Genomic DNA, 137,081 nt, shown 5'->3' with positions numbered 1-137,081 from the left:
TACAGTTCCATGCAGTTTCCAGCTTTAAAGCTCCAAAGAAGCATATGAATAGATTTCTCTTGCAATTATGTGATTTTATGTGGTCTTTCATAGGAACAGGATGCTGCAGTTGGCGGACTATGATGCAAGATGATAATTCTGCCCATCTAAGCCTAGAAATTGTCGCCAATGTTAAAATTCCCAAATAACCCACTGTCACAATTTATTTACTATTGGAAAAGAAGTAGAAACTTACAAGAGAAAATTTATAACAAATGTTGAGATTTATCAAAGGATTTATTGATCCCCGTCACTGATAAATCATCCAAAAGTTTTTTTTAAAATTAGCTGGGACCTGTAATTAATCAGAGCATCTGCCATGGCAACTGCAGCAGCCCACCAAATGGATGAGTGAAAGCATCTTCCTGCTGAATAGTATTGGGAAAGTAAAAAATAATGGGTTTTAACTAAAGGGATGTGTGAAGAGCAGGACAGGATGGGCAGGGAGATTGTTCTTGTTCTATTGATAATGTATGCCATAAGAAGGATTTTTATGTAGATTCATTTAAAATTTTATCTACTTTCCTAAAGATCCAATCAAAAATGTTTATAGATAAATGGAAGAACTACCACAGACATCATAAATAAGAGGTCCAACTCCGAGGCCCATAAAGCAATCTATAGGAACATTTACATGATAAAAAAGAGATGACACTTGAGTACACTGGTAACTGCTGGTACTTAGTTCAAACAGAAAAGTAGAGCCTGAGATGAGTAAAACTTTGATCACAGATCCTAAGGATCAAACTCTTGTGAGGTTAGTCACTGCTGTTTCCCAGGAACTGAGCTCTCTTCTGTCTGAATAAAGTGCAACATCATGATAATCTTTTAATAAAGCCTATTCCCAGTCTCATCCTAATATTTTTTTAAAGTTTCTACTTCTACTTTTCTTATGCCAAATGAAAAATTGAAAAAAAATCATTTATTGCAATTTTCACTTTATCACGTGTACTTTGTTTCCAATAGACAACTGAGTGTTCAACATTATAACATTGATAGTTTCTGACATTTTAATTATCTGTGATATTAATTTTAATTGTAATGCTTTGATGATGAGTATTTATTATATAAAAAGTCATACTGCTTCATTAGGGACAGGAAATAAAGAGCTGTCTTATAAAAATCTAGTTGTTAACATGCTTTCTTAGAAACTTTATTCAATTCCCAGTAGCAAATCAATGAAAGGAGAGATTTGAGGGTTGTATATTGGACACTCCTCCTTCTGTGTGTTCTTCAAAGGTAAAGACACCTTTCCTGTCATCAGCATGATGACAATAGCTCTGAGTGACAGAAACGTAGTGGATTTTATAGCCAGAAATATTGGTGCTTATGGATTTGAGGCAGTTCCTGAAGGCTTCTGACAATCTAACTTTAGACTTGTTGTTAGTGAGGTGTTTAAGTACCCTGACGGATTCAGTCCTTAATCGTGGAGATAATGTTTGCCTGGCACAATGCAGTGTCATGCAGGATATTCAGATGAACCCCGAGGCAGAATAGGAACCAGAAGCAGAACGGCACCCTTAACGTGCCACCTGTTTATCTTGTCCACGTAGGAGTCTACACGCAGTAGAGTTAGTCTAATAACCTAATAAGCTACTCAACAAGATTCTAAATCTACAGTAGATTCATCCTTGAAGCTGTGAAATTTGGAGCATATGGAAAAAGTACAACTGGTTCACAATTGATTCTCTCTGAAGGAAAATCAATTCTGTGCCCCTGTAGGCAGATGCACCCCTGGGGGAAGGATGTGGGAAATACCCTTTTGTAGTATGAAGAATACTTTTGTCTCCATGTAGTTTTTATTTTTTTAAATAGCAGTTGTTTATTTAGTGGTTTGCAATTTTAGAAAAAACTGGGCAGATCAGTCACTGGGTAAAGACCAAGTAAGGTACCAGAACAATCATAGGTGTGTTTAAGTGTCTTCAAAATTCAGCTCCACACTAACTATGAATACAGAACACATAAATGCATGGCTATAATTTATTAAAATCTTGTGCACGTAAAGTGGAAGCTGCTTCCATGTACAGTAGAGTCCTTGGGACTGTACTCAGGGTGGCCTCTAGCAGGACATGGGCTCAGACACTGAGATAGATACTATTTCTTCACAACACCACCTTTCTTGTGCCATCTTACTTTTCTCAAAGGTTGTTACATCTTGGTTTGGTTCATGTTTTTCTACATTACGTGTCAGAGTAAGGTCAACAGTGGTTTTGCAAATGCTGAAAGTAGTGGATTTCTCCCTTTATTTCAGTATTATATGTTACCTTAGCTCTAGTTCCATTGTCCAGTTTGCAACTACCATGATTTTTCAAACTACAGAATTTTTCCAGATAACAACCAGATGACGTTAGATATCCTGTAAATTTTAGTTGTTGTACAGTTCTTTCCTATGTTCTCTAATCTTTCATATTGTGAAAATAGTCTGGTAGTCTAGTGCTACAGAAATTAATAACTTGCACTTCTATTATGCTACCTCTGAGGCTATCTCAGTATCAATATCAAATCAACACATACAACTTAATATTAGAAACAAAATACTGCTCTTCTATGAGTTTGAAAACTCAACAGTGAAAAAAAAAGTAGACAAGTTTGCTCCTAATTTAGGTATCACAACTATGCAAAAAATATTGATTAACTAGTTTATGCACCTCAACACCTCTGGTGAAACTTGCATAAAAAAGAATGAAGTAACTTGCTGTAGAAGATTTACATCAGGACAATAAAGCACAGGAATAAATCACAGTCCACTCAACTGCTAGTTCAGTAGTTTAAATTAGAAGACATTTCCCTTGGATGTGCAGTAAGCATAAATAGACTCGGGTATTTTGGTGTTCAAGACTATAGGTTAACCAGGATTTGAGTTTCCAGTAAATGTAATAGGCCAAGAGGTTACACATCCAGCACTCCATTTGACCTATCTTTGATGGCAGCCAAAAGTGATGTCTGTAAAAGGACTTGTATGATAGAAAGTCACAGTGCTATTCAAATTTCCCATGGACGAATATCTTCACAGCTATGACAGGTGGTGTTGGTAGTCTTGACAGATGTATCAAAGATTTAATGATATGGAAGTTACACCATTGCAGTGTTCTGATGCTCTGGCTAATGAGAAATCTCTGTTGGAGCCTGAAACTAAGTGAGTCTTTAACAGGCAAAGCGACAAACAGAGAGCTTGAAAGGCAAAGTGAAAGAAATATTTCTGCTCGCCTTTTTTTGCTAATGAAAGGTCTGACTCACTAGCAAAACTGTTCCAATAAAGCACTGCACAGGAGTGTCACCTCTACACAGAAAGTCCTGAAAACTGGATCTCCTTACAGTTAGTCTTTTCACTAGGGTGGTGGCATGATAAATTTTGGGTAGTCTTTGAACAGTTTCTTCTGTGGAGAAGCTCACTTCAGATATTTTCAAATGGCAGTTGGGATCATCACAGTGGAATTGCTTTGTTAGAAATTGCCTAATGGAAATGTCATGAAAATGAAACCATTTTACATACATGGAAGTGGAAAGCCAAAATTTAAGGATTTTCAAAATATTATTTATTTTTGAAATAATTTATATTTTTCTTTATAAGAATTGTAGGAGCAAATATTTAGCGTAATATTTTTAAAAAATGCTTATACTTTACTTTTTTCTTGAAAAATTAACTGCAGCATAGTATTAAGCTGGTAACAGCATAAGTGAAAAATTGTGAATTTCTTTTTTGTCTGTGTGTTTAGTTTAAAAGTATTCTGTTTTGGAATAAAACCAGAAAAAGTGGTTCCCAGAAAAGAAGGTGAAACAATCTCTCCCATAAACACAGAAAGATGAACTAAGACTTAAAATCTTTGGTCTCTGTTGGTTTCATGTATGAACTCTTAAACTTAGGAGGCACAAAGTTATGTCTGACCACATTTACACAAATGATTTCTCTAGAATGCACATCTATCATCAAGCAGAAGTATGAGGACAAAACACAAATAGCCCAGGTTTTGTGTGTACTGTGGCAAAGAGTATCGTTTCAGACTTTTTTCCTTTTCTTTAATATTGTCTCCTTTGTACTGCAAAATACTGTTATTTGTAGTAACATACACTGTACTTGTACTCTAATTAGCCCAGTGGAGCTCAAGAGCAGATGGAATCGAGGAATCACTGAGGTTGAAAAAGATGTCTAAAACCATATAGTCCAACCGTTAACCCAGCACCGCTGGTTAAAACGTGTCCCCAGGTGCCACATCCATGTGTTTTTTTAACATAACATTTGTATGGATGGGGTTTTTTATAAATAAATAAATATATATATATATATATATACTATATATATCACTCTTAAGAAAAACTCACGTGCTGTAAGTACTAAAGGAGTCTAAAGAATCAGCTGCAGAACCTGTTAAGTTTATGTAGAAGACTACTGATTCAAGTCTGTACCCCGTAAAGGATGCCTCAGCTCAGAAGTATGATCTGGAAAACCTCAGTAAGCTACCACCTGATACCAGAGGTGCTTAATCTTCCTCTTTCATTCAAATTCCTCTTGAAACCCTGCCATCAGACCTGCCTTACACTGAACAGATCTGCATCTAGCATACTCTTGTTTTAGAAGCTGAGGATTTTCTCTAAGTCTCCTAAAAGTCTTCACTCAGAAGGTATTTTTAACTAAGCCCAAAACATGATTTCCTGATCAGTTATGCTTTTGGTGCTTTTCACAGCACACAACCCACCTAACTTTCAGCCTTTCAGCATTGTTTAGCATGGCTTACATCTGAATTCTCCCCTTGGATCATATTCTAAGTACACAAACGTCTCCCCCACCACTATACCCAGGGTGAAACTGCATCCTTGTACCTAGTCCAGTATTCCAACAGACGTCCTCGTTACAAAATGACACTTTTTTGGTGTGTAGCGTGTTCTACAAGATATTGAAGACAGTATTTCCTCTGAGGTAGACTCTTATAGGAAAAGTCTTGCTCATACTAGAGCACATCTGTAATTTAACATCCTACAGATTCATCTTCCTCAAGAACAGGGATCCCCTGCAATTAGAGATCAGAGCATTCAGACAGTATGAATGATACTCCAGCTAGAAACACTGCCATAATGTATCAAAAGCTCTGTCACAGTGCTACGGCAGCTAAAAAGGGGTTTCAAAAGAAAAAAACATTGTGTTGTTGAGAATGGGATTCCTTGTCACTTATTCTTGCACAGTATAGACTCTTAAACACTTGGTTTTCCTGATAGCTGCAGTGGCAAGGAATCTTTCTACTGATATGTAGGATTTTTAGGTGCTATTACTAGCTTATTGAAATGAAACTGCTGTTAACATGAAAGGCTTAAATATGAAAACAGTATGGGGTCATATAAAACTCCACAACTCCATTGTGTTGTGAAAAATCATATTCCAGTAAGGCCTGCATGTATTGGCCATGGGCATGAAGAAGATAACAACAATTTAATATCTAGAATTGTACTACTGAACATAGAATCATAGAATGGCCTGGGTTGAAAGGGACCTAAAAGAGCATCCAGTTCCAACCCCACTGCTGTGGGTAGGGACACCTTCCACTAGACGAGGTTGCTCCGAGCTCCACCCAACCTGGCCTTGAACACTTCCACAACTTCTCTGGGCAATTTCTTCCAGTACCTCACCATCTTCACAGTAAAGAATTTCTTCCTAATATCTAATCTAAACCTACTCTCAGTCTGAGGCCATTGCTCCTTGTCCTGTCATGACATGCTCTTGTAAGCAGTCTCTCTCCATCTAACTCATAGGCTTCCTTCATGTACTGGAAGGTCACAATTATGTCACCCCAAAACCTTCTCTTCGTCAGGCTCAACAATCCCAACTCTCCCAGCCTTTCCCTGCAGGAGAGGTGATTCATCTTTCTAATCATCTTGGTGGCCTCCTCTGGACCTGTTTCAACAGGTCGATATCCTTCCTGTGCTGGGGACCCCAGAGCTGAATGCTATAAAAGATAGTAGCACTGCTTTGAGAGAGAAGATAATTAGTCTATCATGATTCTTTCTCTTCCACTGAAGAGAAACAGCACCCAAGAAAATCCCAGTCTGACTAGCCAAAATATACAATTACAGATTTCTGAGATGATTACATTAGAAGTGGACTTGCTGATATTAAACTAATGTGTCACAGGTTTGTAAGTACTTTGCTACCTTCTAAAGGGTGATTTACCGCTTAGTTCAATAATGAGTGGATGGCTGGAAAATGGGCTGTACTCAGTTATACATATATATATAAGCTTATTTTCTTCCAAGAACTTGGTCATAAACTCAAATGTCATTATAGCTCTAATGGTTATGCTTCTTGCCCCATCTTGCCTTTAGTATCAACAAGACCAATTTATATATTAAGACCACCTTGTGCTATCTGTCTTTAAAAAAAGAAAGTTGAAGACATCCAAAAACAGAGGGTGATCTTGGACTAAAAAGCAACAGAAAAAAAAAGAAAAAAGAAAACTAGAGAAAAAAGTTAACAGACCTATGGAGAATTTTTAGTCAGTATCGTTAGAACACTTTAAAAATAATAGTTTAAAGCTTTTAATTTTGAGGAAAGAAAATGCAAAATCCAATCATTGGCAGGAGTAGAAGCTACAAAGAATATTTCATCCCTGCTGGTCAAGGCTGAGCACAATTTTAGGCTAGGGTTAGTGTAAAAAAACTACAATAAACTTTAGAAATAATTGGTGCAGAGGGTGATTGAGAAATCAAGTTCCTGTGGCATGCAGCTTTGTATTAAAGCTGATTCATACTAAGAATTAGAAAATGGAACAGGGTCCTGCACTGAAGATTCATTTACTGAGTGCTGAACTCCGTATTTTCGGGTGTATTGGGACTTCTTTGCAACTTTCCATTTGAGGCTTGGGCTAGAGATATCTTGAGCAGAGTAATGTTAAATTAACTTTTTTCCTGTATTATCATCACTTTTCTGGTAATTTTACTTGAATTTGACTTTGCTATTAATTTCAATAATAATAAAAACTCAAGATTTCCCTCTCTTCTGCAAAAATTGTCTTATAGTCTTTTTCCCACAGCCACACCTGTGTTCTGACCCCAAGTTCCACCTTTGTCCAGGAAACATTGCAAACCTTTATGCTGGCTAAAGTTAAGAAAATCTTTTCAGTGCAATGACTCAACAGAAACTGCCTTATTCATACATATTTTATGCTCTGGATAGAAGGATAACACAACAAAACAGCTCAGCTTCTATAAAAAGAGTTTGAGGAACTAATTTTCCTGTTTGTTAGTCCAGTTTTATGCCAATGGAATTTCAGTAGCATACAACATGACTAACACCATGGTGAATTACTCTGAGATTATACACTCTGTGTTCAGATACATGAGCTAGAAGTTCCTCTATTTTTGAATCTTTTTAATCAGGTTACCTAAGACACTAAGACACAAAATTTGTGATATTTCCAATAGCCTACACATACAGAAGTAGAGACAAAAAAAGCTATAAAGCACTGATAGCACTGATGCACTGCCTCAGCCTTTTGAATATGTGATGTTTTGCTTAGTGGTTCTATTTTGCACAGGGTCTTAAACTATATAAAAGAAGTAAGGATCCAGTAAAATCAGAAAACTAGATCTTCAATTAATGGAAATTATCCTTAAGAAGTAAAGCAGATATTTTTCATCCTTTTTCAGCTGAAGAATAGCTTAAGCATTTAGCCAAAAAAAATTATTAGACTATCTTTCATCCCAATCCTGATGGCAATGGAGCTATAGGATAGATAACATGCTTAACTTTGTAAGCAGAAGAAACAGATCCCTTTCTTTAAAGATAATAATTTCACTCTTCCATTTACAAATATTTTGTAGTAGAGACACTTGCCATTATGCAAGGATTAGGAGCATTATATGTATTGTATGATAAAAAATTAATTAGTAAGGAAGGCCTCTCTGCCTGCAGGCAGGCACTGATAGGAATCAGTGGCTGGCTCCTACCTGTACCTTTCAACTGACACTGATACAGTAAGAGCTAGCCTAAATGCTAAATGTTTGTCTCTTGCTTCTGTTTACCTCATTCAACCTGTTTATTTTTTTTTATTACATGGAATTCAACATGTATGGAAGTATATTTTTTGTTTGTTTTAATTTGCAATATTTTCACTTTTTGAATGTCTGGCAGGAACAAGTAGCTTATGGAGCAAAGACTGAGGAACAGTGCACTGCAGAAGACTAGGAAGCTAAAGGGAATGAGGTTTTGTTCTCTTTTGAAATGCATAGGAAGTGCTGAAATTCTGATATCTCATTCTTGTGAAAAATTGCAATAGTCACCAGAAATGGTACGTATATGGTAGAGCAATCAAGTGAAGCCAAAAAGTGACAACTTTCTTCCCTGAAGTGAATCAAGGATAACAACTAGAAATTATAACAAGGTTTTGATGTCCGTTGTGGAATTCCAGACATCACCTGGAAAGAAAACCTGACACAGAAAAGCAGGCAGGAGGACAGAAGGAAGGCAAGCATAGTCTAAGCTCTTGTTAGACTGAATTGGCTTGTAGGGGCTTGCAGTCTATCCATCAGCCAAACACTCAACAGTGTATCTGAATGAGGCAAAAATCTGTAGCCAAACATTTCACTGAAATGCCAAAACCAGCACTCAGCTGAAATGTATATGCAGAGGTTTTTGTTTTTCCAGTTGCATTCCAGAGTTGCAGCTCAGCTGCTCCAAGTTTACTGGGTGTATAGCCACAGAGAAGTGGTTATAAGGTAATATTTTTGAGGCAATCAGAAGAATGGTACCTCTATGAAATTTCAGATGTGAAATTTAAGATACAGCGATTTTTACCTGGCCTGAAAATAGCAAGAAATGGAAATACTTTCATCAATCAGGCTTAAACGCATATAAAAATTATTTATAATATGCTTGCCAACAGATAAATTATCCTGCAGTGAAACACAGAATTTGTTTAATAGGTAAACATTGCTTTAGCATCAGAGTGGGAATAAGTTTTGGACTGCATCTGGTCCTTGAATTGATTCAATCATGGGAAAAAAATAACTGGTTTCAGAAAAGCAATCAATTATCTGTTCTGTAGTAGAAAAAAAAAATATTGCCCCAATATTTAACATGATCTTGCATTAAGAAGCCTTTCACTGTAACATGGTGAAATAATTGCCACTAAACACAAGTTTATGTCACTCTCTAAGCAATTCTGCCATGACTTGTAAAAACACATGCATTTGGAAAACATAGGGTCAAAAAACCCTCTCTGTCTGAGTTCTCATTGCAGCGCTTTGCTCCCCCTTACTGCTATTAGCCTTTCGTAATGTAAAACATTTCATTTCCAACAGATAATACTTTCAGTCGAAAGGTAATTTTTGAAGTCTATTACTTGCATTTGTAGTGAAGAGCACAATGTAGCATTTTGTTCTAATATGCCATTGAAATTGTTTGAGTAGACACACCATGGAATCAAACACAAAATGTCAAAATGGTTTCCATTAACTATGCACATTTGCACTGCTTCAGTTAATGGGCATGTTTTTGTTCTTCTCCTTCATCTTTGCATCTATAAGACGAAATGATTCAGTTAATGTAACTGAAAAGTACATTGAAAAGGTAGAGCAAATTACAAAAGCATCAAACCACAATTCCACCCACATACTTTATTTTATAATGAAGTTTAATAATGACTAAAATTGCCTTCAGATTTAAACATCAGTCATTTCTGCAATTGTGGTTAATGTGAAAAATCTCACCCACAGTAATGTTTTAGCAAAACATCATAGAAATGGTACATTATATTTTATACTGAGATGTCATAATGAAATCTTAACTAGATATCATTGAAATATATAGTACATTAAAAGTAATTTGCCACTATTGGGGCAGGACTGAAACAGGGACTATGTCCCCATCAGCATGATAACAGGTAGAGAAAGTTCTTTTTATATTATAAAAGCTCTATTGTTCTTCAGCACCACTATGGTGAGAGAGTCTTTGATACTATCTTTGATACTAGGTATCATCTAAAATACTGCCATAATATCTGAATTATTTGTTTTGGACTGATAGTGTCATAAAATAGAGAGTGTTTTATGAGAGTGATCATCAATGAGAATATTATTTCCTCAGAAGGACATAAAATGGACTAATCTTTATTTCAAAACAGAAATAAGATATTTTTGAATGGTTGCCTTTCCTAGCCTTGCCTTGTGAGGCTGCAATATGTCACCAAATCCTTATGCCCTGAGTGCACCATGTGTAGGAGCAGGATTCCTAGGAAGGTCACCGAGCTATTTCCGGCACCCTGGCAAATGTTTCAGCAGCACCACTGGGTTCACAATCATATAGGTTCCTACCGCAAAGAGCAAAACAGGGAAGGAGAAATGTTCTCACACAGCTCTGTGCCTTGTTCAGAGAGGGCTAAGCATTGTCCTTCTCTGGCTGAATGAATTTTTAGACATTGAAATTTAATTTAGGTCAAAGTTGGATTAACTGCCATGGAAACTGTATTTAAGCCTCTCTTAAAAGAAGGAAAAAAAAAAAAGAAAAAAAAAGAAACCCTACATTCTGCATATTCAGGTTCTCTTAGTGGCTGAATGAATGAGCTCTCACGATAATTAAATTTAAAGCCAGCCTGTGCAGCACCTCTCTAAGGAACTGTGTGGAAAGAGAGGCAATCCAGGCTCAGGGTTGGGAGGGAGAGATGGCTGCTGATGTGCCCCTGCCCTGGCAGCTGCCTGACCTTGTTCTCTTGCCCCTTCCTCACCCACTTACAAGTTAAATCCTACATTTGTTAAGGATTTGGGTTTTCCTCATTGAGATTAAACTTTCTGGCAGTGGTCAGCAGATGGCAGTATGATATCATCAACCCCTTTCCCCCACGGACCCCTGAAATCACAGGGGGGAAAAAAAAGGGGTTCAAAAGGCCCATGACATTACATATATAAAATCAGATACAGTCAGTCTCACAGCTGAGACAGAGAAGAGTCAGGTTTTTTCCACTGAGCAAGCGCCGCTTCCACTAAATTTGATGGGCAATGTGCTGCTAAATATCAGAAAGAAACTAAATAATTCATTCTATCTTGATTTATTTACAGTATATATTACTTCTGCAGAACATAACTTTCTATAGACCCCTGAACATCTGAATTGTGGATGACCTAAGGAACCAAACACTCGATTATCTTGCCAGTTGTCTGCTCAGACTCAGTCCCAATGCTCTTCAAGTCCAAGTTTCTTACAATGGAATTTTTTATTTTCCAGTAGGCTGTAGGGTGAACTTCCTCAATAAATTAAAATGTACATAGTTCAGATGTACATAAACACTGTGTGAGTTACACACAGTCTGAGCTGATGATGCAGTATCCTCTGGGGCAATGTTGCAACACAAAGTATGTGCTCTCCACTGTTAGACACAGGGACACAACCTGCAGTGAGTTTGTAAACCCTCCCTTTCTGCCTCTGCTTCAGTGTAGTTGCAAAAGTCTGTAAGGAGAAATAACACCAAGGTTCTTTCTCTAAGTGACAAATACAAATCAGACTTAAAGCCCTCTGTTTATTCACTTGAATGTCAGTTTTAATGGAAATGTTTAGGGCTGCAAAAGCAAAGTAGAAAGACAAGCAGTCAGATGGCCTGTAATCCTCCTTATGTGATTCCTGCAACACCATCGCTGTGCAGATATCAGAAGATGATCTCTGTCAGTGATATTGGACCTCGGTATCATCAATGCTGACATAGATGCTTCTTTTTTGCAGATCTGTGTTTCCTTCAGAGAATGGTCAAAAAATGACAAGACCATCACTCCCAACACGTCATGCATTGTATGTTTCCTAAACCCTGTGGGGATAGGTTACAGAGATGGGTAGGCATTACCTAAAAGATCTGCAGTATTTTGGCATGTGAATTCTGTCTCTTAAAATGTTTTTTCTCTTTGCACAGAGGAATGTGTCACAGTGCTCTCTAATTATCTGGATTAATTCTCCAAGTTATGGACTAGTTCTATTAAGTCACATCCACAAGGTTTTGTCTGTCCGTAAGCACAGCAAATAAGACACTGCTAGTTACTCAGTTCTCACTGTATCCTGGAAAAATTCCTTGACAGTGCAATCTATGGGTCACAGCTATTGTACTCAGGTCACTGGTTTTGTATACTGCTATAATAACTAAAGATACTCTGTTCAGGACAGCACCACATGATGAAAACTGGTCTGGGTTGCTATCAGCTCCTCCTGCTCTTCCCCAGGGACTTTGTGTCAGTTAGAAAGGTGTTATTCCATAAAATAAAGGGAAGCAATTTGTTGTTCCAAGAGGTTCAAAGGTCAAGAGGAAAAATTCAAATGCAAAATCTCTTATCACCATCCCCTTACTAGGTGCAAACTACTATTACATACAGGTGAGAGAAGAAATAATAATAATAATAATAATAATAATAATGATGAATTAAAATAACCCACTTTGTGGGAGTGGTACATCAAGTGCCAGTTACTGAACTACAGGACAGACCAAGATTCAGATACACCGTACACTCTATACAAAAAACCCTAGGTCTTTTTCCATAGACATGTTTTGAGCAAAGTCTAATCTATTGGATATTACTAATAAGAAACTCTGACATCTGCCCATATCTAACTCAGTATCACAACAAAGCTGATATCATCATGTTAAAAATAGGGTAGCATTGATTGCCATTAATGCCTCTGGGTTAAACCATTTATTATTTACTTATTCAGCAGATCTATACAGAACAAGAAACTTGTCTGTGCCCTGAGAACCTTGGTATATGTTCAGATGGAAAAGCAAGTAATAGATCTAGGCATTATTAAAACCTATTCCCTGCTACAACACAAAACAATTAAGAAAAGCTGGATTGAAGTTAAGGTACTGCTGACTTACTCTTTTAATGCCGTGATGCTTAGGAATCTTTGTGGGGTTTTTTTCGTGTTTTTCTGGTATACTTATTAGAGCTTTACCTTCTTGTCTTCGAAGTAGAATAAGAAAGACAGACAAGTGTAGTGGGATTTCTCTCTTTGATCCTGACCAGCAGCTGAAATGTGATTGCACATTTCCACTGGAACTGTCTGATTTGTTTTTTTAGTGGATGAATAACAGCTCTGCTAGATAGAGCAGGAGATGAGTCTTTTAAGAGAGACATGAGCAAAGAAAAGGTAATATTTTCACGCACGCAGCTAAGAAGGAACCTTTCTACTAGTGATCAGCAAAAAAAAAAAATGCACAGAAGGGAGAAGAATAAAAATGTATAGATAGACCTAAATGTGAAGATGGAGATAAGCAGAGAACTGGTGGCACAGCACTGAAGCAGCACAAAAGAGATCTACACTTTCTGCAATGAATGGGAGCCAGTGGGAAGACATGCAGAGGAGAATGGCTTCATGATGAAGAATGGATGAATCAGAAAAAAATCTCCTCTTGCCTTTTATTAAATCTATTTGGCTACATTTGGTTTACTGTGCTTTTAGTTGTGCTATCAGGTAGTCTGTGGAACCTCTGTTCCCCTGTATGTTTACAGAAGATCCGTAGAGGTTTTTTATGTTTTTGGAAAATAGTTGCCAAAACATTTTTTTGCTGTGATTTGTAAACACATCTCAGCATAAGAAGCAAGAATCCTTCTCTATCTAAGGGTACTCCGTTGCAAAGGTGAGTAGGAAGTTCTCATCTAACACACCACACATACAGGCACAATCCTCCTTTTGGAGCACAGGCAGACTTCATACCCTTGGGTGCTTCTTAGACTTCAAAGTTTGGGCATGGAAATCAGTGCAGAAAAGGATCTATTTTAAACATATGTCAATCAATCCCATTTGCTGTTTGGAGTCTGTACATGGATTTTCATGTTATTTCTTGGCTGTTAAAGTTGGTGCCAGAGTGAAGGCATTTGTTTTTCTAACACAATGTTCTGTATGCGTGAAAGAGGACTTCAAAAGTGGAACAAAGCTCCTGCTGTCAGAACAAAATCATAACTTTGATGAGGACATAGATGAGAATGACAGGCACCAGTTGCAAAAAGATACAATCGTTATTCCTCTATATCAAATGAAAATCAATTTTGAAGAGTTCAAAGACTTCAAACCATTCCATTATGCTATATTTAAATGGAAATTAGATGACATCTGCAAAGGTAAGTGGTTGGAGTTTTCTTCTGGCTTTTTCCCTCTTTCACAGCAAATGAAGCACGCACACACATACATACAAAAACCCAAACAAACAAACAAACAAACAAACCAAAAAACCTCATCCTACAGCATAGAAAGTGACTCTTCATTTTAGCTTAGATGATTAGGACACATACTCAAAGCCTAGTGACATCCAACACTCTAAGCAAATATTTTTCTCCTGGGTTGTGGTGCTGGTGATTGTCAAAATAATATTTGAAATATTTGAATAGTGAAAACTCTGACAGGATATGTAATGTACAAAATGAACATTAAAGAAAGATTAATAAACCAGGAGATAGTGCTTCATTCTTTTTTAATGCAACCTAATTACATTGCCATAATATCCCATATGACATTTAAAAGAACTGTAAATTTAGAGGATGCTGATGCTATGTTTTTCTTTCCCCTTTTTTTTCTTTTGCTTTTTCTGAACCCTTTAAAACACCTATATTGTTCTCTACAATTTGCCTTTGATTCTCATGTCTCTGCAGCAATCCTCCTATTAGTCTAGTTTTCCTCATGATTGGAAAGAGAAGTTTTTTCTCAAGTTTCTTTAAAATGTCACTAATGATATATTAAAGATTCTTCCCAAGTAAGAAATATGACTGGAGATTGCAAGAGATGTTATTGTCATATGGCTACAGCAGCATTCATATCCACTCCTAGGTAGGCTTGGTAGGTATTTAGTGAAGAACACCTACTAAGTATACCCCTACATCAACTTCTAAAAACCACGGAAAAAAAAGTATACAGAACAGTACAGCCGAATCAGAGTCTACAAACCTGACTGGTTAAAGAGAAAATTTTATAAGGGTTATTTTCTATGTACACATGACTTTTGAAATAGTTGTCATATTCCCTGCTGTACTACTGTTGAACATCCAGTACATGAGTCTGGTTGAACATAACCATAAAGTAGAGAGAAAGCCTTGGAGTAATGGGGGAGTGACAAAAAACAAATTAGACCAGTGTAGTGCAAAAAAACCTCACAAATGGGCATCCTTCTTACAATACAGATTTTGTGAAATGGTGGCAATGCTCCTATCATTTATGATTTCCCAAAGAATGGACACCTATTTATAAATGAATGGCTCTGTAATAACTCAGTGACACTTTCATAAATCTCACAAACGTAGAGCAGTGTGTGACACCTCTGATGAGAAATGTGTTTACTCCTTTTGGATTAAAAATAGAAAAACACAATAGAACAAGTTCATTGGCAGGTTCAGGTGGCCACTTAGTATATAATAGAATCAGGAAATGAAAGTGCCCTGTAGCACAGAGAAAAACACCTCTAGCATCCTTTTTTAGAGGACACGGACAAGCGTGTTACTGTGGCTTATGCTGGTTTGGGTTTTTTTTTATTTTCAGCATTTAAATACCAGCAACTGTACCTCTTTACCATCAACTAAATATTTATTCGTTTCTTCTACTTTTTATTTCTTCATTAGCAAGGTTTTCCCTGCTGTGCAATGGAATATAGGAGTAACTTTGCAAATGTCAGAAGCACTCAATTTGGATCAACTGGAGTAAATGATAACAAGACTCATAATCAAGTGGAAATACAATAGTGGCACATTTCAAGCTGTGAAATAATAGATCGATTCAGAAGACTCTTTCTCATGGGATAATACCTCCATTTGTTCTTATTTTGAGATTTGTTTTTATTCTCTATCTCAATGGAACAATGTATTTTTCTTGTAGCATTTTATTTGAAGGCAGCAATTTGAGTTATATTAGACTACTAATTGATGTTTTATAAAACAAATGTTATATTTTAATAAAGATAAACCCAAGCTAACATAAGGAGTATTTAAAAACCTTTGGATTAAGTTCTAAAGATCTCACGCTTCTTACGTGTCTGTGTTCTAGTGGCAGGGAATTTTAATAGTGAAAAGTATTGAGCATCCTGTTTGACAAAAGCACTGCCAAAATTTATTTTTGCAGCAAGGCAGGATCAGTGAACCAAGCTAAACTGAGTTCTTAAACTGAGCCTTTAAATTTGAAATTGCACATTTTTTTACCTTACAGTATAATCTATAAAAGTGTTGCAACTTCATAATTTAGTAAGAAAACCTAGAGTATTTTCCTTTTGTCTGCCAAATCTCTGGATTTTTAGTCTGTGACAACAAAAAAATGTCACTAGATGAATTTCATTGATACTGCTTACTGTTCTCTCCAGATCCTTTAAGTGACAGGTTAATATTAAAGTCTGTTTCCACTATTTTTCAAAGAAATTATCTGTAGAATATTGAATCAAAGTTACAACTCAGAGGTCTTTCTCCATTTCCTGTTTGCTAATCAGACTGTGGCTTCTGAGTCATTCTTTCATTTAGAAACCGAAATGAATTAGATGTGTTCTATTGTTCTTTCTCAATGGGAAAAAAAAAAACCAACCTTATATAAAATTTATTAAACATGTTGGTCTTTATCCAGCAGGCCACTTTACAGGAGTCTGCAGGTTTCAGCATGATTATTCACCTGATTAGAGGCCATAAAAATGGGTCCCTCTTTGGCTGACATATATTTTTATGCTCTTTGACCAAAGAGAAGCTTTAACATAATTTCCACTCAAAAACCTTTCTTATGGGATAAATCAACCCCTCAGCTTTAGGTGCCTAGTATATTCCATGCAGTTGAGATCTGACAAAGGGACAGGAATAGGCTGCATTGGGCTGAAATTTGGCACAGCAAGGTCAGGTTCTGATTCAGAGTCACCCTCTAAGAGGAAGACTTTCCTTTCTCCTAGTTTGACAGCTGATTTAGGCACCTGAATAACTGGGGGGGGGGAATCCCTTAATTTCAATATATCACTAGATATTTAATTATTGTAAATTGACATTGTTTTCTTGAAGCATTGATGTCACGCTGATTTAAACAGATGATGAGCTGGCATTAGAAACTTTCACTGTGCATCTACACCTCTACGTGGCTAAACCTTCCAACCTTCACTTCCCTTTAGAGTAAAGGGCATTCATGGATGTCCTGCCATATTGAGTTATCAAGTTGAAGGAAAATTGTTTTATTTGTCCAGAATTGGGTCTTGTTGGGCAAATTATCTGTCTATAGACATCTCAACAGATAAGTCTTAGACATCTAGCTATATCTAAAGCTCTCTTCCTGTACTATCCTGGAACAGGAACATTCCCAAAACGATAGAGAGAGGAGCCAGACCTTTTAACACACTTCTGCTCAGTTGCCTGGTCCATGAGATCATTCTTTCACAGACAGGATCTACATCCTAATCTGCACTGAGCTTCCCTTGGCTCTTTCCATGCCAGAGAAATCACTGAGACCAGTGCTTTAGTAGGATTTGAAAAGGATCACACATTTATACTGGCAGTAAGTGTGCTTTAAATTCAGTTAAACAGGATTTGTTTTAAGTTAGAAAGGGATATAAACATTACTGCTTCTGAGATCAGGAAATTTGTAGCTGCTGGAGCTAGAAAAACCTGTTTTCCTCTGAACAGAGACACTGCACCTCTGCCATGTGGGAATCTCTGTGCCTTCCTGCTGGCGCTGGTACCTGCTGAAAACAATAGTGAAGGGACTCAGCCCAGATGTTGCCTCAAAGGACAGCTATATGGCAAACAGCACAGCATATCAGGCTTGGGCAGTACTTTTGACACAGAAGTGCCAAGATTACCAGGACCAAACCACTGTGCCCAGCCTGCACAGCTGAAGCCCTTCACCATATAAAACTTTCAAGGCAAATTGCACATATCTGTGCCTGAACTGAAAGTAGTTCATTCTCATTATTTCCCTGATTCTACATACAGATTATTTTGTTAGCATTAACCTGGATGTATGATCTGCAGCATGGATAGAGGATGAAAGTAATGTTTCATGCTCTGAACATTTATCTTCCAGATGCTTGTGATATGAAATAGCTACCAACCACATAAAAGGCGACTAGAGAAAAAAAGAATAGATTGCAGTTATTAGTTTAAGGGGAAAAAAACTCTAAACACAATACCTTAAAATTCGTATTCATTGACCTTTCATCAAGCTCATTAACAGTGTCCTACAGAGATAAACCAAGTTCCCTCATGTCTGTTGTTTGAAGGACAGAAGAATTTTTTTTTATGCTGCCTGAGAAACTGAAGAAGCATTGAGAACATGAATTGCTTCAGATCAACATGGCACAAAAGCATTAAAACAGCAGATGACCACTCTTCTCATTGCACCTTGGAGCTGAAGAATGTGTTTTTTCTGCCCTACTTTCTTCTTCTTGAAACACAGACTCTTCTATGATGTCATAGAAGGAAGCAAATTTCTTGTGGAGAATGGTGAATTATAAGTAGATTTTGTGGTTCTGCTCTGGGCTATTGTGATTGTCATTTTTTTTTTCTAATTACAAATAATGTTATTCAGATTCTACCTGTTGAAACAGAGTATATGCTCTTCCTGTCCATGACACTGGCAATGGAAGCATAGTCTAGAAATATTAAAAATTCCTACACAACATTGTTGTCACCACTTTGGTATAATAGAAAGTGAATTAGTTTTAAGATAAGTAGTCTGGTTGTACAGCATTGCTTTTATCACTTTTTCTGTATGGTGTGATGGCATGGTCACACTCTACTAAATATAGACCTTATATGAAGGAGAAAACCAATATTTCTGTTTTCACTGATCTGCAATAACCCATCCACCATCAAACTCCCTATTTCCTTTCAATGTGATGATATTATTATGCAGATATCTAGTACTACTCTGGACGGGCTAAGCCATAAAATGTGAATGTCTCTAAAATTGCCTTAGAATATGTTTATTATCAATTTATATAAAATGTTCCACTGAAAGTGTGGGATGGAGAGATATATATACAAAATTTCTAAAAATAAATGCTGATATAAACCTCATAGTTTATATTATACACAAATCACACATTCAAAAAACAGGTTTTCAAAGCTAGTCCCCAATAGTTAGGAAATGTCAGACTTAGGATTAACATTGTATAGTTGTATGTGCATTTTTCTATTATTGTCTTTCATTATACAATTAAAAAATAATTCCTTACATACCACCTACCTCATTCAACATGCAAAATAGTCTTAAGAATGATCTAGTCAGTATTCTGGGGTTTTTTTTTTTCCTTTTCTTTCTGCAACATTTGGTCATATTTGTTGCTAAAATGAAGATTTAAAGACAGAAAAATATTTTTTTTTCTTTTCGGTGACACTCATTACTTCCACAAATGAGTGACACATAAATATTAATTAATTATTTTCACAACATGTTTGTGAGCTGAAGAGTGGCATGACTATTATGCAATAGCCAGAGTGGTTTCACATAGGTGAAAACAAATATATCCATTGATTAGCAGGCAGAATTTGAGACACAGGAAGATCAGATCTCTCAGAGCACTTAACGTCATACAGTAGCTTACACAATCCTCCTGACTTTAGCTGAAGTTGCAAGTTCCTGGTACTTTCCTGAATCAGATTCCCAGGTGCTGCAGTAAAATTAGTGATGAGTTGTGAAAATCCCAATTTGATGTGACTTCCTGACATTTTATGGCTGTATGTCCTCTTGATTGGGTACGTAAATTTGACCAGATGGTCTGGAGTTCAGTTCTTCTTTAAGAAAGGGTCTGAGACCCCCAAACCAGGAGCAGAGTATGGAAAACATGCTGTCATCTAACAATCATAGGTTGGCAACAACTGTGCTGCTGATGCTACGCAGTTCAAAGTCAGGAGGATGCTCATGGATATCTGCCTGCAAGATATGCTTGGCACACAAGCCAAGGTATGGTAGGAAAGTGTTCTCCAGGCTGTGTTCAAGAGAGTTTGGCTTTATTTGATCCAGTATTTTCTTGTAGTTCCCTGTGTCAGTCACCAGACAGCTGCAACTGGTGAAAAGTTCTGCCAGACCCACAATTTTAGACAGCATTGCTCTATTCCCAAACTGTTCCTGGACTTGGAACGGGAGAACATTGCAGTAGATGAAAAGGGCAAATCAGTATGCAATAAGTGTCACAATCCTTATTTAAAGAGGAATCTTTAATAAAAGTAATAGTTTTTTAGTTTCCTCATTTCTCAGTGTTGAATGTACATGTAGTCAGAAGTGGCAACACTGAAGGTGAGTCCAATCCCACACCTCCATCAGGCAGTGTCAGCAGTGTGAGCCAGCCACCAGCAAGTTTTCGCCTTATTCTAGAGGTTACAGTTCATCAGATGTGGTGGCCAACAGTGTATCCAACCTGCCTGAATTTCTCTGATCCCCTTCTAAATTTGTTTTTAAAAGCATACCTTTTGTGCATGAAAAGTCTACCTTTAGTGTCTTTCAAAGCCCACTGTGACAATTTCATTTGGTGATATTACTTGCACTGTGAGAAGAGTTGGTTGCTATTGATCTTCTCCATTCTACAAATCTCATTTGTTCTGTTACCTTTTTTTCCCAAATTCAGATTCTTTTTAAAATTTGCTCTGTAGGTTTGTTAAGGACAATCCACGTCTGCTTATTTTTTTGTATTTACCTGGATCCTTGGTAATTCTATTATACCTTTTTCTTTCACTATTGCATACTTGGGACCACAAGCTTCATCTCTTAAATTTAGAATAATGAAATCTTGAAATATTAATAGATTAATAATATACACTGGGGTGTGATTATGCATTCTGTCAGGCTCCTAATTATTTTCCTAATTATTCTTCAAATTCTAGTTACATTTATAGACACTGTTGAACACTAATTACCACCACTCGGGAAAGAGATGTTGAAGCTACTGCAAACTGTTCTTCAAAACAACAGCTTAAACTGATGGCCATCCTATATTAATAATCATAGGTTATTTTTTTCCTAGGCTTTACATCCCACTTACTAACATTTAATTTCATCTGTCTTTTTATCATATACTTGTAAGTTTGAGTTCCTTGACAACTTCTCATAATCAGCTTTAGATTATCCCAGATAATTCTGGATCCTTTTCAGATTTTTCTCTCCTTACCATTCAAGTGATATCCATTTATGAATATGTCGAATGGCACATTTTTCACATGTAGAATATGTTTAAGCTCCTTTCTTTCTGAAAATCATCTACCCACTCCTACCATCTGTTTCTTATACTTTCACCTGAACCATATGCTCAGAGGCTCCTCTGAAGATGACTGATACATGAGTCATGACTTCTCTATACAAAGGCTACATTGGCTTTTCCCTAGTACATCGTATTTTTCCATCTTATTACTCACTCTGTTCTTAAAAACTGGAATATTTCTACAAATTTGCTCTTATATAATATATTTTATTGTTTTATAGTTGTCTGAGTTAATCTAGAAAATCCTAAAAAATTTTGATGTCGTATTTGTAACTTTCCATTCTTCAGGTAACACAAATCATTTAAATGCCATTATTATTCACAGGTAGTAGTTCAGTAGTTGCTTTTTTCAATGGCTTAGGAATTCCCGAGGGAAACAATCCTGAGGGTTTATCCTCTGGAATAGCATAGCTCTGGAGTAAGAATCTCTCTGGCCTCTTCTGCAGTAAATGGTGACACAATTAATTTTTAGGTTTTTTTTTCTCCAGTAGCATCACCTTAGTGAATGCTCCTTTTATAACTTGATTAACTGCTGGACCCACATATTTTCTTGAAGACATTTCCTTCACATTTTAGGAGAAAAAATTGTTTTCATATTTTTACTTTATTAGCTTTTCTCCTGTGTGTTTTTATGCATGACCCATTGAGGGTTTATAAGAAAAGAAAATTGAGGAAATTCTGTCCTGTGGAAGCAAACAACAGAGGTAGAGAAGAATTTTGGGGATTTGAGCACAGAGCAAATAGCAGTAATGTGGTTCTTGCAGGTCAGCTGTGGAGCCCTGAGATAACAGTTTGCCATTGCATTGTCATTTTTACCAGCAACAGAACAATAGTGAGACTCAGGACAGTTGTGTTCACCCAGCAATGTGCAAATTGGGCAAAGACTTTCTTTTTCATTCCCTCTTCTTTGACCCCTTCTTTGACCCCTTCTTTGCCCTTGACCTTGATCTTTATGTCAGCTCATTTGAAAGGTTTTGGTTGGTTTTTTCCAATTATTGCAACTTAAAGTCAACATCCAATCTGTAAAATATCAGCCCAAACAAGTTGGCGAATTTACAAGTCACTAAAAACAGATCTTTATAATTGAAAGCATGAAAGCAGCATAATAAGAGACATTATGACCACTTCAGCCTAAAATAGCTACTGTTAAAGAAACCCACTTTCAGCTATGTGTTTTCAGGAGCATTAATAAGGGAGAACCACAATTGTACAGTTACAGTTTCCAAACTGCAAATGAAACAAAATATAAATTATTTCATACAAACAAAACACATATCAATATTCAGCATCTTTGTACCATTACTCCTCAAGCATTTTCTGGAAAAGCTACTCTGTTATAAAAGGTTCATATAACTTAGTTTCTACCACTCTCTCTCTCTCTCCCTCTCACTGTGCTTTACAAGAGCTTCATACTGGAAATCACTCCCCAACTACTTATTCATAGGAGTGCTATGCTGTGTGCTACAAACCCTCGCCATGGATCTCTGGGAAAGAACTGGATCTTTCAGAGTCCGAACTTTCAGGGAGGTCTTCTGCAAAACCGTGAAACTAATCTGAACCTTACACTTAGTTCAGGTTTCATTCTCTGACCTTCCATCACAGATCTTGTGAAATAAAACATTGTCCTCTCTGTGCAGTCTCAATAACTGGACATTTTCTGGGTCCGTGGATTTGAACAATGAGATATCTACTCCAATCTGTGTACATAATGCTCCAGTGCCTGCCTGGAATGGCTGCAATATTGATGCCTTTCAATGTAGATCACATCATTCACAGAGCAGAGTTCAATAAAATGATACTGTAGTTAACAAGTTCTATAACACAAAGTTACTTTAAAACATGGAACTAATCAGGAGGAAGCCTGTTTGTGCATGTCACAGTTACATTGAATTGTCAATAAATAAACAAAGATTTGCTTCACCTATTGTCATGTATATCAAGTAAGTCATTAATCTAAACTAATGAAGCTTAAAATATTTGACAGGCAGTTTTTATGGAGCTCTTTCTTAATGATAAGTTTGCTTTTCATTATAACACCAAGAGAGACCATTATCTAGAAAGTATCACATTATAGCCAAAAAAGCCTTGAATTCACAACTTCTCTCTTTGTCACTGGCTCACTGTGTGTAGCAATTCCACTTTCATAGAGTTCTCCTGGATGAATAGCATTACTCGGGAATGAACAAAAAATCCAGATAAGAAATGCAACAGGAAAATAATGTGTCCATTACTTGATCTTTAGTCAGTTTTGTCATTAGATAGCTAGTTAGTTACGGATTTTTGAACAGGCTTGGAAGAAAAAAAAGGAAGGTTAGATTCAAAGTTTTACATGCATGTCCTTTTTAAATTTATCTTTGTTATGAGGCAGCACAGAATAAACCCATTAAGAATGCTTCAGAGAAAGCAAGTTCATATGCCTTCTTGAAAATTTCCAAAAATAAGGTTACTGGATTCTCTCCATGGATTTGCAAGTTTGATATTATAGAACAGAAAAATGAAATGCAATCTGGTTTTCATTTTCTTCTGAAAATGCTAGGAAACAATACTGGAGGTCCAACTGCTAACAGACCAGCTCCATTTCCTGTTGTGCAAGGTACTCAGACGTGAGCATCTAGTGCCAGTTTGGGTGCCGCAGGGTTTCAAACATACATCCAGGACAAGCAGCTGTGCCACTGCTGTAAAGACAGATCTGTACTTGCACAGCATCTGGAGATCAGATCACACCTCCTAGAGCATCTCAGATGCCATTAGACACTCCTGGTTTGGCTCCTGAATCAAGCACAGGATGCTTTCTGCATTCCTGTTTTAGCATGAGGGCTCTTCCAGAGGTAGATACTAAATCTTAATTGGAAGGGAACAAAATCTTCCTTCAAAATGTTCATATTTCTCTTGGTAAACTATATCATAAATTAATTATCTCACTGTTAAAATAGTAGTGTCATATTTCTAATTTCACTTAAACTGTTTTAAGTCTTAATCATTACACTTTGCAGTTCTTTTCCATTGTTTGAAAGTATTGAAATGCTCGAACTTTTAGTATTCACATGACTCTGGGACCACTGAATGTCATTTCGTTTGAAAGAAAATCATGTCTAGTGTTGCATAAGATGTTCTTTTCACATAAAAGATAAGTTTGCATTGACATTATGACTTCCATTTATCCAGGCTGAACAAAGGTGATGTGACCATTTGTGGAATACATACGTGTCAGTGTATATATTCCACTTCTATCTTGTGACTTCTTTTCTAGTTGAATCTTTAATTCAGTTTTGGGTGTTCATTTTATAGCAAGAACATGACACCTTCTGAGTCACTGTTCCTGGTGAGCTCTGAAGTAACTATGCCCAGCTGATGGTTGCTAACTTTGAAGAGTTCTGTATTCAGATGAGAACAGAAAGCTGAAGTATGAAATTGCTTTGCGAAATTTCATCAGAACATTTTAAAAAAAATATACAAAATACAGTGTAAAACTCTCAAATACAAATTTTCCAAGTCAGTGGTAACCAATAAACTGCCACATACAAGCTGATCAGGCTAAAAAGACTGAGAGCTGAAATGGCCAATGTAACTAAGATCAAAACCAAGACTTCTGCGGGTGGCAAAATTCTGCATTAATGACAGTGCTTGGGAGTTCGATGACTTTCTATATGTGTAACTTTCCTGCTCTTCTTCTACTTCATACTCTCTGCGTGTGCATATCGGTATAAGAAGTTACTTAGCTGAGATTAACTCTTTGCTTTGTTGATGCAATTGAGGTTACCAGAAAAATTCGATTTCTACAGTCAAGAGAACAGGGCACAGAAAGGCAGGCTAAGTGGCTGGTTTAATAGCTAGGGCAATTCTTTTCATTATCTAAACAGCAGGACTGTTCCCTTCTAAAAATGAATCCAAATAACATCAGGCATGACATTAACATCTGAGAGACACAGGTTTTAAAAGAGTCATTCCAAAAACCAAGGAGACTTAGATAATGATGGACTCAATGTTTTGAGGTCATCATAGGAGTCTCTTGTTGCCATAGAGGCCAGAAGGAAACAGGCTAAATGAAACAAAAACAGAAAAAACTTCAGTGAAAAAAAAAAAGAAAATTAAAATAAGGTGTTTGACTCCTAGCTTTCTAAAGAAGAATACCTAATGATCTCATGTGGGTTTGGAATCTCCAGGAGAGCACAACTAAAAAGAAATCAATTGTTCAGAACCTGCTTCTTTTATGTCTATATTATCATATCTCTGAGCAGTTGCTAATGCTACCAAACTGTTGCTCTGACATCAGCGGCGCTCTGATTTAAGACATCAATACATGGCTTCTTAAGAGGTCTAAAGCTGGAAGGAATTATCTTGCATATTACCTGAAGTAAAGTTTCAAACAGACCTGCACAGATCTTTTCCATCAGAAAATTTTTCTGAACATACAGTTTTTGTAAATTAATATTTTGCATGCCACTGTTTCAATTAGATTTTATGTCTTCCCATCACATTGAGAACTGTTTCAGAATGTTTCGTCCAAATTGAAAAATTTCATTGAACTAAGGAACCTAAAACATTTATTTGAAAAATTTCTTGATATTGGTCTGATTTCTTTGAACGTTGAAAGTTTCTTGAGCCTGAGAACTGGCCTCTGCAGAACTTTTTTCCAGAAGACAGTATGACAAAGCAGACAACGATGAGTAAAATCTCAGTGACATAATGCTGAGTGCATCATGCAAAATCTAGTACCTCTAGAAAACTTGAGGCTTTATGGTCAGCTTGAAATTTTGACCATCGATGACTTTTATGGACATAGACCACTGTCTGATAAAATGTGAAGTATCAAGTGTTGGTGAATCTCATCCTGTTCAGTTTCACATGTGTTACGCAGATGCACCAGAATGGATATGTATGTTGGGATATTAAGAATAACAGCACTCTTAGCAACCTCTTTCAGTCTAATGTAAATACGATGGCAATCAAACACTGAGAATATCAGATTTTCAGCCCCAAAGCAAGAATTCAAAAGAAGCTATCCTATACACTGAAACTGTGTTATTACAGGAATTCAACGATATACAAGGATCGTTGTTCAGTACATATTTTTCAAGAAAGATCAATTCCCAGATGCTAAGCCTGCACATTTACCATTGTTAGTAGACCTCCAATTATGAAAATTCCCTGCCCTTCAAACTATCCTCTAAAATACCTTATATTTTCTCTTCCTGTTTTGGATCATAGAGAATGCTTTTCACTGGATCCTTGGCTCCTATGAACAGAAAAAAAAGTTGTTTATCAGGTCTTTTTTGCTAAGTAGAGAATCTAGTCTTCTGAACTGCTGTAGAACTAATTCAAAGTAACTTTAGTACAAGCCATCTGAACACACCATCCTAACATAAAATGGTTCTGTGAATTGCTATAGCGAATCTGGCTGAGATTTGTTCTCACCTGAAAATACTTGTCACTGATGTCATGCAAATTGTGTCAAATTTCCCTATGTATAAAGCATAAATGTGGATAGTTGTTCAGTATGAATGGATATCTAATAGATTTTTAAGAAGACAACCTCTGGAAAAAAAGTGTTGGGTTGTTTTTTTGAAAACTTCTATAACTTTACAATAAGAGGGTTTCTTTATTTTCTGGGATTAAAAAAGAATCTGTTCTGTTTACTACCTAGCCACTTACATTCTGTCTTTGGATTCTCAAGAAGACAAAAAGTCTGTTTCCATTAGCACTAAAACCAAAGAGAGGCTTTCACCCTAGAAATGTCAGGCACCATTACTTTCTGTAGAGTCTCAAAGCACTGCATCTGTTGATGTCAGAAATCGGCAACATGTCTATCCATAGAAGAGCAATGAGGTCTATGAAAAGAATTTGTAAAAAGCTCGGCAACATAGTTTATATAGATGGCAAGTATCAGCACTTGTAAGTAAAATACCAAATTTCCCTTCCCCAAGGAAGAAATACATGACTAAAAGAAGCCACTTGAACTAAGCTATTTATTTTGCAGGAAGGAAGAGTAAATGCTTTGTATGGTTGAGGCAATCTGATTTCCAAAGTTTGTAACACACTTCAGGTGCAATAGATGAACACAGTATTGGCATGCAATACGTCAATTTAGGAAGCACTTCAAATAACCAGTGTTGACTTGAGTTAATGTTTTTTGTTGTTGTTGTATACTCCAAAAGGCATTTTTTCGGAAAGATATTATGCTTAAGAAACAGATCTTAAGCTTATATGTTCAAGAGCAAGTTTCAAATTAATAAAATTCCAGAATTGTTAGACTGTGAACTTAACCATATGTTTTTTTACTAGTTACATAATTCTCATCCACACAACAGACTCACCTTAACTTGGATAGTGATATTATGTATCTAAGGCTTTATAAAAGCATTTCATGTGCATTTTCTAAAGAGTCAGATGCCTTACATGCTTGAATTTTTATAGACTCCAAGTCTCAAAATAGTCCAGTGTGGACTAATCATGTAAAAAATTATGTGGTCCAACAACATACATCCCTCATATCTGCACTGCTATTTAAACATGTTTTAAAACATAGTCTATATCAACATAATAGCATTTTCATTTTCATGTATTTGGGTTAAAAAAACTCCACAGATGTACATGGGAGGGATTGTATTTTTTTCACAGCTATTATTATTAGTATAAAGTGTTTTCATTTGTTAAACTAAACTGGTAGAGATTTTAGGTATATAATCACGTTTGCTGCAAGGACATCTGATGACAGCAATTGCCATCACGGACGTGAGTCATATAAAAAATGAATATTTTTTCAAACCTGTGAAATTTGTTCTCTTTAACTGAATTATAGATACTTCATTTTAACTATCGGTTTGGCTTGGAAAATTCTTGTAACAGAGCTCTGACCACCCACTCAATAGTTTTTATTAGTTTTGACCTTAAAATAAACCTAGTTAAAGAAATTCAGAAATTAGTAAAATGAAAGGGTAATGCTGAAAGACAAGACTCCCCTGAGAGTTCGAATAAAGACCTAACCTAATTGTTTTGCAGTCATTAAAGATAGCATGATATAAGACCACAGCACTGGTAATCCAGTTGTTGAGATGAAGAATAAAAATACTCTATCAAGCGTGTGAAGGACTGTCTGGATTTTACGAGGAATGTTCCTTGGCAATCCCATAAACTCTTAGGATCTCTCTTTATAGCCTCTTGGGGAGACAGAATCAGAATACAGAATCATAGAATCAAAGAATCATATAGGTTGGACCTTCAAGATCATAAAGTTCAACCATTAACCTAGCACTACCAAGTCCATCATTAAACCATGCCACAGGTAGTGTCACATTTACATGTCTTTTAAATATCTCAAGGACTGATGACTTAAACACTTGCCTGGGCAGCCTGTTTCAGTGCTTGACAACTCTTCCAGTGAAGAACTTTTTCCTAACACCGAAACTAAGCCTCCTATGTTGTAATTACTAAAGACTGAGGCAAAGAAGGCCTTAAGTACCTCAGTCTTTTCCTCATCCTTTGTCATTATGTTTTCCTCCACATCCAATAAAGGATGGAGATTCTCTTTAGCCCTCCTTTTCTTGTTAATGTATTTATAGAAACATTTTTATTGTCTTTTACAGTACTTAATATATTAAGTTCTAGCTGGGTTTTGGATCTTCCAGTTTTCTCCCTGTACAACTTCTCAATGTGAGTTGCCTACCTCTTCTTCCAGAGGTCATAAACTCTCCTTTTTACCCTGAGTTCTAAACAAAACTGTTCAGACAGGCTTTCTTCTTTACTGCCATCTTGTCTTTTGATTCATGGGGATAGCCTGCTCCTTCACCTTTAGGATTTCCTTTTTGAAGAATATCCAGCCTTCTTGGAGTCTTTGCCCTTCAGGACTACCTCACAAAGAGCTCTATCAATCGGTCTCCTAAACAGGCCAAATTCCGTCCCCCAGAAGTCCAAGGTGGCATTTCTGCTGACTCCTGTCCTTACTCCTTCAAGAATCAAAAACTCTATCAGTTTGTGATCACTGTGCCCCAGATGGCCTCCCACCATCATATCACGCACCAGTCCTCCTCTGTTTGTAAAGAGCAGATCCAGCGAGCACCTTCCCTAGTTGGCTCCCTCAACAGCCGTGTCAGGATCTTTTCTTCCACACACCCAGTAAACTCCTGGACTGTTTCCTCTCTTTTGTGTTGTGTTTTCAGCAGACATCTAGTAAGTTGAATATGCAGACATTGGACCCACTACCTATACAGTAAAAGTCGCATTTACTTCGCAAGGCCTGGATTTTACTCACTGTGTCTAAAACTGCTAGTAAAAGCCATTCAGAACCTTGGTTAAACACTGCTAAAAATCATGGAACCTCTCACTAGGGTCATTAAAAAAAAAAAGAAAAGTGTCATTCTGTGCATTCTGTGTTGAATGTATTATAGTAACTGAACTGTCATCATAGTGTTGTCAGTGTGCATCTGTGTCTAATTGAAATACATTTTGTTGCAGTTTTATCCATAAACAGCATGAGAAAAGTCTTTCTTGAAGGACTGGGGAATGGATTCTGCATATTTTGGGACTTTTTTTTGTTTTGGTGAGATCTGTAACCAGGAACACCAGAAATTATAAAACAGAATAATTTTATTAATAAAATTAGCCATATACTTATGAATTTCAAGAAATTATGGAGTTTAGCCAAATCTTAACTTGATTTTCCTGTCACTAATACTAGTATTGATCTGAGCGGGAAAAATTTACTTATCATTCTCTATTGTAGATCATTTTAAAAGAGTTATGTACTTTAGGTCTGAATACCACATGTAATAATTCATAGCACAGTAATCCATATGTTATGCATCTCTGTTAATCTGTCAAGTGAAAATGTTAAACCAGGAGCAGATGAGAATACTAGATCTATTGTGAAAATGTATTCTGGATTCCTTCTTTGCTTTTCTTACCTAAAAATTTCTACATGCTAGTTATTACTCTTAGGTAAATACTTATTCATGGCTTCATATTCTTTTCTGGTGAAAATTGGTCTGCTCTCACCAAGACTCTCATCAAATCACCAGTTTAATATGCATTACAGGTCATCATTTAAGTAATGTAATACTTAGTTCTGGTTGCAAAAGGCCTTTTGCAACCGGATGTGTCCATCTCGTATTGGCCTTTTTAGCCACCAGCGCGCTTGTAACAAACGTGGGTAGAGCCCTCCCCAAATCTTCATTCGCGAAGCCCAGCCATGATGATGACTTAGTTCTATCTCTAAAGAAAACATAAATTAATTGAATGGATGGCAAACATAAACGTATTTCTGCAGGGGAAAATATCAGAAAGTATTTTGGGTATTGCTTGAAACCCTTGTTACAAGTTAAAGCTACAGAAACCTGACTACTACCAGAAGAAATTTTTGGCTCACTCCTACAGCCAAAATTACCTAATCTTTAAATCTGAATAAAAGCATAAGTATTGATGGTTTCACATCAGTGGTTATATCTGGCAGAAGTCAGAAGGGCACACATGCATGTGGGTCTCCAGCTTGGGGACCGAAGCAGAATAGTGGTTGTTGACAGTCCATGTGCCTTGTCTATATCTTTGCTGACTTAGCTGAATTTAGGACACAGCCTAGGTTCACACAGTTGCCCAAGAGCCTTCTAAGAGTCCTGGTTTCCCTAGCTTAGTCATAGCCTGTGTGACTGCCAAACCCCCAGTCACGATCACCAGACGTAACCAGCGTGGTCAGAATTCCTATTTTATGGAGCTCATTTCTGGTTGTAATATGAATAAAAAGAAAAAAAATTACCCATATTTTATCACCAAGTAGCTTCCTGTTCTTACATAAAGTTAGTCTTGGTATAACTGATATGAAACAAAAAGGGTTCACATCTGTCCTTCCAACAGTTATCCAACAAGTCTTCTTTTGCCTACCAGAAACCTGTGAAATCCAGCAGTTCTTCCTCTAATGTTACCAATGTTTGACTTATTCATTTTCGTTTTAAAAAAAGATAGGTTTGCTTCCTATTTTCATCTTAGAATCCTCTGGTTAAGGAAATAGCAACATCCTAACTGAAGAGATAAACAGGGTCTTCACTGCTAGTCTTTCTGAATTGCTTGTAACTGAGCAATGAATTTAACAAGGCACATGTTGACAATTTTGACTTGTCACTCAGCATTTCACTAAGCCATGCACTTATCATGTACTAATACGTCTGATTAAGACCAATTGCAGTTGCTGCGATGACTTTTAGACATACCTTCACTTTTCCTTTCATCCAGAGAGTGAAACTATACTTCCGCAATCACCACCTAGTTCCTTATCAGTCAGTTGTGGCTGTGAGCTTTATTAATGCAAAATAATTCTCTCATCCTCTTGTCTCCTGACATCACTTTCCCCTCCAGTTTAATGGTGGGAAGCAATGAAGAAGCAGTATAGATACAGCACGTGTCAGATAATCATGGTAGCCGGATCATCTGAGCTTTCACAGAAGAAAATAGAATTACTGATATGAGAAGGCTGATATCAGATGAAGATACTTTGTCTAGGAGAATGAAAATGAGCTTTTACAGGCTAAGAAGAAAGATAGCTGATGAAAATATACACTAGAGAATATCTATAAGCCCACTGAGGAATATAAATAAAATCCAAACAAATAATGAAACCAAATGTCAAGATTTATACACAAATTGTTAGCAGCTTTATGAAGCATACGTATGAGGTGATATTGGAATATTGCTGTATTTCCATCCCACCATCTATTTCCTTGACACTTCTTTTCAGACATAAACCCTTTTTCTAACTCAGCACCAAAGGCATACTTTGGCTGTTACTAGAAAGAGATATTTTTGGATAAACAGTAAGACAACAGAATACTAAATTCCATTTAAAACACTCAGAAATTAGAAAATTCTGAAATTAAGTCTACTAGGTAGTGATGCTGAGTCCATTCATTTCAAATAATCACATAAGCACATAATATTCAATTTAGAAATGTTGGTTTCAATGTGCATGATGCATACACACATTATAAAAAGCATATCTGCTATCAACTGTACTTTAAGATTATGAATTAGTTTGGTATATAGGATGTCCATATTTTTATAAATATTACAACTTTAATATTTTCATGGCTATTTCAGGATCAAGGTCTTCTAGTAATCATGCTATTCCTTGCACTACTTTATTCATACCCCATTTTTGTAACATACAACTAAAGTATTATAATCGTATAAAGTACGTGGTGCAAAATGGTCAAATTATTTTAATGTTGCCAAGATGTTTACTTAGCACAAAAACAGTACCAGGCAGGTTTCTCTCCATAAGTTCTTTGGATAGAGACTAAAAAATTATCTAATAGTTGATAAACTTTCTTGAGAAAAGATGGGTCTCTCCATATGTGTGCAGAAAAAGAGTATAAGCAACAACGGAGTTAATACAAGTAAACTGCATGCATACTTAAGCTTTGCTTATGGTAAAGAATTTAGTAATATAATGTATTGCAGAAAGTCAGAGCTATCATTGTTTCAACTCTATGCAACATTTGTCGCAAGAAAATGTGACGTAGTATTTGTTCTGGAACACAGATTCGTAGTAGTGATCATTTCTGCAAAAGCCTATAGCTAGACAAGGACAGTACCACTAACTGGTGATTAGTCAATCTAATGACTGCATAAACTGAACAGAGAATGGAAAGCAAAAGACTTCCAGCTAACTCAATGCGGAAAGGATGCTGAAAACATGAGAGTGGGTGAAGGAAAAAAAATAAAGAGAACATCAAAATAATGTAATGTTCATGCAGCAGCTGTAAAAATGGTGACAATGTAGTGAAAATACTAGACATTGTATGTGGCAAGATTTTGGTAGCAGAAGGCTGCAGGTGTATATGAGAAGACACCATGACCTACCTCCACATTTGACAGAGTCAGTTCCAGCCAGCTCCAAGACGGACCCACCCCTGCTCAAAGCTGAGCCCATCAGAGGTGGTGCCTCTGTGATGACATATTTAAGAAAGGGTGAAAACCACGTCAGCCAAAAGGAAGCTGCAGCCCATAGATAGCCCACACCAGAGCAGGCTCCTGGCAAAAGCTGCAACCTGGGAAGAGGAGCCCACATGGGATCTGGTTTTCTCGCAGAACCTGTAACTACACAGGGGACCCACACTAGAGCAGTCTATTTCTGAAGGACCATACCCAGTGGAAAGTATTCATTGTGGAGAAGTTCTTCAAGGACAGCAGGGTATCGGATGGAGCCAACTGAAGAAGTTGGTGAAGAGCTGTATCCCGTTAGTGAAGAGACGTATCCCATGGGAGGGACCCCATGCTGGAGCACGGAAAGAGTGTGAGGGGGAAGCAGCAGCAGAGAAAAAGATTTTCGAACTGATGGCAACCCCCATTCTCCATCCTTTAGTGCCACTCAGGGGAAGAAAAGAGGTAGATAGATTAGGTGTAAAGTTGAGACTGGGAAAACAGTGGGGAAAGAAGGGGGGTACATGTGGAAGGTGGGCTTGGTTTTGATTTTATTTCTCACTATCATCCTCTGTTATTAGTTGTCAATAAATTGAATTTCACAAAGCTGAGTATGTTTTGCCCAAGACAGTAAACAGGGAGTGATCGCCCTGTCCTTATCTCAAGCATTTATGGGCTTTTTCTCCCCCTGTCCTCCTGAGACAGGGGAAGTGATCAAGCAGCTTGGATAGCACCTGGTGGCCAGCCAAGGTCAACCCACAGGTATACACTAAACACTAATTGACTGTCAATCTGAGAAGCCATTTTTATTATGCTCTAGAGAAATATGAACATGAATTGAGACTAAGGGGATTCTAAAAAAAACCAGCTCAGCTTCTTGCATGAGTATAATGACAGGAGCATTCAGAGGAAAAGGTGAGCTGACATTAGTGAAGTATGTCTCACTAAATGTTACTATGAAATAAAACTTGATGAGCTGCTTGTGACTGCTCAATAAACCAAACTGAGACACTACTATTTATGCAAAAAGGGAACACATAAGAAGGATATATAAACTTATTGTATAAACTCATAGGTCTTGTGAATAAACAAATTATCTGTTCTGACACCAGCTAGGTACTGTTAGTGTAATCAAGATGAAATTGGACATGTGTTTTGGAATCTCTTCATTTGAAAGGAATTACTAGAAAAGGTTTGCTTGAATTTGTTGGGAAAAATTTTAAACAAACTTTTCTCTTTATTTTTTGCAAGAAACTTTTTTACCGAAATAAAAATCAAGAAGACTCACAAGTCTCTCTTTATGTTCTTTTGCACATGAGCTGTCACATATGTAAGAAGATAATAAATAGGTAAAGAACTGAGCACAAATAGGCAACTCTGAAAGAATGTCACTGTCTAGAAATTATAATGGTGAAAGCAGTAAGTCTGAAATCTTCTGTAAAGACTCTACAAATGATACAAATAAGGTTCAGTAAATAGAAAAACTTCCTCCTACCTTCAGATTGGATCTATTCTTTCTTCTGAGGAGGTCAATAACCATCTACTGCTTTCAGAGCCCAAGAAAAACTATTTCCTCTAATGAAGAAGCAGAACTCCACTCTCACACATGTGTACAAATTGGCATTCACATTTTTCAGTAATCCAAAGCTATAATAACTCATGGTTGGTTGTGAGCTCACAGATGTCATTCAGTCTCCTGGCACCCAAGCTCCACAGATACCAAATGCAATGATTCTCCCTCCTTGCATCTCACTACCATGAGGACAGATGCATAAGTATTCATGAAGCTTTTAGTTACTGCAATGAATCAGGCCAAAAATACCAGGCTGTTACTCCCCATTTCTGTTCTTTTGTTCTTTTTTTTCTTTATTTCTAACTTCATCATCATCATGGCTGGGCTTCGCAAATGAAGATTTGGGAAGGGCTCTATCCACGTTTGTTACAAGCACGCTGGTGGCTTATGAGGCCAATAAGAGATAGACATATCCGATTGCAAAAGGCACAGCAGAAAGACTCCTTAGGTGGTAAGTAGAGAGCAAAACACCAAATCCTCAGCACAGAAAGAACATCAACCTATTGAGGCAAGTCCAGAGGAGGGCCACCAAGATGATTAGAGACATGGACCACCTCTCCTATGGGAAAAGGATAAGAAAATTGGGATTGTTCATATTAGAAAAGAGAGGACTGCAGGATGACCTAATTGCAGCCTTCTCCTACAAGAAAAATTGATAGAGACTATTCACAAGGGCATATAGTGACAGGACAAAAGAGAATGGCTTTAAACTGAAAGAGAGCAGGTTTAAATTAGGTATTAGGAAGAAAATCTCTACTGTGAGGGTGATGAGGCACTGGAACAGGTCATTCTGAGAAGATGTGGATACCACGTCCCTGCAACTGTTCAAAAAAATGTTGGATGCAGATTTGAGCAACGGGGTCTAATGGAAGCTACCCCTGCCCACGACAGTGTGGTGGGAACAAGACGGTCTTTAAGGTCCCTTCCAACCCAAGTCATTCTGTGGTTCTATAGATTCAAACCCTCAGCCTGTGCAGTGATGCTAAGGTGTGTTGGGTGTCCTAGGCTCACCTCTGGCAGGTAACACCTGCAGGTGTTCTATTTGCCAAGGGTGACAAACAATGCTGCATGAGTGCCATCAGCTCCATAAAACCCATCACTGTGCATGAATATGTGCCAGGTCCTCAGAGAATCACAAACAGAGGGATCAGTAGATTGCTGCTAAAAATGAAAAGGCAGCAGATTGTCACTAAAAGCAAAATAGGTCGATAGATCTAACTAACTCCATAATCCACCTAATTTGATGAGTTTCACTGACAGATTTCCTTCACCTTTTTTTTGCCATGGTATCACACATAGAAAAAACATTTATGTTTGTACACTTGAACTAGTAAGATCACCTCAAGAGATCACCTCCAGTGCAAGCTTGGAGGAATCAGCTGAAGAGATCTGTGTCAGCTCACAGGGTCATGGGCTACAACACTGGACAAGTCATAACAGGTCGCATAAACTTCCCTTAGAAAAGGTTTAAGACACCTGATACTTTTGAGGAGGTGAGCAGATGATCTCTGGAGCTTCTTTTCAGCTTTGTTTCCTAAGATTTTTGGAAATCTAGTGACAGTATCCATTTCTCTGTAATAATGGATATATGGTTTCAGAAGAGCAGTTAACAGCCTAAAAGTGAAGATATCATCAGTGGTGAATGATATGCCTACTGAAAATCTAATCCGTAGCCAGTCTGTAACTCTTTAGCTCTTCTAAGTGAACATTTTTATTTAATTTTAGCTAAAACTCAATTCAGTCATAGTTAAGTAGCTCACATTCTAGGTTTGTAAATAGCTTGTCTGGTAAATGCAGGAGAGATGCTGGCAGCAAACATCCACCTTCAATGTTTCGATTAGTTCTGCTTGGCTTGTACCATCAGTTGACTGAATGTGTGATTGTGCACAGTAGATGGAGTAATGTCTTTATGGTGACTTGGCAATTATTTAACCACTACATTGTACCCCAAACTCCATCTTTCCCAGATAAATAAAACAAGTCCGTCATTATCCATCCCGAGCAAGACGGAATGATCACCGCATACATATAATTCACTATAGAAAGATGTAATAACACACTTTTAATGTGCTTCAAGTTGAACTTGCAAATGCACATCCTGCTGTGGAAAGAACTCAATGCAAACATATTATGTTGGTTTTCAGGAGGCATTGCTGTTCAAAAGTGCTCAAAGTCTGTTGTATCTGTTGCTATTCTGAGTCTCTAAATCAGGCCTCACTTACTGTGATATCAGTAAAGGGAAGGAGAGGATGAATTCTGTAAATTTCCCTGAAAAGTATGCAGAGCTATTCAGTTACTTGTAAAATGCTGGGGGTTTTTTCAAGTTTCTTAAGATTGCAGAGCAGAGGGAGACAGATCATGACTTCTGGTATGTCACAGCAATCAGAACACGACTTCTAGTGTTCCTCTGTGCTGTAATGATGTACAAAAAAGAAACTGTAGACAAAATATAATATTTTTATTATATTTATGTGTTGGACTGTCTAAACTTTAAAGGTCCCTTCCAAGTGAAATCTTTTCATTCTATGATTCCTGAAGTGTCTTCACAATTTTTCTGAACTGCTTTTACTGAACTCTGACTTGCAGATAAACCCTCAGCTTGAGCAGCCTTGAAGGTGTGATGGCTAGGAAATCAGGCAAGCAGGGATAGTGGCACTATGTCACTGAGCCGTCTGATTTGTAGCTGTTCTGCAATGCTCATCTCTGAGCTCTCTGATCACTAAATGAGGAGAGGAAGGAAGTCTCTCCAGATTAATTTGGTATCTGGGGAGACTAAAATCACAAATTCAATTTGTAAGTTTGATCCTGTCGCTTTCTTGCTTTCCTTTATGTTTACTTGCATTCTCAGACCATAATTAAAACATTGGTTGCAATGACTTGGGGTTTCATAGGGTACTGGTCCAAACGCAGAAACTATTTTCCCTGAGCTATGTTGGCTGTTCTTTGAAAAGACTGAGGGTTGAAAGGACTATTCATTCTCTACATCAGCTTAAACTTATCTGGTCTGTCTTTCATCTACCTACTGACTTTATTACAATTTCATAATAACTGAAAAAGAGTTTACTTAATTAATTTGATTAGAATTGGCAAGAAAAGTATTTAAACTTCTCTTACCCTTTCTTTTGAGCCATTCTGACAAAACAAAACAGATCAGTATACTACAAAAATACATCAATAATTTTTAGTAATTTTTTTAAAGACATTGGTCTTCAAAAAATCTTTGAAGTAGCTACAGCAGCTATAGCTACCCAGTTACTGTGTGTAGGTCAGCTCCCAGGCTGTGCACAGGCTTGCTGAAGACAAGCAGATGGTACCTGTGCTTCACAATTCTCCTTGTGTGTATTTGCCTGCAGGATTGGCACTGTGTCTCATGTCTTTGAGAAATACAACTGTTCAGGGAGGGGGGATGGGGAAAGGTATTTTTCCAGTTTACCCCTGCTGCTTTAAAACTGCAGAATCTGGCAGCAGTATAAAAAAATATTTCATTCTTTGTCAGAGTTCATTTTAATGCTTTTTTGGAGATGTGGCGGCAATTTACAATGAGACAGATCAGTACACTTGGAAATATTTAATTTCCAGAAAGTGGAAGTTCTGGGCTCCTGTGGAGTCCTAAAGCCTGAAGCTAATATATGGGCCCCAACCTTGCTTTCATTTAAGTCATTGGCAAAATTCCCATTGATTTCAAGTGAAGTAGGCTTGGCCCAGTTTCAACAAAGGAGTATTATTAGATTTAACATTTTAAACCCACAAACATAAGGAGCAGTCTTAACATTATCGTTATTGAGTGTTTTATTTTCAAATGCATTTGACAGTATATTCAAACAAAGAAATGTGGCTTATCTTTTAAACTTTCAACTTGCTAGGTTGAGCAAAATGGAAACTGCTTTCAATTAAATAATGCATTGAAAAGTATCAGGGTAGAATTGCCTTTGACAGAAGAAAATACTGTATTTATCTCATTGTAATCCATTCATTGGTTTATGGCTCCAGAATCCTCAAGCAAATATCATAAATCCACATGACATCCGTGCGTGTTCTAGCAGATGTTGCATTTGGGTCTCAGAGTTTGCTGAGAGATGTGTTAAAACTCATGTAACCAGGCAGCTTCTTGTCAGCCACCCATCTGAGAAGTCTCAGAAGTGCTAGCGATTATGAAACTAAGCACCAGAAATTGGCTCCAAATATGTCCACTGCAGAGAAGACCACGTGAAGCTGAAATCTCCCAGAACAAGCTAATCAAAACACTTTGGAGATTTCTGACATAACAGTTCTGAGAGAAATTCAGTTTTAGGGGCGTGTATGCAAACCCCAGAGCTAAAAGTGTTGCCGGGACGAAAGGCTGCTCTAACCAGCTCTGTCTGGCACTGTTTACCCAAGTGATGGAGTTTCCTAGGCATTGTCCTACCTATTGTATCTTGGGGGAGGGGTGAGGGGGTGGGTTGCCTACTCTTCAGTTGTGCAAGTGACAGTACCTCATGGCAGACACTGCGCAAACAACAAAAGGGAAAAAGAGCACATGCGCCAGGCACCCCAAGGAGAGTGAGTTGGATCCTGTTTTGGGCGTATGTACGGTTTAGCAGGAGAGAGAAGGGCACTGAGGAGAGGGCTTCAGGATTTCTGAGCCCCGTTTGAAGGTTCCTCTGGAGGTTGTGGTTCTTTGAGGTTCAGGTGGAGACTCAAGAGGGTGTGGGACTGCTCAGTTATGTCCCTGATGGCAGCAAACAGCAACAATTTCATCACAAGGAATGGCTTGACTAGACCAGGTGTGCTTGGCTCTCCAGTCTCTTCATAAACAGGGCTCTCAGAAGCAACTTCTTCCCCATTCTGCCCTGTGGAGCCCCTGGTGTCTGCTTACTCGGTGTTGCTAGCTGTAATACACTTGCCTGGCGTACAGCTGGGTGCAAAGGATCCTGTATCCAGAGGATGCCTTCACCCCTACACCAGCATGCTGGAATCTGTGAGTGAATGTGCTTCTAACTAGTCAGTTACAGTCAGGCTCTAACAATAAAACAGTAATATTTGAACTGCACTCTTCCACTATGCCTTAAATGTTGATTAGGTTCTGTTTGCTCCGTTGTGTATAAGATTTCTATGATGTGTTTGATTTCCTTTTGTGCTATTCAAATAAAAGAAACAGAAAATTCAAAGGCAGTCAAGAATAGGGAAGTTATATCCTAACTTCTTGAAACTAAGGGATTTCTGAGAAAGTACTGTGAGAAGATTTAGGTGATGGCTGCATGGGCCAAAGTGTGAGCAGGGACTTGGGCTGCCAAGGGCTACAAATTTCCTCTCTATCTGCTCTCACAGAGGGAGGGGGGAAGAGTGACTTGCCACTTTCAGAAGAAGTGATCAAGGTACCTGGCATGTTACAGGTCTGCCAGGGGCTCCAGCTGTCACTGACCATGAGAACACAAAGTATGAAAAAGTACTTGGGATTTGTTTGTTTTCCACTAGGATGAAGTGAAAACTACTTGTCTTATAATTGGATGCTCAATAAACAAATCTGTTGCAACATTCAAGCTTCCTACTGTTTCCATGCTGAGTTCAAATGGACAGGATTAAGGGGCTAGTGATAGTACCAGCAACTGAAAAATGTATGATTGGTTAAAACATTAACTGTAGTACACTGACAGCTGAGGGAATCTGATTGTATTTACAATATAGAAGATGAACCTGTTCATTCACTGCTCTCTACTACAGCAACTGCAGATGTTGCAAGCACTGTAACTGAAGGAAAATTATTCTGCTAATTTTTATATTGAAAATCCAATTTGAATGAACAATAACTGCAATTTACCATGTATCCAGAATTGTTCTTCTCTGCAGACCAGTGAGACCAGTGAATCTTTCCTCAATCCATCTGATTTCATGTTTGTTTATCATAATACAGAGGGGTCATGTACCAAGTAAACAGGTAGTTTTAGAAAGTTAATGCCTCTTGAGTTACTAGATGAGACTTGGTATCTAAGCAAACACAGAGATATAAATGAGTCAGTTCCAGGAAGGGATTACAACTACATAACTCAGTTTATCCATGGAAGTTAAGACTCCTATAAGGAGTCATCTTTATTTCAGGGTGTAATAAAAAATAAGTAGTTTTTAATTTTTAAGATATATTTTTAGAGGCTTGATCCTCTTTCACTGAATGGGATGGTTTGTCACTGAATCAGGCATTGAGTAGTCCAAGTCAGGCCATTATTGAAATCTGAAAACAATTAATGCAGAATGAGTATTCTGGAATAGCTTGCTACATTATACATCTTCAGAATGTATATAGACTTTCGAAGTATACCTGTGGCTTCCTAGAAATATTCGGTACCTCTAATAAGGGAAAAAATGCCAGGACGAGATTGATTAGTTTTTTTAGTTAAAAATGTATACTTTTTCTTCCTACTGGGTGTAACAACTAAGAAATCTTTGACATTTCTCTTTGAGAAAATTACATAAAACACCAATTCTAAATGCCGTCTCATTATCTACAGTTGCTGCTCTTACTGTTCCTTTTTATAATGACCGTTTTTCAAATGCCTTTTGAGTCAGTGCCTCACTCTAGTAGCCATTGTGTCTTTGAACACTCTATTTTGCCCAGCGCCTAAATTGCTGGGTACCCCAAATCTTGAAGATGAATTACTGCAATGAAAAATATTCAAACATCAAAATGGCTGCTGCGTTTGATAGAAACTGCTTTGAAGATTGAAAGTGGCCTAGTCCAAATATTCCCAGTATTAGCAATGCATTAGAGAAATCAGAAATGCATTTACCATTTAATACATTACCGACTCTGGAGCTGGTCAGATAAATGCATCAGAAAATATAGTGTGTAACTTCCTTACCTCTGTGTTCTCTTTTTCAAGAACTGTTGTTTACACTGATATTTCCTGTGTTGATACAGAAGTTATGCTACCTCTGCTGGTAAATCTGGCTATTTTAATCTGTTTATATGTTTATGTGTTGATCCAGCAAAAATGTGCTTGGTACATCCTCTGGTGGCAACACATGGAAACATCAGTTGTGTGTGCAAAAAAAACCTGACTCTTCAGTTTCTGTCTTCACATATTAGAGCTGCCTTTTCCCTGCTTAGGCAGAGGAAAACTCATGGGCAAGTGTGTTCAAGAGGAGACCACCTTCAACTCAGGCCAGGCTGCCTCAGGACAGCATCACAGAACTGTTCACCACAGGAGTTCAGAGGGCTCACAGCACGATCATGCCACAACTCTTCATTTTCACCCCTCCATGCCATCCTGCCACCTCAAACTATTACATTTTTGTGGAAGAGAAGCAAAATTGTGTAAGTCAGTTGTGGTTTATTATCCCTGGCAAGCCACTCATGCCCAAGCAAACTGCAGCAACCCTTTTGAAGCACTGGCACCCAGAGCAGGTGATGAAACCCCATGCCAGGGAGGGACGTACTCTCAGTATTTGATATACTGAGGTGACTCTCAGTATTTAATGCAAAGTAAGAACAAAGTAAGGAGGATTGAAGCAATTTTCCACTAGGATGGATGAGCCTGACTGAGCAGAAGGGGACAACTTGACCTTTGAGAACCAGCACCACGAAGTCCTCTCACCTTTCTCTCTGCTTCTTCTTCCCAGGCGGCCCAGACCGTCACGTATGGATTTAAAATGTGCACCAGGAATTAAGAAAGAGCTATGAAATAGGTGTGAAATTATATTAATTTAAAATCTATTAGCACATGATTGTCTGAGGAGCGTGTGTTAATAACCTCTTTTCTGATCAGGAAGTTTACTGTTTTATCCAAAACATAGTTGTTTGTAATTTTTTTTTTCTTTTTACCCTTTGACCTTCAGGATATGGGCAACAGGCAAGATGTTTTGCTGTACTACTTTTCACTCCAGCAACAAAGGAGGATTAGTTACTATTTAATCAGCTGCTTTCTTCCCAAGACTTGCTGATGAAGCCCATGAAATTAAGTTGTTCAGATTTTGCAGTCCAGGAGAGTAGATGCTGCCAATGGCAAGTTGTTCAGATTTTGCAGTCCAGGAGAGTAGATGCTGCCAATGGCAAATTTCTGTCTGCCAAAGTGAGCACCATGAGGGAGGCAGAGAAGACAGGAAAGAGGGACATCAGGAACCACTAGGAGTTGGTACCAGGTGGGATCAGTAGCATCTGATGGTCACTTGCACCACTGTCCTCAGATGGGATGGTGGCTTCTCTGTACAACAGAGATTACTGACTAAACAAAATTAATAAAAATTCTTGGTGCAGAAAATAGTGGAGATGGGCACCATGCATTTGTCAGGGGAGAGGACTGTTAACAGATTCAAACACAGCTTTAAAACAAATAAAAGGTTGTTAGGAAGAAGACAAATTTCTGTGTCACTGCCTGAGGGCACTGTCAGGACTCTTCCTGTTTCCAGGGAGGTGCCTGATATGGGACAGTGTTTGATCCTGTCTCCTGGCTGGTCCTGGTTGAGGTGGTGGAACAAGACTGTCTCCCAGGCCCTGCCTTGACACCTCAGGGAGCCCCCAGTCCCCATGGTGCCCTGCTGCACTGCCATACCCTGAAGGACCCAAGAGGAATCAGGGAAAGGCAGGGGGACATGGTCACTGAAGCTGAATGTGGTTAGAGGAGAACCTTTTTAAGGAGATGGGGAAGGCTCACAAGGGAAGGTGTCTAAAGCAAGTTATACAAATACCCATCAGCCACTCTTGCCTCAGTGATGGGATAGGACTAGACAGTGCAGATCAACATCCCTGTGTTTTTACAGCAGAAACAGGCTCATCTACAGCAAGGAGAGACCTCCTCTGCTGAGCAAATTCTCCTGGCCAAGCCTGCTTCAAGGTGTCTCATTGAACTTCGCCGAAGTAAGGAACATATGAAGGAGGAAAAAGCTTTATTTTGGCTACTCCTTTACAACTTTCCTTCAATGACCCAGGAAGGATCAAGCTTTTTCACTACTCTTTCTAGCTCAAGACATGAGCACCTGGATCCAGCAGTGAAACTTCAGACCTCCATCAGGGCCACTGGGGTGGCTCTGCCTTTCCCTCCCAAAGCAGACATGATCTCACTGCAGGTGCCATTGAGACCCATTCATTTCCAAACACAGCAGTAACCCCTTTTTCAAAAGACTGACTACATGGCTAGGCAGAACCAGCACCATTTTGTAGTAACTTGCTGTGAAAAAATCAATATTTACTGCCTGCAACTCTAGTATTGAATTATTTATTTGAGAATTTAAGTACTTGAACCCATAACAAAGCCGATCATATCCTGGGCTGCATCAAAAGCAGCATGGCCTGCAGGTCAAGTGAGGTGATTCTGTCTTCTACTCCGCTTGCATGAGACCCCACCTCAAGTACTAGTTTCATGTCTGGAGTCCCCAGCATAGCAAAGATATTGACCTGTAGGAACAAGTCCAAAGGAGGGCCACCAAGATGATTAGAGGAATGGAGCACCTCTCCTATGAGGAAAGGCTGAGAGAGTTGGGACTGTTCAGCTTGGAGAAGAGAAGGTTTCAGGATGACTTCATTTTAAACTTCCAGTACCTGAAGGGAGACTACAAGAAAGATGGAGAGAGACTACTTACAAGAACATATAGTGACAGGACAAGGGACAATGGCTTTAAACTGAGAGTAGGTTTAGATTAGACAGTAAAAAGAAATTCTTTACTGTGAGGGTGGTGAGGCACTGGAACAGGTTGCTCGGAGAAGATGTGGATGCCCACCCCATCCCTCCAAGTGTTCAAAGCCAGGCTGGATGGAGCCCTGAGCCACCTGGTCTAGTGAAAGGTGTCCTTGCCCATGGCAGTGGGCTTGGAACTAGTATCTTTAAGGTCCCTTCCAACCCAAACCATTCTATGACTCTGTATTTATTCAAAGTGCATTATTAGAAGGACAAACTGTTAGATACTCTGAGTACTAGAATGTCTTACTACAGCTCTGGCAAGAGGAAAACTTGTGATAAAACATGATAAGTCAGCAATAAATAGCTTCCAGACCATCTCCTACTGCTCAGAGATGTTTAACCTGAAGTAGCATGTAAGAGATAGATCCTTGACAGAGTTTTAGAGAAGTGGAGCATTTGGGCCATCCCTACTGATTGTAGGGATTCCCGCAAAATAGGAAATAAAGATAAATTTTTTGTATAAAACACATGTTCTGGAGATCTCTAAGTCAGGAAAAGAGAACAGACCCATTCATACTGCAGCTGTTGCTGAAGGACTAATAGGAGTGACAAAGAGTGGAAACTTCTTTCTGGGAGATGATGTCTGGACATGCACAGAGGTAGGCTATTTATTTGGTTGAAAGGTGACTTAGTCACATTTGGAGAAAAGTGTTACACTTTGGCCAAATCCAATCATTCTACCATCATATCAAGGTATCTTACACAATGAAATGGGAAAAAAATTATAAACATTTTTCCCAAGAAGTGCATAAGCTCTTTTATATGCCATCAGTCCCCAGTTTTATCCTTTTATTTAAAACTTCCGAAAGCAAAACTATCTGTCACTCTCACTGCATCTACAATGAGATTCCTGCATTCCTGTCCGAAGTGGTCAGCACTCTTGCTTGGCTCTTCACTTAAGACCCATCACCTGATCGCAGTGACAGGAAAGATTCTGGATTTATTTTGATCAATTTGTGTCCCACCTGTTTTCCTTCTCATATTCTCATTCAACTGCCCCCCTAACCTCCTTTCATCTGATAAAGTTCAAAGTTTAGTGTCACTTCTGACTTCATCTTTGGTAGGGATGGAGGAGCTTTTCCTTAGGTTGCTCTCTTTTGAAGTCTTTGAGGCCAGTGATGCTCTCTTAGACTGCATCTCCATCCTGTGTCCGTCTGAGGCACAAGCACTGGATGTGCCAAGCCTGTAAACCCCTCGAAAGCATGGTCTGACTCCAATGGCCAAATGCAGATCTCAGCAGGCAAGCATCAGGAAATGGAGTTACCTGGTGTGGCAACCATCCACAACAGTTGTCTCTTATCCATGGCTAGTGCCTTGCCCTAAGCTACAGACACCAGCCAGATGTGGGAGGCAGCACTGGCAGTCCCCTTCTCACAGCCAGGCTGACACTCTCACAGACAGGCTGAGCAGGGACAGCTGCTGATGCCTGCCTCTCCTTGATAAGACCAGTGCTTGCCTAAGTGCCTTGTGCTCTGCTAGTGACTATCTGGCTGCCACTATCAGGGGAGCAGAGGGTTGCTGAGCCAAGCCAAGGAGCCCACTCTGCTCTGCCTCATGTCTGCTGCAAAAAGGGAAGAAAAAGACTTATCTCCTGGCGAGGTCCAAATGAGTGACTTCTCCTCAGTCCATAGGAGCGTGCCTAAACCCTGTCTCCTAAAAAGCAGTTTCACAAAAAGAAAAAAATCAGCAGAGCCCTCTCCTACCATGCTCCAGGGGCCAGTTGCAAGTAGCAAATGAAAGGCAGCTCAGAGCAATGTTCTAGGTCAAACGTGTCTCACCAGTCTCACCCTACAGCACAGTATGGGTCAGTGTGCTGGGCTAAATATCCTCTGGAAGGAGGGGGTGTCAGGGAGTGCCAAGAGCCAGGCTGAGCACAGCTGTTTCTAAGCTAAGAGGTTTGCTAAGGTTCTGTGTGAAAGTGCGACTCTAGGTACAAATCCCAGGCACGTGCTCCCTAGATGACGTATTGACTGTATTGTCCAAACTGTATTACTGGATGCTTCACATATTTTCTGTCATGGGGCCTTGATATTAAAGAATTATGGGAGAGTATTGAACACATTGTGGATTAATGAAGGAAATGTTACAGTCTGTGTCATTCAGGGATCAGGTGAAGTTAACTGAATGATTCTTTCCGGTCTTAATAGCAGGAAGTTCATTACTTTGCTGACATTAGTGTTACTGAGGCTGTAGATAGAAAAGATGGTAAACCTGTTTTAAGACGCCTATTACAAGATCAGAAACCCTGTGGCCATATGACACAAAGCACTAAAACAACTTCAGTCTGTCAGTTCTAATTTGTTCCAAATATTTTGAATTCTTAGTACAACTTCAATCTGTCTTGACAGATCAGTTTTTAGCTCATCCTGCCCACTCTAATTTTATGCCGAATACACATCATCTGTTTACCCGTAGTTGGGATAAAGCCTGGCATATATCCATATATCCACTGTACTATGGCTAATTCATCAGAAATATGCCCGTACCTCATTCAGATTGGATTTGTACCACGGGCTGATCCAGGAGCACACAGATCTCACACAGTAGAAGCACAGCCCGCGTATGCCCTGTTGACAGAAATGGTATGTGACGGAAAGAATCTAGAAGGAAAGTAAAAGGTGTAAAAGGTATAAAAGCTGGCGGAAAGCTGATGATCAAAAAGGAATGAGACATGACTTAAAAGAAAAAAAAGTTAAAAAAAGCATATGAAACAAAAGATCTGAAAACCACATGCAACACTGCATGTAGTGCAAATACAGTTACACATAGTACCAAACGTAAAGCATTGAGAATAAAGGTAACTCAAGACTAGGCAGAAGGCCAATGCAAGCTTCTAAATTTGATGAGGGAAATAATGGGTGACAATCTGTGGTCCCTTTCATAAAGACCAGGCTTAATAGAGTGAACCTATCTACTTTAGTTTGGGTTGTCATAAGTAATGGCAAGTAACTTTGGTCGCGCAGTCTATATTGCGCATACAGACTTGAATATATTTTTACCACAGCTCTGAACGAAAGCTTGTATTGCTGTGTACAAACAGGAAGAACGTACTGAGAAAATGGAAGGACTCTATCTGAAGAAGAGGAAAAAAATCTCATTAAAATCTAATGAAAGAAAATTTAAAAGACTAAGGAGATAAAAAGAACCTTCATGATCTCATTAAATTAGTAATTGAAAAACTCTTGAGAGCAGATTTAACACATTTGAGAGATACCTAACTCTTCCCTTGCTCTAGCCAAATGCCCTCCTCTTACAGCTGCAACTTCTTTGATTTGGGTGACACTTCCACAGGTAGGTGTGCACCAACAGCTAAAATGTCAGCTGAAATTTGTTGCTGTGATTCAGACCATGTTTTGATTCTTTTCTCTCATTCTTCTGGCTGCTAGGGAAAGGGACAAGCATAAGGAAATTGAGGGGAGCAGAGGTATCTTATCACCTGGTCTTTGCTGCCCAAAACTGAATATATTTTGATTCTTCCTTCTTAGAAATTGTTGGGAAATCAGCATTATTAAAAAACTGTAAAATCAATCTCATCTACATGCAGCTAAATTTCTTTCTATATGAAAAGATTCCCAAAGTAACACCAGATTGCTCTTTTCTAACTGGTTAATTAGCAAGAGGAGGCATGTATTCGAGATCACAAAGTATCTCCTTTTAAGAGATGGTAATGTAACCACATATTATCACTCTTTTCATTTACAGGACAACTGATAGATACTTTCTCAAAAAGCATTCCTTTTTCTTCTCTCTCTCTTTGATAAATAAAAACAACTACACAACAAAACAAAGGTATAATGCAGGTTGGTCTAGAGAGGAACTGAAGGCTAAATGAAAAGAGAAATTTAGCTAATATATCAGAAGTCCTATAAAGCATGACTAAAACCGGTTGAAATTTAACATCTCAGTAATTTAGGGTATTCTAACTTAAATAAAACTTCATTGCCATTCAGAAAAATTCTAGAAATGCCAAGAAGGGCACTTTCTTTCCTTGCAGATGGAACAAAGACGCACCTTCCGAGGGCTTCATTGGCTCCTTTACTTTCGAGACTCCAATATTGAAAATACTGTGGGCTCTTCTCTCAAGAAAAATAATCTTCCCAAAATAATTTCAGAGGTTTTGTGAATTTAAAAAAAAAAAAAAAATGTTCTTGTGCAGAACTGCACAGCTTAGCATTCTCATAAAAGAAGTGGCAATGGCAACTTATTGGTTGTTCCTTCATCTCTTAAAAACAAAAAGAAATTACCCATCACTCTGTCCCTCAGCTTCACAAAGCAGGCTCAGGGGAGACCTTATCGCTCTCTAACTACCTGAAAGGAGGTTTTAGCCAGGTGGACATCAGTCTCCTCTCCCAGGCAACCAACAGTAGGATAAGAGGGCACAGTCCTAAGCTGCAGCAGGGGGTGTTTAGATTAAACATCGGAAGAAGTCCTTTACAGAGAGAGTGATTGGGCATTGGAATGGGCTGCCCAAGGAGGTGGTAGAGTCACTGTTCCTGTAGGTATTTAAGAAGAGAGTGGATGTGGCAGTTAGTGCCATGGTCTAGTAGATGAGGTGGTGTTAGGACAAAGGTTGGACTCGATGATCTCAAAGGTGTTTTCCAACCTAAATGATCCTGTGATTCTGTGATTCTACAAAATTTGACACTTACTATTAAGGAAGTGAAAGAAAGTTTCTTGCAGCTTGCAATTTCAAGACACCAATCAGACCTTCCTTCTCTGTATTTATGACCCTCAAATGAAAATTGTATGAAATGAGTTTGCTAGCTCTTTAGTGATTAAAAACAAAGTTAATTGCGATGGAACACTAACCACAGTTGTGGTAATCAACTCTAAAATGGGAATGAATCCTTAATATCAGATTCAATTCTGTTAATGAGAAGCTGGATTTAGGAATTGTTGCTTGATTAACTAACCAAGAGATGTAACGTATGGAAAACCTGAACATAATACACCACTCAAAACTGTATTATCAAGCAGCACACAAAAAGTAGCTCTGCTCTGCAGCCACCCACTATTAAATGCATTTGGGAGAGAATGCACACCAGCAAGGGAAGGTGTCAGGTCAGGAGAAGCAAGAGAAGATGGTATTTTGGAACAGCAAAAAAAGCAACCTGATACAGGTGTGAAGAGAAGTTTGGAGGGAAGAGACAGGGTTCAAATTCAAGGATTATAGGATTACAGTTAATCTGCCTTTTTAGTGGTGCCCACTTGAGACACTGCAGGTACCGCCTTGTGTAAACCAGTAATTTTCACAAAACTTCACAAACTTCACTTATTCCCATGAACTCAGATAACAGGGACCTTTGAAGCTGGGTATCTAAACTCAAGCAAAATCTTCTTTCCAGGCAGTGGCAAAAACTCCGAAAGTACAGGAATTTTTTTTCCCACCCAATTCTTGGCATTTCAGCACAGTGAGCACCTAGGAAGGGCTGCTGACTACTGTGCCATAGGGAAACCCTGTGAGAAAAGTGTTTATGCCAAACACGTATGTAAACATCTGCCCATGCAGAGCACACTTAGCCTGGGCTGTCCTAGGGTTCAGGAACAATGTGTCGTTGCTCTAAAATGATTACAAAGAAAGCACCTGGGGACTACTGTGGGCTCACTGTGCTCACAGCTCAGCTTTATATTCTTGAACAGCTCTCATTCCATTAAACCCAAACAGATAGGCTCCATTTTTCAAGTAAAAAGCAACAAAAAGCAGTGTGGCTCCCTTAAGAGTTGAAGTCAAACCAGCACTGGGACTCATGGTGCTCCTAAAAACGACTGGTGGCTTTGCTGCTAATGGCCCAAACACCTTGGGGATCTCTGTTGCAACCACAGTGATGCTGGGAGAGTGGTGCCCTGAGCCATGGGTGTGCCCAGGCCCCACTGGGGCCACAGGACTGACTTTGCAGCCACCATTACTCCTGAGGACATCAGTTCCAAAACTTTGACTTGCTGCTGTTTCTGTTGGGATTACTGCTTCTTCAAGTTGCCATATGACCTCTTTCCTGGAATTTGTGATGATTTAGGTAGTGGCAATTTTTATTTGATTTCTGGTATTTATTTGTGATTTAATCTGAGTAGATGTGATCTTGACATATGGCTTAATCTACAGTTTACTTTCCAGTTTTAATAGAAACCAGTCTCAATTTTCATACACATAATTTTTCATGAAGAGTATCTCTTTGCCCACAGACCCCTCCTTGACGAAGGGGCATAGGTCAGAAAAAAACAGATGCCAAATTATGATACAGAGAGAGACATCTGCAGATACATATTTTCTTTGTTTGCCTTTTTTGCTGGGGAACAAACCCTGCCTGAAGCTCTATAGTATGCAGACATCTAGTGGTTGGATAATATAGTGCAATTAAACATCTATACAGGACACCTGTAAAAATTTTGCACCATCACTTCATCATCTGAAGGCCAGATACCTTGGGTCCTGTTGAAAATGGATTCTTTGTCTCTGCAAGACCTTTTTCATTCATTACAACCCTAGTCATGGGTATTTTGAGATGCTCTGGCTTCGTGTGTTTCTAGGATTCCATTTTAAATTGCATGGAACGGGGGTGGTCAAAACATAAAATGCCAAGAAATCAGGAAGGTTCAGAATGCTGCAGAACATCTACTAAATCACAGCCTATAATTCCACACTGAGACACATGCTCTTGGCAATCATTACTGGCTTTCTTGACAAGAGCACACAGCTCTCAAGTTTTTTTGGGATTGTTTTCTTATTTTTCTCTTGAGTAAACTTCTCCTTATCTATTGTGAATTGCTATGTTTCTAATCCACGAATAAATCTTTCAGCTACCTTTGGTTTTCCTTTTTTTTCTTTTTGTTCAGCCACATGTACAATTACACAAGTAAAGAGACCAAGCCTTTTTTAAATTATGATTCAAGATAATGAAACTCCAACTGACACTTCCAGTTGACCCATAGTGCATTAAAAACAAACAAACAAACAAACAAACAAACAAACAAAACCCCCCTGGTATCTTCACAACATGAGTTTAAACACACATTTTCTAGAGCTGCTTTATACCTGTTATTTAAAATACTGCTGACATGGTGTATCACATGCAGCTGCATGTGTTTCACTGACTTATCATAGCTTTCATCTGTTTCATGCTCACCACTGTCAGATGTTTACATGGGAGGCACTTCAGAAAGCACTGTTTGTAGTGCATATTTATATTAGACCCTAAGGGAGGAAAAGAGTTTATGTCTATGGCAGATCAAGTTGCTTTTTTCTCCATCTCAGACACAAACGTCACCTTTAATAATAAGCACAGGAGTTGCTTATGCGCTTGAATCTCCTGCCTTCTTGAGTGCTTTACTATATAAAAGACTGGAGTTTGTGTTATGACCTTATTTTTTTATTGTCTTTCATCTCAGGGGATGTGGTGGGGGTGGGAAAGTAACCCAATACAGGGAATGGTGAACAGACAGAGTTTGGGATGAGGACCGCTGTCCAAGGACAAGCAGTCAATTCCCCATCCGTGGTGGGAGAGGAGTAGGAGAGCAGAAGTCTCAGGGAATAAGGCTGGCTGGGTGTGGTTTCTGATCACTGATTTGGGTGGCTGAGTTAGTCAGCTGGTGTTATGCAACCCAGAATGGACCATTTCCAATACAAGCAAGTTGAGATGTAAATAGAGAGGGAATATTTCCAACCACATCCCTGCTAGTGAAAAGGACGCTTAAGGAAGTTTCCTTATGCTGTTTTTGCTTAGTTATCTTTATGCTTTCTTTTTTCTTTGTTATTCAAGGCTTAAGCAGCTCATTGTGTATTTTAAAGGGCAAATTCTTCTCAAGTTTACCTAATATTTCCCTTCTTTTAGTCCACCTTCAGTTGTTTCCCTGTTATCTGGAGAGGAGAGGGCCTCTTTGGATCAAGATGAGGTCAGGCTGTGGGGAAGGCCAAGTGGAAATAAAGAACTGACACTGTCTCTGTAAACAGCACGAGAAGAGCAGTGAGAAGAATTTGACTACAACAAACCTAAGAGTCACAAAAAATAACCCAGCACTGAAAAACAAACCTTGCCTTAGAAGTCATCACAGCCAATCAGGGAAAAGACTGAAGAGGTGTTCTGACTACTGAGTCAATGCTGGGTTTTTTTTAACTTTGCAGATAAGGCTAAGTTAAGGTATAAGAAGTTCTCCTGGACAAGACTACATGTGTTGCAGGTCAATATGAAGAGTCTGTCTCTGACTTCTGGGTCTTCTTCTTGTGCCTGGTATCATACAGATAGTCAGTCTGTGATCAGAGAGGAATCCTCACATGATACAGGGCAGAAGGCGTATGCAAAGTGATTGTAAAGATAAATTCCTTAATACGTCTAATGCATTCAAACAAATACTCTGAGAGAAAGCCTCGTGAGTAGATGAATAATGCCTTCAGAGCAAGTCTCAAAAATCACTCAGTGTGAATAACCCAGGGATGAACAATGAATAATGGGGGAGAAGGGAAGGGAACAGGACTTTAACACAAATTAATTAAACAAAGGGAGAAACCCAATCATACAAATACCAACAGTATATGTGAACTGCTGGCGAGACGATGTTAGGCATACAGTCTTTATACTGGAATTTGTTAACATTAATTAGAAGTTCTACTATTCATTTTAAATTGTTCTTGTTTTAAAAATAGTTCTTCTATGTATAGCATTCTAAAGAGATGAATACACACACAGATGTGTGCTTACAACGGTAGCTACATTTTCATAAATAAATGCGCACCTAAGTACTTCCAAACAAACTCTGCATGGCCCAGCCTCAGGAGGGGTTGTAGATGATTCTCCAGCTACCTGACATTTCAGAAGGCTGCACTGCTTTATAAAGGAAGAAGACATCTCAAAGCAAGTCATGGCTGATAATACCACCATGAAACCCAGCCAAGGAGAAAAAGGTAGGCTGAAATTTGTCCTCCTTCCACAGTTCTCCACCCTTAGAGGGTTTTCCTCTTTTCCTCTACAGCCATCATTCCCCCTGAAGCTCCCCTCATTTCTACAAGGAAGGAAATTTCTCTTCATTCTCATAGGAGTCGATGTGACAACCATGAAAGAATTAATTTGCACTAGGCCATTACTGCACCAGTGCTGTGCCCACCAGTCAAACTCAATGAAGGTGATTCTCACTTTATGGCAGCTGCACCGTGGCAGGGTCTGGGAAACACTGATATCTATGACTTCTTGTGAAGCTGCATGTGCATAGATGTCCTCTCCTCGCTCCTTCTCCAGTCTCAGAAAAATTCAGCTGAAATTTCTCAGTAAAATTATTTTTTTCTTTATGTTGCCTTGTTGTTAAGCACTTTTAACGCTTCAGCAACAGTAGTCTTCAATTACCATCTGAGATTAGGAACACCAATGAATCAACCTTTAGGAGGCAGACAGGGGTGCTGGCCAGAGACCACTCTTATTTCCTCTTAGAATTCGTGTCCTAGCTCACACCTGTTTCCATACACAACCACTATACCATGCTTGCCAATATAATGTCTGGGATGGAGCCTATCCTTTAACCCACAGTAATTTATGCCTGGTTACCTCCCAAGCGTATTTTGGGAACAGGTCTAGAATTCATTATTGCTTCACCTATGCCTTCATTTTCACACAAAAGAAAGGTGGGAGCCAGGGCAGAATGCAGGTTTAGGGAGGTATGGTACTGTCTAAGAAGCAGCTCCTCTGGTATGGAAAAATGGGAGCCCACGATCACAGCCCAGAGTGCAAAACTGGTCTGAAGTCAAGCTAAGAGTTTAAAGCCTCTGTGTTTTTCTGGGAGCTTCAGAAAACTGCAGAGGAATCCAAAGAACATGTTGCCTGCAGAAGAAAGATCATCAACAGCAGACATCCTGCCCCAACTCACCTGCCTTCTCCCAAGAGCTGGATTTCTTCCTTTACCCAATACCTTCCTACAGTTTACCAGAAGCCTGTGGAGCCAGCTTTTGCCTGATGAGGCACATAGCTGCTTTTAAGTATTATGTCATTGATGTCTTGATCAACAAGAGTCTAACTGCTCGATGCCTCTTGGAAAGCTACAATTCACATTTCTAATAAATCTTTAAAATTATGTGGAGCATTATGTAAATTAATATTTACCTTTAAAAATACTTCCAGACAGCAACTGGATTCAGAATTTTAGCAGCTATAGACTTGAAGAGAAAGTTACTAATTTAGGGCCTTACACTACCTCAGAACACCCTTATCAGTCTTTATGATTTCTTAAAAATGTTAATACAAAGGCAGGCATGTGGAACTCTAATTGGAGAGCAGCAGAGCCTTGTCACACTCAATAAAACCTCTCATGGGTGCAGTGTAACTGAAGTAATACACTGAGAACCCTTTCTGCAAATTCCTCCCTATGGATTCCTACCAAAACCAGAAAGAATAATTTGATTCTTCCCAACACACCACGAATGTGGGTTGACCAATCTTTAATTAGAATGGGTGTGTTTTGTGAATGAATTTGTTGTTATAATTAGATCTAGTTCTTAAGAAAAGATGCAGTTAGAAGTATTTCTACCAATGTTTTTTTTTCTTTCGAAGCCAACCCTAGAAAAAAAAAAAAGCCTGACAGATGTTGAGACACATTTACTAACCTCAATTCCTCAGTAGTAGTATTTATATGACTAGAAGTTCACTGCACAAGGCAGTGCTTGAAAGAAAAGCAAACAGAGGAAGGTAGCATAGGAAAGGGAAATAATGGACTTTTTGGTGGAGACATTACATCATTTGCTTTGCAATGTATCCGTATTTCACAGCCAAAATAATATCAGCCAGCTCCAAGATAAGGAATGTATTTATTTAGAGAATAGTTCAGATTTCATCATAATGTCAATATTTGCCATATTACTACTACAGTTCCTGTCACTTAACACACAGCAGTTAATAATAAGTTGTGTGGAAAAGGACAAGACCTTCTGAATGAGCTGTGGATATAACCTGAGAATTATCAGGTTCAGAATATGGTTCACTGCTCTTTTGGAGGGTTCTCTCGTTGCTGGGTGAAAGAAGACAAGAACAGGTCTTCAGCTGGCAGAAATCAGTTGACTTCCACCTCATATAGCTTTGTTTCATTTTACCAAGATTTTAGTACCAAACCTGATAACTAGAACAAATTATCAGGCTCCTGTCCAAAACTGCAGACAGCCCAGCCTAGCCATTCCAGGCCACTGCTGAAGAGATTTCTCCCTGCCCTGTGGTACGACGTGGATCAGTGGGAGGCCAGGCTGTGGTGATCAGTGAGTTGGAGTTGGGTTCTGTCTGTGGCTGCTTGGGGAGTCCTTGCTGAAGGCATAGGGGAAGCAGCCACTGAAGTTGCTACATCCACATGCTGGGAACACTGGAGGTGGGAAGTGTGGTTTTGGACAGCACTGAAATCTTGAATCCATTGACTAGATATTTGGGTCATATTTCATTAAATGTGGGCAGAAGATGGAGAGGGACTCCTTAAACACAACCCTAAGAAATACAAGTTTCTATAAGCCCAAGGAGTAATCTGCCAATTGCTGCTCTGCCAAGCCCAAAATAAACAGATGACCTCATGGTGGGCTGCTTGCTGTACATTTTCTATGTGTTTATAGCAATGCATGCTGCCAAGTGGTATCTCCAAAGGAAGTACATGTTTCTGCAGTACACCCAGCTATGAACACAGAAAGTGCTCAGCAGTATTTGCTCCCCCTCGCTCAGCTCACGTGGTGTGCGGGTTTGTCCTATGGTTACTGTTGCCCCTAATATACACATAAATGACTCAGAGAGTTAGTAACTCATTATTCAGGAGCAGCTCTGCCCATAACCCTTGACAAGGTGGATTAAGGATGCCTTCTGACACTGCATTTACCATTGCCTGGGGATGACTTTGTGATTGATGATTATCTGCTTCAAGGGAGTAACCTCCCCTTTGTGAACTCTCAGTTTGCATCTTCATTGTGCTGCAGCCTGGAGTTTGCCATCTGTGCCTCTGGGGTTCTTCCACTCACAGAGGTCTCTGCATAAACCTGCCTACTCATCCTGGTACAGCAGACCTCACCAATAGCTATGGTGATAAAAGCTACTGCCCCCCATATTACTGATTTGCCCTTCAGATCTTGGTGTTTTGTAGCAATTAGAAGTTATGAGCTTGACTACCTAGTTTAGACTGCCACTCCCTTAGCTTCTCTATCAGGTAAGTCATGTGTGGCCCAGCATTGCAATCCCCATGCTGTGCAGTGAGCCCAGAACATGCAGAGTAGGTCCCAGACTGCCATCCTCAGCAATGTAAAGAACAAATGGAACTGTCATAACTCACAGGAGAACAAAGGCTGATCATTTTCTGCCTGAACTGAACACTTATTTGCAAAGTTCCATGACCCACCAAGTAGAAAATAATCCAGACAATTCTGTTTATTGTTATATTCCTTAGTTCCAAACTGTCCTTTATTTCAGTAAGGTTCCTAGTAATGCAAATGTCATTCAGCTTTATTCAGATAAACCATGTTAAGTGTATATGTTTGGCAGAGGAGTGCTCCTTTCTGCCAAAAAAATAAATCTGAATTTGTATATTACTCTTTATGAACAAACAATGTTTTTCTTAGCTTTATAGAATGCACCTCCCCTCTACAGAAAGGATGGTTACTGACAGAAGAAGAAATTATATGGAATAAAATTAAATCTAATATTCAAAACAATAATGAGCATTTCTACACACTAGCATTCATACCAAGCTTAAAATCAGCACTACTTGGATCATAGATGACTATTTAATGCAATGGCAAAGTAACTACAAAAGCAATTATAACTACCATTTAAAAATAATTAACAGTGAGAACTGGAAGATTTAATGTGTTTTCTTCTTTTAATGTGCAGCCCCATTCACAGAATTTCACTGGACCATGTGGACAGACCAACTGTCACAGCCGTCTATCAAGGCTGAATTAGATGAAGACAAACAATACAGGCTTTGTGGTTCAACTGAAGCAGCAGCCTCAGAAAGTTTCCATTTCTCATCTGCGGGCACTGTGGGAGCATTGTCTTCCCCCTCTCTGAAAAGAGAATGGAACAATTATGTTACTGACATTCCTCCGCAGCGGGTCTGAAAGACTGTTTATGTCCAGCCAGGGAGACAGGGAAAATAAAAGCTGAGATTTCATGACAGCAGGTGGGAGCAGTTTCAGGGTATATACTTTTGTGACATAATGATCCTGATTCTTCTCTTTCAGGGTAAAGCCAGTGCTGGAAGATTTACTAGCAATGGAGGAAACAGCAGTAAAAATGCGAAGTTAAATGCAATGGTAAAATTATTAATTCAAACCAAAGTTCTACAATTGGCTTACTGAATCAATTGGTAATTGATTCTAACATGGTGTGAATGGCAGTAAACGAGAAAGAAAAATACAGCAGTCACAGAGAATTTTTTACCATTTACTATTTTAGAGGCCCTACCAAGTGAAGTGCTGAGTACCCAGCTCTTATGGGAGTCAGGTGGGCTCAGGAGACAGAAAGCAATCACCCAATTTGTTCTAATAGCAATAATATTCTTACTCATTAGCAGCAGAGATTAATCAATACTCAATTTCATGCAAATACATATTCTTGTGCTCTGGCATAACCTTAAGAAAACAGCTTCTCAAGTTGCCCCAATGCTCTCAGTTCAGAGGCAGTGCCAAATAATTTCATTCTGTTATACCAATAATCTCCTTTTTTTTTCCTGAGGTTATTTTAGTGCTAACTATAACTCAGTTCATACACACAAACAATCTGTAAGTCCTTGGGTGCAAATGATCACCTGGGGCTACAAGGAAGAGTCAACACATTTTAAAGAGTTCCCACTCTTTTACTTAAAGAGGAAGGGAGAGTAGAGGCTGTCAGCCACCATCAGCACTGCTAAGAAGTCAATCTTGCCTACACAGAGACAATCTGCGTCATGATTTGCATGTGCTCCCTGGTTATCATTCAATATCTCCCCAAAAAAGTCGTCTGGCAGCAACATCATTTAATGGTCCACTTGAAGAACTTTCTACAAGCTGCCTTCTAAGGGAGGCTGTAAGTCCTTCACACAGCAGCTGGTTTTAGCCACGGTTACACTCTACATAATAGCACAGAGGATTCTCAGTCCTTCCTGGGGTTTGATATGATGGCATAACATAAAAAAACCCAAATAATAATAACAAGTTATGCTTCACCTCTGAAAAACTCTTGGAATGTTTTTCAGTGGGCTGCTGATACAATGAACCAACCCACTCACTGAAGTGAACAGAAGGCTTCCATTTGCAAGGTCAGCAGGTACTGGATCAGTGACTAAGGCCGAAAAATCTGAGTGAGAAAGCTTGAAAGAAGCCAATACCTTTGCGTTCTTAAGGTTCCATACAGGCAAACTAATGCTGTGACACAGTGACACTTTCTCAATCTCAATTAGTGCTAAACTAATTAAGAAAACTGTTTTATACACTGCAGTGAGTAGTATCTCGCTTCTTTCTTGGATAATCCCTAGTGTGATGTAAGGGTGATTGAGTATCTAATTACTCCTTAATTGAATGCACATTTTGTACATTTTTAGCTAGTTCAAGCTTAATGCTTTTAGTCCAAAAGTCAAAGTCAGAGAAATTAAGTTGAACTGGGATTTGGGTAGCTATTGTATTAATGGATTACTTTTGGAAAGGAGCCTAATTACAAGCCAGTCCAAAGATTTCAGATATGTTCAATATAGAAATACTTAATATATTGTCTGACAAAAGACTGATTCTATATATTGGTAGTGTTGTTATTCATGTTTACCGTTTACTCTTGTTTCACAGTAATTTTTCTACCATGCTAAATAAATAGCACTGTTCCATAATATATATGGTCAAGTGACACACTACTCAGGCTAAAGGTTTATGTAGATATGAAGATATCTGCTTCTCTTACTCTGTTGAAAAGATTTTGGAAATGCAATATTTGAGCTACAATTGTACAAATGAGTGTGTGTATTATAGTCAGAAAATTACCTAGAAGCCTTGCTTATTTATAAATTATATTTCTGCCCCTGAAATTTCCTTTTCTTGGGTTGAGTACTGCATATATTAAGTAGAGTCCCACTGCTTCTGGTGAAGCACTCTACAGATAAGAAAACCATTACCAAAGAAAACCTTTCAGGATCAGTGCCATGAAGTGTAAATACCTGCAAAGTCTGAGAGCTGTTATCACAATACCCGTGGTTAAAAAAAAATAAAAAATAATAACAAGGTCAATCTAAACTCAGAAATCAACATCAGAATGTAAAAAAAAATCATTATGTTTCCAAGAAGATTTATATCTAATTCTTTCATATAATAATTTAAAGTACCTATATTCCTCACAGAGGAAATTTTCTTGTACAAAACTAGGATAAATGCAACACTATAAATTTTATCTCAGAAACAAGGAGCAGCAGCAGGAGCAAAGATAAAGCCAAGCTGGTATATTTTTAAGAACCAAAGGTCCCAACGTTCCTACAGCAATAGAGAGAACTTATTTAAAAGAGAAGATAGAAGAAAACTTCCGTGAAAAAGATTATTTTTCAAAGTCTTCCGAAAGTGTTGAGAAAGTGCAAATAAAAAGACTATGGAGAACTTAAATACGACGGCCACAATAATATGTCTTTCCATCTGATAAGGGGGAAGTAAGATGCCCCACTGCAGTAGCCTTAGGTCAAGATCACTACACAAGATCAAAAACTTTACTCTGCTACTTAAAAGTAGTCAATCGGCTTTTTGGAGATCTATTCCACCTATTTTGTCTTACCATATTCCTTATCATAATTGTTCACACAATGTCTCTATTTTGTTTCCTTACAAAAGGATCTTGCCTTCTACTCCTTAACACTATGATAAACCAAAAAGTATAAGAGTTTAAAAAAAATCAAAAGAAACGGGTGGTAAACCCCATTTGGTACTGACTAAACATTACCATTACCCTATACCTTCCTAAAAACAGCACCTGCTAGTACAATCAGGCATGGATTCAGAGTGCCTTAGAAAAGAGGACTGACTACTTCTGAAATCTTACCATTACTGAAATGCTTTGCATTTCTTCCAAGAAAAGGTCACAATTTATTGAGTCTACATCAAGTTCTGTGGGCGTTTAACTAGATCTATCTAACTAAAATGTACCTTTGTCTTGAGCTCTGGAGATGCATTAATAAAATCTTTTAAATTAAAGTTTTTCTCTGTAGCACTGCTCTGTCATAAACGCTGGTGTTATTCCTGAAATATTGCTAACAACAGTCACTGCTGGCATTCTCTTCCTTGAGTGGCAATTATCACTTGCAAAAAACATTTTCAGTAACCTAAATAACTTGGTAGTTTATCTTTGTTATTTATTTTCAAAACATAGTTGTCTGCTTAGCAAGAGTTTGTTTGCATACTGTTCATTGCACTGTCTTCATCCATATGAAATAATGAGAATTAAAACTTCCAATAAGAGTAAGGACATCTGCCTACCTGGATCTTCAGTTTCAATGTAGGAGTAATGTTCTGCTTAAAACTCCCTGTGTGATTTCATACAGGTAAAACATAGTGAACTCCCAGTGCCAAACACATATTACATTACTGACGGAGGAAAGCATATTGCAGGCTTTCTTCTCTGACTTAGTCAAACATATGTACCTTGACACCCTTCTAATATCCTTGACATTACATTTCACATGCACCAATCTCTTCCTCTAAAAATGGATGAAGCTTTATCAAAGGCAATTTAAGCTTCCTACTATTTTGCCTCACCACTAATTCAAAGCTTTTTTGACCATATGTGAAAATAACATACCATAGTTTCAGTGTGTGCTCAGACTCTAACTTGTTGTGTTTTGGCTGCCAATAAGCATGTCGTGAGGGTGTTTTTATGACAGGTAGTCCTGGCTACATTATCAGTTCCCAAGTAGCAGTGTACAAACCAAACATGGTTTATGGTAAGCAGCTGGAAATTATATTCTCACAACTCATTTTGCAAAAAGCTGATGAAACACTGAATTGTGAATAGCAACAAATATGTGATGCTCATAGAGACCCACAGGTCACAAAGTTTGGGAGCCCTTGTCAGCATGAATTTCCTAAAGCATAAACAGAGATCTGACTCCTAGGCTACCTTATAACATTTTAGCTCTGAAAAGGAAGGACAGTAATATCTTTCTTCTTTGCTTCTTCTTTACATGCTTAGGGATTTTGACCATTTTCCATTCCTCCACAGTTTGTGTATTTCTAACAAGAGCTCAGTAAGGAATTGAACAATGACAATTCCAATATGATACTAACTCTGGAAACACAACAACTCAGAATTGGTTTTGTTCCTCATTTAGGGTTTGATCATTCCCTATACTGATGCTCTGGTCTGAACACAGCATAAATACGCACTACACCAGTGACTAGTCTATGACTCTTGGCTGCCTCTGGCTACCAAGTCCCTACATTCTGGCCCCTGTGTCAGAGGTATGTCACACAAGCAACAAAAGTTTTTTCTACTCACTAATTTGAATCATAGCAGTGGAGAAAAAAATTATGTTGACATCCCAGGGTTCACTTACAATCTCAGTACACATCCTATTCCCTGCTATCACAATGAAGTAGTGGAAAACAACCTGAAAAGGCACCATCTTCAAGCCATTCCTGGAGTTTTTGGTTGCCTGAATGCTCCAAAACTTTTGGTTTGTTTCCAGTAGGCCTCTAGAGGATTAAGGTCCGTAGCTCACAAGTCAAAGGTGTTTGGCCCTCTGACCTACAGTCACACACTCAAGCGTAAACACATTCTCAAGTACTCTGAAGCGGCAGTGGAGTGTTGGGCACTATATATAAGATCTTAAACACAGAAGAACAATTATTAGTTTTGTTGATAACATGAAGTTCAGTTTCTTTCAAAGACTGAAACTTAACAATTAAACCAACCACCTTTCAAGCACAAACTCTAAATGCATGAAGACAAACAATGACCGATAAAGTCACTCACTGAGAATCAGCATAAATACTCACATTTCATCAAATCTAGGAAATTAGTGTTTGCATTTCTAAAGAACTACTTTGTGTTCAGTTGTTTTGGTTTTTTTTTTAAACAGGAAAAAGAACAGTCATAATAACCTAATGATGCATGGCTGCTAAAAGCTCACTCCAGCTCTGGATCTACACAATAGGAATGTATAAAGTCCCCAAGTGTTAGAACTTCTGCAGAGTAACTTCTTTGCGAATTTCACAAACTGCAAATGCTACTAGTAAACTGAGAGTAAAGACACGTAGATAGGTAATGTAAATGCCCATTAAAATATAAAGTTCATTGAGATCTGCTTAAACAAAGAAATGCAGACCATAGCATTGCATCACACTTTCCATTTCTCAAAGGCACGGTGCAGCTCCACAGTTCCCTCTGTGTTTGAATGTCCCTTCATATTCTACAGTGTTACCATACAGCTTGCAATTCCAGAGAGGGGAGTGCACCACTACCTTTTTAGTACTAGCTCGTTCCCACTGGCAACACTGATCCCACTTCAACGTCCTATGGAAAGGGCAACACAGTTTTGTTGCCACAAGAGCTGCTTAGCATCTTCAAAAGCAAGTAATTTGCACTATCCGCTCAGTAAATGCATCGGTTACAGTCATCACATTTCCCTCTCTCCTTGCTGTGAAACTATTGTTATGCTAATTTCTGCTTGTCTGCTCATCTCATTATCATCCAGAAAGTTTCCAGGAGAATTGGGCATCCAGTCTCTGTTCCTCCCACTCTAAATTACTCCTTCCTGTTCCTCAGGCCTAGCACAATCTTGCTATTTTAATGATACCATTTCTTGTCTTCTAATCTTGAATGTACAACTAGGAAAATGGTAATTATATTAAGAATGTTTTTAATCTGAATTAATTTCTGCTATCATAATTTACAGGACATTGGATAAACTTGCAATCTGAGGTCTACCAAATATGAATGTGTATGTATGAATGTATATATAAAAACTGATGCTTTTTCAGATGTTTCTGACTCAGTCACGAACAAAAAATGTTCAGGAGAACTGGAGTAATATATAGAATTAGACTGAATAGCTATAAGCCATCATCACATTTGGAGAATAATTCTTTATTTATGAATATAAAATAAATTGTGTCTGGGATAGAGACTTCTGAGACAACACACTGGAGATCAAATTGTTATTTACTAATTATGCTCAGTGGAAACCAAATTAAAGTTTATCACTTTTTTTAAAAAGTATTCTTTAAATATTATTTTAGCAAATTATTTTTTAGAAAAAGCTCTTACTGTCTTCTATTGAAAGAATCTCATGCATTTCAATGACTTCTGTAGCAGGAACTTATTTGATCTCCTCTTAGTAAATAGGAGCAATACCACTTATCTACTCTACGCACAGAATCATGCATATACACTCTAATTCATAAATGAACGAAGACATGTAAGCATGCCAACCTGAGTTCAGTATCATTACAAATTCAAGTTGATATTCAAGTGTTTGAAATCAGGCATCTTGCTCATTCACAAATAAAGCTGTTCCACTGAGGTAAAAGAGGAGAAAGGCATGTCTATCAATCAGTTACATGTAAACTAATAAGGATTAAAGAGGGGATGAAATATCCACTGGAAACCAGAGATGACACCATTTTCAGTGAAGAACACCCTACTAGAAAAGTACTTATCCATTAGGAAAGGTGGTAAGCCCCAAAATAACAGTCTGCTGGAAAACTCACAATTCACATATTGAGAAACAGTCAGAGAGGCATCAAATCATTAAAAAAAACAAAAAACCAAAAACCAAAAAAACACAAACCTCTGATGAAATGGAAGATTTAAGGGTTTTCTTATTTCATTTTAAGTAGTGGTAGTATTTGTTGTCCCCATTGTTAAGCTTTGCTGTATAAGAATTATAAATCTTTTTTCCAAGATCATCTGAAAATGTCAAGAAATATCTTGGTGCCCATAGCAAGGGCTCTGAGTCAAGCAGGAAGTATGAAAAAAATTAGTGCTAACACTGAGGAAGTCACAATGTTATCCTTTCTCTTTTCTTTCAGAAAAAGATCTGGGAGCCCTGGCAAACAAGTTCTACATATGCCAGTAACGCACCCAGGCAACAATGAAGGCCAACAGCCTCCTGGGCTGCACCACGAGAAGCACTGCCAGCAGGGGGAGGGAAATGATCCTTTGCTTCTACTCAGCACTGACAGAACATCTGGAGCACAAGGTCCTGTTCAGAAGAAACATGGACATACTGATGATTAAGCAATTGGAGCACCTGTCATAAAAGGATGGCTGAGAGCTGGGACTGTCTAGCCCAGAAAAGATGTTTCAACAGGGATTTTATCAACCTATATAAATACTTTATGAGAACAAGAAGATGGCACCAGACTCTTCAACTACATCCAGGAAAAGGAGAAATCCAATAGGTACAAATTGAAATACTGGAAATTTTATTTAAGATTAAGAACCTTTTCCTCTGCAAGAGTGGTCAAACACAGGGACAAGTTGCTTAAAGAGATTAAGGAGTTTTCATCCTCATGATATTCAACACCTAGCTGCACATGGCCCTGACAGCCCACTATAGTTAACACTGCTTTGAGCAGAGGATCAAACCAGTAGATCTCTGGAGGCACCTTCCAATCACATCTATTCTGGTATTCTGGAAAAAACTTTCTATTATTCTTGAAAAACTATTCTGTTAATGTTCTTCTCTGTCTGAAAGCAAATCTGTACTGAGATTTCCCTCCAAACTCCTTTAACACCTGACTGGTTCTTTCACTACTGGACATTATGTTAAAAGGTTACAAATTTAAAAAATTACTTTTTCAAAAGAAACTTATGTGAAAACTGTGACAACTGCAGGAGAGGACAGACGTAAAGGCCATATAATTGGACGTAAATGGGATGCATTTCAAAAACACCCACACAACAGAGTCCAAAAACTCATTAACTCCAGGCTATAGGAGAGAGTTTTTAGCAACAAAGCAGAGCCAAAAGAGGCCAATCAGATAGCAGCAAACTTATTCTAAAGCTGATTGGGTTAAAGAGAGCAGAGAAGCTACAAAGTTCTACCTGTTTTGTCCTCCTGAAGGCTCCCTTTAGAGCCTGGACAAACTTTTTCTTAGTACTGGAAAGGAGTATTTTGAGATCTGAGTTTTCCCATGATGCAGGAATATTAAAAAAAAAAAATCAGTTCTTTCTCTGAGATTGCACACCATGATATTACATGTTTGTGTCAACTCTGCCTCTAATTCAACAAACTAGAACAATTTACATCAAAGACCAACATATGCCATTTGATCATAAGCCACAAAGGGTTCAGTTTTGTCAAGGTTTAAATCAAGGCTGAAGACCAGATGTTCTGAAGCTTTGGGAGCATGGTGTGTGTAGAGCCTGCATTCTGATTCAGTCAAAACTAATTAGACCTTTCAAACAACCTCCTTCTCCTCCCGTGTATATAACACTTCTGGAAACATTTGTCTCCTCCTTTCCCTGACAGAGTGACAAGGTCATGGCAAACCAAGGTTCCTCAAGGTTCTTCAAGTGAATGTACCACATTGGTTTGGAATAAAAAAAAAAAACATTGAAAAATTCACTGATAGGTGCTCCAGCAGCCTTGGCAGAGGGATATTGTGTCACAAAAGAAGCCCACCAGTGGGTTTGTAATTATAATATTCAAGACATATCAGAGGTTTAAAATATAAGGTAATCTTCTCTTTGAAAGGAAAAAATGCTCCTCTTGGATCATGAGGTAGATGCTGCCCTGCAAACTATTACTCCCCCATCTGCTACTGAGTCTTCATAGCAATACTCATCTGATGTCAGCAGTCCCAGCTTAAGGGACTTCCTTCATTCCTATGAAGGAAGGTGTCTTTTCTGAGGGTGTCTGAGGTCTCTGTGAGGAGCTACTGTTCCTCAACTTGCTTGCCCCTGGAGAGGTATGCTCTTGCTCCTTGCTCCTGGAGAGATATGAGGAAATCACTACAAAGTAAGTAGGGTTGTTTCCTTCCCTTTCTGCTTCTTTGTATAGAATAAAGGTGAACAATGCCATGTGATTTCTTTTTACACTTCATTTTTTTCAGCTCTTCAAACACAACAGCAAGGATATATAATGAAACATTGATTGATTCAGTGCTATTTGTACTGATGTACCCAAAACTAAGAAGACCTGGCCAAATGAATTTTGGATAAATAATTCAATCAGGTGTAGAGAGATAAGCGTCATTTCTTCTGTGAGTTACACAATGCCAGGAGTCACAGTTCTTCCTCAGTGCTTGAGAGTCCACAATTAGCATAGCCCTAGAGTGAGGACTGTTATTTTATATTAAAAATTCCATCATTTGTGAATTAAAGCTGCAGATTATTTTACGAAGCACAGCCAAGATAAATCTTATTATATAGAACAAATCTTCATAAGTATTGACAAATGTAATAAAATTTCAAACATGAAAGCAAAAGGGAAATTTTTACATTTCAATTCCAGCATTGTAAAAGAAACTCTTTCATGCTTAAAATTCAAACTCAGTGTGTCAAGTAATTTCACCGTTACAGACTTGAATTACCTGCACTGGCCTGAGGGCATTATTCACTCTCTGAGAAAAATTGTACTTTAATATTGCTATGATTTTCCCAAGTAATTTTTATGCAGAAGCTGGGATGAATTTGAAACATCCATTTCAAGATTAAAGTGACAACATTTGGTGACTGCAGAGAACCATGTAATTGAGAATTGGGCTTAGGGATGTGCTCAAAATTAAATATGGGAATGAGAAAATACTTTTAAAAAAGTATCAAGATTTTGCTTTATTTGTTTAACTTCTAGGATGCAGATATTAAATAAGGTTATAAAATACAAATAAACACTTCAAAAATGTTTAGATACATACACTATATTAAATATATGGAAAGACCTTGAAATTGTTGGTCACTGTCCTAGCTCATTTAATAATTTCTATCCTATGCAGAAATTTCTATCCTATGCAGAAGGGAGGATAATTTTCCCTCTTGGTTTTAATGGATCCATTTTTTGGAAGCACAGAATTATCAATCTCTTTTACAGATTATCTTCTGTGTGATTATTTATTAACTTCATATTAAGTTGGGACCCAGAGAATGCTCTGAAGAGGCTTAACTCCAAAACAGAGCATGTGAACTAAGTTCCACCATTGACCTAGAAAGGGCAAGAATTTAATGTACAAATACATGTCCTTACCCAGAAGTGTTTATCAATAAGCTTTCAGCAGCATGCTTCCAGGTGAAACTCCGGATGAATTGATCATTTTCTAACTTTGAAGAAATGTGCAGTTAGAAAATCTGATCCTTTTATATAATGGATTCCAACAGTAAATAGGGTAATGGGGAGTACCCAATATTTTGATCATTTAAATAAAGTTTATTGTAGATACTAGATGAAAAATTTTACTATGCTAAAAAGCAGTATGACTTGTCAAAGGAAGCAACAGAACAGATTCATTCTTTTCTTGAAGACACCCCAGATTTGCTGTCTTACTATTTGTATCAAGGTGGGACCATTTTATTTCAAAATCAACCATAAATGCTGGTGCCTTTACTTACTACTTTCAAGGCAACTATTCGTCTTAGAATCATAGAATCGTTTAGTTTAGAAAAGATTTCTAAGATCATGTCCAACCATCAACCCAGCATTGCCAGGTCCACCACTAAACCATGTCCCTCAGTGTCACATCTATGTGACTTTTAAATGCCTTCAGGGATGGTGACTCAAACACTTCCCTGGGCTTTAACTCTCTATGAATCTCATTGCCAGGTTTTTCATTATAGTAAAACATTGATTAATTGAGTATAATGAGGTTTAGGAGTAACTGTTGAGCACTGATGGAATTTATTTTGTAACTGATAGAGGCTGGGGGAACATGACACGGGAGCTTTTCATAACTGAAGCAGGGTTAATGTAGGTTCACATGCATATTAGCTCTTATGTCATCCTTAAATTATTGCTCTGTGAGCCAATGAAGGCTGAAAAGAAGCAGCAACTACTCTGATGAATGAAATAAAAAAAATTAGTCATAAGAGAAGTTAATTAGTTTCCTCTTGTATCTTCACTAGAGTCGCTCAAGATTCAGTCTTGGGGAAAAAACAGCACTGTAAAGCAGGGAGAATTTTTTTTTAAAAACAGAAAGAAAAGAAATAAAAAAAAAAAAGAAAAAGCCTCCTTAGAGAATTAAAGGCCTCCTTCCAGAACTACTACCCTGTTTTTTTAAGAGATAAGACTGGGAAGATCCACCAATGACTGGTCTTCTAAAAACACAGTAAGAAATCAACCAGTAAACCTCAGTAACTGGGGAATTATACTCCATAACCTACGCATACTGTGCTCTTCCTACCTGCAGCAGGAGAAATTTAAAGCCACAAGAAGTAATTGTGACGTTACTGTGTGTGGTGATTCACTGCCTACTGAAGTCAATACAAATACTTCAATACATTAAATCACTTACTAGAATCCAGCTACTAAAGAACCTAATAGTAACCTGTGCTGGTTTGGACCAGGATAGAATTAATAGTCTTCACAGTAGCCATTATAGGGCTCTGTTTTGCATCTGTATTGATAACACAGGGATGTTTTAGTTACTGCTAAGCAGGGCTTTCACAGCGTCAAGGCCTTTTCTGCTTCTCATCCCACCCACCACCAAGCAGGCTGGGAGTGCACAAGGAGTTGAGAGAGGACACAGGTGGGACAGCTGACCCCAACTGACCCAAGGGTTATTCTGCACCATGTGGAAACATGCTCAGCATGTAGATGTAGGGGAAGAAGAAAGAAGGGAGGGACATTTGAAGCAACAGAATTTGTTTTCCCATGTCACTATAACTTGTGATGGAACCTGGCTCCTGGAGACAGCTGAATATCTGCCTGACTATGAGAAGTGGTGAATGAATTCCTTGTTTTGTTTTGCCTGCATGTATGGCTTTTGCTTTACCTACTAAACTGTCAATCCACAAGTTCTCTCACTTTTACCCTGTTTATTTTCTTCCCCATCCCAACAATGGAGAGTGAGCAAGGAGCTTGTAGGGCTTGATTGTGAGCTGGGGTTAAATCATGACATAACCAAATTATTATACCACAGGATAAAATAGAACATTACACTGTCAAAATTTACAGTTGTGACAATGTATCATAACATTACTTAAGATTAATTCAGCAAGTTTCCTCCTTTTGCTAATTCTCCTCTATGAAAATTGTTTCAGATTTTCGATTTTTCCACTAAGTTTTTACTTACCTGACTAAAGATTTACTATTGTTGTTCTTACTCTTCTGCTACTGAAATGCAGCCCTGATAATTCTATCACTAAGTGGCTGAGTTGGTCTGAAGTTATCTCCTAGGATTCCATCAGAGCCCTCTAAAAGTTCAGCACCTTTAACATGTGTCCTCAGTCTTCGAAATTCTTCTATCTGAAAGACATAAAACCAGACATGAAGTTGAGACACATTCTTCACTATGGGACTAATGATCAAAATCAGCCTTGTCCAGTCCATTCTGCAGCTTTGAAAATGGGAGTGTTACCATATATTAGGGTCAATATACATTAATAACATTTAAAAATAGTTGTCAGCACTTCTTTTAGGATCTATGACTTTCTTAGCCATTGCAGATTACATCCTATGAATCAACCTTACAGTTCTGCATTGAGAGTAATCATTCTGGTGCTCTTCAAATAAGTGCATTTCAGGAATAACTTGGTTGACTACAAATTGTTTTGTAATTCTCCTAGTGATTTGTTTACTGCCTGAAACTGTTGTTGCCTTCTAAAACAGAAGAATTCTGAACAGATTCTTAGCTTTAGAGGATGTCTGTTGACATTCTGTGTGGAAAAATATGGGTTTTGCAATCAAAACAAAATACTGCTTCAAAAGATCTGTAGATGTAGGTACTTAGAAAGTCAAATACAGTAAAAAATAAATATAAAGTATTTCAACTGAACCAAAACAAATATGTTTCTGGTTTACAGAATCTTTTTAGATTTTTCTAAGTGTAATCTCGTGTAGGGTAGAACATGAGCAGCTTCCATCTCCATCCCTGGTATCAGCATCAAGCGCTGCATGATAAAGAACTGAGAAAACAATGCATATCACAGCAATATTACACTTTATTCTTCAACAGTGCTGTCTTTCAGAGTCTGGTATTTTAAGTAAGTAGTTACAACTACTATAACAATTGAGTTTGCTTTAACATATTCACAAGCTGTCTTAGCTGGATACAGCAAATGTACCTGATGGCTGACTCCCCTAACCTCAGCCTCTGTACTTTTATTGACCCTTTGATGTCTCACTATGCAGTTCAGCTCTAACTTGAAACTGAAGATACAGAGAAAGTAAAGTGGAGCTTGCAGTACATAATCATTTAAACATCTAAGATATTATAGAGGTAATTTCTCCATGAAAAACATTCTATGAAGGATTACAAGGAAAATGTAAGTGTGATTTCAGAATTAAATTAAATTAGGTACTAAACCGCAGGTAATGGCGTTTTTATTCTTATCCCGCCTGCAGAGAATACATTCTTACTGCAAGCTGGAAGACAACTGCCTTCATTGTTGTTTTCCACTCTACAGCAGAATTGATATAGACTTATTTACTTGATTTAGAGGCTAGCTCTGCTCTGCTTCATTTTCCTCAAAAAACAGTGTGCTTGGGAATCAACACTCAGCTTCTGGCAGCTGAGATATAAGGCAACAGCTTAGACTGCAAAGACAAAAAGGAGAATGAACTGTAAAGCTCCTTGAAAATGCTTTTCGAGGCACAATTCTGTTTTAGAAGATTCTTGTTGTTGCTGTTTACTTAAAGAAAGCTGAAAACAAAACCACTACGGGCTTGGAAATGAAAAAGTCTTCAAGGACTCAGGTGCTGGTAAATCACTGAATGGATTTTTGTAAAGGTAGCTTCTTTAACCGTCTGAATCAACCCTGGAAAGTCTGAGATAATTGCAGTTTAGGAAGGAGCATTTTACAAAAACGTGGCTTTTGTTTGATCTGTTGAGAATGAGATACTTCAAACAAGCACAGATGAAGGAGAGGGAAGAGCAGACTCTGCAAAGCTGGCATTTGTGAGCTGTCTCCTACTGTAACTACAAATGTTCCATCTCAGTCCCCACAGTGAAATCTTTCTCCAGGAGGTACTTCTCACAACACAGCTTCCAGTTTCTTCAGTCAGGAAAGTAGAACTGACCTGATCTCCACACCTGCTCTTTAGTCTTTAGGGAAGTCAGAAATTCCAGCCCTACTCCAAGGCGGAATTGCTTCTGAGATGCCCAGTCTCCTTGTTTAGTTCTTCATTCCGTGTTTCAGACTGCCATGACTGAGACCCTCTATACACATGGTGGTTTGCTTCACTTATGAGGAGTGGTTCTGTCAGAAATGGACACTAGCGTGCTGACGTTACTTTTCCTATTAAATTTCCATGTGACAAGGCAATCTGTGTGCCCTACTCATCCTGCTTTACCACGTATGGAACCACTTACCATCTCCTCCCAACACCTCGTAAGTCAATGTTCTGAAGTGCACCCTGTCGGACTGCCAATGAAACAGGTGTTTTAGAGGCACATGGCTAAGCACCCTTGGATATTCACGTACTTTTACCGGGAATAGGCACTTACAAAAGTTCTTCTCGTGCCCAGAAGACACTAAGGATGACCTAGGCCTGTTCACCCTGAAATTCAGGATCAAGTTCTAACCAGTGAAGAGGCAAATCCACAATGTTAACAGTTGCATTTCTACTGAGTAAAAGCATTTAGTTTATATTTTGTAGAATGTTTTTATCACTTTCTGTATTCAAATCCTGAACACTGCATTCTTCTGTCTCTCTTACATGCTTACTGAAGAACAGAACAAACAAAATAAAGAATTTGCATGTTTTCTACAAACATTTCTTCTATATGAGGTATAAAAGCATTACCCTTTTACGTGCCTCCATGACACCTCCGAAGAACACGAACCTGCTTCCTTCCCATTGCACAGAATGCCATGAACCTCTCCGAGTGCTTTATTTCACAGACTACATCAATTTTGCACAATTCCCACTCCAGCTCCATATGCTAGTTACTATTTCCGTGCTTTAGGAGGTCTTGATTCTGAATGAGGTAGACAAAAGGACTAGAGACCTCGCCATTCAATACAAAACCAGTTAACTCTGACAATGAATATGGCAGAACGACAGCTCCTTGTTGCATCATTATTTAAAATCTCTACACTGAGCGGCTTAGACAATGTATTTGTTCCGGGCTTCAGTGAACCGCAAAGTACATTATTCACTAAAGTTCCATTTTTTTTAAAATATAGAGGAAAGGAGCATGAGCAAGTTTTTTTTCAATAATTTCCTGCCCTTTACTGGCCTGATAGGAAGGATTTTTCTATTTTCTCCCACTGCATTTCAGCAGTGTACATGCAGGGGTGAGGTATCTCACAAAAACAGTCAAATCAGTTCTTTCTGGGCTGGGCTGTATATTTCAACGTGAGACAAGTGAGGATGATAAAAATCAAAAAAGAAGGACAGGCATATGCAAAAAGGCTACTGCAGGGTGCAGCTTTCCATACAAGCTCCTTTACACTGAGGTCAATGATAAAACTCCAAGAACCAAATTTGCAAGCCCTTATTCTCCAAGGGAGAAGAGTTGCCTGCCCATTTTATCCAGATCTCACAGAATGACCCATGAAGGAAAAATGCTTTCTGATAGAATTGAGGACTCACGTCAAAGAAAATTACTTCCAGTGAGGAAAAAGCATTGTATTCCAGGAAAGCACATCTGGATGCTGCAGTCCTGGCTTGCTATTTTGCTATTCATATAACCTATTATGCCTTTGACAAAATTGTTATTTCTCCATTGTTTCAAAATAAGAAAATGTGAAAATACATAGATGTGATGATGTACTATAATTGCAATTTTATTCATTTTTTTTTCCCCTTATGACCCATGGTTTGTTAAGCTAATCAATATTGTTATGTTAATTACAGAAAATGAGAATGGGAATGAGTATCTTGTCTCCAACATATGAATTAATTTCATCAGAGGAAGGAAATACAATCTTTTCTGTACTAGACTGTTATTCTTTATTTACTTGTTATTGACACTCAGAACCTGATTATTTTATGGCCTGAAAAATGAAAATAGAAAGCGTTGAATTTGTCTCTTACCAGCTATAACCACAGATGGTACTAGTATTTATATAAATCACTTCAAGTTTCATAAGCTGCATTCATTAGTATCCCACAGAAGAAAGTTCTACAAGTTAATGACAAATGTAAAAATAACGTGTTTAAACCCATTAGAAATGCATTTGCACTGAAATATATGCTTTAATACTACAAGCTGGTTTAATAAAATTAAATGTCTTTACCAGCTTTCCATGGATGAATCAAAATGGTATATCCTATATACATCCTCTTATCTTCCATAGGCAAAAGACCTTGCATTTCTAATTTCTGCTGCACAACCTGCTCTAGATGAACTTGCTTTAGCAGGGCATTTGGACTAGATGATCTCCAGAGGTCCATTCCAACCCCAATTATTCTGTGATTCTGTGATTAAGTGAAATCTCTCATAGGCATTCATGCCCACATGCACAAAAGAGGCCAGATATTTCATTGCAGTGAAAATGCTAATTACAATTTAAAATCTTGGATTTTTAGGCTATAGCAAAATATTCTGGCCCACCAAAATCTTATTTTGGGTATCCTGGAGACCTTGCAGTACCTTTCAAACTTTGAATCCCATAATCACCACCTCTAACTTGTCCCCATATTTATTTTTAATTGACATCTGAAAGCACTACCTGATGTAAGTTAATTTTTTATCCCACCCTGGCAAAAATTCTTCATGTTCTTAATAATTGTCTTTCATGCACAACCTTACCTTTAATGTTGCAATCATAACTACTAGTGGGGAGGTTTTTTCTAATTGATGCTTATCTATGACAAATACAAAGCATTGTGGATCATATTGGCATAAGTCTGCTCCAATCTATCACTCTGCTCCAGTGCCACATCTTACCTGCATACTGCATCAGCGGGAAGGAAAAGCTCCTCCATGACTTGTGTGCCCTTTGTCACTGCAATATTCTTGTTGGATTTGGTTTATACCTATCAAAGTAACGCAGCAACAAAAACCAGGTACCCCTCACCTAACAGAGGTCAAGACTGTGAATCATAGTCTTTTCCCCAGGCACTATGGGTCACTCTTTTCCCGAGGCACAACATTTTTTTCAGGAGTTTTATCCCCTTTGCACCATATTCTAACATGTTGTTTTATTGTGGTAAATTAATACATAGTAATACTAACTCAAGTTACATTTCTCTAATTAATTCCTTGCTGTCTCCCATCACATGTGGATGGCCTGAACTGTGCCCTCCTCTGTGCACTGACTGGATTAAAAAGAAATAGAGACTACAGAATCTACAACTAGCAATATCATACTATGTCTCAGTGTAACAGCTGTGGACTTTGTACCTCTGATTAAGTCCTCTTATTTATCCATATCATACCTGAACAATTAGCTCCCAACTTACAAAATACACACTCTCTTTAAAAGTTATTCTGAATCTAATAATGCCAACAGAATGCCACTACCTACTCAGTAGTAAGCAGCCACAAGATTTACCTCTTCATAAACAAATAAATAACAGATTTATGATGGGATACATCCAAGTTGTAGCTACCATACAAATAGCTATTGGGAGCTATTGCTTTTATCCTATGATCAGACCCAGAATTCAATTTCCATATGAAAATAAACACTGCCAATTTCAAACTGTTAAAGTTTGTAAAATATTGTGCTGGCATCATTAGCAAAATTTTAGATTATTAAAGCTGAAATAATTTAAATCTGAATTTATCACCTTTTATACTTTTTTCCCTTCTGTTTGTACATGTTTCAGAATAGGCGATGAAAATAAATGTATTCAGCTTCAGGGATTCTAGAGAGTTTTGCTTAAATTAAACCCACAGTCCTCCAACTGGGATTCACAGACTGAGGGAGTATATTCATCAGGAGTTTTAATTGTTTTTACCAGGATTATTTGTAGACAGATTTGAAATGTTTTCTGTAGAAAGGCTCACGACTGTAGGATATAATGTAAGAAAAAAAAAACCCAAACACTTTAAAATACATATGTGTGAAATCAAATTTAAATAGGTAGTTTCCATTTGACATTTATTATAAAAATGAATATAAAAAGAGCAAGATAAATTAAATATAGTTCAATGCAATACAGCTAGCCAGTACTATGTTAACATTTTTCATTCTCCAGGACATAGTGTCTCCCTATGCTTTTTTGTTCCTTTAACATCAAAAAGCAGTGATATTTGAAAGCTTACAATTACGAAGAATTGAATTTCTTTTGCCAATTGACTTCTTTCTTCTTCTAGCGCTTAAAGAAAGAATTATTTTAAATGCAGATGATAAACGATAACAAGGTTTTTCATCTCTGACCTTTGCGTTGCTCTCAGTGACTCAAAAGGTTTAACCTTTACTTGAAAAGCCATGTACTGATCTAATGGGATCTTTAAGGAGAAGAGATATAACGTCCTGATATATATATATATTTGCACGCTATAACCTTTAGCTCATAACCATATTCCAAGGTCACTTTAAGCACAACTGTTACCTGCACTTGGGACACAGTCAAAGGGTAGCGAAATAGTATCCAGGTGACACCTTCACTGCAGGGTGGAATGGTTAGAGAGCCCTCATACACCCAGTAGTCACGCAGTAGAGGATCTGAAATTAAAAGAAAGATGGAATTTTAATGAAATTGAAGTTAATTGCGTCTTTCAATTATGACCGCTTATGACAGCCATGGGCCTGCTCAAATGATGAAGTTAGTATGCAGTAAGCTAAGGTGTGAATTTATAACCTGCCAAGCATTGTCCACTGCTTTCTCATATGAATGTATATAAGCTTGTTGTCATTATATTACAGCAACTTTCCACTGCAGACAAGTATTTTAAATATGAAAATGACACCTTAGAGATGTGAAAAATAACATGTGCACAACTCTTTAAACTAACACAGCGAATAAGTAATATTGTGAGAAAGAACTCCTGTTAATGTCAGAACCTACAAGAGCCATCCAATTTTGAAGGCAGAGGGGTTGGAGTGATGGAATTTTAACTGACTTTTACATTTAGGGTACGTCTCAAGGACGAATTTACTTCATTTTTCAGGAAAAAATCAGCGAAAATTCAGCTCAAGAAAAACTTTACAGTTTACAATTCTGGTGACATATTTTTTGAGATGCACTGGTGCCTTCTAGCTTTGGAAAAGTGAGTTTAATTTTATGGGGAAGGGGGAATCATGGTTTATTTTAGATTTTTAAAGTTTATAAATTTATTTATAGTTTTATAAATAACTATTAGAATAAACAGTTGTTTATGAAGGAAATGTACAATACTTTGTCCAAGCAGAGTTTTGACTCTACATACAACACATATGCTTTTAACTATTTTAATTACTTTAATTGTTTTAATTTTAAATTCTCATGAATTCCAATCATGCTGCACTTCATAAGGCTTTCCTTTGCTGCTGTAGCCCAAACAGCCTAAGAAGTATGGAGAGGAAGCTGCCTGACTGTAAAAGAGGGGACAAGAAACAAACCTAGAGAGGAACTGGAGACAAAGGGTGATTAATCATGGCATGGAGAGCTAAGGGGAAGATAGAATGGGAGATGGGAAACATAAACTTTCTTGGTCGAACTAACCTGTTTTTTCACTATTAGGTCAGAGGAATATCAGTGGAATTAAATCTTGTTAATGAAGCCTGTGATTGTCAGTGAATGGATTTTGTTTTATTGGAGTAATTTTCTTTCTCAGTTACGGAATTACATAGCAAATCCATTGACAGTAAGTTGCATTATCAAACACTCAAAAGTTAAGAACTGCAAGAATTAATTCAGCCCATCCTGTGCAAGCATTGTGACACTGTCTTGTTACATGATCATGTATGTCTTTTCTGGAGAATCTGTCATCATTTACTTCCAAAGATGGATGATTTTGTTTTAAAAAGCATCTAATAACACTTGGATTTCTCTGTACAGTATTCTCTACTTGGTCTTCTTTCACCCATGCTCCTCAAATCCTGCATGTTAGAAGGACCATATTTTCTCATTTTTCATATTTCTAGTGCACTCATTTCTTCAGTGCCTGAGTGCTTAAGTGAATTAATTTATCCTTCCACATCCCTGTGTGGTGAGGAAGGACGTATTACCCCCACACTTTAAAGCTGGGGAACTGAGGCACAGAGAAGTTAAGGTCAAATGCATCTATTCATTTGAGGTGTTCAATATGACATGCTTAGAACCTGATTTCTCTGAGTAGTTAATTTTCTATAGCACTTAATACAGTCAGAGCACTGCTCCCATTGACTTCTCTTGGAGGTGTAAGCAATCAGCACTTCTGCAAATCAGACCCCATGATCTCAAGTCGGGTACCTAGAAAATGAGGAACACATAGTTAGAGATGACCTGTGGAAATTTTGGGTTATGTGACTTGATCAACATCAAATAGGAACTGTGAGGCAGGGGTCCTGTAAAAATAAATTCCAGTCATGCAATTAGGTGATGTTTTATAATGCATATGTGTGAAGAGGCACAGGCAGCCTTAATTCCTGCAATTCCTAATTGCTGAGCACTTCACTTCGCAACATAGACACTATTGTTTTGATATAATTAATATATTTTAATATAGCCCTGGGCTATTTTGAAAAATTAAAGATCTTGCCACTATAACACAGAATTTATCTCAGATGGATTCTTCAATTTTTAGAAACATTTGGTTTTAGAAATGTATTTTTTTAAGTCACATTTCTCACTGATATTCTTTAACTGTTAGTTATATGAGTTTGAATTGTCACTCCCTTTGTCACTACTTCTTCCATGCTATGCAACTCTCACTGCATTACGCCATTGTCTTTTGACACTGCCAAAAAAAATACCTTGTTACGTGGGTAGCCTTACACTTCCTATTTTATGCCCAAGTAGAGAAAGGAGTTCACACTGCTGCCTCTCTAGGTGGGATGATAAATCCTCAAGAAAACTAGCCACAGTGTTGCCAGCAGTGCAGACTATGGTATTATATCTCACTCACATGACAAAGGTTTATATTTAAATTCCGATGGATTTCACCCCATCCCTGTTAGCACCACAAACAGGTGCAAAATGCATTACCACCTTATGGGACACACTCTCAGGCTTGCAACTTAGGCTAAGCTTTAGATCAAGATTGTCTCAGCCTCTCTAATTAGTTAGTAATCCACACATGCAAAATAAACAAAGGCACTTACCTGGCAATAAAGAGTTGGGATTAAAACAGGGTATTGTTTTGGACTTTCCCTGAAAAAATGAATATAAATCAATCTCATCTCTAGTTTCTTATTAAAATGCTGATGAATGGAGAGGTAAGATACTTTCTGTGTTCTTACAACATTAAGCCCTGCACTCCTGTGCAAAGCAACCTCATTAAGAGCTCCCAATTAATTATCATTGCATTTGTCCTTGCAGCTACACAAACACATATTTTTATTCTATTTGATATTTTATTTCTAAGGTTATCTCAGGAATTTGTTAACTTTCTGTCTTTAGTACCTGGGCTTCTTCCAGGCCCCAGCCTTGAAATTCTCTATACAAAATTCAGGGGTTTCATACAAATTAATTAAAAAAAACTAGGGCCAAAGTGAGCTTTTTTTTTTAACTAATGTGGATAATATTTAATAAAGTAAAGCAGGTTCCATGTATTTAATGCAAAAAAATGTTATGTATACCAAAGTATGTTTGATGCTGACCCTCTAAAAATCATCATCATAACACACTTCACACAATGAAGGCTGTCCTCTCAGTAATGAAACTATAGAATTCCATACACTACTGTTTTCTCTGACACCTTCATAAGCAATGAGTTTGCAGTATTAAACATCATGACTGAAGTTTACTATATATTATTTGACTAAAAGTTATTTTATTTTCTAATTTTTCTACACTTCAACATCCACTGAAGTGAATGGCTAATCTCTTCAGACCAAAGAAAAACATGTTATCAATACATCTCAAAATTCTTTTAAAATCAAAGGTACATATGATTATTTTTGTTACAGATCATGAAGCAGAGAGATGAAAGTAACTTGCCCAAGGTCATTTAAGACAGCAACATTCTGGATATCTTCTCAGTCCTGCTAGGATTAGTATCTCTCCTTCAGGATCCCCACACATAATCCACCTGACAAGTCAGCATTGTGTTCTTATTGATTTCCCACTGCAATTTAATATGGGTCCTCATTTCATCTATTCTTTTCCTCTACAAATTAAAACCAGATAAGTTTGGAGATACTGCTCCTGGCATTCTCTAAGCATGTTGCAGTGCTTGCATTCACGCTGACTCCATTATAATCACTGAAAAGGTAGGATTTGCAATCAGTTATTGGTATAGATCAAACTTTCTGGACACCTGAACAGAAATTAACTAGCAAGATAATGTAGTTAATGTAAAATGCTGAGCTTTTCACACAGGCCACCAAATGATGGCTCTCACGTGTGGTTTCACTACAGACTTATCTGAAATCTTTCTCTTGGCTTCATATAGACCCTTTGCTCACTTTCTCTCTGGTCAGTGAAGGAAGCTTTTCTTCAGACAATGTCTTACCTTGTACTGGATGTCCTGGAGAATTTCGGTTACAGCCTTTAGGCCTACATGCTCTTTTCCTATCTGAAATACAGCAAGTAAAGATGAGTTTCAGCATCTTGCTATTTCAGAAACTGTGAGGCAAAACAGAGGTCAACCAGACCAGTAAGTTCTATAGTTGTTTTTAGATAGGCTACACAAACTTCTGTTAACCAAATACGCTGATACATGGCAACTTCAAACAATTAAATCATTACAAAACCACCAGTCAAAAGTAAACAAGGTTTAAATACTTTAAAGCAGAGACAGAAACTCACAGAAAAAGAGTCACAGTTAAGTCCAGTAAGTCTTGACTAACCCTGTTTTGCAGCATACACTCTATGTGGAGTCAAAATCATGCAGTATTATGACATACAAATTCCAAGGATACAGTTTGTCCTTACCAGTTTTTGTCAGAAAAGTATACAGAAAAGAACAGAGTGAACAAGCATGACAGACACTTTTTGAATTTGTTCCCACAGCATTGCAGATCTGGCCCAAGGTATCTCTGAAGCTCGGGGGAGTTTTTTCCTGCCTTCAGAGCACAGAATGGCAGATTCCCTCCCTCATGACATCTCTGGGATCCTGCCAGTGAAAGCTGGGCTCCCAGCAGGCTGCAGCGCTGCCTTTACCAAACGCCTTTAAGGCACAGAAGATGGGGCTCTCGAAAGAAACACATTGTTGAAATAAGAGATTCTAATTTTACATGAACGTAGTTCAGCCTGCACACTGAATTCAGCTGCTTCTGACCTAAATAATCCATTCCAGGACCCAAGCTTTTACCTTCAGAACAACATTGTCAAAATTGGAAGACACAGAATGGCCTTCCACTTGACTTCTCTGTCAACATGTACACATATGAGGTGAGGAAATAAGCCAGCATGAGTAAGAACGTGAGAGCTAGACCTGAAAAATTTGTTTGCTCTTTGTTTCTCTTGGAATCAAATGACATAGTAGTTACTGGAAGGAAACAATTGAATGTCAACAAAAGGTACTTTGTTATTTCTATGAATTTAACAGGATTTTCTTTTGTTTGAGAACAGAATTTCAGTTGAAAACCTTCAAAGTAGGTAACAGATATTGAAGTCACTTCAAAGATGCTGTTTCTAAATTAATAATCCCCAAGGGCTGTCACTTATATCAGTGAAAATATTTTCACTGACCTTAAAATGATGTATTTGAGAAGTGTGGTGCAAAATCATATTTTCATGCCTTTACTGGGAAAAAACGGTCACTGAATTTCCTCTCCCTGATCCTCTAATAAAGAGCATAAATATTATTTTCTTCTGGTCAATTGTAATTATGTGATGCCTTTCTTGGCTAATGAAAAAGCCTTTTGGAATGCTTAAGAACACTGATGAAGGTGAGAGACCAGAAATGGAAAATGTATCATTGAAGTTTCAGATTTATTTAAGAACTTACATATAACTTTCTGACTAACTCGAAGGTTACCTCTGCTGGAATGAGAAGGTGACTTATATAAGCAATTATCACACAGCCCTCTAGGATACAAAACTGAAGACTTTATAACTTCCATTTTTAGCAGTTCTATCTGAGTGTTGAGGCAATAACCAACATACCTTCAAATTCAGAGGTAAAGCTCAAAGGCATTCATAAACTCGTTATGAAATACGACAAATTACTAATATTACTGTGAAAGAAAATCCATTTGATCTAAGCATGAACTCTAAACCTCTTCCTCCAAACCCATTTAAATGAAACAGTTTGCCATTCCTCATGAAGAAGATGAGAATCTGGTATTTGAGGACTAAAACAGAAAATCTTTATAGGGTGCAGACCTTGAAAAACCTTCAACAGCAATTAGATTATGGCGTTAACTTCCCAGCTTTCATTACACCTTGTTCCCAGGAAGCTTTAAGCCTCCTCATTGCAGGCTTTTCTGAGGGTCTGTGGCAAGACTTGTTAGCACTCTCAGTCTCTGAAGAAGTAATATGACTACCTGAACAGCAGGCCTGGCCAGAAATGGAAAAAAACACATCACAGAGATAGTGAAGCACTTGTACATCTTGACAGCCCTCATTCTGGCCTCAAAGGAATGGAGACTGGATGTCTACTTATTAACTATATATTATCTCTTCTTTAACTAACATAATTCCAATATCCTATTTAAACAAGAATTACTTGGCACATCCATAGAATATATGACTGAGAAGTATCTTTTGAATACAATACTAGCAGTCATACAGTGTTTTATTTTATGAAATCATTACAAATTAAATAAAATGGAAAGGACCTCAATATCCTCAGACAAATGACAGTGCTTCATAACAAGTGTAACCCAGGAAACTTACCTGCACAAACAAAGCAATAATAGCTATGCCATGCTTCTTCCCTACTGCCTCATCGATGCTGCTGTACAGTGTAGAGTTCCAGTGCATTAGATGAAGCTAAAACAAAGCAATAGAGACATATGTTTTGCAATAAAAAACAACCAGCAATTAACATCAATTAACAAAGCTTTAGCATGTGCATGACTATACATATGTGCATGCCCATGGCTGTGCACATATAGATAAGTGCATTACTATTATAAATATGAGGAACACCAAGAAAAAAACATCAGCTGCAGATAAAGTGATGCATAGCCACTTACCAAATATATACAGCAAAGGTGTGAATGACTGTACTAATTATGGTTTACCAACTCACTCACTTTGAATACTGAAATAACATCAGCTATTGAAGCCCACCAACATGGCCTCTCAGCCATCCCACTGTCTCCCAAGGGAGGAGAATTATTATGCACAGAGGTTGTCCAAACACACATTAGACTGACTGACTCTACTATCTTAACATCACGCCTCCTGAGATGAGTCAGTCAAATGTAGTAAGAGTGGAAGTGATTTTGGGAAAAGTTAAATGTAGAGAAAGTCAAGCAGAGAAAAGTGGTTGGAGGACCACCTTATGACAGCCATGAAAGAAAGGGATAGCAAAGAGGAAAATATGAGCCCTCGACTGCCTTCTTCCACAGGGCAGCAGGGCCTGCAGAAGTTAATGCATGAAACCATGGCAGGCAGTACATATCGGATAGCAAACACAAAGTCTGTTCTGGTGAAGTGTCATAGCAGGATTTGGGAACCGGTGTTTGAGCCAAGTGCTAGAAGACAGATTATCAGGTGGTTGGAAAGGGGGGAAAGAAGGTAGAGGAAGGAAGATGGGGGGTAAAGAGAAAAGTGCCAGAAAGCAGAGTGACAGTTGGGGGGGGAAGAAGGGAGGGAGGGAGGGAGGGAGGAAGGAAAGAAAGAAAGAAGGAAGGAAAGAAGGAAGGAAGGAAGGAAGGAAGGGCACTATCTGCTGAAAGGTAACATACATTTCGAACATGAATTTTTCCAGAAATAATGCTAAAATGTAATCTTTGTGACTAGGTTTGATAACACTGTAAAACTTGAACATCCTAAGCAGAGCAGCTTTGAAGTTTATCTGTCAACTTTTGCACATTTCACAGAGATAAAACAGCTAAGAAAATACAAACTCTTAGACTTACTTTCTGTTGTAAATTCATGATCAATATTTTGCTCAGTCATGTGTCTAAAGAAGTTAAAATGTCACCCTGATATCCAACTTTGTTTCCACCTTCAGCAAAATTAGTTTTTAAAACAGATAATATGTCTTCCTATTTTGTGTTTTATTTCTTCACAATAACAGCCTCTGTGAAATGCTTACTGCCCCTCAGACAACAAGAGTTCACTCAGGCATTTCAGCATCCCAGAGTTCTTCAAGCAATCAGTCTCCACTTATTTAATCTCCAATAAGAATTTTAGGCACTGCTCTTGATGATTATCATTGCAAAAGTAAATATAAACATTTAAATGAACATACTGTAAGTTGATTTAAATTCCAGATTATCATCCAAATAATTCTATTCATTCTGATCAAAAGTGTCTGCTGCAGCAAAAACATGCAACATTTTTCTTAAGAAATATAATAATTCATTTGCACATGAGAACACTAATACAAATAATCTACTTGCCCATGGCTACAAAACTTGTAGACTTACCAATGCTCCCCGTTAGAACTAAACTATTTATTGCCCACGGATTTGCTTTGTGTTGTGCATTTTATCATGTATAAAAAGCTTTGTTACACATTTGATTTATCTTTGGATTTTAAAGGAACAAAACCAGAGGATCAAATAATAATATTTCAGTCTCCAAGGCTCCCTTTGGCAGGCACAGAGCCACCACCACCCGAGAAGATAAAGCCAAAGCACTGCACTTTTCCACAGATAAGCCTGGCATTTGCACCAGCTCCTCACTAGAGGGGGATCACACAATCTCACAGTCCTCACCAAAATCCTGACATTAAGAAGGAAATGTGAAAGAAAAAGTTTGGAGTGACTGCAGCAGGGATGGCAGCGTCCTTGGTGCAGTGAGAACAGCGCTGCATGGCACGTGGCACAAAGCTTGTCCTTTGGTGGCTGGAACAATAGCACCAAGGGCAATCGCCAAACGTAAAGAGACCATGACTTTCTTTGCCCTGTGTCAACAGGCGGGTCTTGGCTGGAGCTGCTGTGGCATTCAACGTGTTGTACTCCTTTGGAGGTGAAGTCTAATCTGATATCTGTCTGCATTTTGACAGCAGCAAGCTTTTTATTAAGATCTGAAAGGAAAATATTGAGTCCAAGAAAAGGGAAAATGAGCAAGTGCTTCAAACCGTACAAGCAATGACTCCCATTTATCCAGAAACATATTTTTTTCCTGTTTTAGGCAGTAGGCTCATCAGGGCAGGGACTTTCCTGTGATAAGGCTGTATCATGTAGAAAAATTACACCAAAACCTCTGTGTAATACTGTAATGCATTAAGAGTTATAGAATTAGTTCGTTCAACAGCCTGACAGGAAGACATGATGCAAAATACACTAATTTGATGCATGAGAGAAGAACCATAGTGCAAGAGTATCTTTACGTCTCTGCATCCTCTCCAAGCCTCCTTCCTTTCCACTAGCTCAACAGAGATCAGAATGGTCTACTCAAAAAAAACCCAAAAAGACAACAACAAAAAAACCCCACCACCATAACACCAACACCACCTGACTATAAGGAAGAACTTCTTTCCTGTGCAGGCGACCACACACTGGAACAGACTGCCCAGGGAAATTGTGGAGACTGGATATATTAAAGAACTGTCTGAATGCAAACCTGTGCAATGTGCTCTAGGATGACTCTGCCTGAGCACGGAGATTGGACCAGATAACCCACTGTGGTCCCCTCAGCCTTACCCATTCTGTGATTTTGTGATATCACAAAGACGAAAAAGGGATGTATTTAAAGCTACTGTTGACACCCCTAGACTAGGTTCAGGTTTAATAATCAGCATTACTAAAGGTACTGAAGGATAGGGAGTCAGCACTTTCTGGTCCAAAGGTTTTTGTAACTTTGAGGTTCTGCTCGAGGATGTTTAAATTCCATAGTAGGGTCCTTGGAACAAGAATTATCATTTTGTACTGGATTGCTAAAGCCCAAAGTAGAATGAACTTCTGATCTGTGTTTAAGATGCTACTGTGTTACTTCTTTAAAGGTGGTGACAATTACAGTGGATTAGTGATATACTTTTTACACAGCAGGTTGCAAACTTGCTGTCATAGACACTGTGGTGCCAAACACTGTAAGCAGGTTCATAAATAAGCTAGACAAATTATGGACAAGTCAAAAAGAGACACTAAAGAAAACAGGTAGAGAGTACTCCTAGTCCTATGATGGTAAATGAATAGGGAATAAACCAAAAAGCGGTCAGGCTCACGTGCTTTTCCTACACAGCATCCCTTGTTAACTCTGCTAACAACAGCACACTGGATGGACTGTTCACCTGATACAGCAGGGAATTTATTCTGTTCTCATGTACTAAATCAAGGTGATATTCAGAATGAGCTATTCACAGAAAACATTTTGTCATTAGGGATTTACAAACCTAAATTAGACAGGCAACCTAAAGGAAAATAAAAATCAATACCATAATATTTCCTAACAACAGGCCTAGAGGCCTCATATCTTTTGTTTTAACTCTATAAGGCCATGCATGCACACTAAATAAATAAACAGATGTGGATATGCACTTAAAAAAACTGGAAGTCAAATCAAATTATTTCTTCTACAAGGTAGGAAAAATGTAACTCAGAGGGGGGCTGGGGAAGTACATGAAAAAATTATTCAGAAAGTGAAGTAGCAAGGAAGTAGCGAGTGTTTGTAGTAAAGTGTTTTTTCCCAGTCATGTTTTATCCTGTATATTTGTGGTTCTCTGGAGCAGTTCTGACTCTTGTGTGCTCTTTTTTATTTCTAATATGACATCAGATATAAACATCAGATGACAGATTTTTAGAAAGATGGCAAAAAGTCTATAAACATTACAAAATTTGAACTCTTGAGAGTACAGTCCACAAACAATACGGTCTGTAACTCTTTTTAATATTTAGTGGAATCAAATATTCAGAGAGGAAAGACCCCAGTGGTTTCACAAACCTGAAACTCTCAATATGATATAATGCCCATGCACATAGACAACTTCATATCCATGCATCTGTGTCTTACAACTAGGAATAATCACAGAGGCTATTAGATTAATGTTCTGTATTTTAATAACCTTCACTTACAGAATGATTTGAGATAGCTGCATAAAAAGTGCACACTCATAATGGGTGCCAGTCCCTGATATGAACACAACCATGTGGGTTTTTTTAAACAATCAGCTGCAGTGCACTGGCAGCTTACCATTGTGTGGTTCTCATTCAGAGTACAAAGAAGCCGCACATGTCAGTATGGCAGGAGAGGTTGTGCTCGAATTATTAGCTAATGTTTTGATACTTGGTAGTTATGATGGTTATACACAACCAAAATCTGTCAGCTACATGGTTACCGATTGTCAGTGGCCGGCTTGATGTACCAGAGAGTATATTTTTCAAAATAATAAGAAAGGTGTGAGAAAGTCCTTAGCACTCAAAAAATACATTTTTCTTGTGGAAAAAAAATAATTTGGAGCCTTTTAGCACTCCAGCTGTAAATCAAAGAATTGTAGCAGTGACTTCTTTAAAATCAGATAAAAACTCACAAAGGTAAATCATAATAAAGTACTAATAAAGTTGATCTGTTCTGTGAACAGTTCAAGAGACTTTCCTTCACAGAGAAGATTACGAAGTTATTCTGGGTAGCAGAGCAAACTCCTTCAAAAGATTATTCTGTATGGAACAAATTCTGAGAAACTTCTCGATTTTCATCCACTCAACCAAAAGACTACTGATCCCAATCCTTACTTACAAAAAGCCGATAGACATTAATAAGGGGCCTATCATAAAACAAGACTTTCTCAAAACTGAGTAAGGACCTGAGATTCTGTCTTTAAAATCAATAAACAAATGAAAACACTACCCTTAAAACCACTCCTTTCTCTACCACATAAATACCTTTTATGTCAATATGAAAAGGCCTGGGATGGTAGATATTTATACAAAATCAGAGTCCCTGGGCTGACAGATTCTGGCAGGAATCAAAGTCACTTTATATGACCTAGCACATTTATCAGTTCTGGAAGCCAGCATGTCTCAATAAAAAACACCGTTACAAAAACATGTGTTTTTCCCCTGTCTGGGGCACTGACTGCTCTGTCGAAATCTGCAGGGTCCTAAGTTCACTGAGAGCAAAAATGATCTTCTAAGCTCTGTTGCTTACCTTATTTTATTCCCAGCTCACACATAAAACATATAATGACAGGATAATTTATGTCAGAAGTCACCTCTGATGTTCAACCATTTCACAGTAGCACCAATTTCAAAGTTAGCTACTATTTCAAAGTCAGATCAGGTTGTTCAGGTCCTTGTCCCACTAAGCTTTGCATATCTCCAACACTGTAGATTCCACAACCCTTCTAGACATCATTTTCTGTGTTTGCCCTCCTCCATAATGAAGATTTTTTTCCTCCTCGTACCTAATCAGAATCTCTGCTGTTGCAACTTGTGTCCCCTGCCTCTAGTCCTTTCACACTTCCCAGGAGTCTCTGTTCAGGAGCCCAGGCACAAATTGCCTATGGTAACTAGAGTAACATCTCTTGACTGACTCCTGAATGTCTTCCTGAAACCCCCCCAGTGAATGACCATGTTTCACCTAAGTTTACTTTCAGATAAGCTTTCCTGACTCTTACAATGTCAGTAAAGTTGCTACTAGCTCTGTCCCTTGCTGCAACATGCTAGTGTGCACCTGCCACCCAAACACCAGACCACACATAAAACAGGCTAATGCTTTACTGGCAAATACACTCTGAAATAAATCACAACTCATCTTCTGTTATGATGCATCTGATTAATGGTAAGGGGAGAAGAAGGACTCTACTCCAACATTTCTGCACTCTTATATGATCTTCATGTCACAAATTTGATATAAACCCACACAATCTGGAATGTCTTGTTACCATAAAAAGCAGCTCATATGCTGTAACTCCTTTCTTTATGAATACTTATTGCTAAACTACTGAAACCCTAACTTACTATTGGCATCCCTAAAAAACACTGTTCAATGTACTGTGTTTCCACTGGCTAAGTCAGGTAGTTTGGAATAGAGCACCAAGCTCACGCTCCATGGGAGTCAAGGGGAAATGTGCCACCAGCAGAAATCCTCCTGACCTCCCTGGCATCAGAAACAGGCCCTATGGGGGACTTACGCCTGATAAATCCATCGGCAGCTGAGGCAGCAGGAAGCACCATGAAACACCTGCCTAAACTGGGTGTAGGTCCTGCCTCAATTCAATTGGCAACCACAGCCCATATTACAAGAGCTTGCGACATGGGGGATTCTTCTGTTCATAGGCTCCTGTTTGTGCTCTACGCACAGTAGAAGACCATAATTTTTAAATAATTCCTCTTCAGATCTATTAAACGATTAGAATATCAGATTATGACACAATCATCAATAGGCTTGCTTGAATGTATGCTGCTGTTGCAATCGCCCGCTGCATTTTTTCCACTCTCTACACTCTTTACTGAGAAGCTAAATATTACCAAAGCTTTTTTCTTCAATGAATGCTGTATCATGTGTAAATTAATTTTTTGGAAACCTTTGTTCCTTGGTCAGAACTAGATTATACAGCTATTTCTTGTTATCTGTGTAAGTAGCAATCACAAGCTCCAGAAAAGTCTGCTTAGTCTCCTAATATTACAGGAGAGAAGGCATCTCTCTGCAAATCTCTCAAGGATGAGATATTTGCTATTGCTTTCATATCTTCCCAACTCTTATTTCAATGCATACAGGTTGTACATCAAAATACTAATATTTTTGAATACTGCACATCTTAATCAGAGTTGCACCTAAAACACGTCAGTCTGGAAATTTTGAGTATGCTGGGTTTTGTCATATTTCTGTCGCTGCTGAGAGAGTGGAGCTGAAATTCTGTTTTGATTCCACATAAACACCATCTCAGGGATAAGTGAATATCACTAAGGTAAATTAAAGCAGTAAAATCGCTCTGCTAAAGGCTGTAGAGATAAGAAATGTTCTCCTGGACTCACCCAAGTTTGTCAAAGATCAGCATATTCCAGTTTCACTCACAACATGCCATAAAAGTGGAGGAGAGAACAGTACAAATGACAAACTGTGGCTATCCAACTAGGCCCAGCATGAAGTCTTTTTCCTGGTTTGAGAGGGATGAAATGAAGCTGAGGACTTACACTAGTAATAACAGAAGGCAACACAGCTTAGTTATACAATAATTATGTCTAATTTCAACAGCACAAATATTGCATAAGCAACATTACAGGAGGACAAAATGTGGAAAAATTGTGTCTTGCCATTTTACATGTGCACAAGGATTTATGAGGTGATACTTGACTTGGCAATGAATTGTTTCAGGAAGCAATTGACTAAGCTGTTGGCAGTGACCATAACATACAGTAATTAAGTTCCAAATCCTCACAAGGAGACTGAACCAAGGATATGACCAGGGCCCACAGCTTTAAGAAAAGTGATTTAAAAACCAGAAAGTTAGTTATTAACAGCCTGAAGGAGAGGTTTAGGAAAATAAAGTTAATGGAATTGATACAGAGGTTGTTTGAAAATGTCTTAGGAGAAGTGAGAGTATGTGTACATACTCCATGCCACAAAAAAAGAGAAACAAAAACCCATAAAGTAACAAAGTCTTCATGGTTAAACATTACAGTTCAGTCAACGTAAATAAGCTTCCTTCGAAAATGCAAATGCAAATAAAGAAAATTACTAGATCATGAAGCCCAGGCAAAATCAAATAGAAGAGGATGAAATGTTGCCAAGGGACTTAAGTTATAGATCGGTGCACTTGGTTTATGTTTCCAGACTTGAATTTTTCAAGGCTTCTCTTGTGGATAGGCGCCAAAATGCCACTGGGCCTATCTTTGAAAGCAACACTAATTTCACCATAAAAGACACAACTGAAAGCAGATCCAAGAAACACAGATGACAACACTGTTAGCATTAAACCTCTCCTGATTGATATAATGTAGGAGAAGGGAAAGAAAATCTTCTACTGAACTTCTGTTTGTTACAATTTACTTAAAGAGTTAAAGATCGAGCAGATCTAGTTTTCGGATTAATGGTCAGGCTCCAAGTATTTTCGGAACAAGATGACATTCCCTGAACAAAGAATTCTGTAATCTAAGATCAGAGAAATTAGGTGCAAGCAAATCATGCTGGAGCAGAGTACAAGGTATCCTGGAGACACAGTACGAACCTTCGCAGTCATGGTGTGAGATACTACACGTCTCGGGTCAAAAGCTAAATTCACAGCTAAAACATGCTGAACAAATGCTTGAATAGAACATCAGCGTAGTCCAGAATCCTTCCTGACTGTTGCTCTGCTCTCTATTAATATCTCTGAAAGAGGGCAGAACTTCTGTAAATAAAATTATTTTTGTTGAATCATAAAAGGAAGGATTGCAAAGACACCGTCCAAAGACACTCTCTTAACAAAAAAGTCATCCTAGTGACAGCAGAAGTATTCTAGGCAATTGTGAGGCAAACCTTCAGATGCGGTACTGAAAAGGTAAAGAGTAGTGGAACTACTGAATTATTTGTAGCATCTCAGGAAACACTCCCACAGTTGCTGTGGCAAATCACTTGTGCTAAAGAATTATCTACATTGCAGAATAATAAAAACATTAGAACATCTAATATTAAACAGGAATCTGTTTTCCCTTTGAAAAGTCTAATCACATGCAGCATCCTCACTTCATATTATACCAAGAACTACTAGTCCATTAAAAAATGAAATTAACAGCAGGAAATAGTGACGTATATGGAAAAATTCAAAAGGCAACAGCTACAAACAGTAAGCTAAAAAGAAAAGTAACAGGAACTATAAAAATGTAACTAGGGGCTCTTCTTTCTGTTCTGGCAAAAGAAGCCAAAAGGTTTACGGAGGGGGGGAATAATTTAAACAATTAAAAAAGTAAAAACAGGTCAAATCTCATGTCCCTTTTCTAATGAGATGGACCAACTCTTCAGAGAGAGGCTTTCTTCCTACCAAAAAGAAGGGGACATAGGAAGGATGACACAAAGCCAAAAACCACAGCACTTCTCTCAGCACTCACAAACATGGGCATAAATTATCTTCATGGTTAATGCAACCACAACATCAATATTTTCACCTATCTCCTCATTGGCCCACAGAAGCACACGTAACATTGGCCCACACATAACATTCACTTCCCTATTTTTTAGGAAAATCATTGGCAAAAATGTCAGAGAGTGTAGGGGAAACTGTCATTTGTGTGTATTTATTTTTTTCTTCATGTTTCAAAGCACAAGAACAGTTTATGTTCCACTGGCACACTCAGGAGATTAAAGGAAAGCAGGAATTAATCAAAATTAACATTTTTCCAACTGTAATAAATGTATACAGGATAAGAAAAGGAATGAAAAAAGTAAAATATCCTTGTTTCTAGATTGCTGACTTTCAATATCAACCAAATAGTAAGAAACTAAAAAGTTACACAATTATTACTGCCAGATTCATAGGTCAGGCTCTTCACTGTGCCAAGTTTCTTGTTCGTGTGTGAAGCAAGGAGCACCACAGAGCAGGGTATTGTTCCCTGATAGTCTGGTCCCAGCAAACATGTAGGCTGAAGTGCCCTGGGTCTGCCTTTACCTGTGCTAACAGGAACAAATACACTTTCTTTTTCCTTCCCTTGAACTACGAAGGCCAGCAAGGAAAAAGCAAGGATTTTGGTGCAGGGCTCTCCAGTTTGCTTTCAGTCTGGTTCTTGCCAACTCGAGTGGGCATATGTGTGTGTCTGCGTGTGCTTTACAGCTCCACAGTTACACAGAGCGAAGCTTGGGAAAAGGACTGGACCTTGATGGATAGTTGATGATATTACAGACTAAAAATGCCATCAGGAAGACAGAAAACACAAAGTGCTATGGGTTAACTATTTAATTCTGAAAGTGTTATTTATATGACTAAGCATTTAATAAAAGCATGTCCAATTCCAAAATGCTGCCTGCAATCTGTTGGCTTGAATTTAAAACCAGACTGTTCATGTGTAGAAGGAATAAAATAAACAGTTTAATTTTCAATGATAGATTCTCTAATGAAGGCAGAATAGAAAACACTCCTTCCCTGTCAATGCACTAAGTTTTATGAATAACTAATTTGAATCCCACAGTTCTTTGTGTTACAAGGCAAAGGTGTCTCTTAGGAGATGAGAATCTGCAGCTGCATATTATCTTCTTAGATCATAACCTTGACTGTTATCCAGCGAGCAGTTGCTCTTCCATAGTACACTCCTCTAGGAAACTCACTCAGGACTTTTTCCTGTAATGTTGGGTAAGCTTCTTTTGAAATAACAAACTTCGCTACGCCTCTCCAACAGTTTTCTCTTGAATTTCAAGTTTGCAGATTGCATAATAGTGTTATGCTTTTCTCCTCTCCCAGAGTTCCATGAACTCCACAAATTTTGCTAAACTTTAACTGCCCCCAGTTCAGTTCACTATGTGGCTTAATGCTGGGACAGCAAAAAGGCAGGAATGACATTGGCAACAGCGTGTTCTATGGAGTAGGGCATCAGATATCTCTGTGGTTAAATTGCTGAACTGGGATTTACAACCTAAATTAGTTATTCCGGTACTACAATGTCTGAAAGTCTTACTAGCATTTCAAGCATCTAGGAATCCTGAGGCAGTTCTCTGTCAGTTCTGAAAAAAGCATCATATGTGACTACAGCCAAACAATTTAATGCCTTTGAACTTGTTTTCTGCCAGTTCGTTGGCAATAGCAGAACCTGTCTCCCCTAAACTGATGTGTTAAGGATTACATTATATGTGCTTATGAAGCACTCAGGCATAACAGCAAATACATGGAAGCCTTCAAAGGTTTTCAGTTCTTAGGTGTGGTGGTTTGAAACTCCCAAGAATCTAACTTCTAGGTTCAAGCCCTAGGTTCAAGTTCTTGCAGAACTAAACCAATAAACTCAGATTAGATGGAATATGGAGCCCAGAGAAGGGGAGTAACCCCTCATTTTCTTCTCATTCTCTTTTCCTTCACCTCCAACTTCTCTCTACCTGCAAAATTTTCCCTTAGAAGAATTTGTCCTATTCTGCTCAGTCATTTCTAGTTTGAAAAATTTATTTCTTCAATGACTGCTGAAATTCTCCATCCTGGTAGAAGTAGATGATTGCAATTGCCACCTCAAAACAGTTTTAGATGCATATGAGCCCAAAAGCTTCTCCATACAAAACTCACTGTAAATGGCTCTTAAAAAACAGACAAAAGGATAAAGAGGTTTCAGTATAGAGTGTTAATGCCACCCTTTGACCTGGAGTTTGGTAGCTTCTATATCTTCCACAATTCAATAAATAAATTGTAGATTTTGCACAGAAAGGAATTCACATTTGCTACCCCTGAATATGTAAACACTTCTTCCACAGAGCTTAAGTGAGAATTTTTTCAGGTGTTAGACAAGCTAAAAGCATGTTCGTGCTAGCACCTCAGCCCATTTTTGCACCTGCTTTCAGGAATTCACAGTACAAAGCATTCCCTGAAAAATTCAAACTATATGTGACTGAGCAAAACAAGGGTCAACCAAAGCTCATATTGGCAAATTACCCAGAAACAAAGTATATTTCAGAGACTGCATGTGCCTACTTAGGTCAAATTAACCCTCAACAACAATAAAAATATAACACTGAAAGAACTTAGCAACTAGCAATCTCATAAGCTTGTCATGTGTGCTTTTACGATGATGGTAACTTTATCTTGTTGCTGGTTTCCTGTTTCCCTGTATACTGAGAGGGGACAAAGACCTCACAGCTTTGTCCCACTACAAAAAATCCAAGCAGAAGTCACATCAATTAGGGGATTGCAGAGTGTACAGTACACAGAAAAATGCAGAAAAACACTTAAACATCTGCATCTATGGGACTAGAATGCCATGTAACACAATTCACTAACAGTCCTGGAATTGTGCTGACCAACTTTGCCCATGGAGTGCTGTGTAAAGCTACGTGTTATTATTATGTTCCTAAATGCCATCTACATAATGTCTAAAAAATTGCTTCTGTATAAATCACTGAGATTTAGAAAATAAAACTGAAAACACCTATTTAAATATTGGCATGGGTTTCCTGTGTTTTTACACAATTCTGTCCTCAAAAGTTGGATAGTGTCCAATCATCATATCTGCTTTGAACTATTAGTAGTCTGTTATTCTTAACCTGTCAAGGATATAGCTATTACATGAATACCATCATTTCCTTATAAGACACAATGTATTTAATCACAGATCACAGTATTCACCCACAATGATTCAAAAATTTAGAAGACTGGCCAAACCTTTTGGTAACAAGTTAATTTTCTACCAGAAAACTTGGGCAATTTCTGAGAAGAGTTCCAGATCTCAGTGCAATGCTACATAAACTCTTCTGGAATCTGTTCTTTTTGCCTCCTGTTACATTCATGACTGCCTATTCTTCATTCATGGATCTTTTGCTGCCAATATGAGTAGAAATAATTCTTTTTTCACAAGTAGGTAATCAATGCAATCAACTAAGGCAACAGGATTTACTCCTTGGTTTAAAACTTATCTTTTAGGGTTTATTACTTGGATCATAGTCCCATTAAAGTAACTGGCAAAAATCCCCAGATATCAGATATTTGTATTAGAAACTACTGTCAACAAGGATTAAATTCTGCTTGCCATTCACACCTACCCAATCCTTCTGCAGCTTGTAATTCTCTGCATAAAGAGGGAGAGACATGCTTGCATGTACATTGCCTCCCAGATTTTCTATTGCAAATACTCTGTTTTATTTTTTAGCTTAAATAAGCTAATAAGAAAATGATTAAAAGAGATGGCAAGGTTAAATAACGTTGGTAAAAAAATATTAAAAGTTGGCAAAAAATACATTTCTGTTTTGAAAGCATGATGCCTTTTCTCAAGAAATGCTAGAAAGGGTGTCTCTGCTGAAGTCAGAACGGCCAAAAACGACACAGATATCAGACGTAGTCCAGGTGTAAGGTGATCAGAAAGCTGTTTATTGCTCTCAAGTGTTTCTTTTATACTCTTTGTACACTATCGTGCCACAACACAATTGTACACACTCTTATTGGTGACACTGAAGACACCGTGCATGCTGTGACATGCTATTGGTGACACTATACACATTTTGATTGGTGACCTTTGGTCTGGGCTGCGTTTGTTCCGTCCAGCAACACAGTAAATATTTCCTAAAAGTTGTTTAAATTCCTCGTCACTAATTGCCAGGCTGCTGACAGGTTCTCTGTCAACCCCAACAAAAGGGGATGCACAGCATGCAGATATCTGATTTCAGAGCTGGGCACAGAGACAACCTCACACTGAAGACGGTAAAGACGAGTAGATAAGCGTAATGCTGACAGCCTAACCTGAAGCTCTAAAGATGTAACTCTGTTTGATGAGTACCTTAGGAAATGTTTCTTGTGAACAAAGGAAAACCTAATGGTTTAAATCAGATCAAGGGTCGGATATGATTTTTGCATTGTTACCTTCATTGCAGCAGATATTTCAGTGACTCTGAAAGAACCTACGGAATGAATTAATCTGCTCTTCATTATGCAACAAAAAGGATCAGCTTTTATTCCTGTACAGAACTGATTCTGGTCCTTCTAGCAACTGGATTTTCTTCTGTTCTAGTCAAAAAATGTAGGACAGACAACAATAGTTTTTAATCTTCCTGCACATCTTGGAAACATTTTTTTAATGATTTTCTGCCAACACTCTTCTACTGAGAGCTTTCACATGGTTCACAGCTAATGTAATCCTACATTTTAAAGAGGATGGATTACAGAGAATTATCCTCCTATTTATATTGCAAGTGGTGAAAGGAACCTTTTTATTTTCTCTGATACAGTTTTATTTCAGAGCAGTGGCCTGGAAACAACTGTGCCATTATGGTCAGCTTGTGCCTTTGGTCACAGCACCACCCGAGTAACTAAGAGGAAGAGACACCTTTAAGGCATAAATTTCCCTGTTTCCCTTCACTTCAGAAGTAGTGAAATGATTTTTTCTTTTTTCTTCATAAACCAGTATTGGTGTTATCACGTGATTCACTTTCCCCTGCTGGCTTTCATTTCTTTTTTGACTGTAAGTTCATTCAGCCTGGCACTACAGAGAGATCAGATACTATGGGAATCCATTTTTAGCTGCTTCCATTTGACTTCATTAACAACAAAAATAAACTGCAGTAATTTGCTATTCCTGTCCTCCTCTATCTCCCTGTTATACATCAAAGGTAAGGCAGAGAGTCAGTTTCACTAGTTCATCATTTGTTCTTCCCCCTTCTCCAACCCATACTCTTGACATGAAGGTGAGAAATAAAGATTCCAAATAGTTCCTCTCTTTCCTACACCTAAATCAGGTTCAGATAACACACTTGTATAAGTGCTCTGTGGAAACATGCACAATCTAATATTTGATACCCAGTTCTTTTTGCTGGCAAACAACAGGTTCTCAATGTTAAGACCTTACTAAACATTTAACATATGTGGTGCCCAATGTAACACTGCATTACTGCAGTTCTTGGTGAGAAAGATTTCTGGAGAAAGTTGCACAAATGTCTCCTTCCAACTTCAGGCCAAAAGGCAAGAAGGCCCTTCATGCTCTTGTTTTCATGGAACAGAGAGAGGAGTATTACACTGATATGTACAGCCCTCTGCTTTTCCTTGTTTTAAAAAGCGGTGTTACAATATTTACCTTTAAAAACTAATTATTGTTTTGTCCTCTTTTCCTGACTGATTGCAAACACAGATGTTTCAGTGAAAATTAAAAGACTGGCATATCACTATCAACATCCTGGTTTCTTCAGTCAAGGAAGGTAGAAAACACATCTTTGCTGAACCTCATATAAAAATGAAAAAAAAAAAACAAATAACTCAGCCTCCAAGCCACATGAACAACATTTTTTGATAGTATTAATTACTTCAAGCAGCTGTTCCAGAGGTTACATAAGCTGCATAGTCTAACCAATTGCACCATGAACCTATATATCCTAACCACATACAAAGGCCTCAGCTGTGTAGTAAGAAATACTGGAGTTCTGAACTACAAGACATGGGCTATTACCCAAATGATACAGGCTATTGCCTAATTTCTATAAAAGAAGTTATGGTACCAAAGGTGAAGAGACTAAGGAATTAACTGCGAATTGCTCTTTCAAACTTTTAAAAAACAACACTCTTTTTTGAAGTCATCATTTACAAAGGTCATTACACTGATAATCTGAAGCTGTTCCACAATTATTTGGTCCAATGTAATAAAATAAAGTCATAGAGTCTTCAGTCCTAAAAAAAAACAGACTCCTGCTCCAGTCAATAGCTAGTCTTAGATAGTCTTCTCAGATCTCTTCAAACTAAAAAGCTGGTTTCTGTACAACTGCTCAGGTTTTATAACAGTGTAATAGAGCATATAATCCGGGCCAAGTTTGTTGTGTCGGTAATGTACCCGCTTAAACTAAGTACTTCCATTTTCATATTACTGCTTATCCCCCTGACTAGTCTTTCCCCCACAAAGAGAGGAGAATCTTTATCATTTGCCATGGAAATAATTTCTAGTTCCTTAGAAAAATGTCCTACTAGATTTGGTCCACTGGAAGAAGATCCAAACTTACGTGCTTGGTGCTCAACATATTTCTAGGCATGCACTGATGCACAAACAACTGACAGTTTATTTTGTACGAAAGCATAACTACACCAGACTGCTTGTATGTAGCCAAAATAGGAATCAATTGCTGTTTGTGTTCAGTAACTAACAAACACAGTGAAAATTAAGGCCAATACGCATTCAGAATATAGGACCTGATTTCAAACAACACATAAACTAATGCCAATGTCTAAACTAAGAAAACGAGATTTCCTGGTCCTTGATTAAAATTATTTAAAAAAAAAAAAAAGTCTTAGGTGTATTGCTTCATAAACATTTACAGTGGTCACAAGCACCTGTGAAATTATTGCTCAAGTATAATACTTGATTTGAACTATTTAAAAGGGAATCAATATAGCAGCTCTTTGTGCATATAGCAGAAGGAAATGCAGCTCATCTATGGTCAAATAAACTGCTTGCACTTTCTTGCAATATGGAGCAGAAGATGATGAACCAGCTCAACCAACACACCTGTATGCAACTGACCTTGAATCCTTCTGTAGATTAATTCTTACGGTAGAAAATGACAGCTGCACTGTCATTTTCTACCGTAAGAATTAATCTGCAGAAGGATCTGTTTGCAAAATGAAATATTCACACTGTATTTAAAGCGTATTATAAGCCATTTTTTTTCCTACCACAGAATTTTTGCATCAGTAATTATTTCTTGGAAATCAGAGTTTAGCTGAAAGCTGCTTAGATGCAAGAGACAAAAACTCTGGCCTGCTCACCTCCAGCTGATGTTCTTCTACTGTGCCAGAATTCTGTTTGTGCAGCTGCTGTGCTGCTTTTAAAGTGGGAGAAGAATGAAATCCCTTCATGACTGATTACCTTTTTTGTTTTGTATCTCTGGGTCAAGCATATTTTCCTCTGGACTCATTTGGAGTAGATAATTATGGGGTTTCTGCAGATGATCAATAGATTGTTCCCACATACCACCAAGACTGTTTGCAAGTGATCCTTAATAAACCAGGGGATAGGAAGCCTGATAGATTCCCAAGTTCAGTTCTCAACACAGTTCATGTGAATATTTCTTGATCACTGCATGCTAGATTAGCCTTGAGGAAAAGTACTAAGCAGAGCTGTTTCATAATGAACAGGCTACTTTCTGCCTCAGGGGAACACTGTAGTATTCTGAAGGTCTTCCTGCCCATATAAATCACGTTGTACGTATTATGCTACGTAACCAGGATGCAGAAGTCACTCCTTTGCTTTCCCTTTGGTTGATGAGTCTTACCCATTCAAGTAATTCTGCATTTCCAGGATCTGCCTAGAATTAATCTGCAAAGAAGATCTATGTGTAAGTGGCACTTAGGGACATGGTTTGGGGGAGGACTTGGCAGTGTTAGGTTTATGATTGGCCTTGTGGATCTTAAAGGTCTTTTCCAACCTAAATGATTCTGTGATCTGACTCGAGTCAACATGGAAACCCCTTATGAGTGAATTTTTTGGAGGATTTTGATGGACCAGTGCAAAACAACAAATAGGAGACACCAAAATCTGATCCACAACTGTCAAAGCAAATATTTGAACAACCCTAAGAATTAGATTGATGTGCAAGTCCACAAGATTTTTACACTTAGTTAAGCAGTCATTGCTTTAATATTTTTATATCTTTTTCCATAAAGTGGTTCTACTCCAGTAGTCTGTACTCCTGAATGCTACAATAAAAAAATTTTTAGTGGAGAACAACACAGAGAAAAAAAGAAATATAGTTTCGGGATCTTGAGGAATTATGATAGATAAATAAGGCAAAAATAACTAAAAAGAGTTCTGAAAAGTCTTAAGCTTCTTTAAAACCAATAGTGCACAACAAATGAAATAAAAGATGTAATGCTGACATCACTCAACTTCAGGGCTGGTATCTCTTAAAATTAGTCTTGCAGCCCAGGCCTAAGGAATACTCCAAGCTACTCCTCGACAAGTGCAAGCAATGGGACAGTGGGAAGTGAAGTAATATGATGAACTGCTGCTGGAGGGCAGGAGAAATAGGTCCCAGCATTTTGGGTTGCCTAGGAGCCTAAATGGAACACAAACCCCAGGAGCAGCTGAATTTTTTCAGACTGCATCATTACTTTGCTTGTGTTTCAAAATCTTTTAATTCTTTGATATCACATAGAACATACACAGGATTATCCCATACACAGGACTATCACGTAATCTTCAATTTTCAGGTATGTAAAGCTATTTCATTAACAAATTGTTCTACGCTTACTCCAAATTGACCTAAATTATTATTATTTGCCATAGAAATATTTCCAGTGGCTATTTCTTCCCATCTGTAGCTATTACTCAAGGTGACATAGGAAGTGTTGAAATGGCAGATCTTGTTAGAACACTAATAGGAAAAAAAGTTAATAATTCTTCAAGTTAACTTTATGACCAATTAATCATACAGTGGGATGAGTGCTGGAGGCATTCTGTTCCACATGCATATCCTAATCTACCTGCACTAAAGCACACCTCAGGAAGACAGCTTTGTGGTTGAAATATAAAGCAGGTCGAGCTAAAAGAAATCCTCTTTTGGACTACCAGGAATTCAGACTATGAAATAAAATCTTTTGCATTTTGAGAGTGTTACGCAATGCTGTGTCACTCTTACCTCCATGGGAAAGGCCTTAAAATTAACTGTGTGTTCAGAACCACGCTGGTTTTCTCTCCCCCAGTGAAATCGAACGTCATGTAGCTCAAACTCATGTCCCCGAGGTAATGGCCCACCTATTAACACTGGGAAAGAAGAAAAGTGGTAAGGAACTTGACTTTCAAGGCAGAGAAGCCACTGAAGCAGAGAACCAGTTGTATTCTTCAAATATAATGAGTAGATTGTAGCAAGCTTCTTTTTTATCAGTGGTACCAGAGAGGAGAAGAGTAAAGTTGACAGATTTGACACCTTCACTTTCAAAGTACTGTGCAGGTACAGAACATGAATTGAGGCAGCTATGTGAAACTGCTGTCATACTGCACTCTTTGTTTTATGATGCAGAACAGCTGGACACACCACCAAAAAAAACAGTGTACCTTTATCGGTCAGAAGAATGAATATGTTTATTGCTCTTATCAAGATATTAGCCATGTGCTCTAAACAGATGGCAGGGGTTCTGAATTGAACTGGGAAAGCTGTCCAAATGCTTTATCTCCATGACCTATATTTGCTATGAGTCATAGAAATTAACAGAAAACTTTGATTGCAAATATATTGCTAGGTAAAGGTGTTCAGTCAGGCTGACCACCTGTCAGAATTCTGAGACACAGAATGCCTCCATATGAAAATATAATCAGACCTACACAGCAGAGCAGCAACAACATATCTCATTTAGCTTAAAACAGTTCCTAGGCAGGCAAGGCTTTTCTTTACTTCCTTTATTTAAACATGTGGAATTTCTTAAAAGCATTTGTCCACAATTGCAACACAGGCAGAAAAAAAATTATATAGCAACTCAATACTTTTGCATTAATAGAGACTTCCACCATAAGCAGTAAAAACAAGCAATTGTGAGGCCCCAACTACTACGGAATTAATCAGTGGAAAAGTTTTGCCCCGGGAATTTCTGAATCTGCTTCAGATCAAATATCACACCACATGCTGGAGATAACTTCCCACTAAAATCATTGAACACTGACTTCTAGCCAGGGCTAGATTTTATTTAAGGCCACTCACAGTCTTCCCCAGAATCCATTAAATTCTAACTTACATTTCATGGACTTGGAATGAATCTTTTACAATCTCCGATAATTAATAAGAATTATTTAGCTGCATAAACTACAGCTTCAGGAAATTAATTCAGTAATACAGTTATTTTGCCACGCAAACTATACAGCCTGAGTTTGGAGTACAAGACATAGTGTGATACTAAAACATAATCTAGCAATTGAATCATATTTCAACTGTACAAACACAAAACTGAAGATACAGAACTATAAAAAACTGAAAGAAAACTGACCAATTTTGGTTTTCATGAGTATCAATTAGGTTGGAGGAAAAAAAAGTCAGAAATTCCAGTTAATCCTTCTTTCATGATTCCTCATGACTAATCTACCAGCCATTAGGATTTCTAAAATTAATTTTCCTAATTGTATAGATTCAGATTTGCTACTTAATCTTGTTTTATCTGTATTCTATCTATACCTATATCCCCTACAGAGAAAATCTACAAATCTGGTGAACACTGTGGGAAACAACGATTGAAGTATTTAAAGAAATATGAATAAATATAAAAAATCCTGATACTCAATTAGTGCTATTTCTTAGGAAAATTGAGCATTTTCTCTGTTTTAAAATATTGCTTCTAGGAAAACTCTAACTAGAACAAATGTTCTCTATAGGATGTAGTCATGGATCTCCAGGAGCTTCATAGAGTTTATATCCGAAGCTTAAGCTATAACATTGATCCCACAATAAGTATTTAGATGTACGAAGTAAGTTTATCTTTCCTTTGCCTTTCATTAGATCTTGATTCTTGTCAATGTATGAAACATGTTTAACTTCACTTCATCATTCAGCAATTTTTGATCCTCATTAGAAAATGTTTCTGAAACGATGATCCACTGTGCAATCTGCTGCTGGCTTAAGAGAAATCTCTCTGTTAGTAGGATATGCTCTAAAGCATTTTTCAGTACACAATTCCATTACACAGTTGGTCATGGTTCTTCCACTTAATGCATAACACATGTACCAGCATCAAAACGAAAGCAGGCAGTGAAAATGTTTGCAATTAAATAATGAAAAGGATTTTGGAATTCCAGATGGACTGCGTGTCTTGAATTAAAGGATGAAATCAATCACCAGTAATGACAAATTGATTTTTAATATGTATCTTAATCAGTTTACTTTTTTCCATAAAGAAGTTTTCCTTTGACTGTTAACATTACAGTAGATGAGGATCTCTTGCACATTAATTGGACAGAGTTTCAAAAGCATTTAATGCTCAACAGTTCCCATCAAAATAATCTGGCTAAATGGATTTGTCATCAGAGATCCCCTGTGAGGAAAAGAAACTGCAGGAGTTTCCTCAATCCCTGAAAATTGGCCAGAATACTAGGTCAGACACAGCTTATTAACTCTTTTCTGCTCTTGGTAGAGATAATAAATGTTGCCTTTTCCTTCCCAAAAATGGAAAAATTATTCCCAACTTACTAATGGAGAATGGGAAATCATGTAACATAAAATCTAAGGAAAAGCTGAAACTAAACCAAGATTTCCTGAATCATAATTCCATACTTCAGTCATAAACTTTAATTCTATTTCCCATTTTCTTATAATTCAAGACTCATCAGTCTGGCATCACACTGCATTCAAGCATAAAAAGAAGTCTTTCCTTTCTTCTAATTCTCTTAGTGGTTTTCCGCACATATTTAGGTGTGTTGGTCCCATCTTATTAATTATGGCTACTAAGTTATAAACTGCCCTTGGGAAAGGTAGGATTGAAGGAGTTGCATTTTGGCATGTAAGTGATGAGGTCATTTGTGGTCTCTCTCACTTCCTCCACAGGAGAATTCAAGAATTCCTGATCCTGCGGGGAAAACCTTGTCCCTCGAGAAAAGAGCTCTGCTTCTGATGAAGGCACTAAAACTGACTGGAAGTACAATATTTCTGTTTTATTGCAAATCTGCAAAATTCTGTGGAAAGAAATGTGTTGCAATAATACACGGAAATTATCAAGGAAAGGAAGTTATAAAGGAAAGCATCATTATTAAAATAACAAACCCTTCCTTTTTAAAAAATTCAGTGTAAAACTGAACTGACTCCCTCACTCTTAGCACAGCTGTATTTCCAAGTATTACTGGGATATCAGAAGGAAACAAAAGTTGGAATGTCTCACAGTTTGACAATGTTCAGCTGTTTAAATGCCCCCAAAAGGCTGTTACTAGCTAAGACTGGTTAGAATAACATAGATGCTCTTCCAAACACATGGTAAGAACTACCACAGTGCTGGAAAGCACAATGGACTTTTTTCTCCCTACTTTCTTGTCTCCTTCATACAGAATAGTTTATTCAGTTGAAAAGCCGAGTAAGACAGTGCAATTTCACTTAAGTTGGAATTGTTTCTCTTATTATTTGCTTCTAATTCATATTTGATGAATGACACCAAAAATGTCATCCTTTAAGAAATGAGGACTACTTTGCTACCTGGTCCTCACCAATACTGTGAGCACATATAACTGGCATTTCTATCTTAGTGTCCAACTCTGTACTTAGTACTCAGAACACACTCAAATTAATGGAAAAGGTTCTTTTAACTTATGTGGTCTTTGGACCAAGGACAAATCTTGCCAGCTGTACAGAATAGTTTGGCACCATACTATCTTAGCAGCAGTCTGGATTGCTTCTGAATGCAGACAGCTGTTAATGCCAGTGAATTGGAGGACACCACCACAAGAAGCAATTCTTGACATGCTCTGAAGTAAACTGACTGACCATCTGAATGGGCACAACTGCTCACTGCTGGGAAAAGCTACTGTTCCTACACTCCAAGATACACATACAGCAAGTCTTAAGGCAACACAAGTTTTAGCTGGGAAAGCCAAGGCAATATTTCAGCATACCTGATTTTGACTTCAGGGCAATCTGAATTGAATGCCCGTCGTTGATCACTTCACAGTCACGACACACTACGTAGTTCGGTGACAAACGCACTTCCAGGAGCGAGGGGTCATATTTAGCTTCTCTCGAGTTCAAGTTAATGGGCGACTGGTACTCCCCGTTAGCATCGGGGAAAATCAGCCCCCACTCAACTCCTGAGGCACAAGGGAAAAGCTGTTACGGGGGGACCCGGCACCCTGCGCTGTGGGACAGCCAGACCCTCCCCGCGGCGCGGCCAGGGGCTGCTCCGCCGCACCCCAGCCCGCCGGACCCGGACACGGCCCCGCGCTGCCCTCCCTTGGCGGGGACCGACCTGTCCCCGCTGCGGGACGGCGCTTCCCCGCTCCCCGCACCTCGGGGCGGCCGGGGGGGCGAACCTCCTTTCTCTCCGCCACTGAAATCCCCTCGCCATCTCCTCCTCCCCCGGCCGCGGTCAAAGTTTTTCCTCGGTGGAGCCGCCTCCCGCTCCTCACCTTCCTCGTAGCCCCACTCCGGAGCCTCCTCCCGGCGCGGCGGGGGCTCGGCGCCCTCGATCAGGCTCCTGTCAGCCATGGGCGGGCGCCCCGGGAGCGGCCGGGCGGGGTGTGCGGTGTGTGAGCGTGTGCGGGGCGAGGCTGGCTGGCGGCGCTCCGCACCAAGGCTCGGACCTCCCTCCGCCCTCCCGCCCCCGCCCGCGGCTGTCGGCGTGCGGAGGGGCAGGGGAAGGGGCAGGGGCAGTGGCGCCGCCGATTGAGGCCGGTAGCCGGTCACTGTCCCAAAGGGGCAGTGGGGCGGGCGAGAGGTGAGATGACAGCCGTTGCCCGGGCTGGCGTCTCCTGTGGGATGCTAATCTCCTGGTCCTCCCTGCGTCTTCTTCGCCTTCCCCCGCGGGCTGCTCCCGTCGCCTGGGGACGGGATGTTTGCGCTGCCCCTCCAGCTGTGGCACAGGAGGTCTGTGCGCCCGGGAGAGCAACTTCAATAAAGGGAAGGGCAAAGCCCTGCCACTGGGGAGGAACAACTCTGGCGCCGGGACAGGCTAAGGGCCGCCTGACTGGAATGCACACCTGTGGGTCCTGGTGGGCATCAGGTCGGACGTGAGCCAGCAGTGTGCCCTTGCCGCAAAGAAGGTGAATGATACCTTGGGCTGCATTAGGCAAAGCAATGCCACCAAGTCAAGGGAGGTGATCCTGCCCCTCTGCTAACAGCTGGTGAGGCCACACCTGGGGTGCTGGGTCTAAATCTAGGCTGTCCCAGAACAAGAGACATGGACCTACTGGAGAGAGTCCAACAATGGGTCATGAACATGGTTAAGGTACTGGACCATCTCTCCTATGAGGAAAAGCTGAGAGAGCTGGGGCTGTTCAGCCTGGAGAGGAAGAGGCTCAAGGGGACCTCAAAAGATACATACAAATACATAAATGAAAGATGCAAAGAGAACAGAGATAGGCTCCTTTCAGCGGTGCCCGGTAACAGGACCAGCGGTGATGGGCACAAACTGAAACATGAGGTTCCTTCTGAACATCAGGAAACACTTTTTACTGTAAGAATGACTAAGCCCTAGCACAGGTTGCCTGGGGAGGTTCTGGAGTCTTCATCCATGGAGGTATTCATCTGAACACAGTCCTGGGGAACTTGCCCTCCTTGAGCAGGTGATTTGGACAAGGTAATCTACAGAAGTCCCTTGCAATCTTAGCCATTCTGTGATTCTGTGATTACTCCTCACCCCACAGCACTGTGCCTGTCCTATGCAGGGATAGAGGCTCTCATGAGGGTAAGGCAACCACTGAATAAGCAAGGGAGCCATGCTCTGTCCCTTTGGTCCTGAAGGAGAGTTGAAACATCTTTACAAATACCCCTTCACTTAGGCCAGATCCAGAAGTGTGGCATCAGCTCCTCCTGCAGATTATATAAGAGGTAGGGTTTGAGAAAAGTCTCTCCCCAACACAAAGGTGCCTCAGTTCAAGGTTATGAAAGGACCTTTCCTTCTCCTTTGATGAAAGCCATGCATGGAACTAGGAAACATTTATTCTGTCAAGGGAAAAAAGGAACAGAAGGGACCTCTGGTAGAGATCTCTTCTAGGCAGTGGTCCAAACACTTGCATCAGTGAATGCAAGGGGAATGGGAACCCAGTATCAACAGTCTGAAATCCCTGACAGCAACCAGAAAAGGCAACAGAGGCAGTCAGATAGCATTGCCATAATGGTAAAGGGGAAGTGCCCTTTGCTTACCATCCTTGTCCACTTAAAGATAGTGACCAGACCTCCCTGCATTCTGGTATCCCAAGAGGATAACATCTTGATCCTGTGCTGTTGATCCACCAGGTTTGATCTAGGTGTGGACCTCATTGTGCTTCAGTGTTCCCCAACTCAGCAGCAGTACCTGCTCTTTCTGTGCAGCACTGACATGGGAGCAGAAATTATCATCAGTGTGAATGTGAGATGAAAGGAGAAGGACTGAAATGAAACTTCATTAATGAAGCAAGAGACTACTGGTTCATGAACTGCATGCAAGGTGAAAGAAAATAGGACAAAACAAGTAGAATGTACTAGGTTGGGTTTTTTTCAAGATCAGAAGAGAAACACAGGTTTCCTTCTGTGACATCCTTAGTTACTCTCTTCACTATTGATGGTTGAAAGGAATATATACTACCCAAACAAAGTACAGCCATGGTGCAGCTTACAGAGACAAAAAAAAAGCAAATAGACATTTTCATATAGTGAGAACCTGACATCAGTACAAACAAAAATCAGATTTTAACATACATTTTAGTCACGTGAGATATGATGATGTCTATGCATACCCAACTCCATACCAAATTGTCTTTATTAGTTGTTATGTTTATCCCCCAATCACATCTTAAACCCACACTAGCTGCTTCTGTTAATGTCAATCCCTTTGAATCATTGCTCAACCACATGGGAAAAAGCAAACATTCCCCTAAATCATCACTGACTGTGGTCCATCTGACTGGAAATTCATTTTCCTCTTCAGAGTCTCATATTTTGGAAAAAAACCAAGCAGTCCTAGGAGGCTGGGCTCATTCCCTTACTCCTCGAAATACCGTATTTCATTCATGCCCTCTATTAAGTCATTTCCTGCAGTAGCTTTCCTGTGGGATGTCTAGAATTTTGTGCTTATGAGGGGCAACATTATTAGACCTATAAGTTCCTGTTTTGCAATAAACACTTTTCATGGTTTTCCATAGTTTTGATGGTTTTCATTCATAACTGAACTTAAGAACTAAGCAACATGTATTTTTTGCCCTTCCTACCTTTACATTCTTTCCATATCTCTCTGCAAAATTAGGCATAGCAGGTAAAGCTTACTGAATAGTCGGGATTTCTTTATTCTCATATGTCTACTGAGTAGTTTTCTGTTCGTATATCCTATTCCTTCCATAGTATCTGTCAGGCATAGCATGATCTAATCAACAGATTAGATTCCACTGAAGATTCCTGCAACTTCTTTAGTGGTGAAGTGTGTAAGTAACAATGGAGTTTGTCTCTTCATAATGAAACGGAGCACAGAACAGACCTCTTACATTAAACTCCAACCACAAATGCAGGTATTGACCTGACCAATCTCTGCACAAACCAACTTGTTCATTTATGAGCTCAGCTTCAAGTAAAAGGATTGAGACAATCAGATGGAGGCAGTGGCACGATCTAGGCCTTGTTCAAGATCTGTGGGATTTGATCTCCTTTAATGATTTAGGCACACCTAAAATTGCTTGTGTAGATGTTCCCAGTAGTTGAACTTACTATGAAAAGATGTTAAATATATAATACATATAAATACACTCTTTATTCTGTAAAAGTTCATTGCTCATGGTGGCTCAGCACACTGATAAATCTGTAGGGAGGCACAGTTGTGGTCCTCAAGCTACTATTAAACAGATGGGCAAAAAGTAGGAGAAGCCCAGCCGACATGACCTTCATAAGTGACATAATACCTCACCAAAAGAAACAGGAGCAGGGCACCTCTCTCCCAAATCCCAGTTCAGCCTTTAATTCTGTGGAACCTGCTGACTTCTTGTTTAATTGAGATTAATGATCATACCCTTTGATGATAGCAGGGAAAAAAAGCTCAGGCACAAATCCAGGGCTTAATAGTTCCTCTTTGAACTCACACGACAGAAGTTCAGAAGCAGTGTAGTCTCTGACATTCCTTTTATCAAACAAGAAATGGCATTTTGAAACATGGTTGATATAATACTTAATCCTGGTAAGATTGCAAGAAACTATTCTTGTGTTTCCTCTATCTAGATATTATTATTTTCTCAACAGTCACTGATTTTTCTTCAACAGACAGTATACCTTCCCCAAACACCTTAAAATGTATATACTCAGAAAACCAGGCCTGAACCAGAATTCTCCATCCAAAAACTATGCAATTTCTATGCATAAATCATCATTAATGACTAGCAACATTTTTTAAGAGGTTATATTTCCACAACTGTACTTACTGCTTTCACCACTCCAAAAGGGAGAGTCCAATGCAGGCAACTGTACAGGTTAATAAGAAATCTACAGGAAAAAATCCAGAATTACATACAAGTTATTTAAACTATACATTTCTACCTTCAGGATTCTTTCCAGGCCATAGAACTGACAGTTATTTCTCTGATTCGAGGGATGAGAAATTCAGACTGTGAGATGATCATATTTCCTTTATTATCCACTTTTTTCTTTATTACCTTTCTGCCAGCGTAGAGTAGTTGAGGGCACATAGGACTTAATATTTAGATAAGGAGATAAATATTCTGTGGGATAATAGAGCATTCCATTTTAGGGAATTTAGAGTCTGTTTATGCTTCTCTAAGCCAAATCTGAGCTCTTGCCGAGGTGTTCTGAAAGAAAAGGAGATGTCCATAGAGGAAGACAGGCAACTGAAGGGACCCAGAGCATCTAGTTTTTTCAGTGAATAAGGCTTCCTATTTTGTGTCCTGTATTGACTATGAGGTTGACCAGCAATCATCTCTCTCCTGGTCTTGTTTCTATCTTTATTTCTTGCCAGGCTACTCTCTCCAATACGTTTTATTCTTTTCCAAATTTAGAAGTGTAAGCAGAAAGTTTCTGTGTTTGAACATTAAAGCATAAGCTTATATGTAATAACATTGAAAATCTCTCTACATGTTTTAAAAGGAACTAGTTCATTACAAGGAATAATATTCCAGTATTCCTGGAATAATATTATTTCCTTTTTTTTTCTGCAGCTGAAGTAATGTGTTACAAAAAGGAAAAGGATGGTTGGGTAATTTAAATAGTTCAAGATGAAAAGGTAAAGGGAGGCCATTTTCAATAAAGGGACCATTTATAGCAAAAAGAAACCATTCACGGTGAAAGACACCATATGTTTGCAAGTGAGGTTTACATTGGCAAATGCCATCATGCAAACATTGCAAAAATATGTCCTCTGAATCCCAATTTCCCCTTTCATCCACACAGAAGGGTGGGTTCAGTGGCCTTGAGTGTTTTAAGATCTTTTAAGTGTAAATTTGTGCTTCCTGGGTTTGCCAGCTAATAGGGTAGAAGACTAGTCCTGCACACACTTCCCATGTTTCGCTTACAATATGCACGGTTTAGGGAAGAAATTAAATGATCAACACATTGATCTGCAAGTGTGTACCGAGTTTTTCTACAGTACAGGTATAAGCCTCTTACATGCACAAGAGATGAAGGGAAAATGGGAACAGGCCAGTGCTCACAAACCGATGGGCATAATTAGTGTGTATTCTCCCAGTGTTCAAATGTGTAAAACGGGACTATTATGGCTGCCCATGAGAGTTTACACATTAAGCTAGAGGACACTAAAATTATGGGAGGATAGTTTCAAGTTCTTTAAGAAAAACCAAGGAATAGGAAGTAGTTTTTTAAGGATTAAAAATATTACAGTCAAAAGGAAGCTGAAGAAATAAAAAATACAGTGTGTTTAAGGGCACACTAAAAAATTTAGAGAATAATCTGTGTAGTTTCCTGGAGCTTTTCCTTTCCCTAAAAGGATCTAGCTCTGGGAAAAAAATGTGTCAAGAACTATAAAAAATGGCAAAGACAACAGGAATTGCTGATGATGTAAAGTAAGCACAAAAGTGAATTCCTGTAGACAGTAGAAGAGTAGAAGGAAGTGGGGGGGTTTTTTCCCCCTAGCAAGCTAAAAGAAAAAGTGAGTTAAAGGATGAAATAGGATGTCTCTGAAACACAATGATAGAGAATGCAAATGATAATCAAGGGATCTGACATGGCAAAACTCCTGTGTAAATAGTTCTTTATTTCTTTAGGAAGGAAGCAGAACTAAAGATACACCCAGATGTAAATTCAAGGAAGAAGATGAGAAGCTCAAGGGGAAAATTTGCAATAAGGGGATGATAAATATGTATTTACCTAGCTGTAATAATTTCAGATCTTTAGCATTAGATGATATTCCTGAAGGATTATGAATTTCATCTAGTAGCTATTGAAAAGGAGTGGCTCTTTGTCAGTGGAGCTGATAGACGTTAAATCCACTACTTGCAAATTAAACATTTAAAAAGGAAGCACTGAATTAGGAAAATACATAATATCTTCTACTGTTTAAAATAAAAGGAGCTGAATAATGAGCCTGATCATTTTTTTCAGTAGAAGAGCACAAGCAGACATTGGCTTACAGGTGTTGGCTTTTCATCTGGGAAGCTTATGAGAAAGGGGAAGCACTGATGAGAATCAAGAGGCTAGGGAATAACAACATATTTGAGTCTGTAAAATGATGATGAAAGGAGTGTCAGTTCTTCATTCATTCTACTAAGTTTTGCTTATCAATGTATAAACATCCATAGATGACAAAGTGCTCATGTACCGTGTTCTGGTAAAGCTATGAAATCATACCTTCAGAGTGCAGTCTGGCTTCCTATATCACAAGATATTACATTTCATGAAAGTGTTATGTATTAAGTTAAATACTTGGCTATCAGTAAATAATAACTTGTGTTTAGCCACAGCACATTTTCCAGAAATTCCAGACCTGAAGACATCAAGACATGAAGAATTCATTACTTCGAGAGCTTGTTTAAGTGGTTGATCTCTTTCAGTGTTAGCTAATGGGTATCTAATTCTAATTTGAATTTTTCTGGCTTTAACTTTCAGTCACTGGTTCATATTATGCTTGTTTGCCTTGACAGAAGAGCCTTTTTTGCTTTGTGTTTTTTCTCTAATGTACTCACCCCCTTTAGTCTGGTCACCTCTGTGTGATCTGAATACTGATACCAAAATTCTCCTGTGTAGCTCTTGTTTTCACCTGTATGTACTCATTAATTTCTTTTTTATCTTCATGTTGAAGATTCACATTAGTCTTTATTTTGCTGTTGAATCAAATATTGAATCTTTTGTTCTGCTGCCATTTAGTATAAACATTAAATCCTCTTTCTGAGCAAGGGTAACCAGGAGCCAGTCTACAGAATGTGGACACAGACTGCATTATCATTTTACCTTTTGTTGACCTAAAATGCCGTTCATCTGAATGAGTCCTAGTGTTTATTTTTAATCTGAATCTTGTACACTAGTAAATCATACGCCTCATCAAAATCTGTAATCTCATTATATGTTTCTTTGACAAGACATAGTTCCAGTAAAACTATTGTCAGTAGCATTAATTATAGTTCTCTACATCAAGTTTTTATGACTGCAGTCCCATATAAATGGTATTTTGTAGTTTTCCTGTGACTTTTGTCAGACTAACCAATTATGTAGATTATCTCCTTTCTCTTTTTTCTTTAATATTTCTCATAATATTAATTATAATAATTCTTATAATATTTGTATAATGATAAAATTATTTAATTTTTATAATATTTTCCTGTATTTGTTAAAAATTTGCTGAAGAGACCGAGGGTCTGTTCTTATGGAAATCCAGGGTGTGAGTCCATAGATTTAAATCAGATTTAAAAATCATAATTTTGTGATTTTGTATACCACTTAGCTACTAATAAAGTGCAAAATTCTTTAAACACACATCTTGTACACAGATCAGACTCCTCTCCAAGCATGAAACTCGCAAAATACTTATGAATATTTTATCTCTTTATCATCACTAAGCTGGGAGGGAGTGTCGATCAGCTGGAAGGCAGGAGGGCTCTGCAGAGGGACCTGGACAGGCTGGAGAGTTGGGCTGATTCCAACGGGATGAGGTTCAACAAGGCCAAGTGCCGGGTCCTGCACTTTGGCCACAACAACCCCCTGCAGCACTACAGGCTGGGGACAGAGTGGCTGGAGAGCAGCCAGGCAGAAAGGGACCTGGGAGTTTGGATTGACAAGAAGGTGAACATGAGCCAGCAGTGTGCCCAGGTGGCCAAGAAGGCCAATGGCATCCTGGCCTGGATCAGGAACAGTGTGGCCAATAGGACCATGGAAGTGATTCTGCCCCTGTACTCAGCTCTGGTGAGGCCGCATCTGTAGTACTGTGTCCAGTTCTGGGCCCTTCAGTTCAGGAAGGATATTGAGGTCCTGGAGCAGGTCCAGAGGAGAGCAACAAGGCTGGTGAAGGGACTGAAGCACAAGTCCTGTGAGGAGAGGCTGAGGGAGCTGGGGCTGTTCAGCCTGGAGAAGAGGAGGCTCAGGGGAGACCTCCTCACTCTCTACAACTCCCTGAAAGGAGGTTGTAACCAGGTGGGGGTTGGTCTCTTTTCCCAGGCAATTATCAGCAAGACAAGAAGGCATGGTCTCAAGTTGTGCCAGGGGAGGTTTAGGTTAGATATTAGAAAGAATTTCTTTACAGAGAGGGTGGTCAGCCATTGGAATGGGCTGCCCAGGGAAGTGGTGGATTCGCCGTCCCTGGAGATTATTAAGAAGAGACTGGATGTGGCACTTAGTGCCATGGTCTAGTAACCACAGCGGTAGTGGATCAAGGGTTGGACTTGATGATCTCGAAGGTCCCTTCCAACCCAGCTGATTCTATGATTCTATGATCATCTACAAATGCACTTTTTCAGCAAGTAATGACTTTGGGTTTCTTCTCTTATTATAAAAATGTTACTTATTTGTATGAAACCTGGTTATGGATTTTTCCTGAATTGTTTGTCAATATTTTTATAGCCTGCAATTTCTAGTTCATATCAATATTTGTTTACTCCTTTTTCCACTTACAATCGATTTTATTTCTAATCATTTTTTCTATTCATCACTGAATCAGTACCATATTTTAAGTATAGCTGCTTTATTTTTTTCGTATTATGGAGTTTTGACACTTTGTCACATTTTATAGTCAGTAAAGAGCTCCCTATTTTCACTGAAATTTTTCTACCTTTTTCCTCTTAGTTGTGTCACTTTTAATCAGTGACAGATAATAAACCATATGATTTCAAAGTATATACAGCAGGAAACAAATTATTTGGAAAGCAGTTTGCAGTTTCAAAGTCCAGTAGCCAACTGCAGTTAATAATTATGAAGGAGCAAGTACTTAAAGGGACGACAGACAGGAAATGACAGGCAGTGAGATCACACTGTAATCTGTAAACTGCTTGAAAGACGCTTAGCTCACATCCTCAGATTTGCAATTCAAAACAGTTTAACTGGAACCTTGGAAAAGGAGATATTTCCATTCAGATTTCTATTTTATCATTCATTAATCATGTTTCATGTAGTTAACTAGGAAGAAGAAACTGATTTTGTTTTAGTTTAAATGTTTTGCATAGAAACACTGAGCACTGATTTCTTGAATTAGTATTCTTCCAAGGTGATAATAACACCAAAAATAATGTAGTAATAGCTGGCTCAGATTAGATATCTGGCAAAAAGAACTACTAAAGGAATTTATCTTTGCATCCCCAGGCTTAAAAAATTGAGATCTTACAGACACAGAAATGCTTATATTCAGAAATGCAAATGGACTGGTAACTTTCCAAGCCACTGAACAACACCAAACAGCTGCCATCAGAAATAAAAATCCTTTCATACACTGAACATGAAATATTTTCCCAAAATGCTCCAGATTTCCATGCAATAATTTATCCAGTCGTTCTAAGAGTTCACCTAATAGTTTGTATGTCCTGCAATACATCCATGTACAGCAGTTTTATATGAAAAGAGCCTGGAGGAAAGCATCAGAGGAGACTTCTTCACTAAAAAGAAGAGTTTAATATCAGACTTTTTATTCTTTCAGTAAGATTTTGTATTTCACAGTCTCTACCCTTCTGTTTAAGAATCTGAAAACAGGCATTTTCTGGTTTACATTGAAACACAGGAGTCTTAAATATCTCTTCAGCTGCTTCCTAATGTTTGTTCCACAGGAAGGGAGTTAGTTCATAGCATAGTGTGCTTTGTTTTGTCCACATCAGCAAAGCAGATAAACTCAGCCTCTCTTCATCTGGGAAAGGGGCAGAATAACACCAGGAGACAGGGCAATACTGAAGGATTATTGTTAATGTTTCAGGGAACAAGACGACTTTCAGGTAAGCAGAAAAGATCCTCATCTAATTACACTCCTGTGCTGCTTCCCAAACTGTTTAACTGTCTTTAACCACTTTCTCTGAAATAGCTTATTTTTAGCTCCCAGCTATGGGTCAGTATTTCTTATATCAAACTTAAATTCTCCTAAATTCTATTATTGTTATTCCTGTTAAGCACTTAAAATCTCATTTTGGCCCTGAAAAGCTCTGTCTTGGGTATGGTAGCATACAGTTGAGAGCTGGGTATTCCCTTCACGCTGAAGATGGCCCATTCCCAGTGGTTATATCTGACACATGCGGACTGGTGTCATGTAGAAGGAGCCAGCAGGGCTTTTCCCTGAAAATCTAATGCTGAGATTTGGCTACTTATATACTTTGATTACACTACAGTTCTTTCCAGAGAGACCCTATCATATGAAAGGGCAGGCTCCTCTTCAGTCCCCGGCATGCTTTTTGCTTTGGCAGATCCCTTCTTAGAATTCAGGGAGGCAAAAGATTCTTTTCAGGTTGCAAGGCATCACTTATAGTTTCTTCGAAGTTTTCCTGAACTGTCTGCATTAGCACTAAGTAGAAGGCCTGCTGCAGTGAGACTGATGGCACTAAATCAAAGCACTGACAAAGCTTCTAAAGCACAGTTCTTCTGTGCACTTCCCGTGAGCACTTTCTGTCCTTCCCTCTTTTTACCATCTCTGTTCAGGGCTAAGCTTTTGGCACAGTCATCAACACACAGCTTTGTCAAGTTGCAATTTACTAAGTAAAAGTATGGAAATACAAAATTAAAAGCTTGTTTATCACAGAGCATCATCACCAGGATAGGGCATCAAAGCAAGTTGTCCTGTGACAGGAAGATTAGTACTTTTTCAGTGTCACAGGGAAAGTGAAATCCATGCCAGACTGTGCAGTGCATCAAGCCCAAAAAGCTGCAGGAGTTTTTCTGGTCAGTTTATCCTTTCATAGTTAAAATCCCAAACACTCTGCAAAATCCCTGCAGCATGGTGTTTCAAATGAGGAACTGCAAGAGTGGCCAATAAAAGTGGGCATGCTTTGCTAATGAGGGCATATTGTGCCAGCTCTTTACAAAAAATAGCATGTTTTCAATCCACCTCAAACCAGCTTCACTCAGTAGATGTGGAGAGAGGAGAGAGAGAGACTATGGTGCTGTTTATTCCTTTCTACTCACCTCGATCTGGCATCTCATAGAAGCTATGGATCGTGTTGGGTCTGATCTTGCTCTCATTAAAAAATGACAGTGTTTTGTGTGGAAGTTGGATTGCCTAAGGGGGAAAATGGCAGTAGTCAGATTCTTAACACACACCCAAATATAACGTGCTCTCAGATCACATTGCTGCTGGCTTTAACACCAATAATATGATTGGCAACACTCAGTTTGTGGCCTTCATTACGTTCAGGAGTTAGACACTACAGTAAATTGTAACCTTACAGCTACTCTTCAGGGTATTTATATGCAGACTCAGACAGTACTGCAATGTATGGAGAGCATCCATTTGGGGGTTTCCAGTTTTAAGAAATTTTGTAGTTTATATAGCATTCAACTAAGGCAGCTATTTTTTCTAGTATTAGACATTTTTTCCTAAGTACTTTCTGTTGTAACTTAAATAATTCCTTATATCCTCATGTTTAAATTATATTCCCATACACACTCCATCCATCAGAGTTGATGAGAGTGTGACAGCGCATGCTGTAACTTTCAAAGAGCTGACATCTCACACCCTCATTAGCAGAAATGTATCTAGAAGCTATAAATGCTTTTCTAAATATACGTACAACACAGCTCCCTATGACTTATTCACTTCTTGCTTTCCTTCAAAAGCAGCTGAAAGAGGCACTCTGCACCTGCCTTCTCCTTGTGCTGACATCTGTTTCTAAATGAGAAAGGAGGCAATGAATGTTAAGCTGAAGGGACTTATTTTATTTATGATTACAAAGATCCTTGGCTTGAAGAATCAGTTCAATTCCAGTGCCTTTCACCTTCCCTGCTATGCAGGGAGACAAAGAGAGCATTCATAGACACCACACATGTGACACAGGGCAGTCTAATGGCATTAGAACAGTTCAGTGAAACATTAATGAATTTACAGTGATGACAGCACAACAGTGCCAGGATCTAGTCTGCTCTGTGCTAAGTAGTTTTCGTAAGTAACCTCAAACACAAATATCCAGTCAGGATTCTAACTAAAATCTTTCATTTTCTGACTAAACATAATCAACTGTTTTTCTTTCGAAACCAGTAGCCATTCTCTTGTTTACTGTATGTCAGGTGTGTCTCCATCCCTGTCAGATCTCAGACTGTTCTCACCAAGCTCACATAAGACTTCTGTTCTTTCAAGCATCTGATAGTACAAATTAATTTTTGCCTATAATCTCCTGTGCCTCATACTAGTTACCTCAACAGTTGCTTGGAAGTAAGATATAGAAGAAAAAACTTTGCACACAAAAATAGGTGGCATGATCTTGTCCATAGCACTACACCTTTAATCCAACTTTACATTTGCATCTTTTTCTTCACATCATACCTCCCTGCTGTCACATATCTGTGCCTACTTAAGTATTTGGGTGAGGTGGATATGTCAGGTGTTAAATCAGATATCAGCAAGGTTCTTGAGATGAGGAAATATGTAAGCACTGACTGTTTACATAAGATTTTATCCTGCCTCACTGACATCAGAAAGGTTATTGCCATTGACTTAAATAAACATGGTGACAGAGACAGAAACCTCTGCTAGTATGCCCATTTCCAGAATCCTGAAGAGGAAGGTGTTGGGCTAGAGGAGATAAATATGTGGGGAAGCTTCTCTTCATAGTCTACCAAGAATAGCAGTCACACTTCATCATCCACAAAATTATTCACAAAATCAGTAATTTCATTGTAGACATTCACTCATAAGGAGAACTATGAGTCTGTACTTGAAGCAAAACAAACTACTGCTAGTATTTCTAAAATATCTGTGGTTTTAAATATATCCCATGAAAGTTCTCTGAAGAAACAGGTGATCTTCCAAATGCTATAAGACACATATTATCAATCACATTGTTCTTTCCAAGGGTAATGAAGTAGGCAAGGAATACAAAGAAGAGCATAACTGTACATTTTCAGGGATCTGTTAAATCTCACTGAAGCTGATTTCACTTACTTAGATGAAGGCAGGCTGGGGTGGGAAAACATGCACTGCAGCCTGAAGTGTTTCTACAGAATGGGTGAGTACAATAAAGCTTGCCTTCCTTTAGTTTTCTCCAGCACTAATATCAGTAAAACCAAGCAGTAAGGGGTGCAGTGTAGATCAGCTTATTGCATAGATAGCCAAAGGTCTGGAAAGACTGGTATAGCTCAGCAAATCCTTTGTGGTTAGTACCCAAGTCAGCAAGACCAAAGGTAACTTTCATAGCAGGTGGAGTCTATTAGTACAGCAATAAGGTCGGTAGCTGCGCTCCAGATGCACTGTAGCAGTTTTCTTACAGAAAATGTGGCTCTAAGGACATTGTCATGAGAGAGGAGCTACAGAAGCAAGGCAGAGCAGAAGTGCATCCACAGAGGTTTATTTACTCCCCAGTCTGATTGTCAATTGATTTTAGTGAGTCTTCTGATGTCAGCAGGGATTACTGGGAGGAAAAGATAAATCTATTTTTTTTCCATCAGAAATGCTTTGAGAATCAGACTTACAAATATGTATTATATAGGATTGATTTCCTTCATTAGCCTCATTTCAGTAATGTTATTAGCTATAAATCACAAGACAATTTCTTATGGAATTACATTCTTATTAATATCACAACATCCTCATCCCCCCATCAGTTATCATATTCATTTTTCATATGCCAGAAATCCCAATAAAATTAGCCAACTGGACACTAATAGCATGGCTGTATCTTTCCCTCTTCCACACATTCTGTTAGCTTGTTTTTATCTTACTTTCTCCTTTTAATTTTTTTTTGTTGTCAAATTGTATTGCAGAACACAGAATGCTTTTCTGTCCTTACAATGTCTCATACATTAAAAATGCATTAGGGAAGTTATCAACTACCTCGATTTGCTTTAAAATGTCTTTTTTTCATAGCTACTGAAAATAAGGCTCATGAATGCATTAATCCTAAGCAGAGTAAGTGATCCAGGCCAAAACTTAGTATTAAAAGGATGGCAAAAAAAAAAAAAAAAGTATAGCTTTCTTCTTATGCTTGATGTTCAGAATAATTCATTCCTGATAATAGTCACAACAATAATAGGAAGTTGAAGAGAAAATAAAATGACTGTCTAATTCAAAACTGAGAAGAAAATTAGTTTTCCTAAACAACCAAAAAACTACTTTCAAAAGTGATTTTTATCTCTATGGAATTGGTACAAAAGTCATGCTGTTACATACTCCTTCTGTTCAGTATCTAAAAGGCCAGGAGAGATATTTTTTCACACATATTCCCAACCCTGCTCTATTCCCTTTGTGCTTTGTGGGATCAGCACAAAAGGTCTAGAAAGTAGGCTGGAAAAATCAGCTGCAGGTTCTCCTTGAGAGAAGGGCTCCCCAGGTACCACAGTGCCAGTACAGGCAGCTGTTCCCCACCAGCAGCTTGCTCTTTCTCTCCAGCATACTGGACTGACCAAGGTCATGACATTCACTATGCTCCTTACCTGTAGGTGGGAAAGCCCAACCTCTAAGGAATGCAGCTGGTGAGGAGCAGCAAAGCATCCCCCATCTACCCCAGAATCAGGTGCCAAAAGGTCCCTGCTGTCTTCCTGGATGTCAGGATTCTACATGCACCTACACCCTGCAGGTTTATACATGAATTCTTGTTAACAGTACTTATTAGCAGCAGAAGAACATGACTGCATCCATGACTATGACATGGGGCTTCCTACAGAGATAACACTTTTTGTTTTATTATAGAAGCAATGATTTCACAGAATGGCTGAGGTTGGAAGGCATCTCTAGAGACCAACTAGTCCAAACTCCCTGTTCAAAGCAAGGAAAGCTAAAGCAGATTGCTCAAGGCCATGTCCCATTGAGCTTTTTATGTCTCCAAGGATGGAGACTCCACTACCTCTCTGGGCAACCTGTGCCAGTGTTTAACCACCTACATATTAAATATTTTTTTTCTTAAGTGGAATTTCCTGTTGTCTCTTGTCCTGTCATTGGGCACCACTGAAAAGATCCTGGCTCTATCCTTTTTATCCACTTCCATCAGGTATTTATTCACACTTATGAGATCCCCTTGAGCCTTCTTATCTCGTGGCTGAATCACTGCAACTATTTCAGCCTTTTCTCATGGAAGAGATGCTCCAATTCCTTAACAATTTTCTTGGCCCTGCACTGGACTTTTTCTGGTAGCTCTACATCTCTTTTGTCCTGGACAGCCCAGAACAGGACACAGCACTACAGGTGTGGCCTCAACAGCACTGAGCAGAGGGGCAGGATCACCTCCCTTGACCTGCTGGCAACACTGTTCCAAGTACAGCTTTTCAGCTGGTTTACCTTTCGGCTTTTACAGGTACCTGGAGTTGTTCCTTTGACTTGGCATTTCCCTTTTCTGAACTTCAAGAGGTTCCTGTCAGCCTGTTCCTCCATTTGCAAACATTTGGTGTAGCAATCACTCCTTCCAGTTTTGTATCATCTGGAAACCTGTTGAGAGTGCGCTCTGTCCCACTGTCCAGGTAACTTAAGAGGATGTTAAACTGTTTTGGCCCCAATATCAATCTCCTATGTACACCTCTGGTGAGTGGTATCCAGGTGGACTTTGTGTGGCTGATCACAATGTGAACGACCCAGCAGTTCAGGCAATTTTCAGTCTCATTGCTCACTCCTCTTACCTAGGCTGTACCCTAGTCTGTATTTGCCATTGAGGATGTTACAGCAGCCAGTGTCATAAACCTTGCTGTACTCAAGATTATAATATCCACTGTTCTCTCTTCATGCACCAGACCAGTCACTTTGCCACGGAAGGCTCCCAGGTTGGTCAATAATGATTTTCTCTTCCTAGACCTATACTAACTACTCCTAATCACTTGTATTTCACATGTTTGCAAATGGTATCCAGAACTACTTATTCAATCCTTTCCCCAGGGAATGAGGTGAAGCTGACTGGCCTGTAGTTCCTTCTTGAAGAAAGGAGTGACATTTGCTTTCTTCCAGTCCTCAGGAATTTCCTTTGATGGCCATGGCATTTCAAGAGTGGCTTCAAAGTGACATTGGCTAGCTACTTCAGTGCTTGTGGTTGCATCCCATCAGGTCCCATGGACTTGTGTTCAGCCCAGCTGTCTAATTGTTCCCTAATCTGGTCCTTCTCAACTAATGGTAATTCTTCCTTATTCCAGATATTTCCCCGCATCTCAGGGATCTAAAATTACTGAAGGCTGGTCTTACCAGTAGAGGCCAATGAGGAAAGAACAGTGAGTATATTGGCTTTTTCCACGTCCTCTGTCACCATGTCCCCTTCCCCCTTCAGCAGTGGGCCCACATTTTCCCCAGTGTTCCTTTTGCTGCTGAGGTACCTGTAGAAACCTGTCTTTTTGCTGTTCACATCCCTTGCCAGATTCAAGGGATGTGATTGTCTGGGCTCTGACTTTCCTAACCTGATCTCTGCATACTTGGGCAATGTCTCTATATTCCTCCTATATCACCTAACTCTACTTTCACCTCTTGAACATTTCTTTTTTATCTTTGAGCTTCTTGTTCATCCATGCAGACCTCCTTCCACTTTTCTTTTACTTCCTGCAGGTGGAGACTGATCACTGTTGAGTCTTGAAGAGGTGATGCTTGAAAATCAGTCAGCTCTCCTGAACTCCTCCTCTATTCTGCAGGATGGTGTCTTGAGATAGGATTCTTCCAAGCAGGTCCCTGAACAGGCCCATTGTTTGCTTTCCCGATGTCCTGGGTTGTTAACTTGCTGTCTGCTTTCAGGATCCTGAGCTCCACTACCCCATGGTCATGGTGGCTAGGGCTGCTCCTGACATTCACATTACCAACCAGTTCTTCTTGTTTGTAAAAGTCAGGTCCTGCAAAGCATCTCCTCTCTTCACCTCCTTAATCACCTGTATCAGGAAATTGTCCTTCAGTGCATTCCAGAAACCTCCTGGGTTGCTTTTGTCCTGCTGTCCTGCTCCTCCAACATATATCAGGGTTGTCGATGATTTCTGTGAGTACCTGGGCTGGTAAATATGAGATTTCTTCTGGCTATCTGAAGGAGATCTGATCTATTTCTACCTGATCAGATAGTCTGTAGCAGACACCCACACCGATGTCACCCGCATCAACCTGCCAGCCAGCCCAGATTCATAAGCTCTCAGCTGGCTCATGGCAGAGCTCCATACGTTCCTCCCTTTCTCTCTAAAACAGGGCAACTGCTCCTTCTCACCATCCTGACCTGTCCTTCCCAAAGAGCCTGTATCCAGCCTTTGCAGAGATTTCAAAATTCAGAGATTTCAAAACTCCAGAGATTTCAAAATTCAGAGATTTCAAAACTCCAGAGATTTCAAAATTCAAGCTCCATCTACTGAAGAATTCAAAGGTGAGCATTTTCCTCCTTTTTTTTTTTTATTTCTTTTCAAAACAACTGGCAACAAACAGAAAGTCCATTTCTCAGTACTATTGCAAAGCGCATGTGTTATAGTCAAATATGTTCTATGCTACTGCTAATTTTGTAACAAAGAAATGTTTCTATCAAAAGGTGCTTATCACCAAAATTAAATAGTAGTGATAAATGGCTTGTTAATATTTTTCTGTGAGCCAGTTTTTAAATGGGTCACATTGTTCTTCTCTTTGCTAGCAACCTAAAATAGAAGTTATTATATCAACAGTGGGTTGCACATAAAAAAATGTTATCTGAAATTGAGTTTGGTAATGTTTTCACTTGAAAATTAAGGCTATAATAGTATAGTTACTGAAAATTATCATAGTTTACTCTTTATTTTCCTGTTTAAAAGCAATATTCTTGATAGCAAAAATTGCAATTGGAGTTCTGACCAGAGAAAATGATCTCTTGAGAGAGGCAATAAGGAAAATGAATGTTCATGTTGAGAGTATAGCATTATCAAGGCTTCTTTTCCCTTCATGGGCCAAATTCTCTTCTGGCATATTTGTTGCAATTGCACAGACTTCAGTGAGACTGCACCAATTTATACTATAGAGAATACCGGACATTTTTTGTTGTTGTTAAAATCGAACTAAGTTACAAAAATAATGATAAAGTTGAAATAAAACCATTGACAGTATTTTCTTTCAAAAATATTGAATTTGAGAAGCTATTTACAGATATCAAACTGTGATCCATTTCTCCCTGGAGTGTCTTGCAGATGTGCAGCTGCAGCTCTCTGACACCAAGGAAAATATGAGCTATCCACAGACAACAGCAAAAAGCCAGGCACATGCAGGCCACCCAAGGCATATGGGGCCATCCAAGAGTCATCAGCAGCTCCAAGGGAGGGGTTTTTTACATTCACTGTGAGACACTCTGGGAAAATGGAAATTCAGATGGGCATAGGGTGCAAGTTTTTTGGCCCAGCTTGGATTTGTGCATCACAGCAGTGCTGATGAGGATTGTGTTCAGGCAATGTCACATGTGGCTGCAGAGAATTCCTTCTCAGAGAATGGATTTCCTCGCTACTGTGTAAGCAGCTTCTTTTCCTGGTCAGCTCTCAGTTCAGGATTAAGGGGCGACTCAGGGCTCCACTTCAGTGGCTTAAGTTAAAGTAGGGCAAGAATGGTCAAAGTTGTTTGCAACAATCAAAAGCATAATGAGGGAAAAAAAAGAGGTCTTTCCACCACCTGCTGAGGAGAACAGAAGTGCAGGAGAAAACAGACTCAAGTACAAGGTCCTGACTGTTCCTGACACCACGTGTTAGACTCTTTGGGGATTCTTCAGGGACATGAACTTCACTTGCACTAAGATCAATGAAAACCTATGGATTCAATCTGTTTCTCATAAAAAAGTAAGCCTGAGTCTCTCCAGTGTGCAAGTGAGAACTGTCTGAAAGTCACAGGGAAATAAAGGCCTGAAGGGCTAAGAATTTTGTGCTTCTTTTTCTTTTTATACACTTCTTATTCCCACAGATCCAATGGGAAGCATAGGACTTCAGCACAGGGACAGCCAGAAAGATTCAGGGCTGTTAAATTAGTAGCTTGTTTAAATCCCAAGGTAAACTAGTTGTGCTATATTAATCTGTGAACCCTCACATCAAATCTAGAGCCTCTGAGCAGTACAGATATTTTGAGATGATCTAATTGTGGTTGGAGAGAAGGGAAAGCATGGGCACAAGTAATGCTGTACTGTGTGCCGCAGTGGGGTTAGCACACAGAGCAGTGCAAAAAGCTGACACAGGCAACACAGCCAGAACACCAGGGAGCAAAGATATCTAGGTATTTCTAAAAATTAGTTGCCAAAATAATCCTAGGAGAGCGGATTTGAAATGCTTGCTAGGAAACTGAGGAAGATTTGTAAAGAAAAACTGTGAGATTTTGGAAATGGTGGGGGGATTGGAAAGAGCAGGGAAGGCTACTGCTCCCACTCTTGTGGGATTTTTTCCAGCTCTTAAACAGGAATCAGACTCACCCCAGCAAGCTTTGTTTTCTAAACTCAGCCAGGACCAGTTAACAGTAGTGCTTCTCACCAGAGTGAATTAAATGATACAGTCTTTAACAGAGTATTGGGAAGCAGGATACAGGTCTTGACAGGTGAAGAATACACCATGGAGCCAAGTGAGAGGAGCATTCAGGTAACCCCAGGCTCCTGGGCAATGTTCTTTTGTGAGTCCACTGCTGGCAGAGACTGTGGGGTAGATGAATTATATCCTTCCCCACTCACACCTAGATTAACAACACTATGAAAGCACATGGAAATCATCATGGTATTGTCAATTTAATCACTAATATCAAACAAGAAGGGAATAGAGAAGACTTCTAATATACTGCTGGCAAATGTGAAATTTGTAGTATATTGCTATATTCACTTTCACTGGGTGGATGACATATACACACTGAGATTTATGTTTTTACAAAATTCTTGCCAACACTTATGTTTTTACTCAACTATACAAACGGTTGAAAATATTTTTTAAAAAAATCTACACTGCAGACAGAAAACAAAATGAATAAGCATTTTGCAGATTCTGACTCCTTCAAGATGTGATTGATCATCCCATTGCCATAGGTCAACGTCTGCCATAGAAAACTCCAGATAATCTTCAGCTGCATTTCCTAAACCATTAATAGGACAGACAAGGCCAAGATAACAATGCACAATTTATTTTCCAAAAGCAGCTGACAGGAGGAAATGGATACCAAATGAATTAACTCATTAGAACAGTACAGCACATTTAGAAATTCAAAACAGACTGCCTGGAATGATTTAAATGTAACACAAGGTTAATGTCAGTCCCTTGCTTAGGCATGTCAGTGTTGTAATCTTGTGCTCCAGTTTTAGAAAGGTTGATGGGTGCACACCCTGGGACTTGCAGGTTGGGGTGAGCTAGACTTAATTAATTACATGACTAGAATACCACCTGTCATGGCCCCACGCAGGTTGCATAGTATGTGCAAGGGTTACATTCACATGCATGGACACACACACAAAACACACAGACATGACAACATTTTCTAATATAAATAAAAAATTCCATTGCTTGCTTGTTGATAGTCAGTATTAAAAATAGTAGGTATCTTATAGGCTGTAAATACATTCTGTCTTTTAAGAAACTGCACCTATGTCCAGAGCAAAAACCTGTCAGTTGTCTCGAGGGAGAAAAGTTTCTCTCATGCCTGATTTATAACCAACAGAGAAATTTGGTTTTAACATTTGTCAGCCACAAGTTGTCAACCAAGCCTATTTTCTCCTGGCGACTTTCCACCTGTGTGTCTTTCACAGTTACAGGAGTGTATTTTTAGAAAATTGTGGACTTCTACTCAGCATACCAGACTCCATTACAGCACTGCTAAGGTAATATCTACATTTATAGCCATCATTAATATGGTATATTTAAGAGCTTTAGTCGCATTTTATCCTTCATGGGGTAATAAGATGTAATTAAAGGAGTCAGGGGCTGTATTACAGAAATATTTGCCACCACATGTGTAGCACAAAGATTACTTTGCAAAGAGACAACTGGGAGCCAAAGCAGTTCAGGTTATTTCTTCACATATTCATGGCAAAAGCACAATGGCACTTATTAAAAAAAAATTCTATAACAAGTCCTTGTTCAATCACTGTGTCTGAAAATGGCTTAAATTTGATTAGTATGTGCAGGTAATGGGGCAACAGCATAAAAATGGTCCTGTTGATTTATGTCTGAAGAGTCCAGATACATGATCTACAATCTGCAGCTGAAAAAAGCTTTTTGCTTTCCTTTTGCTGCAGAAATCGCTTGGAACAAGGGTCATCCCAAAACAAAAGCAATTCAAGCAGCCTATCTGAGAGGAAGATGAGGAAGGAAGGAAGGGGGCTTATTTCATCTTCCACACTGCCAATCATTTTACATCGTCCCAGATTATGCAATATACCATAGCAGGGACTGTGAAGCATGAGTTCATCAGGAAAGGGCACATTCGTTAGTGCTGCTGCCACGTGTGGTCTCAGGTGTCTGAGGTAGAAAGGTCACAGCTACAGACTTAACAGCATCACCATTGGGCCTCAGTCCACACCCACTCCTGGTTATCCAGGGTTATGAGGAAAGAGGTTAAATGCTTTCATGTGAAATCTGTTTATCCTGTAGTCATACAAAGAAGAATCCAGTTAAATTAAGTAGCTCCCTTAAGAATGACAGTTACTGTGCAGTACAGATTAAAACAAAATTGCATGAATTAGAGATCTGATTTCATTTTGCAGTGGTGGTTTACAATGTGTAGTGTCCGACAATATATCCTAAATTGAGGATTTAAAATGTATAATGATGTGTAATGTCTTTGGTGCTCAAACTCTTGTTCCTTCGTTTGCATATAAATCATGGTGAGAAAAAACTGGGTTGGCATAAGGCACAAGACTTTGTCTCATATTAAAAAAAAAAAAATCAGCTCTGTTGGAATGAGGTAAAATTACAAAGCTAAGAGCAAGATTATGTCAGATCAGGGGTTGTTTCACATGGTCACAACCTTTCTTTTCCTTGAATATCTGGGTTTATTATGATATTTCAATAATCTTTAGAAAAGTGTTGAAAATCCATTTTTTAAACTGGTCTTTGTCCTTTGACTGAATTCCTCACATAGACATGCACACAAACCCTTAATCCTTTCCATTATGCACCAACAGGCTTCAGTGGAGCCCCCAGTCACAGCACTTCTGAAGTCAAACATGTTGGGTCTCCTGTGGAAACTATCTTGCAAATTCTTGCAGACCAGTTGTGTGATCCCAGTTCAAGCAACCAGCCAGCTCTGCAAATTGCGGGTACAAATCAGATACAGTCTTCTTCCTTTATTTTGTTCTGGCTTAAAGCAGCTCTCTGAGATCAACCTCATCCATGCAATTGTCCCAAAGAGAATTGCTAGATTTAGCTGACAGATGCATAAAATCTCATGTTGTCACAGAATTCCCATGTCTAGTCAGCACCAGATGTCAAAGAATGCAAATCTACAGCTGGATCTGGTGTGCATTTGTACTCCAAATTCCTTCCCTCACAGCTGTTGTTTTCCACCTCCATGTACATAAAGCTGAATTTTCAGAAGCAGGAGATAGACCATGGCTCCTTATATTGATGTGAATATATATGTGTATTTATTTGCCCAGAAAACACCTTTTTGGATTGAATAATAGTGTATTTGTGAGTGTATGGTAAGTGTATTTGTGAGAGTATGCTCACACATCAGTATTGAAAACAGCTTTGCTTATCTTATAATCTCTTCTCAACAAGTTCTGTGGAACCAAAGTTGTTTTTCCAAGTAGCTGTTTAGAGGTACAGAATTGGATTGTCATCCTTGCTTAGGCCTCCTGGGCACCATGGAAACAATAAGCATGGCCACAGTAGTACAAATCAAAAGGTTTGTAGACATGAGGAACTGCAGAGCAGTGTTTCTTCAGTTATCTTCAGGGGCCTTTGCTGGCCATTCTTAGTGTCTCTCAGGAAAGGAAGCTCTAGCCTGGGACTATAATGACTGGTTTGAAATTTTGTTCTCTTATGTAGATACTACCAGCCTGCACAGCTTTTGAAATATTGTCAGTGAGCACCATTAAAATAATATGTCTGCAAGAGCTGAATTGATGTGAATTTTTCCTTTTCTTTTTCATATCTAAATAAGTGGAAAATTTGAAACAACAGGTAAGGGTGACTACAACAGTCTACATGTTTTCCTGAGCTTCCTGTAAATGAAGTCAGAGGTTCAGAATTTCCAAGGTTCACTTCCAGTGACCTCAAGTGTAGCTTAGATTTCATTTCCTTAAATGAAGGTAACATGCACATGGAGACCTTTTCTTTCCACTTGCTTGTGATGATCTTCAATTCAGTGTGAGTTCTCTGTTGCACAAATACTAGTTACAATCTACGAAAATATTTGATTTCTCACACCTCTGTATTTCAGCCAGGCAAGAAAGTTGGTTTTCTCTAGGACTGAGGACACATTACTGTGTTTAAAAGCGATGAGTCTTAAATTATGAGAGTGGTGAGTACTCGGAACACAGGTTCAAATTGAATCAAAAAGTCCGAAATAGACAATTACATGTAAATTCCTGATTTTTAAGGAAAGCATAGCACACACTTTACCATTGCAACATGCCTTATTTTAGACTCATAGTTTTTCAAACATTCATCTTTTCCTGAACTGTTTTTATTGACTTCAGCTAGACGAGGATATTGTGGTCTTGGTTTTATCCCCTGCATGTTTCAATGCCTGCATCAAATGCAATTCCCCTAACAGCCCTGTCTCCCTAACTTCACTGAAACCTGAGGTGGTAAACCAGCAGTGCTGTACAGATTTCTCATCCAGTACCTGTAAATAGCATAGACTCACCTCACTGGAACTACACACTTCAAGTCATGACCTGGCTTGCATGAAGCTATCCCAGCTCTGTCTACATCACTGCTACTCAATGCTTCCAGCTCTCACCCTAGGGCAAGTAGAGCCAGGTCAGGTACCTGCATCTGTCGTATGAATACTCATAAACCTTCACATTGCCAATAAGATTGAATCAAATAAACAAATCTGGCTAGAAAATAATGAAAAGTTGACTCTTAAGGTTGCATAAGCTGATGCCAGAGTCCTACTATTCTCATGAAATGCTTTAACATAACTTGAGTGATAGCTATGAAACACACAAGAGGAATAAAGACATAGTGTGAATCCCCGGGTATTTCTGTATTTATTAACTGTGGCCGTAAGACAGAGCAATGGTAATGAAAATGTTAAGTGGCAAAGGCACTTTTGGGAAGTCTAGCAGTGTTTATTATTACTATTATTATATACATATCCACAATATCCATTTTTAAAGTAGATAATAGCATCAATTTAGGAAAGCACTGATTTAAGATTAAAAAAAAAAAAGTGGTGTTTAATGGTTTTACATTAAGCACTAGCAGAGCCACCCACTATCAGATAAGAGGAAAGGAGAGAGAAGAGTATAAAATACTTTGTTTGAAGTTATATGACCCAGCACAAATAGCCCTAGTGACATTTTAAGATCGAATAGTCCCAGCATCAGATACATGTACTTCAGATCACAAGGGGAAGTTTTGACAAGTTGAGCCTGATCTGTCTAGGATCTAGTGCTAGTGCTCGGAGTGACAGAAACTTTTATTTAATTCTGACTTCCTGGAGTTTATCCTGCATATTTTTAAAAGTATCAGCAGGTTGCATTTACTTATTTGGCATTGAATGCTTTATAGTGACAATATCTCAATGAACTGCTTATTAAAAAAATTAAAAATGTGTTTACCTAGTTATATTTTTAGATTATTATATTTAGATTAGTGACTGTTTTTCTGAAGGAATAGAAAGGAATTACTCCCATGGTAAAAGCAAATATTTCTGAAATTGATGAAGAAATACATGTTCAGGTGTTAAAAACAAACAAAAAACAAACAAAAAACCCCCAACCTAGCCAGAGATGACATTTAAATATGATAATTCATGAAAGGAATATTAAAATGTTGAACAAATATTAAAGAAAGAGGAAGATTTGAGAAAGGTGGGGAAGTCGGGGAGTTCTTCATACTCTCTGTATCATCAAATATACATTAAATCTGAGACTGAAAGATGCTAAGAATCAAACTGAGAGAAGTCAGCAGGAAAACAAAGTGCAGTTGTGCCCAGAGTAAAGCACAGAGGGTGCATGAGGAGGGGGTTAAAAACCTGTCTGAATTGGTGTTTGAAAGGTTTGGGGGAGGCATCATCCTGAGACAAATGGGCAGGTGGGCAGCAGTTGCATAAAAAAATAACTGTGGGGGAAAGTAATGTCACCTATGAAAATCACTGGGAAGGAGGGTTAGAGTTTCTTCCCTCACAAAGGTTTTCATTCACGGGAAGCAAATAAAGGACATCTGTGCAGTAAAAAGCAGTTTGTCTGAGCCTGCCCCTCATGCTAGAAACATCACTGCTGTCAGAAACACACATTTTCAGCCAGCAGGTCGAGAGTCACTTTCCAGTTGTCTCAGTCTCCAGGAGTCAATATGCAGTTGGAGATGGACACTGTGCACACTGAGCTCTGGCAGCACCACCATGAGAAATGGGGCTTGGGCACAACAGCCAGGCTGTGGAGAGTAGCCATCACTGCTCATTCAGTGCTTGCTGTATAAAATCAGACACCTCTGGATTAATTATATTGTATGCCTGCTTTATGTTCATTATCATAGAAATTTGTCTCAGAAGCACTGCCTTCTGCCTGGAAAATAAATGTTTCTACTTTGCTTCATTGCCTAATAGCTGGAGGAGTCCATTACCCTGGGAAAACATTTTTTTCCATTTACATTGACTCTTAAATATTTTATGATCATTTTTCTTTCTAGCTTTCACAGTAAATAAAGCAAATACATGACAGACACAAGATGTTAAATAGTCACCAATGTATGTAATTTATTGTATATATTGAACCCTCACCTATTTTCATCCTAGGTTTCTATAAATTGCACTGTACATTCTATTCCTTCCTTCAATTATTTTCATTTACTTTACACTGTTAGTGCTTAGTTTGACTGCCATTCAGTCTTTATGCTATAAGTACTTCGTAGTGGGCTTCAGAAAGTACAACTTTTAAATGAAGTATCTCTGGGACTTGGGTCCTAGTCTTTGAAAGGCATTTAATTATTATTTCTCCTCTGTGAGGATTGCTGCAGTGACATTTCACTGTAGCACCTCTGCCTCTAATTCACTGTTAGTTATTTTAGAATTAAACATTATTTTTATCAGTCTGAAAAAAATACATTCTATAGTTCTGCACATACAGCCAAAATAACAATAAATATTAATAATTTTATTAATTAATACAAATAATAATCCATCTAGAATAGTTGAAAGAAGAGAGCAGAGTGAGACTCAAGGCACCTCAGGGATGCACTGATCAAACATGTGCCTGAAAATTTTTTTCTACAGCACTGTTTTGCTTTACCTTCTCTCTGTTTTGGAAATCACAACGAAAGAACGGCAGTAAGATTACCTGCATCCCCTTGCATGTGTCAGCTGCATAGAAATGCCCAGTATGTACAGGGAAACTGAACCAAGACCTTTCTAACATGGGAGCAGACTTGACTTTCTATACTGCACCACTCCAAACTGGGCTATAAGCAACAGGCTGTGTCCTTGTTGCAAAGCTCAGTATGGTTGATGCCACACAGTAAAGCGACGATCATTATAATAGATGCAAATGTTGTGCACTCGATTAAATAAAACCCAAATGTGGTAACATTGTGGGGAAAATATGTCTAGGGTTATTATGGTCTGTAAAATCTTGTTGTAAAATCTGGCTTTGTTTTTTGAGTCTCAAGTTGAAAGCACTTTGAAGAGACATAAATTCACGGATTCGCAGAATGGATAAGGCTGGAAGGGACCACAGTGGGTCATCTGGTCCAATCTTCCATCTGAAGCAGGGTCATCCTAGAGCACATTGCACAGGATTGTGTCCAGATGGTTCTTGAATATCTCCAGTGAGGGAGACTCCACAACCTCTCTGGGGAACCTTTTCCAGTGCTCAGTCACCCACACAGTAAAGAAATTCTTCCTCATATTGAGGTGGAACCTCCTGTGCATCAGTTTCTGCCTGTTTCCTCTTGCTCTATTGGTTGACAACACCGAGCAGACACCCTCCCTTCAAATACTTACATACAGTGATGAGGTCTCCCCTCAGTCATGTCTTCTTGAGGCTGAACAGGCTCGACTCTCTCAGCCTTTCCTCATAAGAGGAAAGTACCTCAATGCTTTTCATTTTCTGAAATGGAAAAAAATTAAGACTCTTTCCAACATTATATTTTGAATATCAAAGCAAAAAAATAATTAGCATTTCTGGAAAACCTCATTCTTTTCCATAAAATCTCTCTCTCCATTCTGCTGGTAAAAAACACACATTAATATTGAACAAAATGCTTCAGGAACTCTTCCAAGCTTTGTGAAAGAGTTAGATTCACTATGTGCAGGATATATATGACATCAATTTTTAAAGGTCAGGATATGAAATATTACATTATTACAACATATTAACTGTGCCCACTGACTACCACTGCTTGTGCACCACTGACTAAGCATCACAGAATTAACATTTTTTCTTTGAAAAATAAAAATACAGGTCTTGAGAATGCACTCTTTTACCAAACTACTTTCTCTGAAACTTGCAACTTTTAGAAATTTGGTCTGTTTCCAAGGAGTAATTACAAAAGAGGTGAGATTTAAGTCTGGCTTCAGAGCTGGGCGAATAAGCTTTTGTGTAGAGTAAATGAACTATGGAGGGGACTGGAACTAGGGAACTTTGGATCAAATCAACTAATAAACTCAGACAGAAATGGAGACTGTTTGGGGAAAATAAAGAGGTCTCAATATTTTAGTTTTATATTTATTTTTAAAATTATATTCCTTATTTTAAAGCCCCGAATATTTTTTATTATACCTTTTAAACAAAAAATTTAACATAATTTTTTAAAGCAACCCTTTTCATTACTATTTTTTTTATAAGATAATAAAAAAATCTTGGTCCAAAATCTTAAAACAGCATTTGGTCTTAAAAAAAAAAAACAACCCACACAAAAAAAACACATACAAAGAAACCAAACAAAAACCCACAAATAAACAACAACGACAAAAAAAAATAATAAAAAAAAACAAAATAAACAAATGAAAAAAAAAAAACCAGGATCTGAAATGGACTCCCAAAAGTCTTAACGCATATATATGTATATGTATATATATCCATTAATTTATCTTCTTCTCGGAACAGAGATGTTTGCTCTTCAGATGACTGTCTCATGGTGAATCATAGGACATATAATCTGCTGAGCTGCAGCTTGGATTTACTTTTTTAGACATTTTTTGAATTGTGCTTTATAGATGTATTCATTTGACCTAAATTTTACTTAAATCCCTGGGCCAGTTGTCTCCTATTGGCCAACTCTAGACCTTCATAGTTGCCTTGTTAATAGAGAGCACTACTACTCAAAAATTTAACTGGAGCTTAAGCTGTTTGAAGGTGGTCCTAGATTTATTGCAATCCCTTATCATTCATGGCTAGGCTTCGCAAACAAAGATTTGGGAAGGACTCTACCAACACTTGCTACAAGCACGCTGGTGGCTAAAAAGGCCAATGAGAGATAGACAAGTCCAGTTGCAAAAGGCACAGCAGAAAGACTCCTTAGGTGGTATCAACAGGACACAATTCTTTCTGCGTTGTCTTTTCTCCTCTAGAGTGATCCTACGTGCGTTCTCAAAAGCATCAGCAGCGTTATAGATGGTGTGTCTCCAGACCTCCCGATTTGAGGCCAGAGTAGACCAGTTATGTTGATCAATATGGCCAAGGCTGAGATGTTGTTTCAGGGAGTCCTTGTATCTTCTCTTTGGGGCTCCTCTCTTGCGGCAGCCGGTGGCAAGTTCACCATAGAGCAAGATCTTAGGGAGGTGGTGATCCTTCATCCTTGAGATGTGCCCTGCCCAGTGCAACTGTGTTCTCAGCAACATGGCCTCAATACTCATAACTGCTGCCTCTTCAAAAACAGATGTATTAGTCACATAATCTGACCAGTGAATGTTTAGGATTGTTCGGAGACAGCGTTGATGGAAGCGTTCTAGGAGTCACAGGTGGTGGCGGTAGATGACCCATGATTCGGATTCATATAAAAGAGCACACAGCACTATGGCTCTGTAAACACTGATCTTTGTACTTTTCTTCAGGTGTTTACTACGCCAAACTCTTTTATGGAGTTTTCAAAAAAATCCCTTATACTGAACTTTCAGAAGTATATGTAATATCTAATACAGTACTTGACATAATTTTTTTTCTTGTCTGTTCATATGGTTCATTTATGTTTTTGCTAAATGAATAGGAATATTTGCAGATTTTTTTTTTCTGAGACTGTTTATTAAACCATCATACTGGAGAATTGTACACCATGAGCACACTTACTTCTAAAGTCATACCAAGAGGCATGACAGTGATGCTATTTTAAAAAGGAATACAACATGTCCAAAACATATATTCAACATATTCTACAGGATGCTTGTTTTTTTGAAAGCCTGGACAGACAGTAACTCTATAATATTAGAACTTAACTTTCTTTCTATGTGGCAATTTGCTTTATTTTGCATGTCAACTAAGACATAATAAATAGTAAACTGAAGTCCCTGAGTGCCAATTGCACCACTTCTTTTCTGCATCACCTAGTGATAATATGACATAAGGTCTCCCCAGGAAGTCCTTATTTCAGCCTTCCAATACCAAAAGGGGACCTGCAAGAGAGCTGGAGAGGAATTTTTTACAAGGGCATGTGATAGGACAAGGGGCAATGGCTTTAAGCTGAAGGAGGGTAGATTTAGATCAGATATTAGAAAGAAATTCTCTACTGTGAGTGCGGTGAGGCACTGGAACAGGTTGCCTAGAGAAGCTGTGGATGTCCCATTCCTGGAAGTGTTCAAGGTTAGGTTGGATAGGGCTTTGAGCAACCTGGTCTATTGGGAGCTGTCCCTGCCCGTGGCAGGAGGGTTGGAAGCAGATGATCTTTAATGTCCCTTTCAACTTTAGTACTACAGGCTGCCATGACTCATGTTTTAGTTACTGCACTTTCTTCAGCTGAGGTACATCAAAGGTTCACACAATATGGTAAACAAGCTCTATTTTGCTAAAGCGGAGAAAACTGTATTGTTCCTGTGTAATGTCAGTAAGATCCAGGAAAACATTTCCACACTGCAGTTCAGGGTGAGGCAGCAGCATTTGCCAAAACCTCACTGAAACTTTAGTAAAGGAAATATCTTCAAAGTAGTGTAATTTTCCTCCAGTCCCAAAATTTGAAGATATATAGTTGCAATTTCAATTCTTCTACAGATGGGCACTGAGGTACAGTGCTCTGAGGGCTGAGTAAGTAGAAACCACTTATTTCTTCATGTCAAATGTTTCTTTAGGAGTGGTGTTTGTTTAGATTGCCCGGGTCATCTGAATAATTGAGTTTCTCTGATATTTCTATTCCTCACCAGGCAACGAAATATGCAAACTGTAAAGGAAGAGATATTATAACCTGGATATTACTTGTACTATTTATTTGTAACCTAATGCTTTTTGTTGTTTTTATATTCTGCAGCCTAATGCAAAAAGTACTTTTCAGATAGTTCCATGCAAGCAAAATCCCTCATCCAAATTTGGCTTGAATAAAAGCAAAGGAACAAGTCTTTTTCCTCTTGAACTGCTCCATCTTTCCCTCAGAACCTATATGATAAACCATGCTATTACAGACAGAAAAACTACCTATTGATAGTAAATAGAGCAAGCTACTGGATTTGTCATGCTGAAACTTAGCCCTTTCAACTCTCTGGAAGAGGTCTCATCAAGATATGTCTGCAGAAACCAGTATCAACGCTGTCAATGCCTACAAAAACTCTCCAAATTATAACTGATCAGTGTTCTCACAGAATGCTTGGGATGGAGACCTCTGAATGACTCAAACCAGAAGTGTGTGAACAATAAGAATATAACCAGCCAATTTTCCTTTTTCTTTATGTTTTTTTTGATTTCCCAAGTCTCATAGTTGTAATCTTCTTAGGTAGATACAGTCGTTAGGGATTTACAGAAAATGCCTAAACATTGTATGGTATCACATAATCTATATCGATTCTCTTAACATATTTCACAAATGACAGGAGCTTTGCTTTACCTCAGCACTAAAGATGGCCTTCAGCTTTTGCAAATCCTGTTTGCATGTCTGTGTCATATCTGAGTCCCCAGAGTGCTTTCTCTTCTTTCATCTACCGACTTCCAGTTGGTATTCATTGCAATTTAACTTCTAGGAATCCCATCTATAAGAGTGAATCGACTACAATGAGGTTTTTAAGTTGTTTTGCTACCTACGTAGCCTGGCTGACAAACCTCAAATGAGTGAAGCAAAGCATGTACGTTCAACATTGACATTGTTTATGTTCTGTGACCTTCTTTCACTGTAAATATAGGATTCAAACACTCAGTTTAAACTCAGGCAGACAGAGGCATGCTTATTATTACAAAGAAAAAATAAAAATTTTCTTCACCTTGATCCACTTAATATTCTTGCAAAGACTTTCTAAATATTTTTCTTTCTAAATAATATTTTTAAGCTAATTTTTATCCAGTTAACATATGATTTCTCATAAATATTTATTATAGATCTTACACAGCTTAAGATAACTAGCAAACAAAAACATACTAGCCTCTGTCTCAGAAACATAAAAATAAATCATCACTGTACATTGGCCTGAGCTAACATACAAGCACTTCCTTTATTCCTCACTGCCTAATGCCTCATCCTCAGCAGGATCTTTTCCCTATCTCTGCTGCCTACCAGTGGCTCTACTGCCTTTCAGCTGTCACATACTCTAAACTGCATCTGTACTTTCTTCTAGGATCTTTGGTATTCCTTTATCATTTTTAGTAAGTCTTGCTTTATTCTCATCTGCTTTATTTAGTTTATGATGAACATTGAGAG

General features: G+C 38.5%; 1 protein-coding gene and 2 long non-coding RNA genes across 6 annotated transcripts; 2 read left to right on the top strand and 1 right to left on the bottom strand.

Annotated features, from left to right (window-relative positions):
- Positions 1 to 56,668: 56,668 nt before the first annotated feature.
- Positions 56,669 to 105,237, bottom strand: CA8 (carbonic anhydrase 8). 2 transcript variants are annotated; one of them, XM_032684644.1, is made up of 9 exons: positions 105,104 to 105,234; positions 104,594 to 104,785; positions 100,653 to 100,777; positions 82,221 to 82,316; positions 79,891 to 79,953; positions 78,539 to 78,587; positions 75,867 to 75,979; positions 69,490 to 69,662; positions 56,669 to 57,321 (listed from the first exon to the last, which is right to left on the bottom strand). In XM_032684644.1, exons 1-8 carry the CDS (start codon positions 105,180 to 105,182, stop codon positions 69,528 to 69,530), a joined length of 852 nt encoding a protein of 283 aa, XP_032540535.1. In that variant the 5' UTR covers positions 105,183 to 105,234; the 3' UTR covers positions 56,669 to 57,321; positions 69,490 to 69,527. The 2 variants fall into 2 exon arrangements, with proteins under 2 accessions (XP_032540535.1, XP_032540540.1); XM_032684649.1 differs by lacking the exon at positions 82,221 to 82,316 and having other exon boundaries at positions 105,104 to 105,237.
- A 9,441-nt stretch (positions 105,238 to 114,678) lies between these two features.
- On the top strand, positions 114,679 to 122,429 carry LOC116799207. Its single transcript, XR_004361017.1, has 4 exons — positions 114,679 to 115,027; positions 120,521 to 120,683; positions 121,344 to 121,418; positions 122,365 to 122,429. It is a non-coding gene; the product is annotated as an uncharacterized LOC116799207 (long non-coding RNA).
- Positions 122,430 to 122,488: 59 nt separating this feature from the next.
- Positions 122,489 to 130,030, top strand: LOC116799211. 3 transcript variants are annotated; one of them, XR_004361021.1, is made up of 3 exons: positions 122,489 to 122,536; positions 125,888 to 125,959; positions 126,377 to 130,030. It is a non-coding gene; the product is annotated as an uncharacterized LOC116799211 (long non-coding RNA). The 3 variants fall into 3 exon arrangements; XR_004361018.1 differs by lacking the exon at positions 125,888 to 125,959; XR_004361020.1 differs by lacking the exon at positions 122,489 to 122,536 and having other exon boundaries at positions 124,502 to 125,959.
- Positions 130,031 to 137,081: the final 7,051 nt, after the last annotated feature.

Source organism: Chiroxiphia lanceolata, chromosome 1 (assembly GCF_009829145.1).
Source record: "Chiroxiphia lanceolata isolate bChiLan1 chromosome 1, bChiLan1.pri, whole genome shotgun sequence".
NCBI classification, from domain to species: domain Eukaryota; kingdom Metazoa; phylum Chordata; class Aves; order Passeriformes; family Pipridae; genus Chiroxiphia; species Chiroxiphia lanceolata.
This window is presented reverse-complemented; position numbering and strand designations above follow the sequence as displayed.

Excerpts from the sequence above, each read along its gene's own strand:
- CA8 (XM_032684644.1), bottom strand. The coding sequence starts at position 105,182 with ATGGCTGACAGGAGCCTGATCGAGGGCGCCGAGCCCCCGCCGCGCCGG. Across the intron at positions 104,786-105,103 it reads GGAGTGGGGCTACGAGGAAG|GAGTTGAGTGGGGGCTGATT; the intron begins GTGAGGAGCGGG and ends CTTGTGCCTCAG. Across the intron at positions 69,663-75,866 it reads TGACTGTGTCCCAAGTGCAG|ATAGAAGAATTTCGAAGACT; the intron begins GTAACAGTTGTG and ends TATGTCTTTCAG.